This window comes from Mustela nivalis (genome assembly GCF_964662115.1).
Source record: "Mustela nivalis genome assembly, chromosome: 19".
Lineage (NCBI taxonomy): Eukaryota > Metazoa > Chordata > Mammalia > Carnivora > Mustelidae > Mustela > Mustela nivalis.
In genome coordinates this window covers 19553882-19698060 of record NC_139038.1, presented here as the reverse complement: position 1 = coordinate 19698060, position 144179 = coordinate 19553882, and positions in this window count along the sequence as shown.

The following is a 144179-nucleotide window of genomic DNA, read 5'->3' as shown; positions in this document are numbered from 1 at the left end:
TACACACTTCACAGCACTCACCAAAGCACATACCCTCCCCAATGTCCATAATCCCACCCCCTTCTCCCAACCCCCCTCCCCCCAGCAACCCTCAGTTTGTTTTGTGAGATTAAGAGTCACTTATGGTTTGTCTCCCTTCCAATCCCATTTTCTTTCATTTATTCTTCTCGTACCCACTTAAGCCCCCATGCTGCATCACCACTTCCTCATATCAGGGAGATCATATGATAGTTGTCTTTCTCTGCTTGACTTATTTCACTAAGCATGATACGCTCTAGTTCCATCCATGTTGTCGCAAATGGCAAGATTTCATTTCTTTTGATGGCTGCATAGTATTCCATTGTGTATGTATACCACATCTTTTTGATCCATTCATCTGTTGATGGACATCTAGGTTCTTTCCATAGTTTGGCTATTGTGGACATTGCTGCTATAAACATTCGGGTGCACGTGCCCCTTTGGATCACTACGTTTGTATCTTTAGGGTAAATACCCAGTAGTGCAATTGCTGGGTCATAGGGCAGTTCTATTTTCAACATTTTGAGGAACCTCCAGGCTGTTTTCCAGAGTGGCTGCACCAGCTTGCATTCCCACCAACAGTGTAGGAGGGTTCCCCTTTCTCCGCATCCTCGCCAGCATCTGTCATTTCCTGACTTGTTGATTTTAGCCATTCTGACTGGTGTGAGGTGATATCGCATTGTGGTTTTGATTTGTATTTCCCTGATGCCGAGTGATATGGAGCACTTTTTCATGTGTCTGTTGGCCATCTGGATGTCTTCTTTGCAGAAATGTCTGTTCATGTCCTCTGCCTGTTTCTTGATTGGATTATTTGTTCTTTGGGTGTTGAGTTTGCTAAGTTCTTTATAGATTTTGGACACTAGTCCTTTATCTGATATGTCGTTTGCAAATATCCTCTCCCATTCTGTCAGTTGTCTTTTGATTTTGTTAACTGTTTCCTTTGCTGTGCAAAAGCTTTTGATCTTGATGAAATCCCAATAGTTCATTTTTGCCCTTGCTTCCCTTGCCTTTGGCGATGTTCCTAGGAAGATGTTGCTGTGGCTGAGGTCGAAGAGGTTGCTGCCTGTGTTCTCCTCAAGGATTTTGATGGATTCCTTTCGCACATTGAGGTCCTTGATCCATTTTGAGTCTATTTTTGTGTGTGGTGTAAGGAAATGGTCCAATTTCATTTTTCTGCATGTGGCTGTCCAATTTTCCCAGCACCATTTATTGAAGAGGCTGTCTTTTTTCCATTGGATATTCTTTACTGCTTTGTCAAAGATTAGTTGACCATAGAGTTGAGGGTCTATTTCTGGGCTCTCTATTCTGTTCCATTGATCTATGTGTCTGTTTTTGTGCCAGTACCATGCTGTCTTGATGATGACAGCTTTGTAATAGAGCTTGAAGTCCAGAATTGTGATGCCACCAACTTTGGCTTTCTTTTTCAATATCCCTTTGGCTATTCAAGGTCTTTTCTGGTTCCATATAAATTTTAGAATTATTTGTTCCATTTCTTTGAAAAAGATGGATGGTACTTTGATAGGAATTGCATTAAATGTGTAGATTGCTTTAGGTAGCATAGACATTTTCACAATATTTATTCTTCCAATCCAGGAGCATGGAACATTTTTCCATTTCTTTGTGTCTTCCTCAATTTCTTTCATGAGTACTTTATAGTTTTCTGAGTATAGATTCTGTGCCTCTTTGGTTAGGTTTATTCCTAGGTATCTTATGGTTTGGGGTGCAATTGTAAATGGGATTGACTCCTTAATTTCTCTTTCTTCTGTCTTGTTGTTGGTGTAGAGAAATGCACCTGATTTCTGTGCATCGATTTTATATCCTGACACTTTACTGAATTCCTGTACACGTTCTAGCAGTTTTGGAGTGGACTCTTTTGGGTTTTCCACATATAGTATCATATCATCTGTGAAGAGTGATAATTTGACTTCTTCTTTGCCAATTTGGATGCCTTTAATTTCCTTTTGTTGTCTGATTGCTGAGGCTAGGACTTCTAGTACTATGTTGAATAGCAGTGGTGATAATGGACATCCCTGCCGTGTTCCTGACCTTAGCGGAAAAGCTTTCAGTTTTTCTCCATTGAGAATGATATTTGCAGTGGGTTTTTCATAGATGGCTTTGATGATATTGAGGTATGTGCCTTCTATCCCTACACTTTGAAGAGTTTTGATCAGGAAGGGATGCTGTACTTTGTCGAATGCTTTTTCAGCATCTATTGAGAGTATCATATGGTTCTTGTTCTTTCTCTTATTGATGTGTTGTATCACACTGACTGATTTGCGGATGTTGAACCAACCTTGCAGCCCTGGAATAAATCCCACTTGGTCGTGGTGAATAATCCTTTTAATGTACTGTTGAATCCTATTGGCTAATATTTTGTTGAGTATTTTCACATCTGTGTTCATCAAGGATATCGGTCTATAGCTCTCATTTTTGATGGGGTCCTTGTCTGGTTTTGGGATCCAGGTGATGCTGGCCTCATAAAATGAGTTTGGAAGTTTTCCTTCCATTTCTATTTTTTGGAACAGTTTCGGGAGAATAGGAATTAGTTCTTCTTTAAATGTTTGGTAGAATTCCCCTGGGAAGCCGTCTGGCCCTGGGCTTTTGTTTGTTTGGAGATTTTTAATGACTGTTTCAATCTCCTTACTGGTTATGGGTCTGTTCCGGCTTTCTATTTCTTCCTGGTTCAGTTGTGGTAGTTTATATGTTTTTAGGAATGCATCCATTTCTTCCAGATTGTTAAATTTGTTGCCGTAGAGTTGCTCATAGTATGTTCTTATAATTGTTAGTTGTGATCTCTCCTCTTTCATTCATGATTTTATTTATTTGGGTCCTTTCTCTTTTCTTTTTGATAAGTCGGGCCAGGGGTTTATCAATTTTATTAATTCTTTCAAAGAACCAGCTCCTAGTTTTGTTGATTTGTTCTATTGTTTTTTTGGTTTCTATTTCATTGATTTCTGCTCTGATCTTTATGATTTCTCTTCTCCTGCTGGGCTTAGGGTTTCTTTCTTGTTCTTTCTCCAGCTCCTTTAGGTGTAGGGTTAGGTTGTGTACCAGAGACCTTTCTTGTTTCTTGAGAAAGGCTTGTACCGCTATATATTTTCCTCTCAGGACTGCCTTTGTTGTGTCCCACAGATTTTGAACCGTTGTATTTTCATTATCATTTGTTTCCATGATTTTTTTCAATTCTTCCTTAATTTCCCGGTTGACCCATTCATTCTTTAGAAGGATGCTGTTTAGTCTCCATGTATTTGGGTTCTTTCCAAACTTACTCTTGTGGTTGAGTTCTAGTTTCAGAGCATTGTGGTCTGAAAATATGCAGGGAATGATCCCAATCTTTTGATACCGGTTGAGTCCTGATTTAGGACTGAGGATGTGATCTATTCTGGAGAATGTTCCATGTGCACTAGAGAAGGATGTGTATTCTGTTGCTTTGGGATGAAATGTTCTGAAAATATATGTGATGTCCATTTGGTCCAGTGTGTCGTTTAAGGCCTTTATTTCCTTGCTGATCTTTTGCTTGGATGATCTGTCCATTTCAGTGAGGGGAGTGTTAAAGTCCCCTACTATTATTGTATTATTGTTGATGTGTTTCTTTGATTTTGTTATTAATTGGTTTATATAGTTGGCTGCTCCCACGTTGGGGGCATAGTTATTTAAAATTGTTAGATCTTCTTGTTGGACAGACCCTTTGAGTATGATATAGTGTCCTTCCTCATCTCTTATTATAGTCTTTGGCTTAAAGTCTAATTGATCTGATATAAGGATGGCCACTCCTGCTTTCTTCTGATGTCCATTAGCATGGTAAATTCTTTTCCACCCCCTCACTTTAAATCTGGAGGTGTCTTCGGGCTTAAAACGAGTTTCTTGGAGGCAACATATAGATGGGTTTTGTTTTTTTATCCATTCTGATACCCTGTGTCTTTTGACAGGGGCATTTAGCCCATTAACATTCAGGGTAACTATTGAGAGATATGAATTTAGTGCCATTGTATTGCCTGTAAGGTGACTGTTACTGTATATGGTCTCTGTTCCTTTCTGATCTACCACTTGTAGGCTCTCTTTGCTTAGAGGACCCCTTTCAATATTTCCTGTAGAGCTGGTTTGGTGTTTGCATATTCTTTCAATTTTTGTTTGTCCTGGAAGCTTTTAATCTCTCCTTCTATTTTCAATGATAGCCTAGCTGGATATAGTATTCTTGGCTGCATGTTTTTATCGTTTAGTGCTCTGAGAATATCATGCCAGCTCTTTCTGGCCTGCCAGGTCTCTGTGGATAAGTCAGCTGCCAATCTAATATTTTTACCATTGTATGTTACAGACTTCTTTTCCCGGGCTGCTTTCAGGATTTTCTCTTTGTCACTGAGACTTGTAAATTTTACTATTAGGTGACGGGGTGTGGGACTATTCTTATTGATTTAGGGGCGTTCTCTGAACCTCCTGAATTTTGATGCTCATTCCCTTTGCCATATTGGGGAAATTCTCCCCAATAATTCTCTCCAGTATACCTTCTGTTCCCCTCTCTCTTTCTTCTTCTTCTGGAATCCCAATTATTCTAATGTTGTTTCGTCTTATGGTGTCACTTATCTTTCAAATTCTCCCCTCGTGGTCCAGTAACTGTTTGTCCCTCTTTTGCTCAGCTTCTTTATTCTCTGTCATTTGGTCTTCTATATCACTAATTCTTTCTTCTGCCTCATTTATCCTAGCAGTGAGAGCCTCCATTTTTGATTGCACCTCATTAATAGCTTTTTTGATTTCAACTTGGTTAGATTTTAGTTCTTTTATTTCTCCAGAAAGGGCTTTTATATCTCCCGAGAGGGTTTCTCTAATATCTTCCATGCCTTTTTCGAGCCCAGCTAGAACCTTGAGAATTGTCATTCTGAACTCTAGATCTGACATATTACCAATGTCTGTATTGATTAGGTCCCTAGCCTTCGGTACTGCCTCTTGTTCTTTTTTTTGTGGTGAATTTTTCCGTCTTGTCATTTTGTCCAGATAAGAGTATATGAAGGAGCAAGTAAAATACTAAAAGAGTGGCAACAACCCCAGGAAAATATGCTTTAACCAAATCAGAAGAGATCCCAAATCGTGAGGGGGGAGAAAGGGGATAAAAAGAGGTTCAAAAAGGAAGAAAGAAAAAAAAAGAAAAAAGAAAAGAAAAGAAAAGAATTAAAAAAAGAAAACGAATAAAGAAAAACATAAAAAAGAAAAAATATATATATTAGATAAACTAGTTAAAAAACGTTAAAAAAGAAAAGGGTAAAAGTTAAAAAAAAATTTTACCAGAAGGCGAGAAAAAAAAAATGAAAAAGAAAAAAAATTAAATTAACTGCAAGACTAAAGAATCACAGGGAGAAAGCCATGAGTTCCGTGCTTTGCTTTCTCCTCCTCTGGAATTCTGCTGCTGTCCTTGGTATTGGAACCGCACTCCTTCCTAGGTGAACTTGGTCTTGGCTGGATTTCTTGTTGATCTTCTGGGGAGGGGCCTGGTGTAGTGATTCTCAAGTGTCCTTGCCTCAGGTGGAATTGCACCGCCCTTACCAGGGGCAGAGCTGAGTAATCCGCTCGGGTTCGCTTTCAGGAGCTTTTGTTCCCTGAGCGCTTTCCGTAGAGTTCCGGAGGACGGGAATACAAATGGCGGCCTCTGGTCTCCGGCCTGGAGGAGCCGAGAGCCCGGGCCCCACTCCTCAGTGCGCCCTCAGAGAACAGCGCCCAGTCACTCCCGTCTGCCTGACCTCCGGCCGCGCTCCGAGCTCACCGAGCCTGCGACCGGTTCAAGGTAACCCCGAGCTGCGAGCTCACTGTCGGCTCTGTCTCTGTCGCCGGCTTCCCCGTTCCAATACCCGCAAGCTCTGCGACACTCAGACACCCCCGATCCTTCTGTGACCCTGCGCGACCTGAGGCCACGCTGACCCTGCGTGGGCTTCGCCCCGGTTTAGCCTCTGGAGCGATGTCCCTCAGCGGAACAGACTTTTAAAAGTCCCGATTTTGTGCGCCGTTGCTCCGCGGCTCGCCGGGAGCCGTCCCCTCCCCCCCGGGGTCTATCTTCCCGTGGCTTTGGATTCACGTCTCCGCCGGTCCCACCTTTCAGAAAGTGGTTGTTTTTCTGTTTCCAGAATTGCTGTTCTTCTTCTCTCTGATCGGCCGATGGATTTGCAGGTGTTTGCAATCTTTAGATAAGCTATCTAGCTGATCTCCGGCCAGCTGAAGTAGTCTCAGCCTGCTACTTCTCCGCCATCTTGACTCCTCCCCACCAAGGAGTAATTTAAGACATATATCCTCTCTTGTTATTTGCTATTGTCAACCAGTCACTGTGTCCTATAGGTTCTTACTTTGGAGGATCGTTACTCTGTTTCTTTTGTTCCAACCTCCCAGTCACAGTCTTTGGTAGGCCTTCATAAATTCTCATGGGGGTCACAGCTTTAGTCTCTGAAGTGATCTTGCTGCTCTTTCTTGGCCCCCTTATTCTCAATTCTACATTTCAGTCAGACAGATTATTCTTAAATATGAATCTGGTCAGACCCTGCCCTGCTGATATCCTTCATAGCTCTCCACAGGATTTAGGCCTGGGTTCAGTAGCCTTATCTTAGCACACAGGACTCCATGTGATCTGATTCTTGACAAGCTCCCTTTTGTTTTAGCCATTTTGGGAGTGACTACATTCATTCATTCAACAGACATTTACCAAGTGCCCAGCCATGTCCTTTCTTGGCACTAGGAATATAGCAGTGAACAGAAACAAAATTCTTGACCTCATGGAGCTCCATTCTAATTGGGGATGGTGTGTATCAGAGGCAGTAACTATAATGGAGAGAAAGCAAGACAGGAATAGAGAGTGACAGGGGAGGGCCTTCAAGGAATACCTCATTGAGGTGGTGATATATGAACCTGGTCTTGAAGGAGGTGAGGGAGGAAGCCATGTGGACATCTAGAAGAGACTGTAGGTGCAAGGGCCCTGGGGTGTTATCAGGGGTCAGTAAGAAGGCTAGTATTGCTGGAGCAGAGAGGGAAAGAAAGGGGGAATGAGTTGAGGCAGATCATGTAGGGCCTTGTAGACCATTCATTGTAGCTACTTTGTTATCCTGAGGGACTTGGAAAAACCACTGGGTTGTTCTGATCCTAAGAACAGTGTGCCCTGAATTTATGGCTTAAAAATGAACTCCTTGTTTCCTAGCATATATTGTAGCTCATCCTCCATGCTGGCTATAATCTACATTGTTCTTTCCTCAGACAACACTCCTCCTCACTTCTTCATTTCTGTGAAGTCACCTCTTCATCAGGATCTTCCCTTACCCAAAGGTTGATTTAGGTGTATCTCAGGCCCTCATAGCACTGTCATTGTAAGTGAGGAAAATAAATGAGGAAATAAATGAATAAAGGTATGAATCTAATTGGAAATGAAGAATGCCATGTATGCCAGGGGAAGACTGATAAGCAGACACTACTCTTAATAAGGAACATTTTTTGAGTACTCGATATCTGCCAAGCATTACACTAAGTGTATCTCATGGATTGTGTTAGTGCTCCTCTGCTATTGATGCTGTTTCAAAACCTATTTTACAGAGGAGGAGACTGATCACGGAGAGGTGAAGTGACTTGTCCAAGGTCCCCCACCCAGCAAGGGATGGAGGTGGGATTAAACCAGGCAGTCAGGGTCCAGCAGTACTTCATACCTGGATAAGGGGAAGTAACTCATTTCCCAGCCATATAAACACTACAGAAAGTAGGTCTGGGCAACTGAACTTCCACAAGGGTCAAAGATGGGCAGTATATCCTGCCTATTCTGGGTGGTACCTTCTTACTTCTCTGAGACAGCGTCTGTGCAAGTCAAGACAGAAAGGAGTGTTCTCACTGCAGGTGGGTGTAGCCGTTAAGAGAATGGCTTTGTGTCAGGCAGATCTGGTACTATTCCAGCCCTCCCAGTTGTCACCTGTGGGACCTGGGGAAGTGATTAAGATACCTTGGACTCAGCTTCCTCATCTATAGAATGGGAATATGATTATTTATAAGGATTACCCTTGGTAAGGCTTACAAACATCATCCACTTCCCAGCTCATGTCCCTTCATGTTATTTGCTCCAGTTGTCCTGTCTCACAGCAAGACAGCCAGCAGACCAGTGCCACCAGCCAATCTTGCTCCATCTTTTGGAATGGACACTGGATGAAATGAAATACTCTAGGTATTTTTTTTTTAAGTTCTTTATTTTTAGAGTCTGAAGTTCTTAAGTGAGAACCAGGTCAATCCAGGAGCCAGATATCCAAAGAAACCATTATCTACTGAGGGTCCACATAGCATGTCTCAAACTCGTAGAGAGGTGGCCTTGGGATAAGCACTACTGTAGAAGGAAACCACGGCACTTTGACATTATATAATGTGCTCCTACTCACATGACCGATTGTGGCAGATCTGAGACTGGGATCTTGGAGTTGTCTTGCTCTGGGACAAACTGGTTTTATACCTACCCAGTGGCATGAGATGAAGGAGGATCCTGCTGGACCAAATGAGGTTTACCCCTGGAGCCAATACTGTGTCAAAGAATACTTCACTTCAGCTCCTCTAGGTGGCCCGAGACAAAAATCCACTTTCAAAGGGCTTAAGTTAAAAATTTACTAGAAGGGACGCTGGGCTATCTCACATAAGAAAGAAGTGAACAGTTAGAACCTGGGAAGGTGGTGAGCAGAATCTGTCAAGTCACTGAGAACCCACAAAACTAGTTCTTGTCTTGTTCTCAGGTCGCATATTCCCACCTCTATTTTCCGGTCAGTATATGTACTTTGGACTTTTTCAAGAGACTGGCTCTGCCTGCTTTTATAATCCTTGGATGACCCTGAACGCCCAAGTTACATGTCCAGCATTCAAGCAACTTTCCATATTCCCTAACCTCTATCCCTAGCATCCCAGCTCCAAATTCCCCAGAGAGAGAAAGATTTGTCCCAGCCTGAGCCTGCATTTTCGCTGATCCAGTCAGCTGTACTGCGAACCAGGACCACTTAGGGAAGTCACTCGGGCTGAGGTCCAGAAGGGAAAAGGCAATTCTCAGAGAAGAGGGTAGGTCAGAAGCTCTTAGGTCTCTACCTCAAATTCTACCTGGTCAATTTGCTAGAAAAATGCTAAATAAAATGAATAATAATGACTAAACATGAACCCTTAAAATATTTTTGAAAGCAAAATTTTAAGTAACAGGAACATCATTATATGATTCTGCATTTTTCTTTCTACAGTTCAACTGCTCATCATCAAATTTCATTGAATCCTCATTGTATTGCTAGGACTCAAAAGGAGGCTAAGTTTCAAAACCTGAAATCATGCAAGATCATGCTCAGCTCGTGTGGTTTGAACTTCAGAGCATCTATAAAGTCAACAGTCCTTACAGAAGAATGTCTTCCTCTTTCCTGAGAAGCCCCTGAGGCCCTGCTTTCATTCATTGGTGAGAAGGGATTCTTTTACTTCCTAATTTTTTAATTACTATTAGTGCCTCTAGCATCCTGCTTGCTTTGCCTTCTCTAAGACTTCTTTCCAAGAAAGGAGGACAACTTAGTCCTCACTAATCAAGTTTCCTTTTTCAGCAGCTTGGCATAAGCTGGAAAAAAAAAAAATGGCATGTTCCTGTAAGCTTCATGCCTTTCTTCTTGTAACTCCACCAGGTGTTTACCAAGCCCCTGTTAGGCACCAGGACTTGCAAATTGCAAGTTCATCTTGCAACTGCAGGTTCTAGCTGCAGCTGTTTTATTACCTTGCTGCTCTGATAATAGATCTTCTTAAAGGAACAGTCACATTTTCTCAAGCTTTCTAAAGTACCTCTTAAAAATATTTAGCTAGGTTATACATTGACTTCTCTAAGTAGGGATCTGCAAAGTTCAAAATGAGTTGAAGAATCAATGCAGGTTGCTTGGCTTTTTTTTTTTTTTTTAAAGCGTATCCTAGAATTTTTCCAGTTTACATTTTTCAACACTTCTGGACTAACAACATGGTTGTACATCATTTAAGAGTCAGAAAGTATGTTATTAGCTCTCATAGCTGATTTGTAATCCCACCTTGGTGTAGATGTGTACCAAACTAATACTTCCTGTTAAAGATTAGTAACACATGCCTTGATTGAGCCAGCTGAGATGGCTTCGGTGGAGAGACACCGAGGTGTGAGATGTGCCAGTGTCCTGCTTGTATATGGGGTCCTGGAGCAACAGGACAGCCTTGGTCTGCTGGGGTGGTTCCATCCACGTTTGTTCATGAGTTTCTTTTGGTAGAGAAATGCGCATCATGAACCTGCCCACTCTCCTTGCTGGAAGGGGAAGGATGTTGCAAAAACTTGGCTTGTTGTGAAATCCCCTGGAAATGTCTATTTACTGTGCTTCACAGAAAGATGTCTATGATTGAATAATGATGCTTGAGTTCTTGACTGCAGTCTGTAGGGGATGCCTCTCTCATTTGCCACCTGAAAGGCTGCAATTACCAAAATTGCTTATGATGGCTCTCCTTTAACAGTTCCTATTGGGAATCCCTTCGCGAAGATTCACTCATGCATGCATTTATTCATTCGTCTTTCTTCATGGCCATGTGAACAAATGTGTTCTACTGAAACACAATGAACCTGCCTGCCAAAAAAGACAACTCAAAATTTTTATGGTTGAGACCAGCCGATCACCTGGGACAAACCCAGCGGTGTGCTGGAAAATGCATTTGCTAAAAATTTAAAAAGTTCTCATTTGTAGTGTTTGCCAATTTCCCTGGTGTAAATATTCTCTCCATAGCTGAGTTCAAGCCACGAGAGTGATGCCATTGAAGGTGGATCTGGGGGGAAGTTGTGTGTAGTGGCCCCCATGGGTCATATGAGCTGTCTCTATATGCTCTTCTCTCTACACTGCATATGTGCACGGTCATATGCTTGGGGCACTTGGGTGGCTTGGTTAAGCGTCCAAATCTTGATCTCACCTCAGATCTTGATTTTGAAGTCAGAGGTTCAGGCCCTGCATTGGGCTCCACGCTGGGCCTGGAGCCCACTTGAAAAAAGAAAATGACCCCGCCCTTGCTGATTTCTCTCCCTCTCTCCTCGTGTTGTTGTTGTTCTTCTTCTAAATTTTCTTCTTCTCCTTCTCCTGCTGCTGCTGCTGCTGCTGCTTCTCCTTCTCCTTCTTCTTCTCCTCCTCCTCTTCCTCCTCCTCCTCCTCCCCCCCTTCCCACCTTTCTTCCCTCTCCACTCCTTCTCCATCCTCTTCCTTCTCCTTCTTTTCTGGTTTCTTTACCCAGCACTTGCTTTCTTCTCCCTTCCTTGTCCCTGGTTTCAACTCTTAACCCATTCTGCAACCCTGACCTCAATTCTCACGTCTGACTCCTTTAGATTTATTGTTTGTAATGTTCTCTTTGTAGCTCTTGGGACTCTGTATCCTCCTACCTGACTGCTGCTTTGGCATTTGCCATTTCAGGGATTCTTGGATAGAAACTCTTTCCCAAAGGCTCCACTCAGTGAAGCCGAATCACTGTTCTCATTCACAAGGCAGGCTGGTTGCAGCTCCCGCAGCAGGAGCTGGGGGTGGGGTGAGGGCAACATTCATAAAGAACAGCACAACTATTATGAGGCCTGGGGGCTGGTGCTTGTCAAGTGTATGTCCAAGTTCAGATCTCAGCTCTGCCACTTCCTCTTGTATTATCCTGGACACATTACTCATCTTGCTGTTTCTGGCTTCTCATCTTTAAGACAGAGGGCCTCGTTGGGCTAGTCCTTGATTAACAGATTTATATTTGTGAAGTGCTTAGAATAGTGCCAATCACACAGTTTGTGCCATGCAAGTGTTTGTCAAATAAATAATTCCCATTCCACAAATATTTACTGAGTACCTAGTTTGGGCCAAGTGCATGTACTAGGCATTATGGGCACTTTGAAGACTGGAACACTTTTTTCTCTTAGTTGTTCACAGTGTAGCTCAGGGAGGGGAGGTAACATGTATACACAAGCTGCCTTGATATATAGAAGAGATTTAAATAAATAATTGCAAATTACGTGGTAGATACTGGGATTGGTACTTTATATCCATTATTTTATTTACTATCATTTAATGTCACTTAAGAGATCATCTTTACCACATTTATATTAAAAAAAATTATTAGAAAGACCAAACATTTAAAATCATTGACCTACTTGTTATCTTTTTCATGGATGTCAACAATTCCTTTTGATTAGATAGTTTTTTTCTGATGGGGCATTCATATTTTAAAACTGTTTTTCTTTTATTATGGATATTTCAAGCATGCACAAAATAGATACAATGATACAATGAACCCCTAGGCACTCGTCACCCAACTTGCATCATTAACAACCTATAACTGATAATTGTCTTGATTTATTCATATCTAGATAATGAAAAAAGGAAATTCTAGATACCATATCATTCCACCTGCACTGTTCTCATTTTATAGGTGAGCAAAATGAAGCTTAGGGAGTTTAGGCAATTTATTTTTTTATTTTTTTAATTTTCTTTTTTAAAGATTTTATTTATTTATCTGACAGCGAGAGATCACAAGTAGGCAGAGAGGCAGGCAGAGAGAGAGGAGGAAGCAGGCTCCCGCTGAGCAGAGAGCCCAATGCGGGACTCAATCCTAGGACCCTGAGATCATGACCCGAGCCGAAGGCAGAGGCTTAACCCACTGAGCCACCCAGGTGCCCCGGGAGTTTAGGCAATTTGATGAAGGTTGCACAGCTGATAAGTGGTGAAGCTGGGACCTGCACCCCTGTTTTATTCCAAAGTTGGTGCTTTTAACCAGAATGCTAAAATTTGGGGGAGGCTACAAGTGCCTCCTACCTGTGCCTCCCTTCCTACAAGGAAGGGAAGAAAATGGGAATTTAGAAGGGAATCCAAGAGGACTTTGCAAAGAAATGGCACTTGAAGCTGTTGAAGTAAAGGTGGAGACTTTTACAAGAAATGAAAAGCTTACATTAAGGCACAGAGGAAAGCAATTGTATGCTGAGCAGTGGGTTTGAAGAGGATTATTCATGTGTAGCAAGCAGGTTAACTTGATCAGAATCATTTGGGGAGGGCCTTGTTTAAAATGCTAATTGCTGGGACCCCTACCTTGAGTGAGGGACCAACTCTCTGAGGTTTGGGGCCTCCCAAATCTACTTTTTTAAAATTTAATTTAATTTTTTCAGGGTTCCAAGATTCATTGTTTATGCACCACACCCAGTGCTCCATGCAATATGTGTCCTCCTTAATACCCACCACCAGGCCCACCCAACACCCTACCCCCCTCCCCTCCAAAACTGTCAGTTTGTTTCTCAGAGTCCACAGTCTTTCATTGTTCATCTCCTCCTCCGATTTCCCCCAATTCCCTTCTCCTCTCCACCCAAAGTCCTTCGTGTTATTCCTTATGCTCTACAAGTAAATGAAACCGTGTGATAATTGAGTCTCTCTGCTTGACTTACTTCACTAAGCATAATCTCCTCCAGTCCCATCCATATTGATACAAAAGTTGGGTATTCATCATTTCTGATGGAGGCATTATACTCCATTGTATATATTCTTTATCCATTTGTCTGTTGAAGGGCATCTTGGCTCTTTCCACAGTTTGTCAACTGTGGCCATTGCTGCTGTGAACACTGGGGTAGAGATGGCCCTTCTTTTCCCTACCTCTGTATCTTTGGGGTAAATACCCAGTAGTGCAATTGCAGGGTCATAGTTTCTTAAGGAATCTCCACACTCTTTTCTACTGTGGCTGCACCAACTTGCATTCCCACCAAAAGTGTATGAGGGTTCCCCTCTCTCCACATCCTCTCCAGCACTTGTTGTTTACTGTCTTGTCAATTTTGGCCATTCTAACTGGTGTAAGGTGTTATCTCATTGTGGTTTTGATTTGAATCTCCCTGATGGCTAATGATGACGAACATTTTTTCATGTGTCTGTTAGCCATTTTTATGTCTTCTTTGGAGAAGTGTCTGTTCATGTCTTTCCCCCATTTTTTGACGTGATTATCTGTTTTGTATGTGTTGAGTTTGAGGAGTTCTTTATAAATCTTGGATATCAGCCCTTTGTCTGTAGTGTCATTTGGGAATATCTTCTCTCATTGTGTGGGTGACCTCTTTGTTTGTTGACTGTTTCCTTTGCTGTGCAGAAGCTTTTGATCTTGATGAAGGCCCAAAAGTTCATTTTTGCTTTTGTTTCCTTTGCCTTTGGAGATGTGTCTTGAAAGAAGTTGCTGTGGCCTATGTTGAAGAGGTTACTGCTTATGTTCTCCACTAAGATTTTGATAGATTCCTGCCTCACGCTGAGGTCTTTTATCCATTTCGAGTTTATCTTTGTGAATGGTGTAAGAGATTGCTTGGGTTTCATTCTTCTATACATAGCTGTCCAATTTTCCCAGCACCATTTATTGAAAAGACTGTCTTTTTTCCACAATATATTCTTACCTGCTTTGTTGAAGATTATTTGACCATAGAATTGCGGGTCCATATCTGGGCTCGCTACTCTGTTCCACTGGTCTGTGTGTCTGTTTTTGTGCCAGTACCATGCTGTCTTGGTGATTACAGCTTTGTAATGATTTTGTTTATGTTTTCCACTATCTGTTCAAATCCTTTACATAACCCTGAGAGAAATCCCAGGGAAGCCCCATGGCTTTCAAGGTCATTGTTAATCAGGTCTCCACTCATCTCAAGCCATAGAAAAGTCTTAATTTAGCAAATATATCCCATATAATACTTCAAATTCAATTTAGAGATTTCAATTTAGAGATTTTTACAAAGAAAGTGAAATCTCTGTCTTCGTGCTTCTAGGGCATGCTTGGGCTGGCAGTCCACATTGGGCAAGGAGAAAGTGGGGGTCTGTTTCTCTTTTTCCTGGTTCAGACTTCTCCTCTCATCTCAGTCATCAGATTGCATCCATATTTTCCAGAGCAACATTGGAAGGAGGGAGACTGTATCAGGTATAGAAAAACCCTTACTTTTACTTTAGGGCTGCTTTCTGGAGAATAAACTATTTCAATTTTCCAGATTCCTAAATTGGTCTTCATATGTGTTTGTCCTGCTATTCAGCTTTTATGCCAGGTTTTTAATTTTAACAAACCACTATTTAAATTTCCAAGAATTCTGCTTATTTTTATTGTTGGCAGCCGCATTTTGATTTAAGAATGTGATATTGACTTAAATATCTTTCATACATTAACTATACTTATTTCAGAGTTCTTTTCTGATTCTTGTGTTAACTTTACTTCGTTTGGTGTTAGTTCCTCCTATATTCAGCCTCCTACCTCTCATGCTGTTTGCCTCAACTATTTAGTTATCTAGATTGATTAGTGTGGTTCTTTCAGCACAAGTGAAAATCACTATGGCTTAGGCAATGAAAGATTATGATCACAGGGGATTTGGTGTGGGAATATGTAGGACAACTGAGTTTCCCTTAAAGAGTGCAGAAGGTGGGGTTCCTAGGTGATTCAGTCAGTTAAGTGTCTGCCTTCAGCTTAGGTCATGATCTCTGGGTCCTGGGATCAAGCCCTGCATTGGGCTTCTGCTCAGTGAGGAGTCTGTTTCTCTCTCTCTCTCTCTCCCTCTCCCCCTCCCCACTGGTTGTTCTTTCTCTTTCAAATAAGTAAATAACATCTTTTAAAAAATAATGCAGAAGGTGCTTGCATTCTGGGCACAGGGACTTCTTATCTATTGGGCCATCTGGAAGGGACTGGGGACACTGATATGCTTCTCTCTCAAGCCCTAATCCTGCCTCATGGAATCCTCCTGTGCCTGACTCCCTACTGCATTTAGAGGAATGTTCTTTTCCCATAAGAATCAGTAATGCAAGGATTAGTCAATATTAGGTTATGTAAATTACCATGTTAATAAATCAAGGGGGGGGGAAACTATTTAATTTAGTCAAATGCATAATCACATTTAATAAATTTCAAAGTCCAATGCTGATTTTAAACATTTGGTTACATTACAAAAATGGACATATACCTAACATGGCAAAATGTGTAAAATTCACACACATTTATACACAGCAAAAAACCCCCATTTTGATTAGCAGTAAAACATGAATTGAGGAATAAAATGACACCTACATTCACCACTCAATAATTTTTTAGTATATAAGCAATGAACACTATATATAAAATTTAGAAATAGCAGAAAAATATAATGGAAGTTGGAAGTCCCTCCTCATATAATGGCATGCTTAGGAAATAACCAGTTTGAATATTTTGATGCCATTTCTCCAAATTTTACTTTCCTCAGCAAATTAAGATATATTATTTTTCAGGGGCGCCTGGGTGGCTCAGGGGGTTAAGCCTCTGCCTTCGGCTCAGGTCATGATCTCAGAGTCCTGGGATCGAGCCCCACATCGGGCTCTCTGCTCAGTGGGGAGCCTGCATCCCCCTCTCTCTCTGCCTGCCTCTCTGCTTACTTGTGATCTCTCTCTCTCTGTCAAATAAAGAAACACAATCTTTAAAAAAAAAAAAAGATATATTATTTTTCAGATGGATCACAAAATGAGATCAAAGAATTGGCCGTCGAATTTATTTAGTAAAGATTTAGTTATTCATTTGAGAGAGAGAGTGAGAGGGCCCAGAGTTGGAGGGGCCAGAGGAAGAGGAAGAGAGAATCTCAAGCAGACTCCCCAATGTGGGGCTCAATCCCACAACCCGTGACTAGAGCTGAAATCAAGAGTCAGATGTTTAACCAGCTGAGCCACACAGATGCCCCCCAGTCAACACATTTAGACAATAGTATAAAGTAGCATAACAATTTTAATTGGGGACAAAAGTTGATTTTAAATTGAAATCTATTTTATTTTTTGAAGTTTTTATTTAAATTCCACTGAGTTAACATACAGTGTTATATTCATTTCTGGTATATAATTTAATGATTCAGCACCTCCATATAATACCTAGTGCTCGTCAGGACAAGTGCACTCCTTAATCCCCATCACCTATTTCACCCATCACCCTAGTACCTCCCCTCTGGTAACCATCACTTTGTTCTCGGTAGCTAAGAGTCCGTTTCCTTGTTTGTCTCTCTCTCTTATTTTTTTCTTCAAATTTGTTATTTACAGATGTTTCAATTATGTATTGATGTGTAGCAAATTACCCCAAGGCTCTTTGGCTTAAGACAACAACCATTTTATTACTTGTTCATATTATGCCAATCAGAGTGGTACTCGCTCCTCTCTCTTTATATGGCCTTTCCATGTGGTCCCACCAGGAGGGGAGCCAGACTTCTTACAGGGTAGATCCAGACCCACAAAAGCACAAAACTAGAACTTTCTGGGCTTCCTTGATTCTTGCTCACAGTGCTATTCGCACTGCAGTCTGTTGATTAAAAAAGCAAGTCAGAGGCCCAGTGCAGAATCAAGCAAGGGGCTACACAAGAGTGTGAATACCAAGAGGCATGGTTTGTCAGTACCACAGTTTAATAGACTAGCATCACAGATATGCTTTTAGTTACAGACAACCCAAAAGAATGAATTGGAAAGTAATTAGGAACAATAAGAGCTTAGTGAAATGACCGATAACAGAGTAGATAAAAACAATTATATACCTGAACAACTATTAAACTCTATTATAGAGTTTAATAGAACCAAAGGTAGTATTTACTATATCAATAACTTTTCTCATGAAAACTTATTTAGCTACTACCATATAATGAGTATTATGCTGGGCTCCAGCTATACAGAGGTACATAGAACAGACACAGATTTAATCCTTATAAAATTCACAGTCTAGAGAAGCATGCATACATTCAACGAAGTTCCTGAGGTAGGAAAGAACTAGTGCATTAATAAACTATTGCTGTGATGAATGCTGGGTAACAAACAATCCCCAAATCTTAGTGGCCTAAAACAATAAATATCTACTGTTCTGCTCAACAGTGTTCACTGTTGGTGAGGGCTGGTTTGGCAAACAGGGTAGGCTCAGGTTTGTTGCACTCATCTCTCCATTGGGACCAGCAGCTAATCAGAGTACTCTCCTGCCAGGTGGCAGAAATCCAAGCCAAACCATGTCTGTCCATTCACAGTCTCTGTTTGCACTGTTAACTTACATCCTGTTGGCCAAAGCAAATCACATGGCCAAGTCCAAGATCAGAGACCGAGATGTATAATTCTATTACATGGAGAAAATGAAGAAATAGAATCAATAATTTAATTGACCACAGTAATTCGAAGAACTGTGATAGCTCCACTGGGGCTTGGGTGTCATGAATGAGAAGGATAGTGGTGGGATATAAGGTTGAAGTGACTGATAGATAAGGGACAGATCATTTAGGGCTTTATTGCCCTTATTAAAGATGTTGAATTGCATCTAAATGCAGTGCAAAGCCATTGGAGGCTTTTAAGCATGAGAGCGATGTGGTCAATTTGGCTTTTAAAAAAGATGCCACTTGAGTGCCCGGGTGGCTCAGTTGGTTGAACACCTGACTCTCGGATTTGGCTCATCTTGTGCTCTCGGGGTTGTGAGACTGAGCCCCATGTTGGGCTCCACACTCAGCAAAGAGTCCACTTGGGGTTCTCTCTTCCTCTCTGTTTGCCCCCCCCCCCCGCCCTATGCTCTCTCTCTCCCTCCCCCTTTGTCTCTAAAATAAATGAATTATTTTTAAAAAGATGTTGCTGTGTAAAGAGCAGAAGAAAAGAGGACATAAAATAGTTATCAAGTTATTGCAGTAAGTTAAGATGGTGGCTTGGCTTAGGGAAGAAGAGTGATAGTGTAGATGAAAAGGATTGAGATCTATTTTATAGAAAAAAGTATGGTTAGATTTGAATGTGACTTGGACGTGAGGTTGAAGGAAAACTCAGGAATGACTCAGATTCCTGGTGATTGCACCAGGTGAACACAGGTGTCCTAATTGCACTGGGGAGGATCCTGCAAAGGAACAGATTTGAGGAGACAGATTAAAAGTTCAGTTTTGGAAATACTGAATTCCACATTCTTGTGAGACAGTAGTCATAAATATCTAGGGATAAACTTAACAAGCAATGTGAAGGATCTGTATGAATAAAACTATAAACCTCTATTGAGGGCCATAAAAGAAGATTTGAATCAATGGAGTGTCAAGCCTTACACTTCAATAGGAAGACTCAAAATTGTAGAGATGTCAATTTTCACTAAATAAATCCATAAATTCAATGCAATTTCAATCAAAATTTCAATAGTATTTTTTCCCCCCCTTAGAACTTGCAGCAATTACCAGGAACATTCTCTAGAAGAAGAAGAATGAGAAATAACCTGCTCCATTATATATTAAATTACATTATAAAACAACAAAATTTATAACAGCAGAATATAGACAGCGGGGGTAGACTGATAGCTCAATGGCATGAAATAAAGTGTGGAAATACAGATCCAAGAACAGATGAGGATTTAGTATGTTACAAGGGTAGCATATCCAAGTGGTTGGAGAAAAACTGTTCAGTAAGTGGCTTAAAGACAACTAGCTAGCTACTTGGAGAGAAAAGGAGATAAAGCAGCATTTGTGGAGCTCTACTTTTCTCTTTTTATCTGCTATATACTATTCTATTTCAGTATAGCATAGGATCATAAGTTATATTCATAGTGGTGTACTTTTAGGTTTTCCCCTTTTTTATAAACAATAAAGTGAAAAGAAAATGTTTATATAGCGTCTTTGGACAAATGTGCGACTCCTTTTCTAGTGTAGATTCAGAGATGTGAAATTGCTGGGTCAGAATAGGTGTACTTTTTTTTTTTTTTTTAAGGACTGATGAATTTCCAAACTACACTCCAGCAACAGTGGACAAGAAAACAAAAATGAAATAACCTGAAAAAAAAAAATAGATGAATCAAGTTAATAAAAATATAAGCAGAGATAAATGAAACAAACCACAAAAAAACCAATAGTTGAGACAATCAATAAAACCCAAAGCTGGAGTGTTTGAAAGAATGATAAAAACACACAAACTCTGGGCAAGGGTGATCAAGGCAAAGAGAGGAGACACGCATGGTATTATGCATGACAAGAGAGAGGCATAATAGGCAGAGGAGATTTTAAAATTAGAGGACTTCTTTGTGTAGCATCTTAGCTGAAGTCAGAGGGTGAGGTAGGAACTGCAAATAATGAAAACTGCCAGTGAAATTCTTCTGTAAGTTGGGCTAATGTTGGAGATAGATATGCTCTTGCAAAAATCCAGTGATTTTTCTTCAGCTTTGAATTCCATCACTATATTCATGATTCATGACCGACTTCTATGAAACATATCTTTAAACTATTGAATTACACTTGGAGTGGTGAGATACTCTAATATTGAAACAGGCTGACTACGTGAATAGCAGATTCATATCTTGCTCATGTGAGACACAACTTCTTTAATTGGAATAACAGAAGGAATTACCCACATCGTTAGCCTCCCCTTTTCCCCCTCTTCTTTTCTTTAAAAAGATTTAAAAAATGTAATAGAGCATGTATAGTTGAATTCACGTAATAAATATATGAGTGATAGGACCCAACTATCTAACTTTCTATACCAAACCATTTGAAAACCTAGATAAAATGGACAGAGAGGTCAAGGAAAATATAAATCACCAAAAATTGGTCCAAGAAAGCCAATAGGAAATACTTAACAAAAAATAAGTAGTTAGGGCGCCTGGGTGGCTCAGTGGGTTGGGCCGCTGCCTTCGGCTCAGGTCATGATCTCGGGGTCCTGGGGTCGAGTCCCGCATCGGGCTCTCTGCTCAGCAGGGAGCCTGCTTCCCTTCCTCTCTCTCTGCCTGCCTCTCTGCCTACTTGTGATCTCTCTCTGTCAAATAAATAAATAAAATCTTTAAAAAAAAAAAAAAGTAGTTAAAGACCCATCTGTCAATCTGCCCTCCTTATCACCCAGGACTGCCTTTTGCAGTTGTATAGGCAAGCTCTGTGGAATCTCAGAGAAGGGCTCCCTCCCATCTTACATTTCAGAGTGCAGGAGAACATGGGGCCCCACCCGTCTTCCTTTATAAGGCTAGTTGATTTCTGATTTCAAGGCAAGAAACTACAATTACAGGCCAATCTCACTTATGAATGTAGAGGCCCAAACTCTAAATAATACCAGGTAACTGAATCTAGTGATGTATCAAAAGAATAATACATCTTGATCAAGTAAAATTTATCTGAGAAATTCAAGTTGGGAAATCAATGGAAATATCAATGTATCTTACTGTATTTAGGGATCGAAGGGGGAAGAATTCAGTAGGTCCTGGGAAGACATTTGCTAAAATGCAGCATCCTTGCAGGATTAAAAACCCAAGAAATAGATACAAAGGGTATCTACCATAAATATATAGCAATTTTTTTTATTGAAGTGTAATTGACATGCAATGTTATATTAATTTCAAGTGTACAACATGGTGATTTGACAGTCTGTACGTTATGCTGTGTAGCTACCATCTGTTCCCAACCAATGTTATTACAATACCATTGACTATATTCCCTATGCTAATATACAGCAAATATTATACTTAATGGTGAATCTTTAGCAATGTTGTCATTAAAGTAAGAAGAGACACATTGGATGTTTGCTTTAACTACCAGTCATTACAATTCTAGTGAGGGTCTACCCAGTGTGACATGAGGAAATATAAGAAGATAAATACTGGACAGGAATATAGAATTATAGCATGGTATTAACTGAAACATGAAAACATTGTTCTCTTTGCTCCCTTGGCTGTCAGTAACACTTAAAAAAAAAACCCAAACCCCTAAACCACATATGGAGCATATTCTGTTTACTCTTCTGTAACTCAATTATATATATGGACTATCTCTATAGGGGCACATATACATTAGGTGAATTAATGCAGTTTGTTTAACTAGGTCCCTATTGATGAACTTTGGATTTTTTTCCATTCATTTTTTTCTTTTGTGTTTTTTCTTTTTCTTTTTGCTATTGTTTTTTTTTTTTTTTAAAGATTTTATTTATTTGTAAGAGAGAGCGAGTGAGAGCGAGCACAGGCAGACAGAGTGGCAGGCAGAGTCAGAGGGAGAAGCAGGCTCCCTGCAGAGCAAGGAGCCTGATGTGGGACTCGATCCCAGGACGCTGGGATCATGACCTGAGCCGAAGGCAGCTGCTTAACCAACTGAGCCACCCAGGCGTCCCTCTTTTTGCTATTGTTAACACTTCTTTCCCTTTGTGTCACTGTATTTGAGGGTTAAATGTCTAGATCTTGAATTGCTAGGTTAAAAACAGCCTAGATATCTTTCACCACAGGAATAGTGAAGCACTGTGGCTTGTTTTGCATTCCAAACCATGGAATACACCTCAGTGATAAAAAGGAATAGACTATTGGTACACACTAAATTGGGAAGAATCTATGGAATTATGCTGAGTGAAAAAAGCCAATTCTAAAAGGTTACCTACTCTCTAATTCCCTATATATAACATTTTTTTAAAAAGATTTTATTTATTTATTTGACAGACAGAGATCACAAGTAGGCAGAGAGGCAGGCAGAGAGAGAGGAGAAAGCAGACTCCCTGCTGAGCAGAGAGCCCGATGCGGGACTCGATCCCAAGACCCTGAAATCATGACCTGAGCTGAAGGCAGCGGCTTAACCCACTGAGCCACCCAGGCGCCCTATAGATAACATTTTTAAATGACAGAGTTTTAGAAGTGGAAGGCAGATTAGTGATGGGCAGGGTTGGGTGGTGGAGAGTTGGGGTCATGTAGGACTGATCATTAAAGGCAGCAGGAATGATCCTGGTGGTGTGGGAGCCGTTCAGTGTCTTCACTGTTGTGGTGAATCCTAATGGGGATATGTGAATCCAAATGTGCAATTTTATAGGACTAAACACACACACACACACACACACATGCACACACACGCAAATGAATACAAGTAAGATGGGGAATCTCAAAAAGATGAATGGATTGTATCAATGCTAGTGTCCCAATTGTGATATGATACACTTTTTTTTTCTTTTTAAGATTTTATTTATTTATTTGACAGAGATCACAAGTAGGCAGAGAGGCAGGCAGAGAGAGAAAGGAGGAAGCAGACTCCCTGCCAAGCAGAGGGCCCGAAGCGGGGCTCGATCCCAGGACCCCGGGATCATGACCTGAGCCGAAGGCAGAGGTTTTCACCCACTGAGCTACCCAGGCGCCCCTACACTAGATCTTTTAATTTCTTTTCAGCGTAACAGGATTCATTGTTTATGCACCACACCCAGGGCTCCATGCAAGACGTGCCCTCCATAATTTTCAAAGATTTTATTTATTTTTTTGACAGACAGAGATCACAAGTAGGCAGAGAGGCAGGCAGAGAGAGAGAGAGAGAGAAGAAAGCAGGCTCCCTGCTGAGCAGAGAGCCCGATGCGGGGCTTGATCCCAGGACCCTGAGATCATGACCTGAGTCGAAGGCAGAGGCTTTAACCCACTGAGCCACCCAGGCGCCCCATTATACACTAGTTTTACAAAATGTTATCACTGGGGAGACTGGGGAAAGAGTATGTGGGATCTCTTTGTCTTCTTTCATGTGAAACTATAATTATCTCAAAATATAAATGAAAAATTAAATATAAATATAAAATATAAATTTAAAATGTAAAACACCTCAAGTTAGAAAGGGCATTTAATTTCCAGTTTTTATGTTTTTGTCAAGTTGCCCTCTGGAAAATGTTGCTTCAGTGTATGCTGCCAATGACAGTAAGGGATATGAAAGTGTCTCTGTTCCTCCAAATTTAAACAACAGAGAGATAAGACTTTTGACCTATCAGACGGGAAAGACTTAAGAGTGATATGTATCCCACTGCTGGCCAGGGTGTGGGAAATACGCACTCTCAAATGTTGTTTGTGCATGCTGTACGTTGGGTTCCCCAGGAAGGAGACTCAGGCGGGGGGTTTATTAGAGCGTGTTATTGGAATCAGCAAGTCCAGAAGTAAAGGAGAAAGGCAGGACTGGGCATAGGGAGAAGCTGAGCTAAGATGCAGTCTCAGCAGAGACCTCAACGGACCCTCCAGATAGTTTTGAAGCACGAGTGACCCTTCAGAGTTGTCGTCCGTTGGGGAATGAAGCTTTTTGTTCTCCTGTCGATCAGTTATCGGATGTACCCACTGTGCCAGGACTGGGGTGGCTTATGACAAATATTGACTGATGTCAAGTGATGTAGCATTTTGCCTCCCAAGGTGTATAGTGCTTTGTCTCTGGTAGATGTTCTGTAGTGGGCAGGAATATATCCACCCCCTAGGCATTTCCACATGTCCACCCACCTTGTATCTGATATATCAATCACTCTCCTTCAGGCCAGGCCACTCTCCTGGCTCACTGGGTTTACATATATTTAAACCTCAGATCCCTTCTCTTTCCTCACAAAACAGATAATCAGCTGTACCAGTTTTTATTTTTTGCTGTGCAGACATTAAAATTTTTTTATGAGGTCAGTTTATTTGTCTCTATTTAATCTTTTCTTTTATGGCTTCTAGATTTTGTGCCACAGTTGCAAAGATTTCCCATTCCAAATTTATTTTAAAATCCATCTTTGTTTCAAGTAATTTTTTTTTACTTAAATTTTTTTGTCCTTTTGAGATTTTGTTACAATAGAACAAATGAGAAGATGATCTAGCACCATTCACTTAAAAGGATAGCCAGCAGTCTTTATACCATTTATTTAATAATTTATAATTTTACCACTAAATTGAAATGTTGCCTTATCATATAATAAACTCTCTGATGATTCTGATGAATAATTTCTTAAATCTTCTTAATACTAAGTTGTCTTTGCATTTCTGAAATGAATCCTATTGGCTCGTGATTTATTATATTTTTATGTCTTGTTGAATTCTATTCACTAATATTTTATCTAGGTATTTTGCATCTATTTTCAACCATGAAAATGGGCACTCATTTTTATTTTGCTCTGCTTTAGTTTTACTGTTTTCTATAGCAAAAAGGGATTTGGAACTACTGATTCCAGGCTTCGACTTCAGGATAGAACTGAAAATGTACCTCTTTATAGTGTGTGTGTGTGTGTGTGTTTCCTAGAAGGAAGTTCTGCAAGTGGGCGCTGGGGATAGAAAAATGGGATATCTCACCCAATTAACCAATATCCCTAAGAAGAGAAGGGAGTCCTTCATCCAGAGGCTAAAAATTTTATTAGTTACCTATTGCTGCATAACAAACTATCACAGACTTAGCTGCTTAACATACATTTTCTCACAGATTCTGTGGGTCAATCCTCTAGGCTTAGCCCAACTGGATCACCTGATTGGTGTCTTGCAAGGCTGCAATCAAGCTGTGAGCCATGACTTCATTCTTATTAGAGGCCTGACTATGTGGAAGGTTCTGTTCCTGGTTTCCTGAGGTTGTTGCCAGAATTCATTTCCTTATCGTTATAGTATTTATGACAGCTTGTTTCTTCAAACTCGGTAATGGAGAGAGGAGGGAGACTCTCAAGTCTGCTAACTTGAAAGAGTCTTACATTATGTAATGTGATCCTGGGACCCATCACCTTGTCATATCCTATTGCATACAAGTCAGTCACCACACACCCAATGGGATGGGGTAATAAAAGGACCCGAATGGCAGGAGGCAGGGATCCTGGGAACCACCGTGAAGGCTGCCACACCTCCATGTGTGACTGTACACCCCACCTCTAACCTACAAAATCATTTGTGGAAGAGCTTCTAGGATCAAAACCTGGATTTGCTGCCAGGTAAATAAAGATCTTACTTGAGCTGAAGAAATCTGGTCTACCTGCCAAATATTTTCCTTCTAAACCCTCATTTGCAAAATAAAAGTGGAAAAAAAATCATTAAATATTTGAGAAAAACCAACATCACAAGAGAGCTGTCAAACCCATCAAACACAAAAAATAACTTCTAAGAAAGAATGAATGAGGGAAGGGAGAAAAGATTGGTGTTAGTATCAATTCCTCAGAGAGATCCAGGAGTCTTTCACAATCATAGAAAGCCACTATGAAAAATGGGAAATTAGAGGGCCTAGAAATGTAAAGTAGGATTGTAAAACAAAAGTCAAGTCAACAAGAGGGTTGAAGACAGAAATAGAAGACTCTTCCACAATATAGAATAAAGGGTCCAAGGTGTAAAGCATAAGAGACAGGGAAGATAGGACTTTAAGTTACACACTTAATATATTAGATGTTCCAAAAGAAGTTAAGAGAATGAAAGGGAGAGTATGATGACAGAAGCAATAGAAGAAAATATCCTAGAGCTGAAGACGGAAGCATAGAGTGCTGGACAGTATCAATAACAACAATAACAACTCACCAGTGCACATGAGGTAAACTATAGTACTCCAAGAATGAGGAGAACATTCTTAAAACTTCTAGAAGGGAAGAAACAAGCTTCCAAGAAATAAAAGAGAATTAGATTAGCATCAGATTTCTCAACATCAGCACTGGATCCTAGAAAAAAAAAATAGAATTAGAAATTCTCAGAAACTTATGTTGCACTTGAAATTCTCTATTCAAACTCTTAGTCAAGTATGGGGACATTAAAGACATTGTCATCTCTACATATATCTAGGAATTGTGTTGTTCAGAGACCATCTCTGAAAGCATTAGTTCAGAATGTATTCCAGCAAAAATGAAAATGGAAATTCAAAGAAAAAGGAGGATCTGGGGCTTGAAAAAGCACAGGAATAGCACAACAAATAGTTAAGGGTAAAGAATTTAATGCATAATGCAAATAGGGCAACAGTTTAGAATAAAAACCCCATTGCTTGCAACCCAGGGAGTGGGAGGGGCAGCTGGGAAGAGAAGTGAAAGCTAAGGGTCACAGAAGGAGAATATAGATATTAACTACCACGATGGAGAGAAAAACAATTTAAATTTGTATCTAAGTATTTTATATATGTTTGGAGATATATAGATAGATATCTATATCTTTCCCCCTTTCCATATAGATAGATAGATAGATCTATATATCTCTGAAACAACTAGAAAAATTGAGCAAAGAAATCATGAATCCCACAAAAGTTAGAAGAAGGAAAGGGGGAAAAAATTAAGAAAGACAACCGTAGAAAACCTGAAGTATGGTAGCAAAAATAAACTCAAGTGTTAGTATTTAGAATAAATGTAAATGAGTTAAATTTCTCTATAACAAGGTAGAATCTATAGCCACCATCTAGTGTGTATTTACCATATTTTAGACTTTAGATAGCTGCTTTTATTAAAAGCTGACACCGGGGCACCTGGGTGGCTCAGTCAGTTAAGCATCCGACTCTTGGTTTCTGCTCAGGTTGTGATCTGCATCAGGTTCTGTACTCAGTGGGCAGTCTGCTTGAGACTCTCTCTTCCTTTTCCTCTGCCCATCCCCTGGCTCATGTGTGTACTGTCTTTCTAAAATAAATAAGTAAATCTTAAAAAAAAAAAAAAAAAAAGCTAACACTAAATCCTGCAAAGGTAGGTTCTACGTTTACTCTTTTCTTAGAGATGAACAACTGAAGTTTTAAGAGAGATGAAGCCATTTGCTTCCAGTGTAGGAGCTAGACACAAACTCAAGCTTTTTTTGCTGCTTAACGCCAAAACTCTTTTAATCATTCTATGAAACCACCTCACAGCAGGATTAAAAAATAAAAACATTATTTACATATTATTTGTAAGTGATAAACTAATGCAAAAATATATATAAAATCTGAAAATAAAGGATTGATAAAAGATAATACTAGGCAAAATGAGAAGAGGTAGGGGCAATAATATATTGATATCCGCACGCTGATGTGGGAATAAAGCAATTCTGAGCACAGTGTAGATAGTGAAATTCTGTTGATGTTAACAAAAATGTATATGTGTATGTGCGTGTGTGCTATAGAATGAGGGGTGATGCAAAGGGAGGATGTATGTAGATTATTTTTATTGCATAAGGTTTTTTTAATTGTATGATTAAATTTTTTTTTTTTTCAAATACAGGCAATAAACACTATTCTTGATCTTTTAAGAGTTTTTCAGTTTAGCTGAGGAGGAGGCAGGTGCCCCACTATAATGCAAACCAAGACAGAAAGTAGGGAGAGAGGCTGTGTACTATGTTGGATGAACACAAAACTCAGCCTTAAAAGTGATAAAATGGGAGATGCTCTTCAGTAGAGATGTCACCAAGCACCTTCTCTCATCAGACTCTGACAGTTCCCCCTTTCCATCAGGGGCTTGAGAGGGAAGAATCCGGAGGCACCGTATAAGAATGACAGTGTCAGCCACGTGTTTCCATTTCAAAGCAATGGAATGTTTTCAATCAGAAAAATGGAAAAAACAAAACATAAACAACTCCCCTTTTCTTATTTCATCCTGACAGGGTTGTCTGTCCCTTTCCAGTTGCTATGGCAATAGCAGCTCTCCTTTTTCTTCATTTAGATCTTTTCCCAAATTGAGAACAATGAATGTAAGAGATTAGAAAGTGAGAAAAAACAAGTAGGTATTTGAGACATTAGAATTATTTATCCTGGAGAAGAGAATGCTAAGGGGTGGCAATTATATTGTTCTGGGCTATTAAAAATTACTACTACATATGTAGTTCGCTGCTTGGGCCCAAGATAAAATCAGATTTATTTGAACTGGAGGGAAATAGCTTTTAGGAGAAAAAGTCCCTGATAGAAAGTTCTGTGGGACTGTTTCTCCTCTCGGGGTAGATGGATGAGGAGACACTGGACTTTTGCCTCTTGCAGTGGTTGTCATCTTTTCCTGAAAAGTTCTTGATCAGTGAAACAATATATCAACAAACCCCAAACACATAGAACTTACTGTTTTTATGTTTAAATATAAAATACCACTGTGTGTTTTGCATTTATATCTCACTTAATCTCTGCAACATTCTAGGAGGAAGTGACCATTCTTATTCCCATTTTATGGACAAGAAAAAAGAGGGTGAGAGAATGAATCAGCTTGCCCAGGGTCACGCGGCTGATGAATCACAGATCTGGGATTTGAACTCAGAAAGCCTGTATTCTCATGATAGGTCATCACTCTCTTAAAATGGATCCAGTTGTACTGGGGCCTTGGTGGGACTCCTGTATAAAGCCATAGCAGACAAGAGTTCTAGTCATACTGATCCATTTACTGAGTCCTTCAACAATGACTTAATGAATGCCTACTGTATGTAATCCCTAGGTAGGTACTGGAGAAGCAGAAAAGAGCAGGTAGATGAATCTACCTTTCAGGACCTTTCAGGCAGAGGAGCAGCAAATGTAAATTTGGGAACAAGCCTGAAAGCGGGACATTGGGGAGAGAGCATGGTGAATCGGTACGGTAACCATTGGAGGTTGCAGGTGGCTTCAGATGAGTTTGGTGAGTTGGATCCAGAGGTAGAGGCACCATTTGGGGTGGGGGTTACTGCTGGCATGCAAACATCCTACAGGGCACAGGACAGCCCCTGCCAAAAGAATTATCCAACCCAAATGTCCGTGGTTGAGAAACCCTGATCTCTGCATACAGGACTAAGAGGCCAAGGAAAGGAGATTGAATTTTATTCTAAGTGAAAGAGAATCCATTAGATGACTTGAAGCAGTAGAATGTCTTGATGAGATTTGCATTTCAGAAGATGAACTATGAAGGCTGAATGGAAAATACTTTGTAGGAGAATCAAGAGTAGAAGCTGAGATTTTTGTATTAGCAGCATTAAATGTTCCAAGTGAATGGAGATGGCATCATGGTTTAGGGGAGGGACAGAGGGTTAGAGAGGCAGAGGTGACCACCCTCACTGATGGGCTGGATGTGGGACTTGGAGGAGAGAGAAATCACGCATGACCCTCAGGTTGTGCACAACTTCAGCAACTGGGTAGGTGGACGTGGAGCTGCGTGTTTACATGGAGAGGAAGGAGGATGGGGATAATGTGAGAAACTGGACATGCTAGATATGATAAACCTATTAGCTATACAAGGGGAGATGTCACATAGGCTGTTAGAATATAGTCACATAAGTGACTTATGTCACTTAGTTTCTTCCTTTAGAAAATGAACAATGGCCCTAAAATCCTCTGATTCTGGAGTAATAGAACCTGGACAGGGGGAACTGGATTTGACAGACTTTGGCAGTATCATCCAATTCTACGTTTCCCTGAATTTCCCCCTCAGATCACTGCTACGCAGACAGACAAAAGAAAATTTGTCCTATTTTGCAGAAATTAAATTATGCTGTGTAACAACTAATCCTCCTAAGGAGCCAGAGTGAGTCGGTAGTTGAATGATGGTGTGAGAGCATCCCAAGAACTAGGGGTGGCGTCCCCTGGCAGCTGAGGGAGATTAATAGAAATAAAATCACCCCCTGCCGTGAAAGGGGCTGTTTTTCATCAGCTGAACCTCCAAGGAGGCATGGATGGGGCCTTGGAAGGTTATAACCCATGATTCTCCCCAGTTTCTTTCCCGGTGGCCCAGAGGCTCTATATCTCCTCCCAAATTCACTGTGATCTTGCATTCTTGACAAGGTTTAGAAAGACCTGAAGCAGGTACACTACCTTATTTTAAATTTGCAGCTGTTTCTTCGGTATCTAACCACAGGCTGAAAAAGGACTCATGCTTTTGAGGTAACCTGGAGCCAAATGAGCTGAAACATTTTTTTTTTTTTAATTTTGTTTTGTTTTTTTGAGAAAATGAAATGATATGAGCAGCTAAGAGGAAGGCCGAGAGTTAAGTTCCCTCTATTTCTACTGTTTTTGAGGGTGGGCGTAGGCAGGAGTGTAGCAGGGACACCCTACCCTCCGCTAGTGTGAGTGGCTTTCCCAGCTGCGATGGGGTAACGCCCAGGGGAAATAATCTAACTGTGTTACTGGTAATTAAATGGAGAATGTCAAGTCTCCCAGAGGACTGCTGCTTATTGGAGAAGTGGAAAGCAATCTTTGCTTGCAGCCACTCACTGGTGGAAAAGTAAAATGAGCTTTGTTTTGATGAAGTGTCCTAGAGCTAGTGAAACATCCCACGAAGGGCATCGTCTCTAAGACTTGCTGAATTTACTGTGTAGAACCATAAAGCTAAGGCAAAAAAAGAAAAAAAAAAAAGAGTCTTGACAGTTAGTTTAGAGGGGAGAAGGGGGTGGATATTAACATGGACAACTCATTTTTTTAAAAAACTTGAATCACACCAAGTTTGGTAATATGGGTATAATGTTGAAACAAAGGTCTTGGGCAACTCTTCTGGGCTTTTGAGCCATAGAGTTTCTGTACAACTCTGCCTTTGTAGTATGGAAGCAGCCATAGGCATATGTAAATGAGTGAGTGTGGCTGCGTCTCAGTAAATCTTTCTCTATAAAAATAGAAGGTGGACAGAAGTTGGCCTGTGAGCTGCAGTTTACCAATCCTTGGTTCTTATACCTTGGTGTGTATCATGCACGGGCTTTCTAATTAAATGCTGATGTCTGACCTCACCTCCAGAAATTCTGAGTGTGGTCTGCAGTAGGGCCCAGTGTCAGCACTTTTAAAAAACTCTTTAGATGATTTATTGTGCAGCTAGGGATTAGAATCAATGGGTTTAGAGTTGTGTGGGTTTCCCTTGGTCACACAATAGTTGTGTGTGTGTGTGTGCTAAAAATACTTATGAGAGGGCACCTGAGTAGCTCAGTCAGTTAAGCATCCAAATCTTGATTTTAGCCCAGGTCATGATCTCAGCATCATGAGATCAAGCTCTGCATGGACTTTGCTAGGAGTCTGCTTAAGATTCTCTTCCTCTCTCTCTCTCTGGCTTTCCTCCCCCGTACCACACCTGCCCCACTGGCTTATGCTCACTCACTCTCTCTCTCTAAAATAAATAAATAAATAAATAATAAAATTAAAAAATATATATATATTTGTATTTATGACTAGCATCATCTTTGCAGAGACTTAATTGGTCTGGATATGGTTTAGGGATCAGAATGTTTTTTTTTTAAATTGTTGTTGTTTTTAAAGATTTGTTTATTTAATTACTTGAGAGAGAGAGGGTAAGAGAGAGAACATGAGAGGGGAGAGGGTGAGAAGGAGAAGCGGACTCCCTGCTGAGCAAGGAGCCCGGTTGCAGGACTCAACCCTGGGACTCCAGGATCAGGACCTGAGCCGAAGGCAGTTGCTTAACCAACTGAGCCACCCAGGGGCCTGGGGATCAGAATGTTTTTAAAGCTTCCCCAGTGGTTCCCTTGTAAAGGCAGATTTGGGTACCACTGGTCTAGAAAAGCAAGACAAACAGGCAGCTTCCATACGGTGTGGTAATTGTGGAACAAGAGTAATTTCAACAAGTGAGCTGTCAATTTTCTCAGTGAATAAACACTTACATAAAGCTTGTTTTGTGCAAGTCAATGGTCCCAGACATTTATAGATACTAGCTCATATAATTTTCACAACATTCTCTAGGGTAGGTACTATTCATATCCCCATTCTGTAGTTGAGGGAACCGAGGCCCAGAGAACTTAATTGGGAACAAAGGGATGAAGGTGTTTTAGGAAGGGCTTCTAGGAAAATGTGATGTCTGAGTCGAGACATTAAGATCATATACAAGACAGCCCAGTAAATGTGGGGTGAGATAGGGAATGGAGTGAGCATTGCTTCCCAGGAAGGGTCTGTGCCAAGGCCTGGGGGTGAGAGATGGTGTGACATCTATGTAAACAACAAGTAAGTTAGGTGGCTGGGGTGTAGAATGTGGTGTAGAATGTGTTCTGCTCTTGGAGACCTCAAGAGTTTTCTTTAAATGCAAGATGAATTAGTTCCAGAGAGCTATTATGTTGCATAGTGCCTAGAGTCAGCAATATTATATGGTGCACTTAAAAATTTGCTAAGAGTGTTGAGCTCATGTGCAGTTCTCTTACCGCCACCCCCCCCATACACAAAACAAGAACAAAAGACAAAAATGAACAAAGGGACATAAGGAAACTCTTGGGGGTGACAAATGTGTCTATTGCCTCAATTGTGGGGATGGCTTCGTGGGTGTATACATATGTCCAAACCCATCAGACTGTATACGTTAAATATGTGCAGTTTTTTTGTACATCAATTATACTTCTGTTTTTAGAAAAGCGTTTTTCAGTGAAGTGGTGGGGATGGACTTGCTTTTGGGAAGTGAATGAGAGGGAATAACACAGGAGTTGAGAGCAAAGATAATTCCTGATAGAGCCTTAAAGAAGACAAGAAATACAGGGCGTGGGCAAGGAGAGATGAGATTGAGGGTACCGGGATTTATTTTAAATGGGAGAGAGTTGTCCAGGCTTAATACTGGAAGACAGGGGCCAGAGCAGAGAGGGACATTTGAGGTAAGGAGGGGGGCAGTATATGACAGAGGAAGTTTTGTTGTTGTTGTTGTTGTTTTGTTTTGTTTTGAGAGAGAGGGAATAAAAGGGAGGGACAGAGGGAGACGGACAGAGAGGATTTTAAGAAGGCTTCACTCTCAGCACAGAGCCTGTCTCAGGGCTCAATCTCAAAAGCCTGAGATCATGACCTGACCTGAAATCAGGAGTCGGATGCTTAACCAACCGAGGTACCCAGGTGCACTGACAGAGTGGGACTCTTGTGGAGAAGACACAGGATCTGGAGTGTGTGAGGACCTGTGAGCAAGTAGGGCTTCCTTCTTGGTCAAGGAAAGGATGATATGGATACATACATTTTGTAGATAAGTTGGCAGCTAGGTGGAGAAACTTCTATGTGATGTTTTATTTTGTCAGTAGTGGCTATTGTGGGTACAAGGAATGGTGATCTACTCAAGCTTGCGCCAGAGAGTTTATCAGCAAGAATTGCACGCAGAAATCCAAGAATAAGTAAGGGATAACAGGAGTTGCATATTTCTTAAATATCGAGACTCTAGAGATAGGCAGTTCAAGGATGATACAGCTATTTAAGGAAACAGTACAGAATTTAAGCTCTCTCTAGCTATTTGTTTCACCACATTCAGCATGTAGCTTTTGCTCTCTTGGCCACATGGGGTTTACTGTTCCTTAGGTATCATGCCTGATCTCTAGGCAGGAAGGAAGGGTAAAAGTTACATATCAGTTGAGACTTCTTTTTTTTTAAATAAAAATTTTTTCCTAGAGGCACTAGTGATAGACTACCTCTTATATTTCATTGGTCAGACCAATTTGCATGACCACCTGTCTACAAGGGGGTTTGGGGAGGCAAGTACATTTAATTGGGCATATTGTCCCCCAAACAAAATCAGAGTTGTGTTATTCAGGGGGGACAAAAGGAGAAGGCAATGTGGATAGGGTAATAGCAAGGTCTACTACAGAATACATGAAAAATCTTAGGAACCCAAAGAACCGAAGGAGAGCCAGTTTTACTGAACTTAGAACAGAGAACTAAGATTCTCCCTCTCTAACGGATGGCAGGGAATTTCTGTCTTCTCCCTGTATCTCTGCTTCATTTTCCTGTCTCTGCCGACCAGCTTCTAATGTTTACATTTTGTTTCTACTTGATAATAACTTCTGTGTACCCACGAATCATACTGGCTCCCCACCTGACCTTCATTCAGCTGTTTCGGTTTCTCAATTCCAGATTCAGGAGATTGGATACTTTTCTGAGCCAGGCTTACAAATTGGCTGACAACTGCCAATTATTGGCCATTGGCTAGTGAGTAGATGATCTGAGTTTGACTGGACAGTTGATGGACTCATGTGAACTGAGTCTTGGCCATACCCCCAGCACAGGAACTGTGAGGGTTAGTTTCCCTTTGGAGGAGCTCTGGGAAGGGAAGGTCATATAGCATTTATACTTTCTCTGGAAAGTTGAAGTTGAGGTCTTAACCAAGGATGTGCAGAGAAGAAGTTGATGAGAAAGTTCAAGAGACTATCTGAAGCTTAGGAGATACTCAGAGCAGCAGGAAGGGTCCCATTGAGTTTTCCAATGAATATTTGGCAAAGATTTCATTCTTGGTGATTACACATTCTCTTCCAGCAGGACTCACAGCTTAGTGTAGATATGTGTAGGTACATGGGAGGCCGATGTTGGATTGATCCAGGGTTGGGATTTTCCCAGGTAGGTGAAGAACTCAGACATTAGTAAAGACATTAGTCTTAGTAAAAAAAAAAAGGTTAAAGAATTAAACAAAAACAAAACCAAGCCAATATTATCAGCTGTTGCCAGAGAAAAACTGTAGGATTTAAGATTTTAGAGTCATGGCATTTCTTGTTAGATGATGACATGGCCTAAGGTGTGGTCATAGGAGAATATGGACAAAGGGAAGCAGAGGGGAAGGCCATGGAGTTGAAAAGGCATAAGATTTGAAAGGCGTAGGTAGTAGATGGGTTGCTCCAATACATACTGAAGTCACTTAGGATGGTGGCAGCATTTGGAATGGAGAAGAAAATGGGTTAGTAGGATATGGAGTATTTAGTGAAGGAAGAGGGTATCTAGGAGTGAGTGAGTGGCTATGATGTGAAGATAGAGTCAAATCTGGCCTGATTTTTATTCCTTCTCTTCCTCACTGCCCATACACAGCAAATAATCAGAATCTTATAGATTTCATCTTATAAACATGTTCTCTAACTCACCTACTTATGTCTTCTTCCATCGCCGTCATCCTAGTGTAACCCATCATTTTCTCTCACATTTACCACTGGTTAGAACCAACGTCCGCTTTTTAAAAAGATTTTATTCATTCATTCATTCCTTTATTTTAGAGAGAGGGAGAGAGAGTGCGTGTACACCCGTGTGCAAGTGGAAAGGGGCAGAGACAGACTCCCCACTGAGTGTGAAGCCCAACTTAGGGCTCATTCTTAGGTCCCTGAAATCATGACCTGAGCCGAAACCAAGCCCAGCACTCAACTGACTGAGTCACCCAAATGCCCCAACTAACATCTACTTTTGACTGTCTCCAAGCCTTCTCCACACTGTAGCCAGAGTGAGTTTTTTTTTTTTTAATGTGTCTTATTACTGTTAAAGACCCTTCAATGGCTTTCCATTGTTCTGAAGATAAAAATAAAATCTGTGTAGGACATTATATGTGTTCTCAACACATGATGTCCCTTCCTAGCAAAGGGTTCTACTTCCCTGCCTCCCTGACATTAGGCTTGGTCATGTACCTTGTAGGGGGATTGTATAGTCTTACCCTGTGGAACACAAAAGTAATCACATGACTTGCTTCAGCTAATGAAACAGGGACCAACATGATGTATGTTACTTTCAACCAGAAGCATAAGAGCCATATATATGACTCCTCATTTCTCCTTTTTCTCTCTTTTATGAGAGTAGCTTTGACTCCAATAAAGGCTGATCCATCAGGCATGAAGGCAATGTGGAGACAAGACTCACAATGGGCATATCACACGAGTTGGAAATAGGTTGCTATTGTAAGCCATTGGTATTACTACAACAAAGCTTAATACAGTCTGTAAGGCCTTGAATGATTTAATGATTTGGTCCAAGTTCTCCAGCCTTATCTCTCAAACATTTCCTACCAGCTTAAATGTCATTTCCCCAGGAAAGTCTTTTATAACTCCTTTCCTCCCCCGACAACACGGGCCTAATTTAGATCGACTATTATTCTACCTCATACCATCTTTCTCATTTCCTTCATATCACTCAAATACAGTCTGTGAGATTTTTTTGAGCACGATTATCTGCTTACCACAGGAGAGTGTAAGTTCAGAGGGGGGCAGAAATTATGTACGTGTAGTTCTTCATCCTGTCCCAGTCGTCTGGCATACAGTAAGTACTCAATTAACATTTTTTGATCAAATGGACGTATCTGAGTGCAGATCACAGGTGAGCCCAGAAGCCAGGGAACGGATGATGTAGCAAATGAGAAGAGATAGGTGGAAAGCAAGAAGTGGATCCAGGGCAGACAGAAAGAGGTCGCGGGCAAGGGTGGTGTGGTGCATGGAGAAATGCCTGCAGGCAAAGGTTCACAGGAGAGGGGGCCTCTTATAAGATGTCAGTTGGTCACCATTTCTATAGGTAGGGTGATCACTGTTCAGGGCAAAGTGTGGGCTTGAACCTGAGGCTATCATCCTCTCTGTCCCCTCTCCACTCCTTGTTTTGGGATTTCTCATTCCATCAACTTGTTGAACATCTAGATGTCAAGTGTTACCGGGGATGTAGTTAGTAGATAAGCTAATGCTAGATAAGCTAATACTTAGTTTCGTGAGCTTTCTCAAGTGGGGAAGACAGGTACGAACCAAATAATGATAAGAACGCCAGATGAGTCCTTCAAAAGAGAATTTCAGAGGCCACAGGAAACCCCATAGAGAAGCAAATCTGTGTTTACGTTTCTGATCTCTGCTCCTGCTACTGTTTCTGCTTGCACTCTCCTTCTCCTTGATCTTTGCCTGCCCGGATTTTATCCATTGTTCAAGACTTTCACTCAAGAGGTGGTCAGTAAACTTCTCTATTAACTTGTCAGTGGTCCTGAGATGCTGTGGTCCAGGGTCACTCTAAATAATGATATTTCGGTGTAGGTCCTCTTCACCCTTATGCGAAGAGTTACAGGTGTTCTCAACGGGATGCTGTCAGTTTTTACTGGGGTATCGAGAACTAAGAAGGTATGGGTGGGGCACTGGCCGTACGAGCCATGCTTCCTCACTGCCTCTTACTAAATCCCATAGCCACCCATTTTTCCCAGCCCCAACTGGGTTCTGATGGAACTATATGCCTTTAGTACATCCTACCTTATTTTGTGTGTTCATGTTTTCCTCTCACTTTCCTGTAAGCTCCCAGAGTCAGGAGCCATGTCTGATTCATCTTTTTATCCTCCCTATGGCTTAGCAGAGGTCCTGTCACAGAGAATCTATTTACTCAATAAATGTTTGCAGAATTGAATTGTGGGGGATACCATTGCCCCCAGGGAACTATGAAATCAGATCCATTCTTTTTTTAACACCATCAAAAGATATTGTCATAACATTGTCGTTGATTCAGAGAATCCATTTCCAGAATTTTATCTATTAAAATAAAAAAAAATTTATCACAGGACTAGATGCACATGGTAACAAGTAATATAATCCAGAAACATTTATTGACAAAATGCGACCGCCTTTCATTTGCAGGTACTCTTCTCTCCAGAGACATTTTTAACTATTTCTGTTTGTGTCCACTGGACTCTAAACAATACAGTTGCCTTGAACAATGCGGAGAGTTAGGAGCACAGAAACCCTGTGCAGTTGAAAATCTTCATATAACTTTTGACTCCCCGAATACTTGACTATTAATAGCCTACTGTTGTCGGGAAGTCTTACCGACAACTTATAAGGTCAGTCAACACATATGTTGTGTATGTATTCTACACTGTATTCTAACAACAAAGTAAGCTAGAGAAAAGAAAATGTTACTAAAAAATCATAAGGAAGAGAAAAATACACCTACTGTTCTGTATTTATAAAAATAAATCTGCATATAAGTGGACCCTTGGCATTCAAACCTGAGTTCTCAAGGGTCAAGTGTATTCACACCTCTGTTTTTTTGCTTTATTTACTGCAAGCAATTTTTATTTCTTTTTTTTCTCCTATAAAAGTTGAGGATTTAATTTGGGTACATGAACATTTTTCCTTCTGTCTTACTCTCCCAATAGTTGGTATGTTTGTTTTTAGTTCTTTAAAAATTACATTTATATCTTTATATAATATAGTTTCAGTGCTATTCCTCTCTTCCCATTTCTTATTTTTCAATGTTATTTTTCTACATTCTTTGTAAGATGAGGACCTTAGGTCTCATTGTTTCTTTTGTCTCGGCTTCCTTTTCACCTCCCCTTTTCTGAGGACTACCTTTTATTTTACATTGCCAAGATGGTTGCAGCTATATTCTCTTCTTCAGACACAGTCAAGTTGTTCCTTGCCGTTAGGTTGACAATAAAGTTGAATACAAACCAGTGTCCTCGTTATTACAATGATGTGATTATCCTTTATGTCTGGACCATGGATTGAGTGAGAATTATGTTTTCTTTTCTATTGATATAAGGCTACAACCCTTGGGTCATTCAAGTAAGAGTGTCAAAGGGTCAAGTTTAAAAGATTTTTATATTCTTACATCCGTGGCTTAAAATCGTGACACATTAAAGTACTTTCACATTTAGACCACGACTTTCTTTTAATTTTTTAAAGATTTTTAATTTATTCATTTGAGACAGAGACAGAGTGAGAGCATGGGCAGGAGGGAGGTTTGGAGGGAGAGGGAGAAGCAGACTCCCACTGAGCAGGGAGCCAGAGGTGGGGCTCGATCCTAGAACCCTGGGTTCAGGACCTGAGCCAAAGGCAGATGCTCAGTGGACTGAACCACCCAGGAGCCCCTCTTTTAATTTTTTTTAAGTCTGGAGCTTCTGATTGCTTCTTGTGGCTAAACAAATAAATAAATAAATAAAATTTCCTTTATTGTATTTTCAGTTTTTCCACCCTCTTGATGAAGTCATTATTGAGTATATTTCTTTGGTACATTCTCTCTTCTAAGACCCCTTGGAAGAAATGGGATAGGGGAGGGTTGGGAATACTTGGCTGCCATGTTGAACCACAAACGCTTTCCCACTTTTGAAATATTTATTTATTTGTTTGTTTGCTTGTTTATTTAGATTTTATTTATTTATTTGCCAGAGAGAGAGAGAGAGCACTAGCCCAAGCAGGGGGAGTAGCAGGCAGAGGAAGAGTGAGAAGCAGGCTGTCCACTGAGCAGGGAGCCCAATGTGGGACTCAATCCCAGGACCCCGGGATCAGGACCTGAGCCAAAGGCAGATGCTTAATTGACTGAGCCACCCAGGCATCCCTGAAATTTATTTAACAAAAAAAAAATTCTGTGAAATGTGATTGTGACCAAGAATTATCCCAGGTTCTGAACGATTTTCATGACAGGCCAGATAACCTCTCTGTCTCGTATTGGACTTGCTCATATTTTCAACTTTGTTACTCTCTGTGCCTTCAACTTCTTATCAATGAAATGGGGGTAAGGAAATCAAACTATGTCATGGGGAAAATGACAGGGAACTATAATTCTTGGCCATTCATTTCTTGGGGGAAAAAAATCTATATGCCATAGCTATATATACATGCAAATTAAATACATGAGCTATCTATAAGACTATTAGGTTTATAAGAGAACACATTGTTGGAGAGCTCTCTCTGCGAATAGTACAGGGATATTGTAAAATACATGTCATTTTTATTTCTGTGGTAGGGGCCATTAATTCATGATCCTCTGTCTTTGGCGTGGAGCACAGTCTGATGACAGCTTCAGGATCAAGACTTTCCAGTTCCTGAGGATGGAGGCTGGAACCTCAGGTAGGGTTAGATGCCATGGAGAACCAAACACCTGACCTTTGGCGGGTGCAGATCCTCTCGCTACTTCTCAGTCTAGTGAAACGTCCTCCTTTGTGTGCTTATGGAGCGGGAAAAACTGCTCTGTCACAGGCTTTCTTCATTTCAGAAGGAGCTAAAATCTCATGAAATCTGTAAGATCTTGTCCTCTACTCTGAAGCCAATCAGGCAGTTTTGGGTTACTCAGAAATTAAAATGATTTGGAGATTACTGCCCACTCTCCCTGTCCCTTCTAGTCTTAGTGTAAGGGTGGCCTTCGGAGGGTGTGTTCTCCTGGCTCAGTAGAATACGGAGATTAGGTCAAATCCCTTTGCAACAACTCTCTGAATTGGACAGGATCCTTTCTCCTGCAAGCAAGGGGCAGATACTCCAGTCAAGCTCGTTTAAGCAGAGAAGGAATTCCCTGAATCACGTAACTGAGAAGATCGTGTCGCATTTGTGGATAGAGCCATGGTGGATATAGATGCTGAATTTATGTCATGAAGTTTTTCTGTCATCTCGCCTTACCTTTGCTGCTTTGATGCCACCTCCTCTTCCCCTCGTCCCCTCTCCTCCCTCTTCTTCTTCTTCCCCTTTTTTGTCTCTTTCTTCCTTCCTCCCTCCGTCCCTTTCCTCACTTCCTTTCTCCCTTAAAAAAAAAAAAAAAAAGGTTGTTTTTGTTTTTGTTTTTTAGAGTTTTGTACTGCTGAAGTTCTAGTTCTAGTTAGCCCACACAGTCACAGAGGGCAAGTATATTAGTCTCCCAGATTCATATATCAAACTCCAGAGAAGACGCTGATTGGCCTTTTTCATATTAAGAGCCCACTCCCGAGCCCATTAAGGGGGTGGGGTATATTAGAACTGCCTGTGTCTGATTCAGAAGACTATTTTGTTGTCTGGCAAGAGGGGTCCTGTTGTCCGAAGAAGGGGGGAAAGGTGCTGGATATACAAAATAATAATATCCATCTCCATTAGACTGTGAACTTGATTTTATTTCTATACCATGAGGCAAATGAAGCTTGAAGCTTTAAGGTCTTGTACTTGTATGTACCCCCTTGTAAAATTTATAAGTAAAATATTTAAGTGTGATCCATTAAGACTGATGTCTCTATTCACTCTTTCTCTTCCCCTCCCCTGCATTTCTTTCATGTTGAGTAGCTTTGGAGGGACTGCAGGCAATTTTCTATAACTAAGTTGGGGATACATTTTACTTTGAGGTTAATGAGATAACTCCATGTTGTCTGCAGTCACCTCCACATTTGGCTAAATTATTGCTCACAATCCCATGATAGAAATGACTTTCAGGTGTTCTTCTGCTATCTTCTCTAAAAGCTGATGGGGTGATATATGACAGTGGAGATCGAAGGTTGGGTCAATGTTTGGAATGGGTCCTTCAGTGCCCAGTACCAGAATTCTATGGGCAGGGGATGAGAAGCAAAGTTTGCTATGTATACCTCTAAAAAGTTCTGCAGGAGAGTCTTCAAATCTTACAGCTCTCATGTGAAAACAATAGAGGTTTTCCAAAATCAGACAGGTTTTTTTTTTTTTTTAATTTCTCAACATACTGAAAATAAATTATGAAGCTTAAAGAAATAATTAATTTAAAATTTTGGTGGGCACCTGGGTGGCTCCACCAGTTAAACCTCTGACTCTTGATTTCAGCTCAGGTCTGGATCTCAGGGTCATGAGTTCAAGCCCCACACTGGGCTCCACACTGGTCATGGAGCCTACTTAAAAAAAAATATTTTTTTAAATTAACCATGTGAGAAAAAACTGAATTTTCTTTCTCTTCTTTCCATTGGAAATCATGTTATAAAATTGTTATTGTATTGAAGAGGCAATCAGAATATATACCAAAATACATGGGGAAAGAAATATAAATATTATATTTTTTTCCAGATTAAAAAACTTTTAACTGATTTTTAAAATTCATTTTTAAAATTAAGTAATTAATTAGTTTTCAGCATAACAGTATTCATTGTTTTTGCACCACACCCAGTGCTCCATGCAACCTGTGCCCTCTCTAATACCTACCACCTGGTTCCCCCGACCTCCCCCCCCATGCCGCTTCAAACCCCTCAGATTGTTTTTCAGAGTCCATAATCTCTCATGGTTTACCTCCCCTTCCAGTTTCCCCTAACTCCCTTCTCCTCTCTAACTCCCCTTGTCCTCCATGCTATTCCTTATGCTCCACAAATAAGTGAAACCATATGATAACTGACTCTCTCTGCTTGACTTATTTCACTCAGCATCATCTCTTCCAGTCCCATCCATGTTGCTACAAAAGTTGGGTATTCATCCTTTCTGATGGAGGCATCATACTCCATAGTGTATATGGACCACATCTTCCTTATCCATTCGTCTGTTGAAGGGCATCTTGGTTCTTTCCACAGTTTGGCGGCCGTGGACATTGCTGCTATAAACATTGGGGAACAGATGGCCCTTTTTTTCACTACATCTGTATATTTGGGGTAAATACCCAGTAGTGCAATTGCAGGGTCATAGGGAAGCTCTATTTTTAATTTCTTGAGGAATCTCCACACTGTTCTCCAAAGTGGCTGCACCAACTTGCATTCCCACCAACAATATAAGAGGGTTCCCTTTCTCCACATCCCCTCCAACACATGTTATTTCCTGTCTTGCTAATTTTGGCCATTCTAACAGGTGTGTAAGGTGATATCTCAATGTGGTTTTAATCTGAATCTCCCTGATGGCTAGTGATGATGAACATTTTTTCATGTGTCTGATAGCCATTTGTATGTCTTCATTGGAAAAGTGTATGTTCATATCTTCTGCCCATTCATTCTTTTTTTTAAAAGATTTTATTTATTATTTGACAGACAGAGATCACAAGTAGGCAGAGAGGCAGGCAGAGAGAGGGGGGAAGCAGGCTCCCTTCTGAGCAGAGAGCCCCATGCGGGGCTCGATCCCAGGACCCTGGGATCATGACCTGAGCCGAAGGCAGAGGCTTTAACCCACTGAACCACCCAGGCGCCCCTTATTTCATTCTTAATACATATTTACATTTCGCTTCTGTGTCAGACACTTATTTTTGCTTTTTTTTAAATTTATTTTTTAACTTAACCTATTTGGGGGGTATACTATTCTGTGAGTTTGACAGGTGCTTTTGTATCTTAATTTTGTATTTACTTTTCTTTAGAGAGAGAGAAGGGGGAGGATGGGGGGCAGAGGAGAGGGAGAGAGGAATCTAAAGCCAGCTCCACATCCAGTGTGGAGCCCATTGTGGGCCTCGATCCCACAACCCCGAGATCATGACCTGAGCTGAAATTGAGAGTCGGACACTTAAACTACTGAGCCACCCAGGTACCCCATAGTTTTTTATTTACTTTTATATCTAATTTTATACTTATAATTCTGTATTTTTTTTTTTTAAAAGAGGGGCCCAGGCATCAGTGTGCAACCTGTTGAGAACCACTGCGTTGGAGGGTTGTCACAAAAGCCCAGGTAAGAGATGATGGACCTCGGGATGAGGAGAGTGGCAATGGAGATGAATTTGAGATCTATTTTGAGATAGAATAGACACGCTTGGCTGATTACGGGGAGGGAATGAATGGGAAGACTCAAGGATCACTCCCAGGTTTTGGGCTTGGACAACAATTAGCGATGATTCTCGAACTCCAGCATGCTCCAGAATCACCCTGAAGGCTTGTTAGGACACAGATTGCCAGACACCACCCCCAGAGTTTCTGATTCAGTATATCTGCGGGTGGGGCTTGAGAATTTGCATTTTTACTTACTTTCCCAGGAGATACTTTTGGTCCAGAGACCACATTTTAGTCTAACAGGAGAGCTTTTTATAAAACTCCTGATCAAGCCAAATACCAGTGAATTAAATCAGAATCCCTGGGAGTGGGATCCAAGTGTGAGTCTTTGGAATCACTTGGGAACTTGTTTAATGTATTCATAAATCTGGGAAATCCCCAGATTCTGATTAATTGGTCTGGGGTAGGGCTTGGACATTGGTATCGCAGCTCCCCAGGGGATTCTTCTAATCACATGTCACCACCCTGGAGAGTCCTAGAACCAGGTGGATGGTGATGTCAGGTGCTGAAATACATACAGGTGTTCTCTCTAACTCTCTACCATGGTTTCAGAGGTCACCTACCTCAGAGGAGCTTGCTGTCATTGTCCTGGGCATGTGAGGCACTTAAAGCATCTGGACTAACAGGACCTCTCTCCTTTTCCTTTCTTGCTATAAAATCATAATGATATACAGTTTCCATGATCTCCCTGATATGAGGAAGTGGAGATGCAACGTGGGGGGTTTGGGGGTAATAAAAGAATAAATGAAACAAGATGGGATGGGGACGGAGACAAACCATAAGAGACTCTTAATCTCACAAAGCAAACTGAGGGTTGTGGGGGGCGGGGGGGTAGGGGGGTAGGGAGAGGGTGGTGGGGTTAGGGACATTGGGGAGGGTATGTCCTATGGTGAGTGCTGTGAAGTGTGTAAACCTGGCTATTCACAGACCTGTACCCCTGGAGCTAATAATACATTATTTGTTAATTAAAAAAAAAAAAAAGAAAAAATCATAATGAAATATGGTTTCCAGGGAGCTAGCTGTTCATCCAGTCCCCATAAGAATACAAGTAAAAAGTGTTATTAACCCCATAAAAAGTGTTATTATTTAGGACTAGCTACTTTCTAGTGTATCCTAGCACAGTGCCTGACCCATAGAAAACACTAAATACCTGTGTATTGACTGAATGAACTACTTTATGAAAATGAGAAATTTATGGAAAATGAAAAAAAAAAAAGAAGCTTTGGAACTTTAAATATTAGTGGTGTCTGGTGAGTTCAGTAGCTCTCAGTGCTGGTTGTGAAACATAAGGATTTTGATAATGGGTCCAGTTGCGACACAGCAAGGTAAACTCGACATTGACCCAGCAGCTTCCAGGCCACGGGGAAGCAAGCGCTTGAGGAGTTGCAGGGCCAGCCTTGTCAGGGAGAACATGCCCCGTGTAAGCAGTCAGGTTCCACCGACAGAACATGCTCCCGTGTTCTCCAGCGGGGCCTTCTTAGGATGCAGCCAGTGAATGCATAGCCCCCACCCAGTTTATGCAAGAAATGTCACTTCACTTTATCTCCTTAAATTCTACTTGGAACCAACTACCTTCCTAGCCAATGGGAGACTCTATCATATCTTTATTGGAAGTCACTCTACTCTTCTGACCCACCATGGAGGTGTGTGTGGGGTTTTAGGTGACATTAAGTATTTGGGGAGGTCCCTTCTGGTTTTTGCCTATCCTCTTTACCTGTAATAAGTCGATAGGGTGCCTTGAAATTGGGAAGTTCAACTTCTGTCCTGTGCCTGGGCATGAAAATTTTCACTGGGGCTGGAAGTCTAGGTGTGAGTGGGACTCAGCCTTCCTCGATGCACCACATAGTCATTTCCCCAAAAGTCCTGCCAAGTCTTCTGGGCTCTGTTGGGGTATGGGTTAATAATTCCTGTGACTCAGGACCCATTCCTTTGTTTTTGTAGTGGAATCTCTGTTCTCTCTGTGTTTCTGCCTTCTCCTTCTACTCACCTCCTTTTGGCACTCACCAGTATCCCTCTACCAGGATGCCTAGAATCATCTTCTTGGTGATCTCAGGATTTAACAAAAGTCGGGGAAGGATGCCGCCTTTCAGGAACTTTGTCTGCTCTGAAAACCACTTGAAGACAGAGAAAACGAAGGCCTGGCTAACTTCTCCTACAGGGAGATGTTCAAACTCCAAAGCACAAAATACACTATTGTTCTTATACATCTCAACTTGTTAATATCTCAATAAATTATCTCTTCACAATGGTTAGCTGAAATAGGAATCCTTTCGCAGCATCAAACCATTCTGGATGTCAGTGTGGCGTAAGTCCCCAGGGCTTCTGTGGCTACAGTGGGGGGAAGTCCTTTAATCCCCTTAGCTGTGTCAGTAAGGGAATCTTTGCTGATTTGGAAAACTTGCAAACACAACAATCGCAAACGTTTGCAAGTGAACATCTGCACAGATCTGTGGAATGTTCCAGACCTTTCTCTTAACATTAAATTGGCATTTCATATGAACACTTCTTACTAACCAGAATTGTTCCTATTCAAAGGCATACAATCTAATTCTCTCTGCAAAACCAGCCCGATTACACTAATGAATCTCTTTAGAGGGAGGATTTATCCTAATTTCGATGTCATTAGTAACTCTGGCCTGAATAAATATTTACTGAGTGTCTACTGGGTGCCAGGTGCTGAGAGCTCAAGGAGAAGGATCCTTAAGGACCTCAGTTAAGAGGGAAATAGCAACAAACTTTTATAATATGAGGTGATAAAATATGAATAAAAGGCTCTAAAAGCATGGCAGAAAAGCCAATAGAAAATTCATAGAAGAACTGACATTTGATCTGGGTCGTGAAGGACACATGAATATTTTTCGGGTGGGGATGAAAGAGAGGGCATTCCAGGAAGAGGAATGGCCAGGGTAAAGACACAAGGGCAGAGCCTTGCACATGCCCATGTAGTGTGTGTGAATGTGTGTGTGTGTGTGTGTGTGTGTGTGTGTGCGCACACACACATAGGAAACAGGCAGTAGGAACTGGTTAGAAATGACTTTGAGGAGGAGAGCAAGAAATATAAGAAGTTTCTTTAAATCTAACCTAGTTTTATAACACATAAGTCTCTTGCTAAGCCTCGTAGATACTACTAGTACTGCTGGGACTACGACCACAGAGATAATATTTGTTGTGTTCTTAGGAGGTAGGGAGTTCAATGTATTTGGGGGGTTGTCTCATTTCATCCCCACGTCTCTATGAGTCCATTCTCCTGTTATCCTCCGGGACAAACGTTCGCCCATTTTTTCACATCTCACCCTGTGTTCTTACAAGTATTCCAGGTATTTAAGGGACTCACATGTTTCTGTGTGACTGGCTTATTTCTTCAGAATCCTAGACTTAAAAAAAAAATTTTTTTTAAGACGGTCAAAGGCTCTGCTTTGTGGACAGCTGAAGTCACCCAGCACAGTGTCTACTTAAGTCTGTTGCTACACCAGTGGATGTTTTGACCTCATTATGTTGACCCCTCTGTTTTGACTATAAGGATTATTACTCTCTCTTTCTTTCTTTCTTTCTATCTTTCTTTCCTTCTTTCTTTTTTTCAGATTTAGTATTTAGGGGCACCTGGGTGGCTTAGTGGGTTAAGCCTCTGCCTTCAGCTCAGGTCATGATCTCAGGGTCCTGGGAACAAGCCCCGCTTTGGGCTCTTTGCTCAGCAGGGAGCCTGCTTCCCCCCTTCTCTCTCTGCCTGCCTCTCTGCCTACTTGTGATCTATCAAATAAATAAATAAAATCTTTAAAAAAAAGATTTAGTATTTATTTGAGAGAGAGAGTGTACACATATGGGGTTGGCAGAGAGAGGGAATCTCAAGCAGACTTGGTGCTGAGCATGGGACCTGATGTAGGGCCTGATCCCAGGAACCTGAGATCAGGACCTGAGCTGAAATCCAGAGTCAGACACTTAACCAACTGAGCCACCCAGAGGTCCCACTTCTGCTTTTTTGACCCTGAAACCATTTTGAATCCAATGCTTTTATTTAAAATTATACCAACTCAGGTTGACTTTCTATCCAGAAAGTGTTTTCTGGAATGAATTCCATGAAGCCAATTTAATCCCTTACCTATTTTGTCCGGAGCAGTTAGACCATTTAAAGAAATGTTAATTCTACTGAAACCACATTCATTTCCAACTCTTTTTCATTTAAAATTCAAAACAAAAATTTGTGTGTTGATTAGGTATTGTCTGTATCAAATTTTATTGATCCTGGCTTGTACTTTGTGTAACAGTCATCATTTCTATCAAGTCCATCTGTTTCTTCTGGGTCAAAATTTGCAGATCTAAAAAAAAAAAAAAAAAAATTTTGTTTTTTTAAGTTTGATTCTGCGGCGCCTGAACAGTTCAGTTGGTTAAGCGTCTGCCTTTGGTTATGTCATGGTCCCCGCTAGGAGACTGCTTCTCCCTCTCCCTCTGCCTATCACAGCCCCTGCTTGTGTTCTCTCTCTCTCTGCCTCAAATAAATAAATACAATGTTACAAAAAAAAAAAAAAGCTGATCGAGAAAGAGGAATATTGTTTGTAAAGCTCTCAAATGTGTATCAGAGTTTAAGTGTTCACGGGGTCAAAGTGTCAGGATATGAGAGCAGTGTTTGTCATTGATCAGTGCTTGTCATCCTGGGCAGAGGCAGAATCTGAGTCCCTCATGAGCCTTAGGAAGGAGCCTGGAGGAGGAGTCTGAAGCCAGCAAGAGTATCTAGAAAGTATCAGGCAAGGTACTGATTGACAGTTATGGCTCTCCAGATTTACCACAAAAATAGAGATGACTCGATTGTGCCAGCCTTACGCATTTCACGTAACCAGTATCACTTGAAGTAATTTGAAGTTGAGGGTCTTGGACTCTTGACATCCTAAGGGTTTGTAAGACAAGAGGCCATATATAGATTTCCATTGCAACCTATAATTCTGGGAGAAAAGAGGGCTTGTGCCTTCCAGAACTTCATTTTTTAATGAATATCTATTGCCTATTGGATTAAGCCCAACTCTTTTTTGGCATAAATATTGGATCCTTCGAATTTGGTCGGTGTCCACCCTCCAGCCTCCATGCCTATGCATACTTCACTCAGGCCACTCTGAAACATTACTGCCCATGCCTCCCTGCTCTCCCCACATCAGTTTTGCCTGGAACTCTATTTCCTGCCCTTCTCCCTGAAAGACTATATAAGACTCTATATCCTTCTAAGCCCTTCTCAAAGGGGTTCTCCCTTCTTGAATTAGGAAGATGGAAGAGATGGGGAGGAACTGTTTTTGGTGTGGAACACATGGGAGTCACTTGGGGCAAACTGTGTTTACAGAATAGACAGGAAATCTGGGACTAGGAGTGTCTAAGAGAGGCAGACAATTGGGAAGGACTGGGGAAATAGGAAGGTCTGGAAGAACTGGGGGAGTTATAGGCTTAGACTCAGAGATGCTATAGACTGTGAGAAGACAGGAGATGTGGGGAGTTCGATATGATTAGAGTAAGTGGAAGGCAGTAGAAGTCAGGATTGGGGAGAGTCAGTTGTGCACCCTTTTGCTTTCTGCAGAGCTCTGTGAAGACCCTAGTACAGCACTGAACACATCGGGAGCTGAATGCTGTGTCTCTTTCCCCTTGCCATCTGTGAGCTCCTCTCAGTACTGGGACATGGTGGGGGATGAGTGTGAAATGACTGAGCCTCCATCTCCTTGGGAGAAACTCTTGGCTAACGGGTGAGCTGATAGGCAGGCCTCTCCAGTCTCTTCAGGAAGTACCTGCTCATCTTTCCCCAGAACAGTCTCTCCCAATCACTAAACCATGCTGTTAAAGCACCACAAGACCACTAATTCTGATTTGAATTTCCCCCAATGGGGTTCCCCATGGCATCAGTACAGGGACTGTGTGACCCTCATAGAGACAGCCCCGGTTGTGAAACCAAAAGTTTTGGGGTTTTTTTGTTTGTTTGTTTATTTGTTTTAAGATTTATTTATCTTATTTTAGAGAGAGAGAGAGAGAGAGAGAGAGAGAGAGAGAGAGCATGGTAGAGAGGAGCAGAAGGAGAGAATTTCAAGCAGGTAGCCCCATGCGGAGTTTGATCTCACGACCTTGAGATCATGACCTGAGCTGAATTCAAGCGTTGGATGCTTAACTGACTGGGCCGCCCAGGTATCCCAACACTGGAGGTTTGTTTAACTTAAGGCTCATCAGGTTCTTTGCCTGGGCTCTGTCCTGGAGGTGGAGTTCATTTGCTAAGAATGATGAGCTAGGTTGAAAGAAAACTATAAGGTAAATTCACCTAATAGGGACATCTGGAGAACAAAGTGTCTGTGATCCTCTGTGAACTGCTGGTGTGTGACCTTGTGTGACCTCAAGTAAGCCACCTTATCTCTCTTAGCCTGAGTTTCTACATCATCAAAATGGGGATCAAATAGCTATCTTTTAGGGCTGTTGTAATAAGTAAATGTGTTATGGTACCTTTAGTGTTTACTTTTTCCATTTAGTTTTTAATTCCATTTCAATTGATTTTTGTATCTGGCATAAAGTTGGAATTTAACTTATTTTTTCCCTGAATGAATAGACAGTCTCACCATAACACCATTTATTGAATAATCCCCTCTTGCTCTCACCGATGATAAATTCCATCTTTATCATATACTGAATTCTGATCTGTTTATGTCTGGACATTCAAATTGTGTTCTCTTAATCCATTGGCCTATCCCCAAACTAATATCAACACTGTTTTATTATTGTAGCTCCATAATGTGTTGTGATATGTGGTCTCTTGTCATTATTCTTCTATTTTAAGATTTTCTTAGCGGTTCCTAGGCATATGTTTCTTTCCCCCAGAAGAAAGTTCTTTTCAAGTTATTAAGTTCCAAAAATATTGGAACTCAGTTATAATTGTGGACAATTTCATAAGGATTCAGGGAATGTCTTAATCACCTTGAGCTGCTTTAACAAAATACCTGAGATTTGGGTGGCTTAAACTATGGAAATCTCTTCTTCATGGTTCTGGAGGCTGGATGTCCAAAAAGGTCAGGTTGGGTGAGGACCCCCTTCTGGCTTGTATTTGTTCACTTTCTTGCTCTTCCTCACATGGTGGAGAGACAGAGAGAGCTCTTATGTCTCTTCTTCTCTTCATAAGAGCATTAATTTCATCATGAGGACCCCATCCTTATGACATCACCTAATCCTAATTACCTCCCGAAGACCTCCACCTCCAAATACCTTCACATTGAAGAATAAGGCTTCAACATACGAATTTAGGGTGAGGGGCCGAAATGTTCACTCCATAGCAGGGAAGAATGGCATCTCATTAAAATAGAGTCTTTTCCTAATTCGGAGAATGGCATGTATTTCAATTTAGTTAGGTTTTCTTTTCTGTCCTTCGGTATTTTCGTTATATAGTTCTTTCACATTTGTAATTAAAAGCTTTCCTAGGTAGTATATATTGTGAGTGGTATCTCTTCTATTTTTCTTCCCAATGAGATACTAGTCACATTCATGCGAATCTAATACGAACTAATACACACACTGTTAATCACATTCCCTCTTCACCCATCACACTCAGGTCACTTGGTTATCGCAGGGACTGCCGTATGAGGGCAACATGACCCTGTTTCCTGAAAGCGTTTAATTAGGCCAGTGGAAGATGCCCTGGAATGGCCAGGCATGACCTCTCTGGGACGGGCAGCATGATGTAGACTTCTGGAATTTTCTAGCATCAGGGTCTCAGAAGCAAGGATCAGCTATGGAAATGGAATCAGGGAAAAACAAGTCTTTTAATGTCAGGTAAATTAGGGTGACCTATGGAACCAGGGATGAATCCTGTTGCATTTAAGAGGCCAGCAACAGCATCAAGCACACAAAAGCAACCCAGTGTGGACTGGAGCACAGGGAGATCTTCCATGGCAACACAACAGAGAGGTGGGATGGAGGAGAGGCTGCTGCCCGTAGCTGTGTGTGCCATTAAGGTGACCAGTCAGTTTGGACAGCATGGGGTGGGGGGTGGGGATAAGTAACACAGGCAAGATTAGAACTAACATTGCTTTAAATTCCAGGACTGAGTTCTTTCTTCTACCTCTGGGGGCTCCCCAGATACTGTAGTCCATTCTGTCCCTTAAACACTTTTACCCTCTATTTCCCCCATGCCTTCCTCCACTTGGTATCCCCCCCACACCCCTACATTCTGCTTTCATCCTCTATCCGGCCCCCACTCTGTCCCATTTTATTTTGGTGGCTTTGGCTGACCATGAGCCTCCCCAGTTTGCTGGAGTGGGGGACAGTCCATAAGACTGAGGAGAAATGACTTCCTCCTCTGTCTCACTCCCTCGTCTTGCAGCATAAAAGCTTCAAGCCATCTGTAACATCAGATTGTTCCATAAATGACACATAACATGAAAATAGGCTTCATAACCCGGAATAGCAAATAAGCACATTCCCTCCCCTCTCATGCAATGTCCTGTAGGAGCTGAGTCCTTTTATCTAAATTTAAGCAGATGGTGCAATTTTCTTGTCCTTTCTCATGTCCACAGCTCAGTCCCGAGGATGAGGGTCCTGTCATTTTGGCTGGGCTCTTTGCTTCAAGTTGTAATTGTTGAGGTTAGTTTGACATTTGATGGAACATCTGTAATTAATGCGTCACTCAGATGGCACAAAGGAAAGGGAACGTGGAGGGACCTTTTTATTGAGACAGAAATTCCACAATCAATTTAAGCACCCTTTGAACACCTACTATGCACAAATTACTGCCTAGGACTGGGGCTACAGAGTTTAGCAAATGATCCTTAGCTTCAGGGACATAGCCTCTGCAGAGACAGCAATTGTCAGCAAAGGACAGTGCGACATGGTAAGTGTGATAAGGAAAATGTTCACAAAATGCTCTGGCAATAGGTTGGAGTTAGACAGAGAAAATATATTTGTAATACATATGACAGATAAAACTGTACAATGAGCTGTCACAAACTGATGAGCAATATACTAACACCCAACAGAAAAATGGAAAAAGGCATGAATGGGATCATACAAGTGGCCAGTAGATATATATTAATCAAAATAAGATACTATTTTACCCCTGGAAGACTGGCAAAAATTAAAAATGAGGAAAAATGCCTAGAGCTGGAAAAGATGCTGGAAGAAACATGTATTCTCATATATCATTGGTAGATGACATATGAATCATCACAGTCATTTTGGGACCATAGCTATGCCATATTTATTCAACTTTAAAATACACATATTGTTTGTTTTGATCTGCCCCACTTTTAGTAATCTAGCCTACATAAATAAAATTATTTGTTGAAGCAACAACATTAAAAATGACTTAATTAAGTGTGGCCCTTCTATATTATGGAATAGTAAGTAGATAATAAGAATTGTGAGTTAGATCTATGACTGTTGACCTGAAAGGACCCTTATTACGTGTTAATGAAAATTTCAAGTTGCATAGGAACTTATATAACACCATTTTGTTCTGGCAAAAAGCACGAGAAAAACTCAGCGTGTGTGTGTGTGTGTGTGTGTGTGTGTGTGTGTGTGTGTGTGTATGTGTGTGTGTGTGTGTGTGTTTGATTTGTAATTGTTTAAATAAGTATGGAGAAAAGTAGAAGGAGATAACTTCAGGTTGTTAACACTTGTAAATTTAGCAGGAAAGAAGGTAGAAAAGGAGAGAAAATAAGAGTGACTATTTTTTCTTTACTAACTTTTTTCCCCCTAAAAACTAGTTTTAGATTCTCTTTGGAGAAGACAGACTAGATGTACTTTCTCCTATTCTTCCTGCTAGGTAAAGCTAAAACTTCTGGTTCTTGTGCATAAAACAAATGTAAGACTCCAAAAGGCATAGAGAAGGCAGACTGGCTAGGGATCAGGAAACATGTTATGTTGGTGAACTCACTTGGTTTTATTTTCACTTCATATTCTGGACTTGGAGCTGAAGAAGCCAGTTACCCAGAATGCTAGTAGAGCAGAGATTTAAAAAAACACATACCAAAAAAACCAAAGGCACCCCAGTAAAAGCCTGGTCACCCAGTCAAAGCACCAGGAAAAGAACAACCTAACAAGAGATAAAATTTATACAATAACTGCTCTATTGAGGCTAAGCACCACAGAAACTCTGGCCCCACTCCCAACCACACCAGCAAAGGCTGAGTGGGAAGCCTAGATTTCTAATTTTTGAGAATTTAGCAGGGTACAGTGGATAGTATCAGAGAATGCTGATTAGGTAGTTGGGACTTTATCTATCCCAACAAGTTCTCCCATCCTCATCTTGTGTATCAACAGAGACCATGTGGAGAGTCTGGAGTTTCACCCTTATTCAAGATAATGGAGTGCCTTCCCTCTCCACTCTAGGGAGCCACAGGAGGCCTAGGTAGAGATACAACCTCACCGTTGCTTGGGGGTTACAAGGCAGCTCCCACCAAGGTGCCCATGGAGACCACATGAAACTAGAACTCCTATCCCTGCAGTAATGAGGAACATTCCATTTGGATGTCAGTGAAGACAAAGTGAGGAACCTGTGTTTATGCCTCCATCTGGCAGGATGAGGTGGCATGCCCTCTTTTGCTTTCAGAGTGGTATCAGAAAAATCCATAAAATGGAAAGTTTAAATAAGATCCAAAGACTCCTAACATAATATGAAAATGTTCAGCTTTCAGTTGAAAATCACTCCTCAAACCAAGAACCAGGAAAGTCTCAAACTGATAGAAAAAGACAATTGATAGATGCCAACACTGAAATGATAGAGATGTTGGAAGTATCTGACAAATACTTTGAAGTAGCCATGATAAAATGCTTCAACAAGAAATTGTAAACAATGCTTTAAACAAGTGAAAAAAATGTAAAGTCTTATCAAAGAAACAGAGGACCTAAAGAAGAATGAAATGGAAATAATGGAACTTAAAAACAGAAACTGAAATAGAAAGCTCAGTGAATGGGCTAGCAGCAGAATAGAAGGGACAGAAAAAAGAATAACTGAACTGGAAGATAGAATAGAAATCACAGAAATATAATGGACTGGAAAATATGAACAGATCCTCAAGGACCCGCAGGACTATAGCACAAGATCTAGTATTCATGTCATCAAAGGCCCAGAAAGAGAGGAAAAAGAGGATGGAGTTTTTAAAAGTGCTTTAAGAAATAATGGCTGAAAGCTCCTCAGTTTGGCAAAAAGCATAACTTACAGTTTCAGGAAGCTGAATCAACTCTCAGAAGGGTAAACTGAAAGAAATCTATGCCAGAATATATCAGAGTTAAGCTTCTGACAACTGAAGACATAGGAAAAAATCTTGAAAACAGCCAGAGAAAAATGACAACTAATCCGTAGGGGAAAAGGATTTAAATGACAGTAGATTTCTAATCAGGAGGTCAGAAAGATGTGACACAATATTTTTCAAGTACTGAAATAAAATAGCTGGTGATTCAGAATCCTATACTAGTGAAAATATTTTGATGAATGAAGGAGAAATTAGACATTTTTCAGATGAAGAAAAACTAAAAGAATTTGTGTCCAAAAGATTTGCCCCAAAATAATGACTATAGGGAGTTCTCTAAACAGAAAGTCATGGTAAAAGAATCTTGGAACACCAGGAAGGAAGAAAGAACCCAGTAAGCAAAAATTTGGGGAATACATACTTTCCTTTCCCTCTTGAGTTTTCTAGATCGTGTTTGACAGTTGAAACAAAAATTATAATACTGGGGGCACCTGCGTGGCTCAGTGGGTTAAGCCTCTGCCTTCCGCTCAGGTCATGATCTCAGGGTACTGGGATTGAGTCCAACATTGGGCTCTCTGCTCAGCAGGGAGCCTGCTTTCCTCTCTCTCTCTCTCTCTCTCTCTCTCTGCCTACTTGTGATCTCTGTCTGTCAAATAAATAAATAAAATCTTTTAAAAAAATTATAACACTGTTGGATATGGCTCTAAAACATTTGTATAGAAATTACTTAAAACAATTACAAATTATTAATAAGTAAAACAAAACGTCGTAGGTTAGGTTTCTACATTTCACTTAAAGTGGTAAAATTGCGACACCAATAGACTGTGGTAAGTTATGTATATGTACCATAACAATAAGAACAGTCTCTAAAAAGCTGTACAAAGAGATATACACTTAAAAAAAAATCCTACATAAATGGAATTCTAAAATTCTCAACATACAGGGAGGCAAGAAAAAGAGAAAAACAAAAACTGGGAGAACAAACAAGAAGCAACAAATAAAGGAGCCTTAAGCCCTAAGATATCAATTATTACACTAAATGTAAGTGATCTAAATAGAATTACTAAAAGAAAGATATTGGCAGAGTATATTTAAAAACATGACTCAATTATATGCCACCTGTAAGAACCTCACTTCAATATAAAAATATAGGGTGAAGTAAAATAATGGAAAAATACAAATATTAATCAGTGGAAAACAGAAGTCACTATATCAATACCAGGTAAAGTAAACTTCAGAGCAAAGAAAATTACCACAGACAGAGAAGGCTGTGATATAATGACAAAAGAATTAACCCACAAAAAGACAGTCTTAAATATGTAAGCACCAAACAAACAAACAAAAAACCAAACCTGCAAAATATGTGAAGTAAAAACTGAAAAGAAAGGGACAATAGACAAATTTCCATTTATAGTTGGCATCTTTAATATTTCTCTCTTAAAAATTGATAGAACAACTAGAAAGAAAATCAATTAGGATGTAGAAAACTCAGTAACATCAGTCAGTGGGATCTAATCAACATTAACAAAACATTCATTTTAGCAACAACAGACTCCACATTCTTTTCAAGTGCTCATAGTACATATTCCAAGGTAGAACATGTTTTTGGCCATAAAGCAAACCTCAACAAATTTAAAAGAGCTGAAATAATACAAAACATGTTCTCCAATTGCAATGGAGAACTGATATAATGCTGAAAAATTCTAACCAGTGCAATGGCAAGGAAAGGAAATTAAAGCTCTACAGGTTGGATAAGAAGAACTCAAATAGGTTCCTATTTGAAGATGACAATGATTGTCTATGTAGGAATTTCCAAGGACTCCTACAAAAAATAAAACTCCTGGAACTAATAAGTGAATTGGCAAGGTTACAGGATAACAAATGAACATAAAAATAATTTGTGTTTGTGTTTACCAGTAGTGAACGTATAGGCATTAAAACTATGATTCCATTTATAACCTTCTCAAAATAAAATACTTAGGTATAGATCTAATAAAGCATATTCTTCTATGCTGAAAGCCACACAATGTTGATGAAAGAAAGAAAAGATTTATAAATTTTTATTTTATTTTAATTTTCTTAGAGAATGCATGCATGAGTTGGGGTGGAATGGCAGAGGGAGAGAGAGAATCTTAAGCAGCCTCCAGGTTCAGTGTGAAGCCCGACACAGGACTTGATTTCATGACTCTGATATCATGACCTGAAATGAAATCAAGAGTCAGCCTCTTAACTCACTGAGCCACCCAGGCACCCCAAGAAAAGAAGATTTAAATAAACATAGAGACAAACCATGTTCATTGATTGGAAGCCTGAACATGCTAAAGATTTACAGTATAGTAAGGACATCAGTTTTCCACAAATTGACAGGTTTATCTCAATTTATATAAAAATTCCAGCAAGATATTTTGTAGATAATGGACAAGATTATTATAAAATTTATATACGAGTGTAAAGGAATTAGAATAACTAAAACAATTTTGAAGAAGATTGAAGTAGGAAGAATCACTTTATCCATTTGAAGACCACAATAATCAATACTATAGCCACAATAATCAAGACTGTATAGTATTGGCTAAGTTAGGAAAGAAACTTAAAAAAAATTTTTTTTATTAACATATAATGTATTATTAGCCCCAGGGATACAGGTCTATGAATCTCCAGGTTTACACACTTCACAGCACTCACCATAGTGCATACCCTCCCCAATGTCCATAACCCAACCACCCTCTTCCTACCCACCTCCCCCCGGCAACCCTCAGTTTGTTTTGTGAGATTAAGAGTCTCTTATGGTTTGTCTCCCTCCTGATCCCATTTTGTTTAATCTTTTCCTTCCCTACCCCTCCAAGCCCCCCACTTTGCCTCTCAACTTCCTCATATCAGGGAGATCATGTGATTTTCTCTGATTGACTTATTTCTCTCAGCATAATACCCTCTAGTTCCATCCATGTCATTGCAAATGGCAAGATTTCATTTCTTTTGATGGCGGCATAGTATTCCATTGTATATATATACCATATCTTCTTTATCCATTCATCTGTTGATGGACATCTAGGTTCTTTCCTTAGTTTGGCTATTGTGGACATTGCTGCTATAAACATTTGGGTACACGTGCCCCTTGGCTCACTACATTTGTATCTTTAGGGTAAATACCCAGTAGTGCAATTGCTGGAGCATAGGGTAGCTCTATTTTCAACTTTTTGAGGAGCTTCCATGCTGTTTTCCAGAGTGGCTGCACCAGCTTGCATTCCCACCAACAGTGTAGGAGGGTTCCCCTTTCTCTGCATCCTCGCCAGTATGTCATTTCCTGACTTGTTAATTTTAGCCATTCTGACTGCTGTGAGATGGTATCTCATTGTGGTTTTGATTTGTATTTCCCTGATGCCGAGTGATGTGGAGCACTTTTTCATGTGTCTGTTGGCCATCTAGATGTCTTCTTTGCAGAAATGTCTGTTCATGTCCTCTGCCTGTTTCTTGATTGGATTATTTGTTCTTTGGGTGTTGACTTTGATAAGTTCTTTATAGATTTTGGATTCTAGCCCTTTATCTGATATGTCATTTGCAAATATCTTCTCCCATTAGGAAAGAAACTTTCAAAAAAAATTCTAATCTGGAAATTAGGAAATTTAAAAAAAATTCCAGTTTGTCACGGATGGATATTTTGTAAGATACAATTAGAGTAAGTGTCTATCTACAAAGTGATGTAAAAAGCGAAGACATATAGAAATCCTTATTTTTTTTTCATCAGTTTCCACAGACATAAAATTTCTATATATTTTTTAAGATTTTATTTACTAGAGACAGAGAGAGCACAAGCAAGGAGGAAGGTCAGAGGGAGAGGGAAACGCAGACTCCCTTGCTGTGCAGGGACTCCCCGCCCCCGCCAATGTGGGGTTTGATCCGAGGATCCTGAGATCATGATATGAACTGAAGGCAGATGCTTATTCAACTTAATTGACCACAAGGCACACCTCAATAAACACTTCTAAATGCTCACTGTAAATTTCTTCATATTGTTGTGGATTGTGAACAGGCACCAGTTCAACTGGAACAACTTTGAATAGCGCTGCCCTGGGTGATGGGAAGCTTATTAAGCTGGGATGTAAAATACTGTATTAGTAAGAGTGGGGTAGGCCAGTAGGTCCTCAAAGTGTGGAAAACCAATCCCAGAGAATCCCTGGGACCTTGAAGGAGATCTGTGAGTTCAAAACTATTTTCATAATCAAACTAAAGTCAAAATAAAGCTAAAGTGTTTCAAAATAAAGCTAAAACAACTACATGATAAAACTGGCACTTAAGGGGTGCCTGGGTGGCTCAGTCGTTAGGCGTCTGCCTTCAGCTCAGGTCATGATCCCAGAATCTTGGGATCGAGCCCCACATCAGGCTCCCTGCCCGGCAGGAAGCCTGCTTCTCCCTCTTCGCTCCCCCTGCTTGTGTTCCCTCTCTGTCTCTCTCTCTGTCAAATAAATAAATAAAATCTTAAAAAAAAAAAAAAACTGGCACTTAAGCATGAATTAGGGCAGTGACGCCAAAACTACACCATTGGTCACTCTGTTGTTCATTGCTACACATTTGCATTAAAAAGAAGAATGCCGTGGGCATCTGGGTGGCTCAATTGGTTAAGCATCTGCCTCTTGATTTTGGCTCAAGTCATGATCTCAGAGTTGTGGGATCAGGCCCCATGTAGGGCTCCATGCCGAGCCTAGAGTCTGCTTGAGATTCTCTCTCTCTCCCTCTGTCCTTCTCCCTGCTCATGCTCTCTCTCAATAGGTAAATAAATAAAATCTTAAAAAAAAAAAGAATGCCAGCTCCAGTTATAAATATACTTGACATAGTAGTAAAAATTATTTATTCTACTAGATCCTGAGCCTTAAGTACAAATATTTTTATTATTAATTTCTGTGATGAATTGGGGTATATGCATCAGGTACTTCTGCAAACCAAGGTATGATGACTATCTTGAGAAAATGCAACTGAGTTGCAAGCCCAAAATTAAATGGATTTTTCAAAATGTAACATGATGCCATTCCCATTACTAAGTTTTTGTTTTGGAAAATATAGTTATTTTTAATGATCTAAATTACTTAAAAGAATGACTGACTATGGTTATTCAAATTTGCATATTTGGCAGAAGCTTTCTTGAGAGTGCATGGAGGAAACCTATCACTATAAGGAAAGCAACTGACAGTATTTACAGTATTTGTAGCGGTGGATAAAGTACATCTCCCAGGAGAGAATGAGGGTCTTTAAAAACTTGTATCTGCTACCATGAGCTTGACAGCTTTCCAATTCTTAGAGACATTTTGATGAAATTGGTGATATTAATTGATGTGATTTTTAAAAAATGTTGTATAATGAAATGTGCCAACATTTGGAAGATCTGCATAAGTCAGTGAACCATCATTTTCCAAATGATCAGTGCATGGTGTTGCAAAGTCATGCAGGTAAAACATCCATCAGACTGTATGATGGACCAGTGTGTTTTAAGATAGCAGAATATGAAAAGTTCATTGATAGGATTTCATATTCTACACTGCAAATAACCTTTAAGAAAATAAGCACTTGTCAAATTTTGGGATAGTTTCAAAAAAGAATATCCACAATTATCTGAAAACATTATTACAACATTTTTCCTTTTCAATTCTTCTTTTTTCAATTACACATCTGTGGAGGATAGATTTTCTTCATCTACTTCAACCAACACACTTATCACAATAGATTGAAAATAGAAGCAGATAAGAGAATCCAGCCCCCTTTTTTTTTAAGTCATATGTTAAAAAGGTTTGCAAAAATAACACAATACCTCTCTTATTACATTTTTTGTTCTGGAGCAACACATTCTATTTACCTATTTGTTTCATTATTTTATTCTTTATAAATGTACTTATATAACCATGTAATGAGTTACTATTATTTTTAAATGAAAAAATAGTAAAAAAAAGGGGCACCTGCGTGGCTCAGTGGGTTAAGCTGCTGCCTTCAGCTCAGGTCATGATCTCAGAGTCCTGGGATCGAGTCCCGCATCGGGCTCTCTGCTCAGCAGGGAGCCTGCTTCCCTCTCTCTCTCTCTGCCTGCGTCTCTGCCTACTTGTGATCTCTCTCTGTCAAATAAATAAATAAAATCTTTAAAAAAAATAGTAAAAAAAAAAAGACAATTTTTTTTGTATTTCCTATTTTAATTTCTAATGTGGCCAAATTAGCTAGTCATAACCCACACGAGCTGATTTCTTTAGGACCATAAAGGGATCCTCAGATCAGAGCTGAGAACACCAGACCATGGCCTGTGGATGGTGTAGCTACAACTACAGACACAGCTCAGAGGAGAGCCAGGCAACTCGCATTGGATTGTTACTTAAAGAGAAATACGCCGTCATTGTGTGAAGCCCCCGAGATTTGGAATTTGCTGTGCAGCGTAGCCCAGTGTAGCCTGCCTAACACACACACTTGGATCTGTTTTAGGGAGATCATTTTGGCAGCAGCGTGAAGGGTTGGATGGAGATGGGGGATGAAGATTCAGGATGAGGCTGAAAACAGGGTCATAAATCCTGAAGTCGTTTCAGAGGCTCTAGGTCAGGGTCTGAATGAGGCCATGGCAGGGGGCTACCGAGAGGACGGGACACATGTAAGATGTTTCAAAGACAGAAGTAGCTGTATTTGGTTATCAGTTGCTGGATGCAGAAGGAGACGGCGAGAAGTCTTCAGAGGGGGGTTTTAGTCCCTGGGGAAATGGTGACGTTATTTGCAAGATCGGTAACTCCGTGTGCCTACAGAAGTTTTGTGTTTCAGAGGGAAAGGAAAGGGTGAGCTCCATTGTGAACATTTGAGTGAGTTGCCTGTGAGCCATTTAGACAGAAGAATAAAAAGTACTTACACGGCTCTTCCTATGTGCTTATGTTGGGCACCAAACGTGCAGTCCTCTACTATACACAACAGTCTTAGGAAGAAGGTCCTCATATTATCCCTACTTCATAGGGAAACCAAGGCATGGGAGTGAAGTAGTTTGTCCAAGAAGTGGTCACCCAGCTAGTCAGTGATAGGTGCGTGATGGTGATCTAAGCGTTGGCCTTTTGGTCACCATGTTTTCCTATATCTTGATGCTTAAAAGCTAGTTAATAGTCTGAATCTTGAGTCAAAAAATGCACTTGTATATTTATGAATCTCGGCAGATAGTAACTTTCACTCTTTCCCTTTTTTTGGTCATGTCGGGAGACTCAGGATTAAGTAAACCCCACGAAGTGTCCTGACCTGTTAACGCATCAGCAGCTGTAGTGGCTCCTGTGAGAATTTCCAACCTTATAGCGGAATCCAGCCGATCCCAAGTCTGGCTCCGAGAGCCATGCCTTAAAAGCAAACCTGGGAAGTCTCTGAAAGGCCAGAGGGCCGCCGCCACGGTTGTCTGACAAACTGCAAAGATTCGTCTTTGCTGAGCTGACTTCTGGACTCTGGATGAACAAGGGCACCGCATTGCCCAGCCTGGTGGTTGGGGGACAAGGGGCCATCACCCACATTGTACTTGAGCTGCGTCCCCTGGCGTTGCTTTGGGTCTGGACATTTCTCAGTCTCACCCATTTGCATCAGTTTCCCGTCTGGCATCACTCCCTGGGTTAACTCGATATCGATTAGGTCCTCACTTCCCCTCCTACTCATCAAACAGGATTGGGAATCTTATGCTTCTATCAAATCCTAGTGATTTGGCTTTGCTACTGGCTGCTGCCAGCTCCTAGCGTGGAGGCCTGACTCCGTGGCTGAGAAGGATCGAGGGCAGGGAAGAAGAGCGCGGAGATTCTCAGCTTCGCTGCGGGGAAGTGAGGCTCCTGCTGGCCGCAGAGAGGGAGGGGCCTGAGGGGCACCTACCCTACCCAGTCAGGGGAGAACTTCGAAGGAAAGTAGAAAGAATGTCCCCTGGAGTTTAGCGTCACCTCACGTTCCCTCCGGCCCATCCTGAAAATCCTCCGTTAGAGCCAGGATAAAATCCACAAGAGATTTGTTTCTAAATGTATCTTAGTAGCCTTGATTTATGGCCCCATTCCACCGAGGACAGTCTGCTCCTTTCAAGTAAAGTTAGTGTAAAATGGACAGATGTGGAGGCCCAGGACGTCTCCTTGAAACGAAAGCTTGCTTTCCTCCCTAATCAGATCCGTATACGTGTCGCAAGCTTCCTATGTCCCAGGCCCCTTCAGAACAATTTTTTGAAATAATTATTTGTACTTCAGATGTCAACTGCCTGGGTGCTCCTAAGACCTGTGGCAGGCTGGGTTTATCTCACCCTTTGGAATTTAAATAAAATTAATGGTTGCCTTATAAATAAACAGGAGTTTCAGGAGGAAATGGCATCTTGTCTTTATAGCAATGGGGGAGGTGTAAGGATTGTTGAAGCAGGAGTAGAAGCCATGAGGGGCTGTTACCACCCTCAGGACCAACAGGTAAAGGCAGGAAGGAAGAAGCAGTATTAGCAGAGCCTGAAAGAACCCTAGAAGTAGGAGAAGGGTAGCCAAGCAGCCAGGAGTGGCCATGGTGGGCGGGCCAGAGTAGAGCCCAGCTGAGGGCCAGGAACAAAGTATGCCACCTCCTCTTCCCTTCTACCCTTGAGCTCTTGCGGTCGCACCTCATTGGCTGCCTCTATCCAAGGGGCAGAAGGTATGGGATACCTGGTGATTCAATCTGGGAGCTTATTCCTCCCTGGGCACAGAACAGAGGACAGTGAGAAGGGTATGGCATAGAACCGGTGCCAATCTCAATCCCATATGCAATGGAAAACCCAGTTTTTCTCAAAGTCCTTTGGGGGATTTATGCTAGGATAGGAGATCTACAAGAAACTAGGATATTGCTGTGACAAACAACTTCCGCTGTTGCCATGTTGCCATTGTTGCCAGCGATCCTCAGCTCAGGGGCCCCAGCTAATGGTACTCTGCCTTCTGGTAGGTTCTAAAGGGAACATGGAGCCTTCTCCGTTCTGAGGGTGGAAGATAATACTGCATGTGCTTTTCACTGCTTCATCCTGGAAGTGACAAACATCACCTCCACTCATATTTTATTAGTCATCTCTTGTCTTCTGACACAGTTCCCTATCCTACCTGAGATTCCTTCCTCTCTCCTTTGAATTTCTTCCCTCTTGCATTGGCTGACTTAACACCAAATCCCTGAATCTGACTCTGATTTCCTGACTCCAGGTCCAGAGCCCTTTCCTTTAGCCGGCACCACCACCCTTTCCTCATTCTCTTCTTGGAAAAACCAGTCTTGCCTTAATGCCCTCTGCCTGGCTTTTCTTTAATCTTGTGCAGTTCAGCTCTGCATACAAAGAAGCCAACACCTTGGTGAGAATCATTAATTTTCAGAAGCTTTTATTTCAGTGGCTCCAAAGATAATTGCTAAAAATAGGTGCATTCCCTGCAAGGCACAGTTAAAATCAACTCATTTTGTGGTCAGGCTTCCCAAAGGCACGAGGGTGTGTGCTGAGAATACAATTGTCTTAGCAGCCGTGACAAATTCCCCTCCCCCCCGAACAGGCTTGCAGTAAATAATTTCTCAGAGGCAGTCTTTGGTGCTCAGGGTTCGGGTGGGAGGGTCCAGATGCCTGGGTATGTCCAGGTAGGCCTGGAAGGTTGGAAGAGGGGAAGCTGCATCATTTTCTCTGAGTGCAGAAGGACATGAGCCGACAGGTTACCGGGGACCTCACACCTGGGATTTTGGCCTTTTGGACCTCTACACAAATAGGTTCTTTATGTACAAAACCTTCCATTAATGGTGGCAGAACTCCTTTGTATAGTTTCGGGGTCTAACAGAAATCAGCAGCGGGTGGTTTGCGGGTTCCCTTCTCATTTTTCCTTACTCCCTCCTTTGGCCCTCAGAGAATGTAGTTTTGTCAACACCTCTGCTTTCTAATAAAGTGAGGGGAAGGGACTTTTGTACTTGGGCAAAGGCTTGACTTAACCTTGCTGGGTGTACCAGCAGGCGCTCTTCCATCCTTCCTGCTCTCTTTGCCCGAGGTCTTCCTCCGAGCCTCTCTTCCCCACTTTCTCCCCCTCTCCCTTCCTCTCTGAGACCTGTCTCCTCCCGGGACAAGGAGAGCTTGGCACCCCTTCCTTTCTCCTTGTTAAGACCAGTCAGGCTCTTCTGTGTTTGCTCCAGCTTCTCAGCCTATAACTGGGTGGGTAAATCTGGATCGTGCTGGTGGCAGAATGTGGATGTGTAAGGGCAGCCCCGTCATGTTCTCCAATCCAGCTGTTCAACTAAAACTAATTCTGCTCTCGGTCCTCCTCTGGCTCCTTGCCTCTTTTCCTCAAATTGGTTAAGAATCCATATGGGGAAGAAAGATGTGACTGGTGTCCCCGGATTTTTAACACATGGAGGGTTGGCTGGGAAGTCTTAAAAATCCCACACAAGGACTAGCACTTGAGGAAAAGGAATATGGAAACAGATGTTATTGATGGGGCCCCTAAGGCCACAGTCAGCTCTTAGAGGCAGGAAGTTCTGGAAAATGGAAGACTTTATTACAATGGACATCAAGGGCTTTTAACCTGAGTTCCAGACCCTTATTTTGTAGTTACAGATGGTTTTAGCAAGTGTGGGTCATATATTTATAGTTGCAGCAGAACCTCAACTAGTACCCTCAGACTCAGGGCCTGGGTTAGGGAGAGAAGAAATCTATTTGAGGTGCTCAAGACATTCCCTCCTCACTTGGTTGGAGATATTTTTATTTTTCTTAGAGTCATCTAAGAGTTTCTCTGTGACCTTAGGAAATACTATTCTGGGGCTCCCGGGTGGCTTATTCAATGTCTGACTTCTGCTCAGGTCATGATCTTGGGGTCCTGGGATGGAGCCCTGTTGTCAGCCTCCCTGCTCAGGTGGGAGCCTGCTTCTTCCTCTCCTTCTACCCCTCCTCCTACTCCTGCTGTGTCTCTCTCAAATAAATAAATAGAATCTTAAAAAAAAAAAAAAAAAAAAAGAATTACTATGTTGGAAAAGAGAAGGCCTCACTAGAACTAAGGGAACTTGCCTCAACACAGGCTTTTCCTTAGTCGCAGCAACAAGACAAGAGGGCCAGTATAAGGACTGGGTGCATGCCGGTATGCAACCCACTCCAAGCCCTCGGCCTACCTCTCTAACAGCTTCAGTGCTGGAGGACAGTCTTGTGGACACTGCCAGCATTCTCCCTCAAGTACCTGCTACATACCTCCGCCTTCACACTTCAGGGTACTTTTCGGAAGGGCAGCCTGAAAAGCAGGGAAGATAACAGCCTCAAGTAACCCTCCATGGAGAGGGGACGGGAAGAAGTGAACGAAGATCCCTGCCTCCTGTCCTTCAGAGGGGCAGTTCTGAGATGCAGTACTGTTTCTTGAAGGATCACCTATGGCGTTGAGCTCCACTTCCCACAGCATTAACTAGCTCAGAACTGCTTTCCAGTGATGGTGACCCCTCCCCTGCCTCACTCCCACCGCCCCCTACTGTTGCTTCCAGGTATTATATCCCAAATAAACTCCCTGCACCCAAGTCCTCAGAGACTGCTTTGGGGAAAACCCAAATTAAGACACTAGGGAATCCCTTGTGTGTCACATGTTTGGAGGCCAAACATTGGCCAGTGGAAATTTAGCTGATTTCTCTCCCCCCTTGTCTTATTTCTCACGCAGAGTTAAGGGACAGTGAGTGTCTAGTTCAGGGGAAATAAGAAAATAGGTAGTAGCAAGAGATTTTAATGCTACCCTTAAAGTAGCTTGAGAAATTAGAAAATAGGAAAGAAAGAATTTGGGGCAAGAGAATGTGACATAGGTCATCACTTTTATTTGAATTAGTGCTAACCATAGCAGTATTGGGACTTTGCCAACCGTGGGAGTTATTACATTTTTAAGTCTTTGCCAGTCATACAAAGTTAAAAAATAATGGTATTGTATGTATTGTTTTACCTCACATTTCTTTAATTCTAGTTAGAGCATTTTTCTTTGTGTTTATTAATCATTGTTTTTTTCCCATAAGCTGCGTATTCCACAAATTATTTCACACATCATTTTGATGATAGATATGATAGACAATCAGATCAAGCCCTCTTTTTGACTATTTTAGGAAATGGTACAATGCACAAACAAAAAAAAAAGTAATTCAATCTTTCTCATAACGAAAGTATAGCAAATTGAAAGAACATTGTCATTTTTCCTGTACATTTTGCCTGTAAACATTGAATTGTTTGGTAATACCCCATGTATACAGGTTTTCAAGGGAAATTGGCCCTGAGATTGACAGTGCAAATTGGTGCACTGTTTTGAAGGGCACTTGAACAATTTCTATCAAAATTTAAGATCGGCTTATCCACGGTTGCAGCATTTCAAGAAAAATTTGTCCTGCAAATACGCTTACATGAGGTCCCCAACGTTATGTTTTCTTGTGTGTCTATCTGTGCATGCCTACACGCCAGTCTGTGCATGAAGAATAGACTAGCAGAGGTGGAGAATTAATAAAGACTCCTGGCTCTTTCCTGAATCTAACCCCAGAGCCGCTACAGCAGGGAGGGGAGATTCATGGATCCTAGAGCCTAACCGAAACTACGAACATCATTTAAAGAGGGAGAAAGTGACAGGGTAAAGAGAGGTCTGGGTGCCACAGGTGACAGATAGGCAGGGTGAGAGCTTGAGAGCTGCCTCCTCCCCAACGCTTTGCTATTTCAGAGCAGGGAAACGGCGCTTCAGCCCTGTGCTTCTGTGTGTGTGTGTGTGTGTGTGTGTATAGCAGTGACAAGCACTGCAGGCAAGCAAGCGGGCCCTTGGACAATCCCAGCAGAGGGTGGAAGCCCATGGAGAGCAGCATTGTCTGCAGCCTATAATCTGGCCCATTCCCAGAAGAGGAGGGGCAAGGAAGGGAAGGGACCATGAGCACACCTGGGTGGAGGTTGTCTTCACGACACAACTTACCCGGAGAAGCATGAAGCTGGATCAAGGATCTTCCCTCCAACTCCATTTGCTCCCCCCCCTACCCTTTATCATCACAGCCGAAATATCAAACAGTCCCAAAGGAATATAAGTTCACAGGAAAATATAACAAGACACTGATTTAAACGATTTATGCCATAAGAAGCAGAAATAATGGATTAGAACTTTTTAAAAGTTAAGGAAAATGAATATTCCAAGAGAAATAAGCAAAGAGTCTCAGAACATAAAATAGGAATAAGAAGTTTTGAAGATGGGGCGCCTGGTTGGCTCAGCCATTAAGCGTCTGCCTTTGGCTCAGGTCATGATCCCAGAGTCCTGGGATCGAACCCCGCATCAGGCTCCCTGCTCAGTGGAAGCCTGCTTCTGCCTCTCTCACTCACCCTGCTTGTGTTCCCTCTCTCACTGTGTCTCTCTCTGTCAAATAAATAAATAAAATCTTAAAAAGAAAAAGAAAAAGGTTCAAAGAGCTATTTGGTGACTGTGGGGTATACAATACAAAATGTATTATAAAAGAAATTAAATAAAAGCCACATTCTTTGGGCATGAAAAGTATATTGTAAAAAATGGAAGCCACTTATATTGTCCACAGAGAAGTTGGCCAACATAATGAATACAGCTAAAGAACAAATTAGTAAACTGAAGGATTAGTGAAATGAATGCTCCCAGACAACAATTGGGGAAGATAAATCAGTGGAAGAAAAGAGAGTAAAGTGAAGTATTGGAATTCCAGTAAGCGTCTGCCTTGGGGAAAAAAGAATAAATGGGGAGAGGAGGCAGTGATTTGCCAGAATCAAAACGGGAGATGGTGTTTAGGCCAACAGCAGGGACCTTCAGAGCCCCAGGTCCTAGGCTGTCAGCAGGGGATTCTAATCCAACGTGGCACTCCAGGCACAGTGGGATTCCTGAGTCTATTCAAACATGGTAATTTATTATTATTTATTTACAAGAAACAGATTGTCTTTTGACCTTCCTATTCCTGCAGGGCTAGTTCTGAGCTATTGTTGTAATAGTTTTCAGCACAAAGGAAGAATGCAAAATGTGTGGCAACCTGATCCCTCTTTGGTCAGATTTTGATGGATAAAGAGATGCAAATAAGACACCAAAGCCTTGTTAAGCACTATTTTCCTTGATCAGCCCTTTCAGACCCCTAGTGTCAGGGCAGCAGCTGCAGATTTTAACTCTTTTGTTTCTGGTGCAATTTCCTTCTGAAGTTCTCTTCCTCTTTCCTTAACTGCTTTCTATGCTTTTCTCAATTTTTCCATGTTTTTTCCCCTATATTACCACTCATGTTTCTTCTTTCTGTATTCCTCTCTCTCATCATTGCTACTTTCTCTTTTTCTTCACTATTTGAAGTTATTCATTGATTCATCATTGATTCCTCTATGCACAAGACAGAACAAAGGTACCCAAACCCACTTTAGTGAGGAGGATGGATAATAAGCAAATTAATAAACAACAACAAGGGGGAAAAAAGCTAGATACTAATAAATGCAATGAAGATAGTGGTGTATGTTAGAAAGTGATGTGGGGTGGGGTAGGAATGCTTTAGATGGGGAGAGGGGTGTTCGTGTAAGTCTTTCTGAGGAGGTGGCAGTTGAATTGATATCCGAATGCTAAAGAGGAGTCCACTTTGTGAAATCTGTGGAAAATGTTTCAGGTAGAAGGAAAAGCCTGTGCAAATGCCCTGAGGTTGGAATGGTACCTTCTTCAACCTTCTCTTCCTTTTTCTCACTTCTCATCTCTAGTAAATTCCAGAATAAATGTCTCATTTCAAGTATATTCTGGAATAAATTCCGGAATAAGTGAAAGTGTCCTCATGATTTTAATTTGCTGTAACCTGGTTTCTGTTTTCACCACCTGCTTGAAATTGTTTTCTTGTTTCCTTGAAATTGTTCCCTAGATGACCACCAGTGTCATCCTAGGTGTGACAGTGATCTGAGAATAAAGAAAAAGAAACTGAGAGAATGTTAGCCTATGGGTCCCTTTGTCCAGCAGTTGGACATCTATAGCTCAGCCTCAGTCTGTTTGGGAATAGGTCTTTATTAAGGTAGGAGAAAGCTTTATGAGATGTGAAAACCCTCCCATAGCTCTGTAAGCTAGACTGGGTTTCTCTCACTCTTATTACAGCTCTTCTGTGACCTGTGTATGATTCTGTACATAGCTCTTTCTCCTTGATCTTCCTAAGGCTGCTTGTTTCTCATCATTGAATTATTGGCCCTATATTCTCATCTCCCTTCTGCAAGTATTATTCACCCATCTGTCGTGGCCTCATGGTGGATGGAGTGTACTTTCCTGTCTCTTGATCTTACTCTGGCCATTGGAATGTTAGTGAACATGACTCAGGCAGAAGCTTAGAATGTGCTCATGCAGTGGAGCTGACCCTCATGCATTCCTGTCATTACTGTAGGATACAAATGTCCTAACCATAGTTTAACTTATCCCAGCAAAGGACAGGCAAGTTCAGCACACCTGAATCCAACCCTGCTTTGATTAGTTAAAACCCAGCGGACCCAGAGATGTGGGAGCAAGAAATTAATATAAATACAACATAAATATAACTCAACAAATATCTATTGAGTAAGTGTATTTTGCTTCTACCATAATTATTTGTTTATAGGTCTGTCTATGAGCTCTTTGGGGTCGGGGCATTAATATTTCTGCATGCTCAGGGCATTCTGTGTCCCAGGTGAGCAGTGGACACTCTGGTCACTTTTTGGAGTGGGTCTGAGGCCTCAGGATTCTCCTCAGCAGCCTCAGCTCTCCCATATTGGATAATCAGACAGAGGCCAAGGCAGATTCCTGCTGAATTCCTAAGGATTTCAGAGTTTAATCCCTTTGGTCCTGATTTTATGGTCCATTTTTAATGTCATGAATTCTTAAGTGTATTCTGTGCTTTGAATGACCATCAGCGCAGGCCATAAGGCTAGACAATCTCCAGGCTGTTAGTACCCAGGATATGCTGCAGAATGATCCGAGGGGCCACATGGTGATGAGGGCACTCTGATGCCCACTCATCTTGGGGGATGAGATGGACAGATATATTCCCATTAACTCTCCTTGACAGCAGTAATTCTACCTGATTTACAGGTCCCCAGGGCCTTCCTGTTGTGCATTAGAGTGTCTGCATCAGACTTTCCTTTGTCTGAGTGCCTCGGCTCTGGCCTTGAGGATTTCAAGAGGAATTGATTCATACCGACTTTGTTGGGCAGACAAAACTTTGGGTCATGATTCTAAAGTGGGATGTCTATATACAGAAGGCAAAGATCTACCAGCGTGAGATGGAAATTGTTTGTTACTCTGTCCAACATGTTTTCTCTTCTGGTGTCTGGACTCTGTTTTTCCTGTTGGATCCCCCCCCCCCCACTGGAGACAGCATTGGTGGGGCTGTCTAGTATGATACTTGTCTTAATTTGGGTTTCTACCAAAACAGACCCTGGGTAAAGGACTTGAGTGCAGGTAGTTTGCTTAGGAGATGATTTGATTTATTTTTTACTTAAGTGGGCCCTATGGCCTGACTGAAGCCCAGTATGGAGCCCAAATTCACAACCCTGAGATCGAGACCTGAGCTAAGATCAGGTATCAGATGCGTAGCCGACTAAGCCATCCAGGTGTCCCTAGGATATCATTTTAGATAGCACAAGTTGGAAAGTGAGGAAAGTGAGAATAAAAAAAGTATAAACCAATATAGGATGTGCTAATGAACAGATTACCACTGTGAGCAGTGAGGGCCAACCTTGCTTGAGGAACCTCTGCAGAGCCAGTTGGGACATGCCACAGAGTCATCCCACTGGAGGCTAGGGCGTGGGGACTTTATTTGCCAAATTCCATTTCTGTTTGAGCTTAGGAAAGAGATTCAGGATCTTGAGATAAGATGCTGTTAATGTGCTGGCAATTGTCTACCAAGATTCTAGGCCAAGATGTGGAAGAAGAAGTGGTACTAAGAAGCTGTTGCTGATATGCCACATGTACTTACTCACCAGAGTTGACCTAGTATCACTTTCTGCTCTGGCCACAGGGTAGGCACAAGCCCCAGGCTGGTCCAATCAGGTGCCTTCTTTCTGGAGTCTTGAGGAGAGTAACGTAGATGACAGAAAATGACTGGACTTTGTGCACCTGTTTGGTGGGGTCCAGAAGAGACCTGTCACTGGTACTTGACACCCATTTGCCCATAGTGGTTCCATTTCACATTCTCTCTGCTTGTCCAGTTTTTCCTTCAGTTTTCTGTGCTTCCCCATAAATCCTCCCAGTAAATTCCCTTTTTATTAAATTAGCTAGAGCTGATTTCTGTAGCTTGCATGCAAAACTTTCTAACAGATGCTGGGTCTACTCCATAGGAAGCTGTCAGAAGAAGGGGCCTTTTGCATGACTTGAAATGAAGATGGCATGCTTCAGACTCTCAGCAGGTTATCAGGCTATAGAATGATCTTTGCTCAAGTTTGCTGAAGACCTCAAGGCCCAGCCCTCATTCTTGGCTCATACTCAGCTAGCGCATTTCCTCCAATCTATTCAACTTATCATTTTTTTTTAAAGATTTTATTTATTTATTTGACAGACAGAGATCACAAGCAGGCAGAGAGGCAGGCAGAGAGAAGCAGGGCTTCCCATTGAGCAGAGAGCCCGAGGTGGGGCTCGATCCTAGGACCCTGGGATCATGACCCAAGCTAAAGGCAGAGGCTTTAACCCACTGAGCCACCCAGGCACCCCTCAATTTATCATCTTTAGCTAATTGTGAGTAAATCACAATACCAGAAGGTATTGTGTTTAAATAGACAGGATGTGGTATGCTGTGGTTTGATGTGATATGGTGTGTTATAATATAATGGAGCACAACATGGCACGTTATCTAAAGTATGGGTTTTGAAGCCAGGCTTCGCAGGTTCATATCCCAACTTGGCCATTTACTAACTATCCAATCTCAAAGGAGTTACTAAATCTCTCTGTGGCTCAGTTTCTTTAACTGTAAATGTGACTAATAATAGTACCTAGGTTATAGGATTGTGATGAAGATTAAATGGGTTGACAATGTAACTGAGGCATGATAAGCACGAGCTTATTGAGCCCCACATCGGGTTCTCTGCTCGATGGGGAGCCTGCTTCCCCCACTCTCTCTGCCTGCCTCTCTGCCTGCTTGTGATCTCTGTCAAATAAATAAATAAAATCTTAAAAAAAAAAAAAAGGCTGGGTCTTGAAGTCTTCAGCAAACTTGAGCAAAGCTAAATATTAACTATTATAATGCCAAAGAATGATATATCTTTTAAGGACTACCGCTTCCTGTGCTTTTTGGATTCACAACTGTTGGTCCTTAACCTTGTAAAAAACATGGTTAGCAAGATCGTCTGCCCTCTCTTTGGCTTGGCTTGATGTGTGTGTGCACTGGAGGGAAGGAAAAAGTACACATTATAATCTGCTACTATATGCCACGCATTGTGACAAGTATCTCTTTGAAGATCATAGCAACATCCCTAAACGAGGGATGTTATTTCTGCCATTTTACAGGTCAGAGAGCTAGCGCTCAGAGAGGTTACGTAACCTGTCCTCGGTCATGCAGCTGGTAAAAGACAGAAATGCCGTTCTCTCAGTCCGGTCTGATTCAAAAGTCTTGTTTCCACTGGTTACATCGCTTCCATAAAACCCCAAAGGGAATGACTCCCCCTTTTCTCATTACTGGCCTTGTACTGTGACTGTCCAAAACTGTGGTCTAGACATCGGACACCTCAGAGCAACAGTGGGCCTTTATTCCTATTTCTTTTGCATTGTCACTTTTTGGTTTGTTTATTTGTTCAGTCCATGTAGGAGATCAAGGACATCATTGGATAGGGACAGTTTGACGTGTGACTTGGCACTGATGAAGGAGGGGGTACAGCTGGGTGGCTACACCCATGGGCTCTCAGTGGAGCCACTGGGGTCTAAATCCTGCTCTGTGCCTTCCCTGATAGGCACCTTTGGGAAGGTTACACGATTCCTCATCTGTAAAGGAGGGATTGAAATGATAGTAATTAGAGGGTTTGTACATTTTAAGGAAAATATCGGCAGAAAAATATTTGAAACATTTTTTTTTTTTTTGGTTTTTTCTTTTAGAGACAGAGAGAGAGTTGGGGGTGGTGGGGGAGGAGCAGGGAAGAGGGACAAGCAGACTCCACGCTGAGCACGGAGCCCAGTGTGGGCCTCAGTCTCATGACCCTGAGATCATGCCCTAAATCAAAATCCAGAGTTAGACACGCAAATGACTGAGCCACCCAGGCTCCCTAGAGATTTTTTTTTTTTTTAATACTTTGGGAGAGAGTGGCTTCCAATCAAATAAGACTGTAAACAAGACAGAATGCACAAAGAAAAGATAGACACATGTGACTACATGTGAAAAAAAACAAAAAACAAAATACCAAACATAAGGCAAAGGAATAAAACCAAACTAAAAGCCAAACTATAGGCCAGGAGATTTTTTTTTTTTTTTAATAACACATGTGACAGTAAGAGTATTAATAGTCCTAATAAACTCCTATAAACTGAGAAAAAAGTAGATAAACCACTCTGTAGAAAAAAATGGACAAGTGCTGTCAGTGGTCCCGTAACCAATGGGAGTATCCACATGACCAATGGAGATCCCAAAGGGTGCTCAGGGAAATGCAAATTAGAGCTAAAATGAGATACTGTGTTGTTTTTTTTAATCCCTCTCACTGGGGGGTAGGGAAGGACTAAAAAAAGAATATCTGAAGCTGACAAAAATGTGAGGGAAAAAATACCTTCATCTTTTTCTGGTGGGAATATGAAATTTGACAAGTAATACGGGAAGAAATCTAAATATCTGTTAAAAACAAATGAATGCACTTTTTACCTAGCAGCCTTATGTTTAAGAATGATTTTATGTAAATAAAACATCTCTATATTAGGATATACGTTCATGGATGTTTATTACAACCTTATGTCGTTGGGGGAAAATTGGAAACCAGCCCGCATGTTCCTCAGCACAAGACTGGTTGAATAAATCGTCCTATACTTGCTGGGGAATATATTGCAGTTATTAAAAAGAATAAGTATGAATAAGTTGTGGTATACCCATACAATGGCATACTACTCAGTGATAAAAAAGAGCAAACTATTGACACACCTCACCACTTGAATATATCTCAAAGGCATTATGCTGAGTTAAAGAAGCCTAACTCAAAAGGCTACCTAGTATAGGATTTATATAATCTTCTTGAAATGGTATAAATATAATGTTGGAAAACAGAGCAGTGGTTTCCAGGGGTTGGGGGTGGGAGGTGGATGTGGTTACAAAGGTGCACAAGTAACTTCTGGAGGTGATGGGAATGTTCTTATTGTGGTGGTGGTTGTGTGAATGCAGAGATGTGCTAAAATTCATAGAACTATAGACTCCAAAGGGCCAGTTTTACTGTGTGATGATTTACTTAAAAAATAAACTTCACAGGGGCGCCTGGGTGACTCAGTCCATTAAGCATCTGACTTTGTTTGACTCAGGTCTTGATCTTAGGGTTCTGGGATTGAGCCCCACCTCAGGCTCCGCTCTCGATGGGGAGTCTGCTTCTCCCTCCCCCTCCGCTTCTCCCCCTATTCGTGCCTGTTTCTTTGTCTCTCTCTCAAATAAATAAATAAAATTGTTAAAAAAAACCAAAAACAATAGAAAGTTCACAACAACAACAAAAATAAGTTAAACTTAGGTCTGTTGACCTGGAGGAATCTCCATGATATAGTTAGGGAGGAAAAAAGTTGTGTAGTATGATTCTATTTTTGTAAAAGCCGATACCCTGAAGACCTTTTCTACACATGTTTATATTCTTGTATAGGTTTCTACGAGCATGAGAAAGAGGTGGAAAACACACACCAGGCTGGTAGTGGTAGTTATCTCAGAAAGGCAGGACTGGAAGAGGAACATTTGGAGGTTTTTCTTTAGACAGTTTCACATTATTTCACTGGTAATATTGAGTAAATACTACATCTTAAATTAAAACCAGAAAACCAAACAAACATAATCACAGAAAATTGAAGGAGAAGGAAACCAGAAAGAAGGCTAGCAGGAAAGAAGAGATAGAGGTAAAACAAGAAACCAGCTGGCCGGAAAATGATTCTGTATGTGAGGTCAGTGTGGGAGTGTTGCTGGGACAGTAGAGACCGTCCTGCTTCTGGGGCCAAGGACAAGCAGTCTTTCAAGGGTTAAGACTTGGGCTCATTTCTAGGACCCAAACCAGCGTCTCTGGCTCCTCTTTGTTTCTTTCTTCTGTCCATGTGCTCATTCGTGCATCTAGCCATTATCCACCCCACCCTCTGCTAAATGCCTACTGTGTTTACAACTTTATTTTACTCTGTCCCTCCTACAGATCACAATAACATCCAAAGTAACATTCAGATTTTTGTGTGTCTGTCTTTAAAGATGACAATAGGGAGCACCTGGCCGGCTCAGTCAGTAGAGCACAAGACTCTTCTTCTTCGGGTTGTAAGTTCAAGACCCATGTTGGATTTAGGGATTACTTAAAAAAAAATTAATAAATAAAATCTTAAAAACAAAACAAACAAAGATGACAATAAATGGAGACACTGGGATCGTTTTTGTAGCTTTTAGTTCTGTGGCTGAGCCTCAGGGACTAGTGTTCTCGTGGTAAGTGGCCATGACGGTTTTACCTAAGGGAAACGAATTTCTATTAAGGCTCCCAGGTCTCTGAAATGGGCGTCTCAGAATCTCAGGATTTGGTGACAGACTGTGCAGTGAGTCACTCCCCTACTTTTGGAGAATCCAGAGCATCTTCTCATAATTTCCTGAGATGATTGATCAGAGAATGTTCCCCACCCCATGATAAGAGCAGTGTTCTGGAGCCAGACTGCCTGGATTTGCATCCCAGCTCTGTCACTCACTGACTTTGTGCCCTGGGGCAAGTTTAATAACATCTCCGGGGGCCTCAAGTTTCTCATCTATAAACTGAGCTCGAGGCAAAATGTGTTAATAGGGGTGGAAAGCACTTGAAACAGTGCCTGCTCACAGTGTGCTTCATCACCAGCATTGTTATTGTTGTTGATAATTACGTAGGATTGGGTTGCAATGGTTACAAGAAAAGTTCACCCTATTGTTGTTGTTTTTAACGATTTATTTATTTCTTTGAGAGAGAGAGAGAGCATGTGCATGGGGTGGAAGGAGCAGAGGGAGAGGGAGAGAGAGTCCATAAGCAGGGGTAGAGGGAGAAAGAGTCTCAGGCAGACTCCCCACTGAGTGGAGCCCCACCTAGGGCTTAATCTCACCACCCTGAGATCATGACCTGAGCCAAAATCAAGAGTCAGACACTTAACCTACTGAGCCACCAGGCGTCTCAGAAGATGCCGAACAATTTGTATAGCAGAATCATATTTATGCTACAACTCTATGTGTGCACGTGTGGGTTTTGGTGTCCATGTTTGTATGTATGTATGTACATGTCCATGTTTGTATGTATATATGTACATTCCTTATGAAAAAACATAAGGAATAAGCTAGGAGACCATACCTCAAATTGTGATCAATTTGATATCTTGGAGGAGTGGTTTTAGGAGGCGTTAAAAGGGAACTTTTATCTATTATTTTATATCTTCTGTATTGTTAAAAAATTTACTATTGGCATTATTGTTTTGGTAATTTAAAAACCAAAAGAAAATTAAACCAAAGGAATCAATAGACTTTAAAACGGAGAAAGGCCAATCAGAGAATGTCTTTCCATTATCTATTCCAGAAAACTTACCATGTTTCTGTCACAGGTTGTATGAGACTTACAAAGACCGCCATAAAAAGTCTACATTTTTTCTTTAATAGGAGAGCAATCCCTGGGATTGTTGATCCTAATGTGAAGGTGAGATTTGTCTGATATAGATCCACAGTTTCAGTCTAATAAATCACTCTGCTGGTGGCTGCATTAGAAATTCAGAGTCTGGAGGTGCAAACCTCAATGTGTCCACGGCTGCCCAGACACCGCTCAGCTTTGAGCCCCATTGTCTATATCCTTGATGAGCTGAGCACACAGAATTTGGAGCTGGACATTCCTCTCCACAGGTCTCCTCCATCTTAGTGGTGCCCAGAGTTAACTGACTGCATTGGGGAACAAAACAGAGGTTTGCTTTGGTCCTGCCGGGAAAGCAAAATGATATAGAAGGCTGGGTGGGGTTAGCTACAGTGGTGGGGTGGGCAGATTCTCAGGCAAGACCTCAAAGTGACAGACTATTTTAGCCATTCCCTTGGAATGGGATCTCTTTAGACACAGACTCACGTTGTCTAGACACACAGACTAATTTACAAACCAAATCTGTACTAATACCACGAGGGCAGGTAAAGCACTGTAATGGGTAAGAATTTTTAGGTCTAATCCTTAGGATGCGCTTCTAACCAATAAAGTAATTGGAAAATTAAAAAGATATTGAATGTATGATTGGTGGAGGATTAATCTGGGAACAGTGTGACTTGTGAGTAAGACAGCCTCTGGGTCAAATCAGAGCTCCACCATCTGCTATGTGACCATATGCGTGTTGCTAGAACTCCCCAAAGCTCAGTGTTGTCATCTGACTGAAGAGTAGTACTGCTTTAGGTTGGCTCCCCGGAAACAAACTCTGAGTTGGGGAGTTACAGCCAAAGGTTTCCTGGGGGATACACTTGGAGGAAAGTGAGAACCGTAGGATTGTGCAGACGGTAAGTGGACCTGGGATGTGGCTGCCAACGGGGCTTCCTTCCATTTGGACAGGAACTCAATCTGGGACACCCCTTTAGATTCCTCAAAAATTGAGAGAGAGGCTGAGATTTTGAACTCTTGAGTCAGTCAGTCATTGGCCATATGCCATCTCCTTAGAAGGTATATAACATATAACTTTGGATAGTGTGTTTCCCCATAACTGAAGGCAGTCTTCAATGAGGGGCATACCTCTGAGCCTCCAGCAGCCTACCTTCCCAGCTGGGCTGCACTGGTTTTGAGGAGGCGATCTGGTGGTTCCTCCCAGGATCCTCCCAGACTCTAGATTTGGGGGGGTGGTAATTAGAAAAGCACTTAGCATAGCGCCAACCACATGCCAGAGCATCTACAAATACCAGTTCCTTTCCTTTCTATCATGCTTAGGAAATATTTCTTAATGACTTTGAAAGAGTATGGAGATGGTATTCATGTTCCACCCTATATTAGACCTTTCTGGTAGGCAAACCCCTGCATCCACCAGAAAGATCCCTTTGCTTTGTGCAATATGAAACGAACACCAACAAAGCTTTAACCTCTTATATATTTCACCTGTCATTTTAGGACCCATAACCTCTCAACAGGTAAGCAACTAGGGGAGGGTTTGCTCTTACATCAATTATATACTGCCATTTTTTTCTGACATTTTTTTTCTGATTGGAGATTTTGGAGACCCTTTCATCTCCTGGGCAGTATATTCTATGAAGTATTACTCAGGTCATTGAGGCTGGACATTGCTTTTTTATTGGCAGAGGGTCAGAAGCAGAGGGTCACCTTTTCTTGACTTTGAACTCAAACTTTCAGGGAGATACCCTTCTCAGAAATCCTATATAAGTACTTACTATCCAGACCAAATGTGTTCAGGAGGATTTTCCATTTCAGTGTCTTGTTTGGTTTTGTGTTCTCTCTCTCTTCTGATACTACTAAGCAATGTCTAGAACAGGGCAGGGGCAGACTAGAAAAAGAGGTAAGCCTCCATCCAAAATTATTGCAATATTTTGTGGCAGGTGGGATCATCTGGGGGAAAGACAAAAGACTTTGGATTATCTAATGTAAAAAATCAGTGCCGGAATCTCCGAGCAAAGTGGCTGAAGCAGAATCATCAGAGGAGCCAAAGAGTTAAATTGTCAGAAGTCATGTAGTGATTAAGATTCTGTTAGTTGAAAAGTAATTAAACCAACTCAAGACAGCTTAAGGAAGAAGATTTGTTTTTAAGAATACAGTGGTGTTTTACAAAACCCAAGGGCATGGGTGCAGCCCATCTCAGGAAATCCAAGCAGACTCTTGACTCACTTCTGTTTCTCTCTTACATATGCACTGTGGAAGTTTTGAAAATATCTCCTCAGATTCTTTGGCAATTCTTTTCCTCCAGTTGGAGTTCAATTCCCCGCTCATTGCATGTGAACTGGACTTAGTGTCTCATTTTTAATGGATAAAATGTGGTAGCATGATGGTTTGTGACATCTGAAACCAGGACGTAAAAGGGCTCATAAAAGGTGGCTCCATGGGTTAAACCCTCTGCCTTCAGCTCAAGTCATGATCTCAGGGTTCTGGGATCGAGCCCCACATCAGGCTCTCTGCTCAGCAGGGAGCCTGCTTCCTCCTCTCTCTCTCTGCCTGCCTCTCTGCCTACTTGTGATCTCTGTCTGTCAAATGAATAAATAAAATCTTTAAAAAAAAATGGGTGCTGTGGCTTCCTCTCTGTTGTTTTTCTTGGGTCACTTGTTCTGGGGAAGCCGTATCATAAGGACACTCACACAGGCCTGTGGAGAGGTCCACGTGATAAGGAACTGATGCCTACTAGCAAAATCCATGTGAGGGAGCCATTCGGAAGTGGATTCTTTAGCCCCAACCAAACCTTCAGATGCTGCAGACTTAGCTGGCATCCCGACCGCGACCTCATGAGAGAGCCTGAGCCAGAACCGTAGAGCTAAAAGCCCTTTCTGAATTCTTGATCCCCAGAAACTGTGACATAACGCGTTTACTGTTTAATTCGCTAAGTTTTGGACTAATATTTTATAGCTATGGGTAATAAATATCAGATTGGAAATAATCACTGCCAATAACTAACTGTCCTCACTTAGAAGACTGTTGTCAGAGAGAAGAGTCTTAATCTTATTTCCAAGAGGAGAGATCCTAATGGGCACAGTTACATCAAGTGCTCGGATGTGAACCAATAAGTTGTGGTTAAGATGGGGAGCAACATCATTTACCGGGGACTTTAATTGTAATCGTGTACATGCGAGGTAATTTGATAAGGAGTACCTGCAAATTTGATAAGAAGTACAGAGCAAATTCCCTATTGGAACAGGACTTTATTTCTTTGGTTACCAGAGTGTCTCCTAAGGTAACTGAAGCTACCTTAGTTATGATACAGTGATTTGAACTTAGGTAGCAAGGCCATGTATTAAATTTAAGTGTGCGATTGCAGACACTGGAGGATTACTTGTGCTTTGGCAGCCTATCCCCTCATGCCTGGCTACCCTTGAGGTGTTCTTGTGACTCCGGCCTTCCTTCCTGACCACTTTCAAGTTGCTGAATATTTTCCAAAGTTTTCTTCTGACAACTGCAGAAAATCCTCTTCAGAAATTTCCTGTAGTTCTTCTAAGACATGGAAAAACCTTAAATTCACCTGACTTTTCTAGAAATAATACTCTTAGATTTCCCCCCATACCTACTCTCTCTAGCTAGGTGTCTGGGAGAAAGCAAACACAGTAAGTCGTGATGATTTCTGATTTATAAGTCAAATTAAGCCACTTAAAACAGGTGATGTGACAAGTAAAGCCAACGAGGTCATAGGCAGTGAGTTTATTGTAATGCTGATATGGACATTGCAAACTCTGGGTGAATAAACTTACCATGTAATGAACATTATGGCGAAAACATTTCCTAAAGTAAACCTGTGCATAGCTTCAGGATTAGGGGTTACTTTTGAAAAAAGATAACAACCTTTGAAATCACGGTATCTTTGGGGAAATAGCTGGTAAACTGGATAGGATAATGATCAATTCATGATCATTAGATAAAGAACAAGTATAAATTTGCTAAGAATGGAACTTCGCCTCCAGTCACTGTAATCTATTTTTAGACTATTCATGGTAAATGTCTTCTTTTTTTTTTCTTTTTTAAGATTTTATTTATTTATTTATTTATTTGACAGAGAGAGAGTTCACAAGTAGGCAGAGAGGCAGGCAGAGAGAGAGGCGGAAGCAGGCTCCTTGCTGAAGAAAGAGCCTGATGCATAACTCGATTCCAGGACCCTGAGATCAATGACCTGAGCCAAAAGCAGACGCTTAACCCACTGAGCCACCCAGGTGCCCCAATGGTAAATGTCTTCTAAGTGTTTTTCAGGTGTAACTCTTCCCTAGCATAACCGCTGACTCGGGGCTGTGTCTTCTCATGCATGTGTGTCAGCATTCTTTGTAGCCTTTGCAAACTTCCTCGTGTAATTGTCAATAAGGCTTAGAATCTCTGTTGTCAGCCTAGATCAGTGGGTTACCAACTATGATTTTTAATCCATATCTGTGGGTCTAAGACTTACTGGCCAGCTTTCCCTTGTAATGATATTAACTTAGTTGTCAATGCTAGTTTAGGTGTTCTGTGAGTTTTTAGATTTTCTTGGGAAGTTTAGGTTGGGCTGTTTCATTTTAATCCAGAAGTCCTTGGTATGAATGTTTTTGGATTTTTTTTTTCTTAAGTAGGCTCCACACCCGGCATGGAGCCCAAACTCATGACCCTGAGATCAAGATCTGAACTGAGATCAAGATCAAGAGTCAATTGACTGAGCCACCGAGGCACCCATTTTGGACTTTTTGACCCATATTATCATGTATTTCCAGAATAGCCCATATTTCCAGAATGATTGTGCTAGTTTCCATTCCTCAAAGAGTTCATGGAAAAAGGGCTTATACCTTCCTGCGCCAAGCATCTACTGGTTTAATAGACCTTACCCATTACTGACTTCATGGAGAGTCAATTACTTAATCAGTAGTTGGCTCCAAAAGTGAAAAATGACTACATCTCCCTAAAATATCTTTGATTCTTCATGTCATTGAATATTTGTATTCATTTATATTTCTTCTTATATAAATTACCTATTTAGGGTCTTTGCTTTTTTTTTTCCATTATGGAGTTAGGATGTTTTCTTAATTATCTGATTGATTGATTGGTTATAGGCTCCATGCCCAACATAGGGCTTGAACTCACAACCCTGAGATCAAGAGTTCATGCTCTACTGACTGAGCTAGCCAGGCATAACAGACTTCTTCATAATGATTTTTATATGGCAGGACTAGGAATTCTATGTATTGCCTGGTGATTCTAGCTTTAAGGATTCATTTTTGCCTCTGAAATAATTTTAAAACATGGATCAACACAACTCAAAGTAAAAAACATTCCTTATCTTTTTTACTATGGTTAATCAGTCAGAGTCACCTCCGACTTTATATACATATAGAAACCAGTTAGAAATTTTAAGTTAGGGATGCCTGGGTGGCTCAGTTGGTTGGACGACTGCCTTCGGCTCAGGTCATGATCCTGGAGTCCCGGGATCAAGTCCCGCATCAGGCTCCCAGCTCCACGGGGAGTCTGCTCCTCTCTCCGACCTTCTCCTCACTCATGCGCTCTCTCACTCTCAAATAAATAAATAAAATCTTTAAAAAAAAAAAAAAGAAATTTTAAGTTAGTGGGATATTGTAGAATATGCTTTCAGTTGGGATTAAAGAAAAAATCCCTACATTTAATTTCCAGTTCCATCTACTTTTTGTTTTGAGGAAGACTTTTAACATTCTCTATTTTGGTTTTCTTTCTTTTTTTTTTTTAAAGTTTTTATTTATTTATTTATTTGACAGAAAGATCACAAGTAGGCAGAGAGGCAGGCAGAGAGAGATGGGGAAGCAGATTCCCCACTGAGCAGAGAGCCTGATTTGGGGCTCGATCCCAGGACCCTGAGATCATGACCTGAGCTGAAGGCAGCGGCTTAACCCAGTGAGCCACCCAGGTGCCCCTACTTTGGTTTTCTTAGACACAGATTAAAGATAATATTAATGGCTAGGATGCTGGATTATTGTAAGGATCCAGTTTATAGAGCACATGAAGGTGCTTTAGGAACCACACTGCTGCCATGTGTAACTTGATCTCTATCTAATCTTGATGGTCAGTCTTTCTGAGATTAGCTTCCTGCTGTCCTGGACATACTTGGCTTGGATGAAGTTTCAACAAGTAGACAAAAGTGTTTTGAAATGAGTAGAAATTTCAGTAGCTTCCCTGTGAGCAATGATGGAAAATACATTTTTTATTTTTATAAAAATAATAATCTTAAACTAAATGGGTAAAGAGAAGCTAGTCCGAGGATTTAACTACTATTATGTTCCAGAAGTAAACACGTGGTTAGTGATAGCAGATGGAAATACTACATTCACTTTTCTCAGACAGCACTAACCTGTCACTGATGACGCCGATGCTTTGCTATCCCTGATGTCCCAAGAAAGTCACTCTTTTTCTCCTGCTCTGGAGAAGGGAAGGGCAGAGGAAAAGGGAGAGTAAGAATCTTAAGCAGTTCCATGCCCAGCACAGAGCCTGATGTGGGACTGATCTCACCACCCTGAGATCATGACCAGAGCTGAAATCCAGAGTCAGATGCTTAACACCTACGAGAGTCACCTTTGATGGGATTTATTCTCTCTCTTGGTTCATCCCTATAGACCATTTTGGAGGAAAACTGATCCCTCATCAGTGAAACATAAATCCTTCACATTTATTCCTGACTCAGAATGAATTGGTGGTAATGGGTACTATGTTATATGCCCCAAACTTAAAAACACAAGTTATACCTTTTTCATAATAGGATTTTAGTTCATCATTTAACTTCTCTGAACCTTAGATTTCTAACTTCCCCTGATCACTTTATGGGTATGCTGTGCTAATTGGATAAGATAATGTGTGTGAAGCTCTTTGTAAGCTGTAACCATGTCATCAATGTCAGAGAAATGAACATGATTTTAACAAAATGAACATTGGCATCTGGGTAGGCAAGAGCAGGACTTGGTTGCCACATTGCTCCGAGCACACTGAGAACTGTTTAAGAAAATGGAAACAAGGGGCGCCTGGATGGCTCAGTGGGTTAAAGCCTCTGCCTTCAGCTCAGGTCATGATCCAGGGTTCTGAGGTCAAGCCCCGTGCCGGGCTCTCTGCTCAGCGGGGAGCCTGCTTCCCTCTCTCTCTCTCTGCCTCCCTGCCTACTTGTGATCTCTCTGTGTCAAATAAATAAAATCTTAAAAAAAAGAAAAGAAAAAGAAAATGGAAACAAAACGAAACTAAACCCCACAAAAACCATGCCCTCTGTCCATTAATCCTTTGTACCAGGCTTGTTTCTGTAACCCGCATCTATTTCCGCCAAGTCATGACCGTGAGCTCTGTTTGATCTGAGTAGTCCTGATAGAGACCCCTGCTTTATAATTCACTGGATCCTAACTTGGGAGTCAGGCCTCCCAGGATGAACTCAGATTTCCAAACAGGCAGACTGTGGCCAAAACCTCCCCCAGAGTCTTCCTCAGCACTCTTTCTACGGTGTGTGCTTGTTTTATTCCCCGCTCTCGGCTGTTCATAGTTTTGAGCACACTGGTGAGCTTTCCCTTCTCACTGTTTCCAACCTCCCTGCTCCGTAGGCAGGTCCTTGACACTGTGATACCTGTCTTTCTTCCTCACGTCTCTTTTCTGAGACCACAAGATCAAAGCTTGCCGGAGAAAGAAAAACAAAGGAGCCCCTGCTTGTGCAGCTGGTAGCATCTCCTCCCCTCTGCAACCGGCAGCAGCCTTGTGTCTTCTTCTTTTACCTATCTGATGAGAATTTTCCCCCTTATTCGGCTGCCTTTTCCCCTTCCCCAATCACCTTTTCCAGCGAACTTCGCAGAAGAGATTGTTTATACATTGTATATTTCTCTGATCGTTTTTCTTAGCGGCAGATTTCAGCTCCCATCTTACGAGCCTCCCAGGAAGATTTATTTAGAAATACATTTCTTAAAGGAATACAATTCCTTTAGAGACATTTATAGCTGATTTAAACATACACTTTATATAATTTCTGTATCAGTTAGGATTAGGTTTGGCTGCCTGTATCAAGAAACTAAAATTAAAACTGATTTAAAGGAGAAGTTTATTTCTCTTCCCTGTACAAGAAGTCTGGAGGCCAGCACTCAAGTCCAGAAAGGCTTCTTTGTTGTTGACTTAGCTCCTTGTATCTTTCTGGCACACGTGAGCTGTTAAAGTATGTGGCTTTTTATCATCAAGGCCATCTCCTGCTCAAAGACACCTGCTGGCTCTCTCATCACCATGCCTGGATTTCAGGCAGGAGCAGGAGGAGGAGGACAAACGAGCAGATGCCCCATCTGAGACGGTTTCCTTTAAGGGGTCTGGATGGAACTTCAGCCAGTGCTTCTATAAATATTTCATTGACCAGAACCCATATCTATGGTCTGTTATGCCTGGGTTTTCATGTCCGAGAGACCACCAAGGAGCCAAGCACCGATGCAATCACACGAGGGTTTATCTGACAAGCTTAAGCTTGGGCCCAAGTATACCCAACACAGCGGAGTAGGGACTTGGACCCCGAACCAGATTACAGTCAGAGTTTTTAAAGGCAGAGTAGGGGTGGACTCGGTAGTGAGTGAGGACAAAGGGGATTATGGATGATGTAAGTCTCCAAGGATTTTTGGAAGCAAGGTCTCCAGGATCTTGAGGGGCTAGCTATTGTTGGGAGAAAGGTTATTTATTACCAATAATAAAAATCTTCTCGTGAGACCCTTTAGATGTATATCAGTGGGCCATATACTTGGGAATGATTCTCGACACTATCTTGGAGGTTTAGAGATAAAGGAATTGTTAAAGTAGACTTATGGATCCTGGTCGGACCTGTTGGGGTAGGGGGTCAGTCAGGCTAGGATTGTCCTTTGCGAAAAACCTCAAGGTGAGGGCAGTTGAGTCCCCTGAGGAGAGCCACTCTGTTTCAAGGGCTTGTCAGTAGGTGAGGAATTTTAATGATTTTCTTCTGCCTCTGTTTCCCACATCAGCTAAACTTGAGGTGGGATGACCTTATTTTTCTCGGCCTCCACAAAAAGAGATTGAAGAAGGTTTTCTATGAAGGTAGAAAAGAGGGGGAAAAAACAGCCTTCCCCAGTAGGATATAAAATCAAGTCAGCCTTCCCCAATCCAGGTATGAGATCAAGGACTTGGCCTTGGCACTCCTTGTGGTTCAGGGCGTGTGCTGCCTCTGTAACAACTGGCCACAAAACAAATACTGAATGCTATTTTTGCTTTCTGCTTTTTGTCATGAAAATAAAAATGTTTCTTTGGATTTCTTTGGGTTAGCAAAAGCAGACACCAATGTAGGTCTTTTGTGAAAAGCAAAGTGTTGTAATATGGACTTCTAAAATGTGGGGATTACTTGGGGCAGTTCAGTGGGTTAAAGCCTCTGCCTTTGGCTCAGGTCATGATCCCAGGATCAAACCCCGCATCAGGCTCTCTGCTCAGCAAGGAGCCTGCTTCCCTTTCTCTCTCTCTGCCTGCCCCTCTGTCTACTTGTGATCTCTGTCAAATAAATAAATATAATCTTTAAAAAAAAAGTGGGGAATAATTGTATAATAAGAAATATATATTTAGTCTTCCTCCCCAGTTCCCAGCACAGAGCTCCTAAAACCCTTGTAACTTCCGGAGTGATAACAACATCTTTTGTTGTATTTAGTCTTCCTGACATTAGAGCTTCTAATACCTTAGGAATCTCAGGAGACATAAGCGTGTCCTTTGGTATGCTAACCAAATGACTGGTAGGTGGGCTCCTAGCTAGTCTCAGGACAGGGGAGTGTGGGGGAAGGGGACGGGAAGCGGGTAGAAAGTGGTCGCCAGAAACACCAAGCATGATTAGAGGCTCCAGACTTTCAGACCTATATCCCCTGACCTCTGGCAGGGAAGAGGGGCTGGTGATTGAGTTAATTGTCAGTAACCAATGACTTGGTTCAATTATGTCTGTGAGGTGACACTTCCATTAAAAACCCCTAAACTATGGGGTTCAGAGAGTTTCAGTATTAGTGAACAGAGTTGCTAGAAGGGTGGCACACCCCAACTCCATGGGACAGATGGTCCTGTGCTCAGGACCCTTCCAGACCTTGCCCTGTGTACATCTTCATCTGGCTGTCTGTATCCTTTATAATTTACTTAGCAAAAATAAGTAAAGTGCTTTCCTGAATTCTGTGAACTGTTTCAGAAAATTATTGAACCTGAAGAAGGATATGTGAGAACTCCCTGAAATTAGGGAGGTCATCCAAAGTGGTGGATGAACTGGCTTCATTTAGATACCTGGTGTATCAGGTATCTAAATGAAGCAGGGGCAGTCTTGTGAGACTGAGTCCTTAACCAGTGGGATCCAATACTATCTCCAGGTAGACAGGGTCAGAATTGAATTATATTGTGGGACATCTAGCTGGTGTCTGGAGAGTTGAAGATTTGGTTGTTGGTGTAAGAAAAAAACCCAAGCAGACGGAAGTATTTTGTTTGTAGAAAGAGATCAAAGGAGCTATCAATGGGTGGGACCCTATAGAAGTGTGTGGTATTCAGATTTCCGCAGTCATTTCTGTTGTGCCTCTAAGTGCCTCAGAGTCGGTTTCCTGAGGACATGCATATTCAAACCTTAGGAGCTGATCTGACTCCTAGGTACAGGGGGATAAGAGGTGGGCCCAGGGTCAGTGGGTAACTGTTTCCCCCTTACCCTCACCCTGGGGTAGGATGCATCACTCTTTGGAGCAATGAAAGCATAATTCCTTCTTCCCACATTCCTGTGAAGGAAAGGCTATTTGTTGGGGAAATTGAGGATGGGTCAGTCTGAGAAAAATGAGTTCCTCATTTTTTTCCAACTTTGTGACTTTTCCTTAGAAGTCATGAATTGTTGTCCATCGACCAAATCAAGCCTGCAAATATGTTTTGTTTGGTGTGTATAACATTCAAAATATGAAATGGCAACATTTAAACATTGGGGGATTTCACATAAACTTTAGTCCTAGCTTTTCTTGTTGAAAAAAAATTAGATCTGATCACCATGGATCAACATTCTTGAGTATTGGCTGCTTTTCTTTGCACGAGGCATGCACTTTCCAGTAGCCATCATCTTCACTCTTAAATTACTGCCTGGACTCTGTGGTCATTTGAGCTTGTGTTCTTGGGTCCCTTGTTTTAATCATTCGCAAGATGACCACAACCAGTCACTGAAGCTGAGTCTTGGCTATCTTGGAGATTCTACATTTGTGTCCGAGCTTTCCTGCATAATTTCTGTCTTCCATATCCTACAGTTCGATTCTTTTTTTATGGTTTTGTTCTCATTCTATGGATGTAACTTCACAGTTGCTGTCTCTGGCTTTGACTCTCAAGTTATTTCTAAAGTCCCTGAGCTCAGCAAATCCCCAGGGTCTTCCCATTTCAGGCTACCTTCAATAAGTAAAATATAATGCTTGCCTAGGGGAGGCAGCGAGTAAGGCATACAAGGAGCTGGATAACAATTTGGGCTCCAGCTTGGACCTGGAAAGAAAAAGCTTTTGCTGGATGATAAGGTTGAAGGATAGAGTCTGTGTTCAGAAAGCCACACTCTGCAAAATCTCTGAGTGAAGACACTTGGTATCATTATAGGGCAGCCCAATAGGGGATAATAGTATCACAGATCCTTTTCTGTTTTAAAGTGTCAAATTGTTTGTTTATTTATTTATTTATTTATTTATTTATTTATTTATGAGAGAGAGGAGGTGGGGAGGGCAGAGGGAGAGGGAGAGAGAGTCTGAAGCAGACTCCATGCTGAGCACTAAGCCTGTAAAGTGTCAGATTTTTATAGATATTGTCATACTTATGCCAGAAACAGATTGATAAGGATCTTGGATGTTATCTGGAAATAGCCCCAAAACTTTTACAGTGTGCTTTATAAAGATAGTTATAGTGTAATTTGTAAGACTGGTGCATGCAAATTCATTAAAAGTTGAAAAACACTTGTCCAGTGATAACTGTGATACCATTTTCATGTTCCTTCTTTTCAGTATGTTTTCTATGCCAATACATGTATATACGTATTTATTTGTTTATTTTACAAAAAGTAATCATACTGTATTTAGCTTTGTATTTTGTGCTTATTCTCAGAATGTATGAACATTTTCCTATGTTATTAAATAGTCTTTAAAATGTAAGTTTTAATTGTTTTATATTTCATCATCTGGATCTAAAGTAATATATTTGATCATGGCCTTATTGTTAGATACAGATTTTATTCAATTTTTTTCAATTCCCAGAAGAGGAATTAATGAACTCATATGGGTGCTAAGACTTTTTGTAGTTAATTTACTCAGATTTTCTAGGTAGATTTATGCAAATAATTAGAAATGTTTCCATTTCCTTTTCAATAATTATATCCTTTATTTATTTATGTTTCTTGTCTTATTGCATTGGCCAGACATTTAGAGTGATATTAAATAATTAGGGTCATTGTTGGCATACTGCTTTGTTTCAATTTTTCATGGAAAAGCCTCTAGTGTTGCACTGCCATATTTCTTATGCTTATATTTTATTTAGGAATTTTGCATTTATATTCATAGATAAAATTGGTCTGTAGTTTTCTTTTTCTATGCTTTTTTGTCAAGTTTTGTGATAGGGTTATGCTAGCTTTGTAAAATCTAATAGGTTTTTCTTCTGCAGAGACATTTTCTGTGTCAGGAGGAGATAGCAATTTCCAACAGGCAAACATGCTGGATATTTGACAGGCCAGTCGGGTGGTTTTCTTTCAAAGATGCAGACAGAAGATACATAATTGAATTCCCACACTCAGCTCAAACTGGTTATCCTGTCAGGAGGCTGGCATGTAAAATGATGTGCAATTGCTTCAATTACAAGAATCGAAGCATTTAGACAATTCTCCCTCTTCTGTTTGAGATGCAGTCTTTGCCTCTGAGGTTGAAGCTGTCAGGAGTCCAATTTAGCCAATTCCAGACTTGAGGTGTTTGCTGTGGGCCATTGCTGGCCCTGTTGCTACAACAGGGCTGATGTGTCAACTGTTATCATTATATAGAGACCTTGCTTACCTTATACACTTTTTGCCCTGGCCCCTTGGCTAGAAATTGTCAGTATGTTGGTGAAAAAGCTGCTCAATAGTCAAAACTTACCTTTTTGAAGGATCCTCAGGCACTGACCCCAATAACCCTCTTCTGGTGGCTCTCCAGATTCCAAGTCAGATCTGGCAGGACTGAGCTCTATTCATTCGCCCAGTGCAAATAATTGGTACAGTAGCAGAGATGACAGTGTGACCAATGTAACTTGCTAATTTGCTAAGCACTATTAATGTTCTCCCCTAAATATCCCAGGAATCCATCCGTCTTTTTTTTTTTTTTTTTTATCTTCATGGCCACCTCCAGGCCACTGTCATCTCTCACCCGGATGGTTGCAAGTAGCACTAACTGGTCTTACTGATTAAAGTCTTTTCTCTTCCTCAGTCTGTCCATCCTCTGGCCAACCACGATGATATTTCTAAAAAAAATCAATAAGCCAATCAGTAACCTGATTTGGTTGCCTCTTTCTTAAAATTTCTGAATGATTCCTCAAGGGATTTCTGACTTAAAGTTCGAACTTGGCATAGCTTATACAACAGTATGCAGTATTCTCCCCTACTTTCCTTTCTGGTCCGACTTTCTGCATTCCCCCTTCTGTATTCTGGCTTTCCAGTGATTCTTTCTACTTCTCCTATGCACCACACCTCTCCTTTGCATATGCTTCCTTTGCTTGAACAACTACGACCTGGTTAACATGAACTTATCATTCACCTTTCAGCTCAGACATCACTTTCCATGGATGTTTTCCTGACCCCTCTTGGTTGAGTTTGGAGACTTCTTTTTTCCTTTATAGCACCTGTATTGAGACATAGGTAATTCCTCATTGTACATGGATGCTTCCCAAGAGACAAAGGCCATGTCTGCTGCTTCTCCCACACTTAGTACTATCTCTAGCATATAGGAGGTGCTTAATAAATATTTGTTAAATTAATAAATTGCGTTCTTGCCTCTTGGGTAGGCTTCTTCAATTACCAGTAAGAAACTCAATTTTCTGACTAAGAAGGTGACTCTTAAGAGAGAAAAAAGTTGAACCCAACTTTGACTCTCAGACCTGAAGGATAACTTGATAGAAGCTGAATAAATAAGTAAATGAAGAGCTAGTGTGTGTAGTATTCAATGTCTGGCCCAGTGCAATAGATGATTCTTCATTTGAAATCGAAGGAGTGGGTTGAATCCCCAAATCCTTTACTTACCACTTAGGTGATTTGAGCAAGTATGATTATTCTCTATCATCTCAACTTCATCATCTGAAACAGAGGACCATAACCCCTGCTGTTCCATAGGCTTATTGGAATAATGTATTTAAACACAGTATATCAGAGACATAACCAAGATGGCGACACAGATTGTTCCCAACTTCAGTCGCCCCATGAGAAGACCAAGTAGCAACTATCCATAGATAAGATAGGTTATATAGATTACCACGGTGAAAACCCTAGAATCTGGGGGTGAGGCTGAAGTACTTCCCTGGACCACAGAGAAAGAGAAGAACTATGTTAGAAGTGTAAGAGTTGTGGCTACATTCTAACCAAATCACTCCTCCCCCAGGCCTGCAGAGCACCACACCAAAAGAGTCCCTCTAAGCTAATGGTTTTTCCAGTGGGAAAAACAGAGCCCAAGGTGGACATGCAGCTTCTCCAGCATTGTGGAACACTTCCCAGGAGTCCCACTTGGGTGTCACCTCATGGGGATCACTGGGGGAATCTGCAAGGTTTGACTAATCTGGATCAGAGAGAGATAGAAAAGGTGGATAGAGCTTATAGTAACCAGCTTTCAGATCTTAACAGAATGCATTTTTGCTTAAAGTTCTGGCAGTGGAAGCCAAGTAGAGATCCTAGCAGTGGTTTTGCTCATATGCAGAGTCTAGCTGGTGACCACTTCTGGCCAGCGAATTCAGTTGGTAGTTGTGCCAGACTTGAGTCACCAGCCAATGAGCAGTATTGGCCATGGGGCCCATTCTAGGGCCCCACCCAGATAGGGAAACAAATTTACAGCCTCCTGCAATTGCTGAATATAGCCTCCAGTGCTGCCATCCAGTAAGCCCTTCCAGAGAGCCCAGGCAGCCATGAAGCCCATCCTATAGTCACACGTGGGCAGAAATCCAAGTTAGAAGTCCTGCCCAACTCTAAGTATAGCCTTTGGCCCTTTCTAATCAAGGAACCTCAGCATTGACCATGGACAGTCTTGGAATCCAGCCTACAGTCCTGCCCTGCAGTGGAGCCCAACCTATAACCCTGCCTGATTACAGAACATAGCCTGAAATCTCATCTGACAGCACAGAGTCCAACCAGTGGTACCATCTGGTTGGGGAACACAGTCTATGACTCCATCCTACCAGGAATCATTACAGACCCCAGCCTATAGCCCTGAAACTTCACATTTTAAGGAATTAGAAAAACAACACACTAAGCCCGAAGTTAGTAGAAGGGAGGCGCTAATAAAGACTGGAGCAGAATAGCAAAACAACTGGAAAGATTAACAAAACTAAGAGTTGGTTCTTTGAAAAGATAGACAAAAATGACAAATCCTTATCTAGACTGACCAAGAAAAAACGAGAGAGGAGCCAATAAATAAAATTATAAATGAAAGTGAAGACATTCCAACTGATGCCACAGAAATACAAAGGATCATAAGAGACTACTATAAACAATTATAAGCCAACAAACCAGACACTCTAGAAGAAATAAATAAACTCCTAGAAATGTACAACATACTAAGACTGGATCAGGAAGAAATTAAAAAATCTAAACAGACCAATATTGTGTAAGGAGATTGAATTAGTGATCAAAACCCTCCCAATAAAGAAAAAACTAGGAACCAGATGGTTTCACTGGTAATATCTATAAAACATTTAAAGAAGAATCAATAAAAAATTTTTCGCAAACTCTTCCAAAAAATCGAAGAGAAGGGAACACTCCTATACTCATTTTATGAGATCAGCATTACCTGATACCAAAGCCAGATAAGAACACTTCAGATAAAAACAAACAGAAACAAACAGAAAAACCCTATAGGTCAATATCCCTGATGAATATAAATGTAAAAATTTTCAACAAAATACTATCAGACTAAATTCAACAACACATTAAAAAGATCATACACCATGATCAAGTGGGATTCATCCCTGGATGAAAGGACAGTTCAACATGTACAAATTTATCAATGTGATACATCATAGTTGAATGAAAAACCTATCATCTCAATAGATGCAGAAATAGCATTTGATGAAATTCAATAGCCATTCATAGTTTTAAAAAACCACCTAACTGGGTTAGAAATAACATATCTTGTTCTAATAAAGGCCCTATGTGACAAGCCCACAGCTAACATCACACTCAATGGTAAAATGTTGAAAGCTTTTCCTCTAAGGTCAGGACCATGATAAATGTGCCCACTCTTACCACTCCCATTCAACATAGCACTGGAAGTCCTAATTGGAGCAATTAGGCAAGAAAAAGAAATAAAACACAACCAAATCAGAAAGGAAGAAGACAGATTTTCTGTTTCTTTTTAAAAGATTTTATTTATTTGAGAGAGAGAGAATGTGAGCAGAGCAGGGGCAGTGGCAGAAGGAGAAGGAGAAACAGACTCCCTGCTGAGCAGGGAGCCCAATGGGAGGCTTGATCCCAGGACCCTGGGATCATGACCTGAGCTGAAGTCAGATGCTTAACCAACTGAGCCACCCAAGTACCCTAAAATTTTCTGTTTCCAGATGACATGGTGTTATATATAGAAAATCCTAAAGACGCCACCCAAACCTCTTACAACTAATACACAAATTCAATAAAGTTGCAGGACACAAAACCAATGTACAGAAATCAGTTTTGTTTCTATATACTAATAACATATTATTTGAAAAAGAAATAAAGAAAACAATTCCACTTAAAACAACATTAAAAACAAAAAGACACTTAGGAATAAATTTAACCAAGGAAATGAAAAATTACACTGAAGACTATAAGAAATTGATGAAAGAAATTGAAGAAGACACAAGTAAATGGAAAGTTATCTCTTATTCATGGATTGGAAGAATTAATGTTGTCAGAATATCCATACTATCCAAAGTCATCTATGGATTAGATGCAAATTCCTATCAAGATTAGGATAACATATTTTATAGAAAAAAAATAGAAATAGAAAAATAGAAATAGAAAAAAAATAGAAATAGAAAATTAAATAGAAATAAATAATAGAAATAGAAAAATATATATACTAAATAGAAAATAATATATCCTAAATAGAAAAAAAAAATCCTAAAATCAGTATGGAGCCACAAAAGACCCTGAATAGCTAGAGCAAAGTTGGAGGGATCACACTTCCTTATTTAAAACTATATGAAAAGTTGGGTGCCTGGGTGGCTCAGTTGGTTGTGTGACTGCCTTTGGCTCAGTTCATGATCCCAGAGTCCTGGGATCAGGTCCCACATCAGGCTCCCAGGTCCATGGGGAGTCTGCTTCTCCCTTTGCTTCTCCCTCTGACCTTCTCTCTCTCTCTCTCTCTCTTTTTTAAAAGATTTTATTTATTTATTTGACAGAGAGAGACCACAAGTAGGCAGAGAGGCAGGCAGAGAGGGAGGGAAGCAGGCTCTCTGCTGAGCAGAGAGCCCCATGAGGGGGCTTGATCCCAGGTCTCTGGGATCATGACCTGAGCCGAAGGCAGAGGCCTAACACACTGAGCCACCCAGGCGCCCCTGACCGTCTCTCTCATGCTCTCTCACTCTGTCTCTCTCTCTCTCAAATAAATAAATAAAATCTTAAAAAAAAAGATTAAAAAAATTTTTTTTAAAAACTATATGAAAAGCAACAGTAATCAAAGCAGTATGATATTAGCACAAAAACAGAGATATAGACCAATAGAACAGAATCAAGAGTCTAGAAATGATCCCATGAATATGTGGTCAAGTAATATTTATTTGACAAATCATTATGCTAAGTGAAACAAATCAGACAGAAAGATAAAACTGCATTATCTCACTTATATATGGAATCTAAAAACCCAAATTCATAGAAACAGAACAGATTGGTGGTTGCCAGGGGAAGGTATGTGGGGGAAATGGATGAAAGTGGTTTGGCAGGCAAGGGAAGGGACATCCCAAATGTGCCACTTTGACGAATTATTTATTTTGAATTAATGTTACTTAAGAAACAGCCAGTGCAAGAAAAACACTGTGACTCTCCTCTGTCTCCAAAAAGCAGGATACAATACAATACAATACAATATTTTCTAAAATACAATTTTAGAAAAATACCCGCCCTGTACCAGAAGGTAAAGAAACATCCTTCTCGTTGAAGAGATAGGGAATTCAGAGCAGAGAAAGCTATATAACAAACCTTATTAATTTTACTAATTTACTACCCTGCCCCAAATTCTGTTCAGAATTCTGGACTAATCGAAGCTCCCAAACATGTTTTCTTTGTCCTGTCAATTTCTCACACATGTATTGTCTCTTTGGCTAAAAAGTATAAAAAATGTCTGCCTTGGTCCTTTCTTTAGTTCTCAATTTCATAATTGGGTCTCCAAGCCCTTGTCATTAAACTTTGTTATCTTCTTCTCTTATTGTGTCTCATGTCAATTTAAATTCTTAAGACCAGCTAGAAGAATCTTGAAGAGTAGAGGAAAAACTTTTTTCCTCAACATTAGTCAAAGGGTACAAACTTCCAGTTACAAAATGTATAAGTTATGGGGATATAATCTACATCATGGTAACTATAGCTAACAATACTGTATTGTATACTTAAAAGTAGCTAAGGGAATAGATCTTGAAAGTTCTCACCATACACATATACAAAACGTAACTTTGTTAGGTGATGGATGTGTTAACTAACCTTATTGTGGTAATCATTTCAAAATATATACATATTAATCATGACATTATATACTTAAACTTAGACAATGTTTTATGTCAATTAGATCTCAATAAAGCTAGAAAAACATTTTATTCCTTTGAAATTTGAACCACACCAATATAGTAACTATTAAAAATTTAAAAATTAGAATTTGAGGAAAAAATTAAAAACTGTATCTTCTATTATCTCATTGCAGTTAACAATTTATACATTGTATTTAATTTTTTCCTCAAATATATATATATGTATATATATATCCATACCCCTAGTTCCTAGCATAGGGCTCCTAAAGCCCTTGTAAATTCCCAAGTGATAAGAGCACTAGGAACATCTTTTGTTCTAATGAAGTGACTCTGGGTTGGCTCCTCGATGGCTCTTGGATGATGCTGGTCACCAGAAAGGCCAAGCAATGGTTAGAAGCTTGGAATTTTCAGCCCCAACCCTCATCCTCCAGAGAGGAGAGAGGGGCTAGAAATTAACTAATAATTGATTATGCCTACATGAGGATGCCTTCATAAAATCCCAATAATACGGGGTCTAGGGAGCTTCCATGGAAGGGTGATGCACCTCAACTCCACAGAGACAGAAGCTCTTGCTCCTGGGACCTCCTAGATCTTGTCCTATGGTATCTTCCAGCTGGATATTTATCTATATAATTTATCATATCCCTTTATAATAAACCAGTAAGCGTAAGTAAAATGTTTCTTTGAGTTCCCTGAGCTGCTCTAGCAAATTAATTGACCCAAGGAGGCGGTTGTAGGAATTTCTGACTCACTGCCAGTTGACCATAAGTACCGGTAGCAATTTGGACTTGTGACTAGAGTCTGAAGTCCAAGGAAGTTGTTGTTGGAGCCTCCGATCTATAGCTAGTCAGTCAGAAGCAGAGGTGACAATCTCAGCTTGTGACAGGTGTCTGAAGTAGGGATGGGGGGAAGTCTTGCGGAACTGAGCCCTTATCTGTGAGATCAGATGCTATCTCCAGGGAGTTCATGTCAGAGTTAAGTTAGAGAACACCTAGCTGGTTTAGAGACTTGCTTGTTGTTGTAGGGGGAAACCTTCACACATTTGCCAACCAGAAGTGTCAGAAATGAATTGTTCTGTGTTAGTACTAAATGAGACACTCAAAGGAGAAAGTTGTAGTAGGGAAGAACTAACTGGGTTCTTGCTTACAGAGAAAGGGGAAAAAAAGCTGAATTTTCCCCTTAGAATCATGTTACCAAAATGAGGTATTAGTACACCGAAATGACATGTAACAACCCCAGCTGTCAGTTTTTGAGTGCTTGCTCTGTTTGGGAACTTTGCATTTTACTTTATCTTCCTGACCATCCTCATTAAAATATACTTTCCTTTTAAATAGGAGGTAATCCAGGCTCAGAAAGGTTGAGTAACTTGTTCAAGGTCATACAGCTGGCAAATACCTAAGCCAAGCTTCAAATTCATACTGTAATAGTGGAAAAGATGGCAGGAATTGGTCCCAGAAGACTTGGGTCCAAGGCAGGATTCCTTTATTTACTAACCCTGAGATTTGAAGGAACATCTAATCTCTGAGCCTCAATTTCCCAACTTTCAAAGGGGGTGAGTATTTATCTCACAGAGCTGTTGTGAGGATTATAAATAGTTTTACAATTTAATAGACTGTACACATTAGCTCTCTTCATTTTCCTAAAACCCAATGGAAAGAAAGAATGGCCATCTCAATACTAATAACTTTGGTTTCCCCCTTGTTTTTCACCCTCTGTTTAGGGGAGACTGGAGACTATCACAACCTAAGAATGCGGAGGTATGCTAAGGTAGACCCAGGTTCAAGGACTGGTTCTGCTGTATGGCTTTGAGAGATTACTCAACCTCTGTGGGCCTCAGTTCTCCTAGCCTTAAAATGGGTCCTGTGTCCTAGGATCATTTGTGAGGGACTAGAGGAGATAATGCATATAAGTTCTTTATCAGTTCCTGGTACATCAGAGAGGCTGAACAAAGGACCGCAACAGCTCTACCTACATAAGGAATAACAGTATCACATTATATATATTATATGTGTTATAACACATCTTAATATGAACCAAACCAATTTTATTCTCAAATTAGCTCTTAACATTGATATTATTAGCTTCCTCCTTTATGAATGAGGAAACCATTGTTCAGAGAATTTTAGTAATTTTCCAGAGTTACCTCGTTCAGGCTCATGTACACCCAGGAATTCTTACTTTTGAGAGCAAGACTTCATCCACCTCAGCGCAGTTCTGGAGAATCAAGAAAAACTTAAAGACTCCCAGGGAAGATGGTAGGGATAAGTGAGGTTCACCCGCAGTAACCAAGAAACAGCTAAGAGGTCACAGCTTCCCAGAAAGTTCAGTGCAGAGATCAAGTTGAGGAATATTAGTTTCTTGAGAATGCTAAGAAAGTTTTGAGCCAGTGAAGCTGAGAGGACAATAGCCCTATTAAATGACCTTTTCTCTCCTCTCACGCTTGCGTGCTGTGACCCAGACACAGTGGAATGGTTCGTGCATGTCCGCACGGCGGTTTGCAGATACATACCTGGCCATCAACCCTGCTCCATAAACCCCCATAATTGGGCAAGGTCAGACCAGAAGGGGGCGAATCTCAGGGATCGCAAGGTGACCATTTGTACATTATTCAGAGTCACTAAGTCCAGCTTCACACATGGATTTTCTGAGACATTCTAAGATGATCTTAACTCCCCAACAGTTAAGTGCTGGATCTCCTTGATGGCGCAAGATCTTTAAATATTGTTGGATATTGACAGTAAGATTGAGGGTCTTTTTATATATGACAGCTCAGAGAGGTTAGGTTATGTTCTCAGGTTCTCACTGCTCCTAAGGGGCAGTGCTGACATTTCATTCCTGCCTGCAAATTCATTCTTTTCATAGATAGCAGGGCAGGGTTTGATGCTCTAAATCCATTTGTGATGGCACCAAAAGGTGGCAGCTCCTGAAGAGGGTCAGACACTGGCTGTAGAGTCTGGTCTGAATCATGACTCTCTACTTACTGGCCAGGACTCTGGGCAGGTGCACTAATCCCGGTACCACTTTCGTAAGGTTCTTTTAAATATTAAACGATACCTGTATCTCATCTGTTCTTAATCACTTAGAATCCCGTTACCTAAGCCACCAAATTGACAGTCAGGATTCAGACCAGGGAACCCAAGCTGCCTGGCTTCACAGTGCTTGAATGCTCAGGAGCATGAAGTATGAGCAGGATTGGGAAGATTTACCCAGACGGCTGGAGACAGGGGTTAAAATGCACATGGCTTTGTAATACATCAATGGCTCATTTATTGAGCTTTTGCTAAATGCCAAGCACTTTCCTAAATACTTTATGTGTATAAATTTTTTTTCCACCTTCATAATTATCCCACGAGGCAGGAGCCATTGTTAACTCTGTTCTAGAGGTGAGGAACCTGGGCACGGGGACGCTGTGGGAGGCCCAGTGTTGTGTGGCTAGCATGTAGCGCCAAGTGGTGTGGTTTAGGAATCTACTAACTTACCATCTACTAACCGTCATACTAAACTGCACCTGTAGCACTCACTAGAACAGAATTTCTTAACTTCAGCACCACTGACATCTTGGGACAGATAATTCTGCATTGTGGGGACTGTCCTGTGCATCGTAGGATGTTCAACGGCTTCCCAGGGCTCTCTACCCTCTAGATGCCGAGAACAACCCCCTTCCAGTTACAATAAACAAAAATGTCTCCAAACACGATCACCTATTTTCGGGGTGGGGGGAGGTGTGTGCAAAATTGATTTAAAGCTTGGCCTCAGCCATTTGCCAACTGTGTGACCTTGAGTAAGTTAACCTCTCTGAAGCTCAATTATCTTGTACGTAAAAGGAGGACTTAACATTTCATCCAAGATGATCAGGAGGATAGAATAAAATGATGCAGATAAAATTCCTGAACATAGTGAGCACTCAGCAGGTGGCAGCTGAGATGTACCGTGCTGCTTGGATGTGTAAACCACACTTGGCGTCATGATCCCCACTCTATACGTTATGCGTTATGTTGGTACACCTATGAGACAAGCCGAGTTTGTGGTCCCCTTTTCAGCCCATGACACTGAGAACCACTGATTAGGGAAATTAAACTCATTAATTAGATAAATCTCTCCCCCTTTCTTAGGAAGGGGTGAGAGGTATCGAGGGGGAGGAAATGAGTCTTTTTTTTTTAAGATTTTATTTCTTTATTTGACAGAGAGCGAGAGAGAGACAGTGAGAGAGGGAACACAAGCAAGAGAGTAGGAGAGGGAGATGCAGGCCTCCCACTGAGCAGGGAGCCCAGCACGGGGCCCCATCCCAGGACCCTGGGAACATGACCTGAGCCGAAGGCAGACACTTAATGACGAAGACACGCAGGTGCCCCAGGAAATGTGTCTTTTTAAAACTGTTTCCTTCTCTAAGTGGGATGGAAATCTGAGCAGTATTTCTCACCATCCGCCACTCTTAACAATAACAACAATGATAGATTACATTTTTTAAAAGATTTTATTTATTTATTTATTTGAGCAGGGGAGGGGCCGAGGGAACCTGAAGCAGACTCCCCCGCTGAGTGTGGAGCCCGTCATGGGGCTAGATCCCATAACCCTGAGATCATGACCCCGGCTGAAATCACGAGTTGGATGCTTAACCGACAGAGCCACCCAGGTGTCCCGATGATAGATAACATTTACTGAGCCTTCACTATGTACTGGAAACAATGCTTAATTTTTTGTCGTACGTTGCGCTATTTATTCCTTACAAACCTGTGATTACCCTGGCAGTGGATTGATTTCAGGAATGACCCTAATGTGTTTAGGAGTCCTGGTCTTTGTAAAATTTGCCTTATATTCCTGCCATTTGGTGGTGCCCCTCTGACGTGGACTCTGGGCTTGGTCATGAGACTGTTTTCACCCATGGGATACCAATAGGCTGGCTGTAAGCAGAGACTTGAAAAGTACTCGTATACCGGCTTTGTCTTTTTGCTCCACTTGGAAAGCTGAGCTGTGATGTGAACCAGCCTAGGCCAGCTTGCCAGAGGATGAGACATTCATAGCTCAGTGGCCCCTGGTCGTCCTACCTCACAGCCTGCCAACCCCACACAGCTGGCAACTGACCCCAGATGGATGAGTGAGCTCCTCCAAGACCAGAAGAATAGCCCAGATGAGCTTAACCCCAATTGCCATGAATTAAGAAGCAGGGGTCACTTTAAGTCACGGTGTTTTGGATTATTTTATCAGGATACAGAAAAGGCCAACTTGAAATAATTCTCTTTTACAAATGAGGACACATGGGTTCAAAGGTTGAATACGTTTCTGTGGTCCCACAGCCCACAAGTGATAATAGTGGGAAAGGAGCTGCAGATTCACACTGCTCCGGCGCAAGCTGGGAGACATACTTGGTGGAAGGAAGCACGGGAATGAAACCAGACAAGGAGGTCGTAGTAGCTGGGGCAGGCTTCAGCTGGAGCTGAGGAAAGCCCTGCAGAGGGGGTGCTCAGTTTCATGCTGTTCCTCTTCTGCTCGTCTCCCTTAGTTATTGGGAAGGTCCTTTATTTATTTATTTCTTAAAAGATTTTATTTATTTATTTGACACACAGAGATCACAAGCAGGCACAGAGGCAGACAGAGAGAGAGGAAGGGAAGCAGGCTCCCTGCCGAGCAGAGAGCCTGATGCGGGACTCGATCCCAGGACTCTGAGATCATGACCCGAGCCAAAGGCAGAGACCCAACCCGCTGAGCCACCCAGACGCCCCTGGGAAGGTCCTTTAAATGAGAGAAGCTTGTGGGGTTGTTTTCACAGGTAGTAAGAGTGACGTCTCATGTCATTGTTTCTCAGGAGGAAGGAGTTTACAGATGGGAGGCAGGAAAGAAAGGAAGGCACAGGGATCCCATCTGGACCCTGGAATACATCAGGGGATCTCCATATGATTCCCTGTTATTGCTTTACTGATAAAACTTTGATTCCTACCACCATGTGTTACATTTCATATTTCCCCAGCATGTCAGGGTTCCTGAACATCTTGCATCTCAAACAACAGAACTTCCTCCAACTTCCATTTCCATGAGGAGATGATAAGTCTACTGCTAGTCCTGTTATTTGCCCTGTGCCCTCGCGTCTTCAAAGAACAGCAGATACACTCTTCTTCATTAGTATCCCTGCATTTGATGAGATGGCCAATACTGGTATGCATGGTCTTCCTAAGATGTTATGCACGTGGTGGCATTGTCTTTTCTCGCTCTGCTGCGCAGAAGAACCTGGACATCCAAACATTTTGTCCTCTGTCGTCTTTTTCTATCTTCCCATCTGGATCTGTCCATACTAAGCACTCAACAAAGGTTTGGTGCCCTCATTTTATTTCTGTATTTATATATACTTGGTTGAAAGATCCAAGATTTAGGTTGGAATTTAACAGTGAGGTGGAGGCATCTTAGGAGGCATCTCATTTTGTATCGCACTCCCAGAAGGTAGGCTCCTTTCCTTTACTTAGTGCTGACCTCAATTTTAACTCACCCTATTACATTGCAATGTAATTCTCTCTGTGTCTGTTTCTCTCATACTGTTCAGTTTCCTGAATCTTTAAAATGATATCTTTTTTATTTTGAATACATATTATCTAACCCAGGATCTAGATAGTATAATATAGATGAATAAGAACTATTTCTTGAGTGAAGAAGCCTGCATTCCAGACCAAGTCCCCTTTGTCCTTACTTGTGTGGCATCCAGAAGGTAATCTTTCTGGGACTTAATTTTCTCATCAAGAAGCTGAAGATAATCATACCTATGTGACAGGGTTCTTGCAAGAATGAAAGGAAATAAAATGTATGGATGTCCCTGAGACTTTTGTAAACATTGGAAAAACATTATTTTCCTTCTTTACATGTTAACCCATGTGTGAATGGGGGGTGGGTGCTGTGTTGCATGGAAAGCACCAGATCATTGAGCTGGTTCTTCTGCAAATTTACCCCAGGTCTGCCTCATTTATATGCATCCATTCCTTCCAATAAGTGACTCGAGGGCCTGGTTTTCAACACTTTTTGTTCTTTTGAGCACCAGCCTTCCCCAGGTGATGTCTCTGCGATTAATGGCTACAGAATCACTAAGGCTGGGGCAGACTGGTTTTTCTTGGATTCTTTTTTGAGTTTGTAATCTTAGCTGTCATCCCCTTGGCTCTGAAGATTATTAAGCATTCCACAAAGAAGGCATTCTCTTTAAAGTAGTTCTGAAACGGCCATGATTGAGGAAAGCCACTTCCCCTGCATTACACCCCTGTCCCTTGCACGATATCGAGCCAAGAATCATCCATGACCTTGGCAAAGAGGAGGCGGCTTGCCTGGTTCCAAGCTCAATTATCAGGAGATAACCTCTGCGAGTTGGTTAAATAGGATTTCTCTTTCCTAGATCTTTTTTGTTTCTTTCTTTTTTATTCCTTTTTTTTTTTTTTAAACTCAGCAGGAAAAGGCTGTGCTGAATACAGCAAGAACAAATATGTACTGTGTTAGAGGCGAGCTTTCAGTTTTGTTGGGGAGAGAGATTGCCTATCAACCTGTAGAGATACACATTCCACCCCTTCACAGAGAACTTCAAAAAATTGCACTCCAGATTTTTGCTCAAAGGCTCCACAGCCTGTTGGTTAGCGTATAACGTAACATGTGTTTTTATCGTTATAAATATTTTAACTCTTCTTTCACTCTGGATCCCTTGTTTCAAAGTCAAAGTTCTTTTACTTTGTTACTAGAATTGTACCTTCTCCCCAACCCACAAGTGATTTTCCTCCCTCTGCCCAAGGCTTGCGTTAAGGTGAGTAAAACCAGTCTTCCTCTTTCTGCCTTCTGAGCCCCTTTCCATTGGGTAGCTCACTGTTTGTGCTTTTAGGGAATTCTTCATTTTTAGTTTGTGTTTTTATACCCACCCTCCACCAGCCCCCAAAGCTCAGGTCTCAAGCCTCCCTTTTAATCTGAGAGTAATACTTTCTAATACTTTTTTTTTCTTCCTGTTGTGTTTGTACTTTCTTAGAAATGTTAATTCAACAGACATTGATGCTCTCTCTGGATCAATCTCTGTGCTAAGAGATGGTGAATATGTAGGAGGTTTTATTCTAGGAGGAACTTGTAATCTGCAAATATGATGTCCTAAAGATTATCTATCTACCTACCTACCTATCTATCAATCATCTATCCATCATCTATTTCATCTATTTATCTGTCATCTGTGTATCCATCTATCATCTATCTAGCAATTATCTATCTGTCTAATCTACAGATACCTATGTAGATGTCTCCCTATATCTGTCTAGATCCATCTACCTAGATAGGTAAATAGAAATGCAGACACAGATATAGGTTTACAGATAGACAGGTAAACAGGTAGGTGTAGATCTACTGTGCAAGGAAGCATAGAGAAAAATCTAACAGAAACTTACTCAAATTTTGAGTGAGGGGGCCCTGGAAAACTTTTCTTTTTCTTTTCTCTCTCTCTCTTTCTTTCTTTTTAAAAAAAAATTTTTTTTGAAAACTTCTCTTTAGAGCTTTATATTGATGTATGAATGGTGGATAAGTGTTATTCAGGTGTGTTTGTGAAGAAAGACACTCTAAGCAGCAGAAAAAGTAATGTGTAAGTAGCTGTAGACACTTGTAGGAATGTAGCCTGTGATGTTAGAGCAGGAGGAGAATGTGATGTGGCTGAAGACTGGGATCTGCCGGAGGAGATCATGGTAGATGGAGTTGGCCAGATGGCCGGGGCACACACAGGGTGTTTCCATATTGGGCTAAAGAATAGAGCCTGGGCTTCTCCCTCAGACTGTGAGGGCTGCTGCAGGTTTTTAAACAGTTGATGGAGCACCTGGTGGTTTAGTCAGTTGAGCATCTGCCCCTTGGGCTCGGCTCAGGTCTTGATCTCAGGGTCATGGGATCAAGCCCTGTGTCAGGCTCTGTGCTCAGTGCGGACTCTGCTTGGGATTCTCTCTCTCTCCCTTTTTCTCTCTCTCTCTCTGGAATAGACACATAAATCTTTAAAAAATAAACAGTTGAGTAACCGATTCAAATTAGGAAATTATTAGGACAATGAAGAATGGACATTTCAGTAAGAAATTGGGGCAAGATATTCCTCATCCTTTCTATTTGCCAAATCCTGACCAAAATTTCCAACAAGTTCTTGAGAACAGGCCAATTCAAAATCAATCAACCCATGTCCAGAATCCCCCAGGTCAAATACAGAGCTACACAGCTCGGGAAAGGCCAGCAACACAGGTACAACTCGGGACTAAAGCACACAGGTTGACTCCTCAGACTTTATGCCTTTACTCTGCTGACGTTCTGATGTGGGAACACCTGGCAGTAGGGTCCTACCATTATTTGCGTGTCACTTAATCTGATTTTTGATGACCATTACATCATAGTGATCTTTAATTGAATAAAAGGCTTTTAATTCTTTGTTTCCTAAAAATATGGCTTTGAAGTCCAAATGGACTTTTGAAGATCCTATGGACCGGTATTTAGGTTGTTCATGGTGAGGGCTTCAGTTCTCGCAGGAACACGGGGTTGTCCCCTCCTCTGTTAGCCCACACTATTTTCCACCTATGTAAGTTGCAGAATTTACCATAATGCACCGTGATTATATCCTTGAGAAGCAGCACAGAGTTGTGATGAAGAACGCATGTCTAGAACCAGAAAACCTGCCTTAGAATCCTGGCAGCCACTTACTGGCTGTGTGAACGTGAGTAAGTGACTTATCCTTTGTCTGCCTCAGCTTCCTTAGCTGAAAAATGAAAATGCCGTTACCTAACTTCTAGAGTTTGTCACAAGGAGAAGAGGAGGTAATCGGGTGAATAGAAATACTCCGTAAGCCCTCTTGAAAATGGTCATTATTTCTCGAGTCATCGGACTCCTCTAGTGTTTCCTGTTCCTGCTGTGTCATGTTAAACATGAAAAATAATGTGATTTACGTGGCACATTGACAGCCATGGACGAGGCTGCCGTGTGCTTTGGGACCACCCTGAGGAGCTGATCCTGCCTCAAGGCCATCCCGGCTGCCCCAGTAGCTGATGGGATTAAACTCGGTGCCCACCTGTAACCCATGTGTGGGAATTTCCAACCTGGCAGACTTGTGTTTACTGAAAATAGAGACGACGACGATGATGATGGTGATCCTTGTATCCTCTGTGCTTAGCACAATTTCAGTCACAGTGCAAGTTCTTAGTAAGAGTTTCAACAAATGGATTTAATGAGTGGAAGGCAAGAAGACCCCATCTTTCTGCGCCCCGGAGGTGATGTGTTCTCCTTGTAGAAAAACAGTGTTCGCTAACTATATCTACCTTTGTTCTTTTCTATCCGAGTAATGCATTTTGACATTGTAAAATCACTGTAAATTCTGGGAAATCACTTTGGGAGAAGGGACAAGAAAGCCTCTTGAAAGATAAGTTCCAGAGTGTGCGGGGAGGTTGGAGTTGGCACAGCTTTATATTTAAATCATCAGGAGGTGTGCTTGGTCATGCATAGGCTCGGAATAAGTCCTGCTGGCAAAAATTCCTTAATAACTGGCCTAGTGGTGGTACATACTTTAAAATGGAGATGGGGAGTCGTTCTGTTCAGCTATGGCAAGAAGCAAAATGTAGGTCAGGAAGTTCTTGAAATAAAAGTCTTCATAGGGACCATATGCCTAGAAGTAAGAATGCGTCGGATTCTCATCTAGATAAGAAACAAAATCTTACTAACTGGTGGACTCCCGCTTTCTATAGTGTTCATTGTGAGACCACAATTCAGGATAGCTCAGAAACTGAAATGGCCAAGTAAATGTTTAACGAATAGGAGAAAATCTCTGTCAGTGACAGGAATCTAGGAAAAGTGCTGCTTACATGCCTAAGTAAGAACTTTCTATGAGATAGAGCAATAGTTGCCCAAATTTGTACTTTACCCAATTACCAAACTTAAAACAGCTCATTTTTTTTTCAGTATTCAAAAGATTTTATTTTAATCCTATCAAAAATTGCAAGAATGGTACAAAAATACCCGTATACTCTTTATTCAGATTCACCTCTATCTTTGAAACATAAAGATCACTTATTTTTTTTTAAAGATTTTATTTATTTATTTGATAGAGAGAGATCACAAGTAGGCAGAGAGGCAGGCAGAGAGAGAGGGAAGCAGGCTCCCTGCTGAGCAGAGAACTCAGTGCGGGGCTCCATCCCAGGACCCCGAGACCATGACCTAAGCTGAAGGCGGAGACCTAACCCACTGAGCCATTTAGGTGCTCCAAAATCACTTATTTTGAACTGTAAGTAAATAATTTCTGTGTCCAAGGGTTTGCTTATCTTCTGCACAGAACTCTTTGCCTTCGGATTTGGCAGTTGGTGGTAAAGAACTGAAACGCACAGGCCTTAGGGCCTCCCTTTATCCATGAAATTGCTGAAGAAGCCGGCTGGGTGAGAAGGCTGCCGAGGCAGCCAGAAACCTTGGCACGGACTTTTTCTTTGCTGGTAGAGATGGCCAATTCAAAAGAGGGATCAATTGATCCGTCTAAATTTCCAGGGAGTGGAGGTTACATGCACATCATGAGTCATTGGCCAGACATACCTGCTCCAGCTGCCAGGCCACAGTTGTCAATCCAAAGCACTTCTGAAAATGAGGCCAGAACCCACGTTAATGAAGCCTGACTGCCTCGGAATTATTGTTGGATTAATTAGCAGCTTTGCCAGTAGTCCATTTGTCCAGGGTCAGTAACAATTCATAGTGAGTCACATTTAAGTAATTTCATGCAATTCAACCACGTTTACTGCCCCCACGAAGCACAGAGCCCTGGACAGGCCCAGTGCAAGCAAAGGGATTAATCTGAGGACCAGAGGACAGGGGTTCTAGGCTCCCTTCTGCCATAGTGTCCCAGGCAGGGAGAAGGGAGAGGATCAAGAATTGCCACAGAGAAGGCGGAAGGAAGCTAATCCTCACAAGGACTGGTTTACTAATTCCAAGGGAAGCGAAGTGAATTTCAGACCAATACTAGTCAAAACTGATATCTCAGATACCTGTATTTATCAATATCCTTTGGATTGCAATTGACAGAAACCCAGCACTAACCAGTTTACACATCAACTACCAAAATCAAAACAACGAACCAAGAGGCAAACAAAGGAGATGCAATGACTTCTTTAACTGTAACATTTGACAGATTACCTCACATCAGGAATGGCTGGATCCAGGTACCCAAATGATGGCCCTCAGCTTTGCTCTCTTCTGTATATGGGTTATTCTCATCCTAGTTTTGGGTTAACCTACCACCACTCCCATCACCAAAGCAGACTCTGGTGTAGGGAATTTATTTGGGAGATGCAGTGACCATGAAGATGCACCACTGGGATCCCGTGCTGCGGGAAGCAGCTGACGGATAACCCTGCCAACACCCTTCCAGATCCACCATCATGTTCGTGTGAAAGCCACACTTCCCGTGCGCTGCTCCCAGTGAACGCCTGAGCACAGTGAGGACACCGAGACATGCCACTTCCTGGTAGATGCAGGACTCCTCTTGACAGAGAGCTCTGCCTGGAGAATTTCTTCTTGGCCTGACCATACTGGTCTGGGAACTGCAGCCCATGGCTCTCTGCTTAAGGCTTGGCAGACAGAAGAAGATTCTAGGTGGCAGCACTTCTCATGTCCAGTCAAGAGGTGCATGTAAGCTGGTGCCTAGAGACCTCAGCATGATACAGCTTCTCGGGTGCCAAGTTCACCCCAACCCACGCTGGATACAATGACCAGATGGCACTTACTGGTGGGAAAGCCTCCCTTTCTACTGCATGCTGAGCTCTCATGAGCTGAGCCTTCAGTGGCCGGGTCCTCACTGGCTCAGGGCATGGGGAGCTGGAGAGTGCAAAGTCCACCTTCTCATGCCCAGACACTGCTCCTCCACTGCTGGTCCTGGAGATGTTATTGGAGATGTTATTCTGGAGATGTTATTCTGCCACTGCTTGGCACACTTCACTTTCAGCCACGAGCACAGGCCATGTTTGTGTTTGGTTTGGGAGGTTGCCTCTGCCCCAGCGCCCTGCGGTGGGGAAACAGGAGAAATGTACAATTAGCAATTAACAGCTTTATCTCTACTCACATGTAAGAGACATAATTAGCTGGTTCCGTCTGTTCCTGATACCTGCTGGAGTCAGCCGTTCACACCTCAGCCAGATATTACACCGAGTGGGAGGGCCTGAAAAGGAAACATTTCAAAAATAACTCACGTTTTGTTGTTTCAGACTCCTGCCCCTATGGAGTGTGGGTCTCCAACTTTGCTTCCCTCAGGTGTACACAATTTGCTGTCAGTTGGCAAGGGAAGGTGCGAGCTAATGAATATGGAAACTGATGGTGCGTGATTTTCCCAGGCACTTCAAGCTTCAAGCAGTTTAAAGAGAAAAGATTTGGTGTACAAAATACCAGCATCCCAAATAGTGGGGCATTGTCCGACTTGGGTCCGTGTCATCGCATAGGTGTTGGACTCACGTGGTGGGAAATATTTTCAGAGCCAAAGTCCAAATTTAGAAGGATCACCTGGAGCCTCTATGGCTGCCAGGGTAAATGAGCGGCTCAAGGTCCCACAGCTCAGCTGATGAGCCAGGATTCTCATCCAAGTCCCTTTTCTTAATCATGATAACATCCCTGCTACTGGATGAAGTTTTGGGGACATCATAGTTTCATGGCAATTAGGAAAACCCAGGACAGCTTTTATTTTCAAGGCCAAAGCAGCCACGCAAAAATGAGACATTTAAAAAGAATGTGTCCACCTACAAAGTAATCCTTTTAATATAAAAAGGCATGATGTGATATAGTTGGGTTATCCACAAGGTAATTATGAAGACTCATAAAATATTAATTCATAGCCCGGTCCAAGAGGCAGAGCCTGAATGAGGGCTGTGTATCCGACCGGGTCTCAACAGGAGGATGACACACTTGGAAAAGCGTTTTTCAAGAAGGTTTTTTTTAAAAGATATTATTTATTTATTTGACAGACAGAGATCACAAGTAGGCAGAGAGGCAGGCAGAGAGAGAGGAGGAAGCAGGCTCCCTGCTGAGCAGAGAGCCCGATGCGGGGCTCAATCCCAGGACCCCGGGATCATGACCTGAGCCGAAGGCAGAGGCTTTAACCCACTGAGCCACCCAGGCGCCCCTCAAGAAGGCTTATTTACTAAAGGATGATTTATAGGTGTGCTGAGGTAGGGGAACCCCAAAAGACATTGCAGTCCTTTGGGTGAGGAGCAGCCAACTGTCACCACCTCGAGGCTCAGAGGACAAGTGGAAGGAGATGGAGCAATGTAGAACATGCCCCCACCAGTGCAGTGCTGACCTGTCAGAGGCAAGAGCTGTCCTGAGGTGACCTCAAGGAGTGGGACCCAGGAGATAAATGATAGGACCTCATGGTTCTTCCTCTCTCTGACTCCCTGCCAGGAATCCCCGTTGGCAGAATGCACTTGGAAAGCTGCGGGCAGGGGCAGGGCAGGGACTAGGACCAGGCAAGGGAGGCATCAAGGGATCCACACTAAGGAAGACCTCACTCTCAGGGCCGTGCAAGTGCAAGATCGCAGCTTGGCACCCTCGCTGTCTTGCTCACCTCTCCCTGGTCCTGGCCCTCGGCTCGAGAGTTTGCAGCGAGCTCTGTACAGCTTAGCCTTTCACAATCACAGTGAGGACAAGAGTGGGGAAAGGGCGTCTTGTGGAGCATGAGGAAGAAATCCAGCACAGGACATGTTTAAAATTCTAAGGCCGATATCTCTCATCCCATCATATTCACCTGTGTCTGAGACTGTGTGTATTAACCTTATTTGGAGAGAAAGTCAAAAGCTTAAATAGGAGACCTTGAGGACACCTCATTTTCACCTTGTGATTAAACCTCGATGGACCTTCATCCACTGTGGGTTATTGGAGAGTGAGCTGCTTCCCTTTCCAGACACAGGCAGCCAGAGATAAGAGAGGGGCCGCACAGAACACACCTGTGTGACTGGCATCCTCTGCCCACAAGCATATTGGCCTTTTCCCATTCTTCTGTGGCTCCCAGAACGTAATTACACTTCTACTCCCAACTCAGCTCAGTCACTTGCTCGCCCTGGCCTTTAGCTCCGGCTCCTTCAGCCGTGTTTTTGTCCCTGAGTCATTTCAGGCACCCGGCTTTATCCACAGACATCATTTGGGGCAAGGACCTTTATTCTGATGAATCTCTTCCTGCCCCGTTTTTGGTCTGACCCTCATTAGATCATTTTACAGTTTTGAGTTGTTCTTATGCTTTGTCCTCATGCTGGCTGGGGCTGGGGCAGGGGAGGTCCCTTTCAGAGTCACCACTTGCACTAGGATTCAAGACAAATGTCATAGTCCTACAGCATCGGTAAGGACATCGTCTTTGTCAATGGAAGGAAACAGCAGGAGAAGTAGTCAAGGCCCCGTAACCTTTCACCAGCCTATGGAGAGTATATGGGGCCAGACAGTTCCAGACATGCCCCGTGAGTCTATGCCCTCGTGGATGGACCCATTCCCTTGGTTTCCCCCTCGTTTTGTAAGGCAGGCACATCCATGGGAGGAGTAAGCAGTGTGTGGGGCACCCCAGCTGTCTGTGAGCTTGTCTAGCAGTGCCAGCTCTCTAACTTGAAGACCCTGGGGCTCGTGTGAAATTACAGGATTTTCTGCCAGGGCTGGGGAAAACGCCACTGGTCCCAAGGTGCTGCCCCTCCCACCAGGAGCCTGGGGGAACTGGATTCTAGTTATCCCTTCGTCCAGACCAGGTGGGCTGCGGGCATCACTCTGAGACACTGTGGCTCTTTGCATCTCTCTCATAGACCATTTAATGTCTACCTCGAGTGGACCATGATTTGAAAATACAAGGCACACACAGAACGGTGATATTGAAATGCAGCGATTAATGAGGAAAAGAAATCTGATAATAAGTCATCGAAGTCACCTCAGACTGACCTTCCCCGGATTTGAAAGTTGCATTCATCTGATAAAAGTCACATACGGCAGGCTTCAAAACTAAAGTAGGAAATAGAAATGTAGTGACAATTATATATCATTTTGCTTTTTTCATTTATTGAGAATAATGACTCTCCACACCTGCAATGTGTTATTTGTAGAGATGTGTGCTTGCAAGTATCAGCCGGAATCCTTTTCTTGCATCTTATCACTTAGAACAACAATTGCATGTTTTAAAAAAATCAACACGAAATTTAGAATTCCAAACATCAGCTCATAAAAGGAGTTTTTGTCTTTTTTTTTCCTGATGCCTTGCACCATAGTAAAACTATGTCCCGAAACCGATCCTTGTTTTTTTTTCTCTTTCACAAATAATTTAAAGTAAATCTACCAGCTTTATATCACATGTTAAGTGGGGACAAGTCAAAACGTGTCTTAATATTCTGAAGAATGTAACATGATCTTTACAGCACAATATTGAATAAGATGGTGCTATAATAGAACATTTTTTTTTAAAAAAGAAAGAAGTCACTTATTTATCAATGCTGAAACAATTAAGAAATCCCTAAGGGCTTACAGCCGTGTAGTTGCTTACAACACGGGTTCATGAGTCAGAAGAGAGGCCAGTGTTGTAGAGAAAGCTGCCGCACTAGCTAGCTCTTGGGTTTTTTTTTTTTTTTTTAAGATTTTATTTATTTATTTGACAGACAGAGATCACAAGTAGGCAGAGAGGCAGGCAGAGAGAGAGGAAGGGAAACAGGCTCCCTGCTGAGCAGAGATTTTTCCCCATGCGGGGCTCGATCCCAGGACCCTGGATCATGACCTGAGCCGAAGGCAGAGGCTGTAACCCACTGAGCCACCCAGGCGCCCCTAGCTCTTGGGGTTTGAGCAAGTCACTCAAACTTTCTAATCTTCCGTCTCCTTCATCTTTAAAAATGGGAAAGTGAGCCCTACTTTGTGGGGTTGTTTCAGTGATTGCCTGAAATATCTGGAGTGCTTGGTACAGAATAGGTTCTCATTAAATAAGAGTTTTTTGTCATTGATCTATCTGTTGAACAGGATCATTGAGCACGTACGATTGTTAGGCTGAGTTCAAAAGAAAGGATGGGGTACAATCTCGACACCGTAGCATCAGATGAAAGATTACAGCACTGTGAAGTATGATAATCGAGCACTGCTTTCTGCCTCATTGATTAGGGAAGTGAGAGTTCCCTCATATCCCTGTACTAATAGTAGGAACTAATACTTGATGCTTGGAAGGTGCCTGGAGCTGTGCTGCATGCCCACTTTCACTGTTAACTGCTCACAAAAGACCCACCACGGAGTCACTAGAATTAACATCTTATCCATCCCACCAATGAAGAAACAGAAGCCCAGAGAACTTAAATAATGAGTAAGGGGTAAACGTGGGTACCCTAAAAGTTTGCTTTCAGAACCCACACATTTAACCGCCACACACTGGCCAGGAAGTATCTTAAAAGCTAAGAAAATTGATACACGGGGTGAAGGTTATGCACCTGATTCAGGAACAAAGCTCCAAAGGGGGCAATGGGGTTGGTCTGTTCTGGAGAACTGGGTAAGAACTTGACTATGGCAGAGAGGCGAGTGCAGGATGACGTTTGAGAGGGGGAAGCAATGCTGCTGTTGATGTCATGGTATTTTATGGGAAAGATCCAAAGAAATTCCATGAAATGCGTACAAGTAGGAGGGGCCGAGAGGAAGGAATCTTTATCTCGAGAGCTGACAGCAGAGTGGTAGCGTAGCCATCGTAGGTAATAGCAGGCAGCGTCCGTAACTTTTTCAAAACACTGAACTGGAGTAACAGGAAACGTAAAGATACTCCCATTCTGATGTTGGGAATGGGATACAGGGTTGGCAGGTACAGGGAAAATCAGAAGTGTTTTACCTTGGGAGGATGTTCTGGCAGAGAAGACGAGTCCTCTAGAAACCACTGGTTTCTGCAGGACGAGGTGAATCTATTGGAATCAATGAGCTTGTGGTCAGGCCCTGCCACATTCCTCAGAACACAAGACTATCACTCCGGACTCTCATTCCTGACCGTCTGGAGAATGAAGACGTTGTGTCGCGGGATTGGTCCAGAGTGAAAATGGAATTGCTAAAACGACAAATAGGGTTGCCCTTTTAAGGAGAGCCATTCTGAAGCTCAAAGGCTGAGAGGCATGGGGATGGCAAACTTGTGTGCAGTAAAAGCTCGGATGGGCAAGGCTGGACTTGGTCATGCACCCGTACGTAGCAGGATACTCAGTGCTGGGCTCCTTGACAGAGTTCTCAAGTTGATGATGTTTCTAGAGCCTTCTTGACAAGGGTGGAAGGACCAGCTCAAACTGGTTTAAGTAAATTAAAAAAAAAAAAAAAAAAAGGATTTCTCGACTCATTAGCGAAGTCCTTTGGGTCTGCTAGTTGTCGATCCGGGGATTTAGACAACATTTCAGATTTTTGTTTCTCCTTCTCTTTCTCCTTTCCTTTTCTCTGTATTGTTTGAATCTTAAAGACCGTCTCTTTCCAATTAGCTATAAAGGTAGACATGTGTAGCTTCAGAATTACATGGTCCTTAGTACTTAAGATCTTGAAAGGAAGGAATATTCCTTTTCCAGCATTCATGTGGGCTGAGATGGGCCACAAGCCCACCTTTGGAATAATGATTGCTTGGTGAGATAGGATATCCTAATTGGAGGAGCACTGTGGCTGGCTTCATTGGTTAAGCATCTGCTTTTGGCTCAGGTCATGATCTCAAAGTCCTGGGATGGAGCCCCACATAAGGCTCCCTGCTGGGCGGTGAGCCGCCTTCTCCCTCTCCCTCTGCTCCTTCCCTTTGGCTGTCTTCTTTTCCTCTCCCTCTCTCAAGTCAATAAATGAACAAATAATCCTAAAAACTATATACCATTTGGAGAGCCTGGGTCAAGAGAAGCAGAACCCCAGAGTTCATAGGCCCTATAGTTGGGGAGCGGTAATTCTCAAGAGCAGCACGGTGAGTGAGGGGGTTGCTCATGTTGGGATGAAATCGGCCCCTGTTCCCGCAGAGCCAGTGTCACTCAAGGTGTGGGCTTAAGGACCAACAGCTTCAACATCACCTGGGAACTTGACAATTTATAGGCTCCAATCAGACTCACTGAATCAGGAATCCTATTTTAGGAGCCTTCTGTGTGATTTTATCTGTGCCAAAGTTTGAGAACCATTCTTCCGTCTGGTGAGTCCCTTTTACACTCTTTCTATCTACTTTCTTCCTTCAGTTGTTGTGTGAGATGCAGTCAGAACCCTAGGAAGTGACCCCTCATCTATACGGGGACAAGGCATTTGTCCCTACCAAGAGGGCAAAGCCCCAGAAGTTTCTCCGTCACAAGGCATGATCCACCAGAGAACAATCTTTCACTAAATATTTTATTCTTTCATGTTGGGTGGCTGAAAAAGACACAAGGTTTCTTAGTATTCTTGTCTCGTAGCAGATATCACTTAGAAATCCATTTTATAATCATTTAAACTGGTTTGCTTTGGGCCTATTTACATAATTCCGTGAGATGCATGGAAAGAGAGGCAGAGTGTTATTTTTCTGCAGCCAAATACATGGAAAAAAGCACTTTCTAAGGTAATTACCACTTCAGTGCTCCCCACACAGTTAGAGGGCACTGTGAAGAAGTGTGCCTTATGGGTCCAGAGCCACCCAAGTGTGGAAAGAATGTGCTTTCTACCTGGGAAAGGCAAACAGCACACTTTGTATGAAGCCTATTTACTTATGTGAGTAATTTGCATGAAGGGGATGGAGCAGTGGCTTCCTGTGCATGGTGGGAGCTCATCTCAGAACAAACAAGGCACTTTTAGGACCACTGAGGTGTAGTGCTCTGGGGGAGAGATGCGTGACCTCCTGCCAGTAGGACTAGAAAAACCAACCCTTCTTGCTGAGGATCAAATCAGAGTTATACCTCCCAGTGGATGCCTGCAGAGACTTTTTAAGGGGAAAGATCTGCTTCGCCAGGGCACCAGTTGTGGAGAAGTCTGTGCTTAACCCTCACCGCACATTAGTTACAATCACTATTTGTGTTCTTATCTATGATTATTGCTAGTTGCATTTATCATATGTGTTAGCTATAATCATTACTGTTAATAACCAGAAAAGACTGGGTATGCAACTCCAAATAACAGTTCTTAAGTAATATACAAAGCATGTGGTAAAGACACGTTTCAGGAAACACTACAGTGCTGCAAGTGAGGATGAAGAATGATTTGTGCTTTTTTTTTTTTTTTTGGCAAGGGGAGGGGAGAGTCAGAGCGCGATCAAGCTCCAATGGGCTTTATCTGCAAATCCCAATGGTGGTATGGCTAAGGTAGGTGGGTTACTGAGAATTAAGACCCATTCCAGGTTGGAGATTTTGAGTTGTCGTTAGCTGAATTCAAGTGCCCAGGCTTTAAAACCGCCTGCCTCAAACCCACGGATCTCCCTTGTTCCTTATTCAAGGTATCATTACTCTGTGATGTTCCAAGCTAACCCACACAGATAGTGAAAGTTACGTGAAACTCATCTCACGGTCACCCCATTCCCAATCAACATTATCTACTGTTTTCCTCCTTCTGCTTCTCTTCTTCCTCCTCTTCTTCCTTCATCATCACAGTGGCCATCATCCTCATCACCCACCTTCTCATCACCGTCTCCTTCTCCTCTCCTTCCTCCTCCTCCTCCTCTCAATATAATTTTCTCCCTGTATTCTTTTCCCCACCCCGTGCCCAAATATTAGAAACAAGGATGCACACTGACTAACACTTTATAAGTGTGCCCTATCTTTATGGAGAATAGAACTCTAAGGCACTTTATAAAAAACAGCTCTTCGCCTTCAAAATCTTCCTACAGGGAAAGATTTGCATCTTAGCTCCCAAACGCCTATTTTCACCCAGAAGTAGATGGAGATGACAAACTTCATGCTTTCATTTATCTTGTGACCTATAGCCGGAAAGGTTTTATTTAGTGGTGGTCGGTACAGCTTGCTGTCGCCTTTGGCTATATTATTTCTTTTTTTTTTTAAAAAGATTTTATTTATGATTTATTTGTCACACACACACAGAGAGAGAGAGAGAGAGAACAAGCAGGCAGAGGTGAAGAGAAAAGCAGGCTCTCTGCCAAACAAGGAGCCTGATGTGGGACTCGATCCCAAGACCCCGGGGTAATGACCTGAGCTGAACGCAGCGGCTTAACCCACTGAGCCACCCAGGCATCCCTGGCTATATTTTTTAAATTGTCAATGATACAAACTACATGAGTAATTCCTGAATATATTCTTCTTGTAAAAGATTCAAATGATCTCGATGTATATATAACATGAGTCTTCATTCACATACCTCCACTTTTGGGTGCACTCTGTCCCCAGAGGTGACCATTGTTCACAGTTTGGTGTGGATTCTTCCAGTTCTTTTATGAAACACACCCACACACATTTCAATAATCTACACATTGTTTTTTTAAACAACTTTAGTGAGGAATAATTGACCTATGATAATATGTACATAATTAAAGTGTGCGATTTGATAAATTTTGACATTTATATACACCTGTGAATCCATTACCACAATCAAGAGAATGAGCACAACCATCATCCTTCCATGTTTCCATGTGCCCTTTTGTAATCCCTCTCTCTTGTCCCTCACCCCCGACCCACCACTCCCCAGGCAACTACTGAAATGTGTTCTGTCACTGTTCATTAGCTTGCATTTCCTAGGATTTGCTTAAACGGAATTACAATATGTATGCCAGTCCAGCTTCTTTCACTCAGCATAATTACTTGAGTTTCATTCAACATGCACTTGTTGTGCATGTATTAATAATTCATTACTTTTTATTACTGAGAGATATTCCATTGTGCGACTATTTCCATTTCTTTATCCGTTCACCTACTGAAGGACATTTGGGTCGTTTCCAGTTTGGAGCTGTTACAAATAAAGCCACTATGATCATTTGTGTAAAAGACTTTGTAAGGGTATACACTTGCCTTTTCCTTTTAAACACTGGGGAGTGGAAGGGCTGGAACCTATGATATGCATATGTTTAACTTCTTAAGAAACTGGCATACCGTTTCCCAAAGTGGTTGTACCATTTTCAGTCCCACCAGTAATTCCTCCACATCCTCGCCAACACTTGTTATCTTTAGCCTTTTCAATTTTAGCCATTCTAATAAATACATAAGGGTACCTCACTATGGTTTTAATTTGCATTTCTTTAATGACAAATGTTGAGCATCTTTTCGTGTGCTAATTGTCCATCTAGTATCTCCTTTGGTGAAGGATCCATTCAAATCTTATGCCCAGTTTCAACCTCCCCCCACCCCCGCCCCACTTTTTAAAAACTACTGAGTTTTGAGAATTCTTTGTATATTCTGGGTAGAGTCTCTTATCAGATAATTGATTTGCAAATATGTCTGTCATTCTGTGGCTTGCTTTTCCATTCTCTTAAACTGTTTCTCTGAAAAACAGAAGTTTTAAATTTTGATGATGCCTAGTTTATTAATTTGTTCTTATATGGATCATGCTTTTGCTGTAGTATCCGAGGAATTGCTGCCTAAATCAGGCTCCCAAAAGTTTTCACCTATGATTATTTTTCTGGAAGTTTTAGAGTTTTACATTTTATATTTAAGTCTATAATAATTTTGAGTTAATTTTTTGTAGATGGTGTGAGATACACATACATCATAATTGATTTTATTTTATTAATATTAGTTTTTGTACCAGTACCATCTGTTGAGAAGACAGTCCTTTATCCATTAGATTCTTCTTGTAACTTGGTTGAAAATCAGTTGCCAAAATATATGTGGATCTACTTCTGGATTCTATTTTGTTCCATTGATTTATGCCAATACCATTCTATCCTAATTATTGTGGTTTTATAGTAAGTTTTATTTGAAATTAAGAAGCTATTCTAAGTTCTTTCCATATTAATTTCCAAAATTAACAATTTTCCAAATTAACACATTTCTAAATTAACAATTTTCATGAAAATTATAGAACCAGTTTGTTGATTCCTACATAAAAATCCTGCTGGGGTTTTAGAATGGGATTACACTGAATCTCTGGATAAACTGGAGAAGAACTGACACCTTGAATGTATTGAATGTTCCGACCCATACAATCTACATATATCTTCATTTATTTAAATTTCTTTTCATTTCCTTCAGCTCTGTTTTGTATTTTTCATTGTAGGTTTTTCACATCTTTTCCCCCCAATTTACCCTTAATTATTTCATATTTCTTGATTTATGAAGGCTATACATTTCCAGTTGTTTATTGCTGGTAATCAAAACACATGATTGTTGCTATTGATCATAAGTCCTGTAATTTTGCTAAACACACTTGCTCAGGTCTCATAGCTTTTCTCTACATTCTGTTAAATATCCTACATAGATAATCATGTCATCTGTGAAAAGGGAAGGTCTAATTTTCTTTTCCAACATGAATGCCCTTTATTGCTTTTCTTTGATTGAGAAATGATCTTTTCTTTCTTTGATTGGCTACAGCTTCCCTGTCAATGTTGAATATAGGTCATGGCCATGGGAATGGTTGCTTTTGTCTTGCTCTTAATCTTAGAAGGTAAACATTACATTTTTTTTTTTAAATGACTTTATTTTTATTTTTTTTTTAAAGATTTTATTTATTTATTTGACAGAGAGAAATCACAAGTAGATGGAGAGGCAGGCAGAGAGAGAGAGAGGGAAGCAGGCTCCCTGCTGAGCAGAGAGCCCGATGCGGGACTCGATCCCAGGACTCTGAGATCATGACCTGAGCTGAAGGCAGCGGCTTAACCCACTGAGCCACCCAGGCGCCCTACATTTTTAATCATCTCATATGATGTGAGTTGTAGATTCTTTGTAGATGCCCTTAATCAAGTTAAAGAAGTTCCATTCTATTTCTAGTTTGCTTAAAGTTTTTTTTTTTTTAAATCAGGAATGAGTGTTGGGTTTTGTCAAATGCTTCTTCTATATCTATTGAAATGATAATTTTTTTCCTTAGTTTGTTGACATTGTGAATTACATAGATTGATATATGTATTTATCTTTTATTTTACTTTTTTAAAAATAAAGACTTTATTTATTTATTTGAATGAGAGAGAGAGAACACAAGCAGAGGGAGTGACCGGCAGAGGGAAAGAGAGAAGCAGGTTCCCCACTGAGCAGAGAGTCTGATGCAGGATTTGATCCCAGGACCCAGGGATCATGACCTGAGCCAAATGGAGATGCCTAACTGGCTGAGACACCCAGGCTCTCCAGATTGATATATATTTTTAAACATAAATTGTTTTTTATTATTTATTTATTTATTTATTAAAGATTTTATTTAGTTATTTGACAGAGAGAGATCACAAGCAGGCAGAGAGGCAGGCAGAGAGAGAGGAGGAAGCAGGCTCCCTGTGGTGCCTGGGTGGCTCAGTGGGTTGGGCCGCTGCCTTCAGCTCGGGTCGTGGTCTCGGAGTCCTGAGATCGAGGCCCGCATCGGGCTCTCTGCTCGGCAGGGAGCCTGCTTCCTCCTCTCTCATAAATTGTTTTTTTATGTTAACTTATTTTGTATTCCTGGGAAAACTCCATTTGGTCATGATGTATTGTCTCATTTATATATTGTTGAATTCAGTTTAGTGAAATTTACATCTATGTCCATGAGGGATATTGGTCTGTAGGTTTTTCTTGTAATGTCTTGACTTGGTTTTGCTATCAGTCTTATGTTGGGCTCAAAGCCAGTTGCAAAGTATGCTCACCTCTTTGATTTTCTTAAGTTTGTGTGGACTTGCTATTATTTTTTTTCTTATATATATATTTTTAAACAGGAGAAAATCAAATTTAATGGCATATATGTATGGAGAATTGACACAGACATGAAAAATCTCTTTTTGCTTTCTTACATTTTTGATAGAATTCACCATCGAAGACACTTGGACTTTCTCTTTGTGGGAAGAGTTCATAGATTTAGAGCTACTTAAGCTATCTATTTCTTCTTAAGTAAGCTTTGGTTTGTGTTTTTCAAGGAATTTGTTCATTTCATTTAAGTGGTTACATTTTTTGACATAAAGTGGTTCATCATATTTTCATAATGATTCTTTCAATATCTGTAAACTCTGTAATAATTTAACTTCTCTCCCTCCTGATGTAAACTTTTGGTTTCTGTCCCCCCATGTACCCCTGTCCCTGATCTGTCAATTTTATCTATCTTTTCAAAGACCAAGGTTTTGGTTCTGTTGATTTTTTCTTTTTTCTATTTCAGTGATATTTACTTTGATTTTCATTAGTTCTTTTCTTATGGGGTTTACTTTGGATTTAGTTTGCTCTTCTAGATCTTTGAAGATGAAATTTGAGACCATAGATGAGATCTTTCTTCTTTTCTGATGTAAGCATCCAGTGCCATTTTCTCCTCTATATTACATGTTAACAGCACCCCAGAAATTCTCACCTCTTTTGCTTTCTGTCTTTCAGGTTCACTGTTCTACCTTACTTGGTACCCAGTATCTTACAAACTTTTTTGTAATTTTTTTGTAATTGTATTTTTGTTTAATATATTATGTCCAATTTTTTTGTTGTTTCAGATGAGAGGATAAGTCTGGTCCCTGGTATTCCATTTGGCCAGAAATGAGGTGTACATATTTCTTTGCACTTTGATTAAAAAAACCCCAAAAGTCTCAAAAGTCTTTTCATTTTCGTTCTCATAGGTATGCTTCTTTATTTTTTAATGGCTACTTAATATACCAAAACTATAATAATACAGCCTATTGCTGTTGCTAGAGATCTTACTATGTGCTAGATACTGTTTAGAGTACTTAACATATGACAGGCTATTTGTAGAGTTGGACAGGACTCCAGCTTGGACTTGGTGTTGTGGTATCAGATATGTGAGCAGGGATAGCATGTGCTACTGGGTAACAGGAGCATCAGGAAACTGTCCGCTGGGACAAAAGCTAACTCATGTCTGGAAGCCAATGATTATGTTAAATATTCCCTTCTTGGTGGACATTTAGATTATCCTTGATGTTTTGCTGTTAGGAAACAAACTAGAGTCAACATACTTATATGTACATCTTTGTTCACATGTGATACAATATCTGCAAGGTAATTTTTAGAAATGGAATTTCTGAGCCAAAGGTACACATGATTCAAATTTTGACTGGCACTGCCAAATAGCCCTATAATTCTACTATACCATTTTATATGCCAGATAACAATGTATGAGGATTTGTTTCTGTAATTTTTACCGATGCTGGTTATTATTAATCTTTTTAATTTTCCAACCCGATGAGCAAAAGCTGATACACTGACATTTTAATTTGCATTTCGTTGATAATAGGTTCACATATTTTTGATGTTGTATTTTTTCTTCTCTTACATTCCTGTTTGAATCCTTCGTCTATTGTTCTTATGGTTGTCTTTTCTTAGTGATTTGTTCATATTCTACATCTTTACCTTCTATCTAGAAATTTCAGATTTCTCTATTGCAATTATATTTATTGCAATTATTTTCTAAGCCTCTTGCTCATCTTTTTACCTTTTTTATGCTCTCCCTTGTCTTTAGGAAGTTTTTAACTTTTATGTAGTCAAAAGGGTAAATCTTTCCTTAAGGGCTCTGGGTTTTATGTTTTGCTTAGGAAACGATTCTAGATTCCAAGAATATAAATATATTCTCTCTCCCCCCCCACATATATTCTATATTCCAAGAGTATAAATATACTCTCTTGCTTTTTCATCTATTGTCTTAATAGCTTTATTTTTCATTCTGTACTTTTATCTACATGGAATTTATATTTATATACAGTATGTACGTGTGTGTGTGTGTGTGTGAGAGAGAGAGAGAGAGAGAGAGAGAAAGAGAGAGAGAGATGTGATAAGAATTTAACTCCTTTTTCTCAAAAGGATATACCATTGACCCAACACCATGAATTGAGTATTAAGTGTCACCTTTAACCCAAACTATGTAACTATATGTATGTGGATCTCTTTTTGAGACATTATTGAATTTTATTGATTTTTTTTCAGTATCAAGTTGTTTTAAGTATTAGGGCAAGTATGTTGTATTTTGATATTTGGTAGGTTAGTCCCATGTCAATTGCCACTCGATTAATTGTTCAAGGTTAGTGAATGGCACTTGTGAAGGTATAAAATTGGGAGGGAACATAATGTGATCAAGGTGCCATAATATATTGTATTATTACTAGGGTATAAACTATAAGGAAGTGAGGAAGTAAGGCTAGAGAGATAGGTAGATCTTGATGTAGGGTATACATCTTGCTGAGGAGTTTGGGGAGTCTTTAAAAGATAAACTGGGGCATAACTCATTCATTAAGCACCAACCGTAGGCCAGGTATGGTGCCAAATACTCTGTACCCACAGTCCCAATCTCTACAATATTATCTTTGAAGTTAGCATTCTACTATTGTCCCCATTTCAAAAATGATGAAAACTAAGGTTCAGAGAAGTTAGCACAACTAAACTGTGGGATTGAAACCTAGATTTGTCTGAGTCTCTCCTCAACTCTTCTAGCACCTTACCTGTTGACTAATGTTCATTCAGCCTTACACTTGGGCGTCTCCCCAACATATACAATAAAGATCTCACCCTCTGCTCCATGTGAATTTTTTTTTTTAATTCTCTGTGGATATAAATTCAAAATTCATCTGCCTGCAGGAAGATGTATAAAGTTTTTATGTTAGGCTCATTCTGTATTTCTGAAGACTCTAGCACACACTTGGGAATTTGATAACTCATTGAAAAATATCTTTTTTTCTCTCTTGCCTCCTTTAAGGCTTGTACATATATCTGGGCTTTTGACAGACTCACTCTTTCTTGATGGAAGGTAACTTACTAGAACCCATAATCCTTAGGTAAATTCAATCAGCCAACCTCATTTTTAAGCCTAAAAGAGTGCATTTCCTGAACTCTCTTCCCTTGAGCTCTTCTGACCGCCTTCCCTCTCCACCCAGCCTACCAGCATGGATATCTACTATTAGGAAAGTATTTGATTTCAGGGACTTAATTTACAGCGTCTGCTTTCCTCCTTGAGTTACTGAAATGCCCGGTAGAAGAGATTAAAATAAGCTTTGCCAATAAATTAAGAAGATCTCAGAGAATTGGCCACAAGTGGAAGGGAGTTTTCCAAGATTAACTGTGATTGAGTTCTAGCTGGAGGAGTAAAGCCCATCGCACTCAATATGCCCTCTTCCTGGAGAATGGCTGTCCCCACCACCCTGCGGGAATGGAACCCAGGAGTCAATTTTGAACCCTGCACTCCTGCACCTTTGCCACAGCTTGTTGAACCAGGAGTGGACACCTAACCTTAAATGGAGCAAAAATATTCAATGGACCAGTGAGATTCTTCTTCTGGGAACCCAGAATTGGATTTAGAAATGTAATTTATTTTCTGCTGGTTATTTTCAAACAAGAACATTCAAATTTGAGAGCTGTGGGGCAGCCACATTTGGCTATTAACTCTCTGACTCAGCCAGAGTTAGTCCGAGAGAGGGGAAGACGTGGACACATGGAAGCGGAGATGAAAGACCATCTGGCCCCAGAAAGGGAATGAGGAAGGGTGAGAAGAAGGAAGGTGGGGAGAGGGAAGCCTGCAGGGGAGGAGGTGGGGGGGAGAGGGGAGAAGCTGGAGACTTTCTGACTTCTTCTTTCTTCTTTCTCCTTCTTTCACTCCCTTGTTGGGAGGCTTGGCTGTCCTCTGCAACCTTCAGTTCCCACTCAGGCCCTGGATTATCTTCATTTTGTTTTTTTGGTTTGAGATAACACAAAGAACCTTGATTAAGACAGGCTTGCTCTTTGGCGCCTCTCCAGCTGTGGAATCACAAATAGAAATCAACGACTGCGCCAGGGGGATAGTTGGGTATGCATGGGTCGGGGGACCTGGGGGTACACGTGAACTTACCCTCAAACTGCTGGGGTTAGGGCATGAAGACACAGATCAACTCTGTGAAAACAGTGTGTTGGGAAGTTTCCCTGATCCTCAGCAGACAGATCTGGCATCTATGGATTCATCAGAATTTCAGATAGACAGCCCAGTCGGAGAGAGGAATTGGGACTGGCATGGAAGCATCCATTTGGGATGGGACGGGTTATCTAGAAGATCAGCCAAATGGGCAAAGTACAAGGTCAAAGTGGCACGGGGATCTTGAATCACAGTTCAGGAAAATGGTGGCTAGGAGGGTCTGTGCTAAATGAGCAGAATGTCCAAACAGGTGGGTCTAAACCGATGCTTAAAAGCCTCCGTGGTTGTCAGCAGAAGGGATTCAACTGTCATTGCCTGAATTATTGTTTGCAGAGGGATGTTTTATGATGTTTCACAGGAAGTGACTTATGTTGCCCAGAGGGAAGACTGGTTTTTAGCCCAGAGGCCAAGTGGGAAGTGACTTCTTTCTCCAAAAAGTGTTTTATACGATCCCTCTGTACACCAGTGCTCATGAAATGCTATCCATAGCACAAAGAATTCATCCAGCAAAGTGATCAAACTCAAAGAGTTTTTGTGAGAATGAGAGAGAATTAAATAGGACCCACACACTCAGTACATTTTAGCTGCTTCTCTCTCACTCTCCCTACTACTGCTGCTAGTTACTGTATATGACCGTACCACAATACTCAACACCTATTATTTCCTTTCTACAATAAAAAGAAACTCCTGATTTTTTTTTTTATCACTTTGAATCTAACCTTTTGCCGCTGACCACATTGAGATGCTGCCTTTTGACTCCTGACCACTAGGAATGGTGTCTCTATGGTGAGCCCTGAACAGTGCCTTCTGTGGCAGCCTGCCTCCTGCGGGGGGACCCCCGAGAGAGGATCCTTGCCACAGAATCAGAGAATCTTCGTTGGAGAGGGTCTTTAGAGGTTATTTCCCTTCTAACAATTAATACCCCCCCAAACTTCTTTGACGAGTCATCTCATTTGTTACCAATCACTCCCCAGAACAGAGACCGCTCTCCCTCCTGGGGCTGGCCCTTCCAGTGTGGGCTGGCTTTGATTATTTCTACCGAGTTGGAATACGCTTCACTGGAGTTTTTATTTTCAGCCTCTGGCATCAGACAGAGTCCATATAATCTTCCTCGCGACAGAAGCCAGCTCACAGGTATTCCATGAGCCTACCTTCCGCAGCTTACTCTGTTCTTCGGGCCATTCTGCATCTTCCATGGTTTTAAGACTTCTTCCCAGGGCTGGCTCCAGGGTAACCAGTGTCTCTTTTAAAAAGGTATGTCATCTGACATTGGAGCTACTTCCTGGATTGCCCCGATAGCGAACAAGTGACGATTTATCTCTCCCTTAATCTGAACGCTGCATTATTTCTATTAATACAACCCAGGTTTGAATTAGCTTTTTTCCCCCTTTTGAAATCATGTAGCGCATTGGCTCAGGGAAAACCCTGAAGCATCTTTCACATAAAATATTATTACATTTTCTTTCATTCCTGTACAGTAGATCTTTTGAATCCATGCTCCTTGACCGACTTATTTCTATTATAAATGGTTTCCTCTGTGTGTCACCCATGAGTCTATTACAAGTTTTACATTAACAGATCCAGTGACTCCTTGTCATTTATAGTGAAGTACCATAATGCCCCTTGAATGACGCAGAATTTCTCTCACAATGTGAATTCCAGTCCTCGTGACGTAAAGGTCCCTCTGAACTATGTCATTCTGAACTATGAGCGGGCCACCAAACATATACTTTGTCATATCTCTTTGTCGTGGCACATGCCATTCCTTCTCTTGAGAATGTGTTTACTCCCCGAGCGTGCCTGATGAATACCTACTCATCCTTAAAAAGCCAGTTCAAGTGCCACCTCCTCCATGAAGCCCTCTCTGAGTTCACCTACTCCCGCCAAGAAGGTATATTGTGCAGTGGTTTTCCCTTGACCACATGCTCAGGATCACAGTCAGCTTCCTATGTTGAGGAAAAGCTATTTTTCGACATTTCCTTTTTTCCAGAAATAACAGTATCAACTATCACTATTAAAAACAAACAAACAGAAAAAACACACACAAAAAACTATCACTATTGAGTGCTTTTTACTCTTACTAAGGACTTGACACACATCACAACTTTTTGACTTGGCGAGGAAGCATATGCCTGTGGTGGATGCCAGCGGTGCCCTGCCGTGTCACCGTGTCCACTGTGACATAGGAGACATCTGGGACCCTCTGCTTGTGGGCTTTCTCTGGCCGCAGGAAGATGCCCACCCAGGGTTGTTTAGGGCAGACCAGGAGTGCCAGAGTCTTAACATCCCTGCAGCAGCAATCCATCAATAATGAACAGCAGTCGGTGGAGATGTACCCAAGCTCCCGGCCTCTTGGCGGGGAGGCAGTTTTCCCAGAGCTCTGCAGAGGGACTGAGCACCAGCTGCCTACAGTGGTCGTGACCTGCCCGCTAATGTGAGCGTTTGCTCCTTGCTGTCCCCGACTCGCCACCGCATTGCCTCACCACTGCCTGCTGCTCTCAACCCCAAATAAACTACTTACACTCCAGTCCTACTGTCAGAGGCTGCTGCAGGGGACACCCACGCTGAAATGGTTCCATTTGGCGGATAAGGAAACCGAGGCTCACACAGATGAAATAACATTCGAGTCACCTTTCCAGGAAGTGGCCGAGTTGGAAACGAACCTGGGCTCTGTTGAGAGCTCACAGCATTCTCTCTCCCGGGACCAGGGAGGAGAAGGGATGTGGGCAAGCCAGGTTTCAGAAATATCTCCGAGGGAAGGTACTCGTGGCTTGAATCCTGACAAGACTGCCCGTTTCTGCCTTTATCCCCCACTTGAAAACAAGCCAGTGCACCAGCCTCCGAAGGGCAGTAAAGTGACACTGAATAATTGAATTCTGAACAAGCCAGACTAATGCAAATATCTGACAAATTGATTTAATTGCATTCACATACAATAAAGCTGAGCTCTAAAAGGTCAGCGAGAAAATGGGAAAGGACCCTTGGGAGCTTCTGGGGAGAGGCTGAGTTTAATACACATTCATCACATTTTATCATCTAATTAGTCCACACAATGCCAAACTGATAGACGGAGACCGAAACCAGTATATTGATTGATTATTTGCTTGGCATCTATCATATCACCTGAAGGCTGTCCCTGACATGGGCAGGCGGGAGTTATTTAGTGCTCAGCAAAAATGGTTATGCATTTGGAGAAACTGTTTTTCTATAAAGAATTTGAGTCTCCAAAAACATTTTACCCAGGCACCGAGGCTGCCCCAGAGGGTTACTATTGAATAGTTCGCTACAAAGGCAGCCACTGGAAACCAACTTTCACTTGCCTCCTCCCTCTACAGAATGAATATTTATAAATCGTGTGGTACAGAAAACCCTTTTAGGCTGTAAAATATTTAATTCAGGTAATTAACTAGTATCAGCCTTGCATGGAAATACCTGGGCAGAGAAAATGTTCTGGAGAAGTTAATGAGAAACCAATTGGACTCTGCAGTTTTATTCCATGGGAAATGAAAGCCCAGATTTCAATCAAACAATTTGCATGGTGAGTCTGGGCTCAGGTGAACTGTTGTGGCTGTTTTGCTCCCTACAAGGATGCGGACACCGAGACCGATCCAGAGCTCAAGATATGGGTCTGTGTCTAAGATGCGGTCAAAGTGGTGCTTTGATTGTTTTCTTTTTTTTTTTTTTTGACCTTTGGAAAATCAGTTCATTGTCATCTATAAGCCTTAGTTTCCTCATCAATAAAATAGAGGTGAATCTGAAGTGAGATGATGATGCCAAAGACCTTCTAAATTAGATTTCCATATAGATGTGAGTTATTATTGCTACAGGGGTACTCTAGAGCTCTGATGTATCACTGTACAAGAAGTACCTAAATTCCCTTAAGTTGACCCTCTGTTCTTTTATTTCTTTTTTATTTGAGTATAGTTGACACACAATGTTACATTAGTTTCAAGTGTATGACAGAGTGATACAACTTCTCTCTGCCTCATGCTGTGCTCACCACTAGGTGAGCTACCATCTGTCACCATACATCATGACAATACCATTGACTAGATGCCCGGTGCTGCACCTCTCATCCTGATGACATATTCATTCTGTGACCAGAAGCCTGTACCCCCAACTCCCCGTCACCCATGTTGCCCATTGCCCCATCCCCTTCAGTCTGGCAACCATCAGTTTGTTCTCTGTCTTTGTAGGTCTGATTCTGCTTTTTGTTTGTTTGCTTGTTCATATGGGTTTTGTTTTGTTTATATATATATATTTTTTTTTTAAAGATTTATTTATTTTTATTTTAGAGAGAGAGAGAGCATGAGCAGGAGGGGCAGAGAGAGAGAGAGAAAGAATCTCAAGCAGACTCCCAACAGAGCATAGAGCCCAACTAGGGCTCCATCTCACAACCCTGAGATCACGACCTGAACTGAAACTAAGAGTCTGATGCTTACCTGACTTGGTCACGCAGGTGCAACCTCCCAACATGCACACCTTTTTTTTAATTTTTAAGATGTTTAGTCATAGGAGTGAAATCATGTGGTATTTGACTTTCTCAGTCTGCCTTATTTTACTTAGCATAATACCCTCTTGGCCTACTGATGACGGAGATGACACTGCATCCTATTTCTGTATTTGTCTTTCTGTTGACAATCCATCTTCTTTTTTTTTTTTTTAAAGATTTTATTTATTTATTTGACAGAGATCACAAGTAGACAGAGGAAGGCAGAGAGAGGGAAGCAGGCTCCCTCCTGAGCAGAGAGCCCGATGCAAGGCTCGATTCCAGGACCCTGAGATCATGACCTGAGCCAAAGGCAGAGGCTTTAACCCACTGAGCCACTCAGGTGCCCCGACAGTCCAACTTCTTCAAGACCTTTCTATATTTACTGACCCTATCTTGAAACATCCCATGTACACCTCAATCCCCAGATATCAGGCTCTCACTTCTAGCACAGTCACTCCTCTCTCAGGGACAACAATGGCTTTGTGGCTAAATCCAACTTTTAAGACCTTATCTTATATGAATGCTCAACAGGATGGGGCACCACTAATCATCTCCTTTTTGGAAATACTCTTTGCCTTTGCAATATTGGTTTCTTTATTTTCCTCTTCTTTAGTATTTACTTCCCCTTTTTATTTTGTAGAATCCTCTTTTACTTTTCATTCCAAAAAGTAGGATTCCCAAGGGTTCTGCTTTAGCTCACTTCTCTTCTACTGAATTTCCCCACAGCTTCCACCCCATTTTGTCATAGATCATCATCCACATGCTGCTGACTCCCAAGGCTGAGTTCTTTCTCTCACCTTCTTCTAATCTCTCTGCCCATGACCTTTCACTGGTCTCATCATCTCTCTTTTACATAAATGCATCCGCTTTCTCAATGTTTTGTTCACTTTCCAGGCCTGAGCACCCCTCTGCTCCCTACACCCCTCCCCTTCCTCAATGCCTTTTGTTAAAGATGTGATCTTTCTAAAATACAAATCTGAAGTCTCCAACACCTTTAATAGATTAAAAGTGTTTTTACCCACTGTCTTCCCCGAAAGCAAGGAATAAACAAAACAAAATAAGGAAGAGCAAAAAAATAAAATTCTGTATTCAATAGAGCCAGGAAAGATTTGCAGCACCAAATGACAACCTATGATGAATGTCCACAAAACATTGTTAAGTGGGGCCAAACCAGGGTTGAATGTCTAGAGAATATGCATTCCTATAGATCTGAGTCAGTAGGTAGGGTTCTCTAAATATAGGTGTCCACGTTGTGTCTGAAGACTGGGAGTATGGGTGGGCTGCAGAATCATCCGTGAATCCATTCAAATGCCACATAGTGGTGGCAGGTGATTTACTAACTGGGCAGGTATGCCCAGTTATACATAATGTTTACAAGAAGCAAGATACTGGTGTAGTAGAGAGAAGGAAACATGGAAGGACAGAGGAAAGTAAACACTAAATCATAAGATAAAAATCGAGAAGGTATGGCGCATCCCTGCAAGCTAAATAGGACCATCTCCCCCAACCACATATGCAGAGATACCACCTAAAGGAGGAGAAAACTTGATAGAAGGGAGAGGGGGGTAAGCAACATGTTGGTAAGAAAGTGTTCTGAGACCAAATACCTAATTCCCAGTGCCAACTGTCTTAGCTCACTCTCCCAGCCTGTCTACCACACCATCCTTTACTCAGGCTTTCTCCAGAAGAAGTGACTCCCATCGAAAGATAAAGAAAATTTGGGAAACAAAACGAGGAAGTCAAATGTATGACATACCTTAGAAAAATTATATAGCAGTTCAGGGGAAAACTGTACAAACACGTATCCACAAAATCAAAGAAATTAAATAAAATCAAGTAAAAGATATAATGGCTCAAAGAAGATCTATTAAGACAAGAGAAGAAGGAAGTGACTAAGTGGAACTCAAAGGGAAAAATGGAGGAAAAATAAAGCCATAAAATAATTCAGAGTTATGGTTGAACCATTGTTAAGAAATGTTAGCATGCTAAAAAAAAAAAAAATTAAAAAAAAAAAAAGAAATGTTAGCATGCTAAAAATATAGTTAGGAATGTAGAAGATGGATTCAGAAGGTGAATGAAACTAAATAGAATGAACCTAGATTTAGAAAAACATGGCAAGCAAAGGAGGTACAATGTATGTATTATTGGTAACTTGGAAAAAAAAGAACAGAACAAATGAATAATACCACCAATAATCAACAATATCATAGAGAAAGACTTTCCTAAATAAAGGAGAACATGCATTTTAAAAATTGGAAGAACACAACATGAACCAGGAAGTCTTGATACCAAATGACCAGCACACTTCCTGGTGACATTACTGGATATCAAGGATGAAGGAAAAAATCGTAAGGACCTTTAAACATAAGAAAACCCTCTATTTACTGAGAAGGGTTGAGCTATTCCTCTCAGCCTTGCAGCATAGGATCAGACAGGCATATTTCAAGAATATCCGAATGGAAAGGTGTGGAACTCAGAAGTAGCAGAGTCTCCATGTTTGGTGACCCAGACAGGGCTATTGAGAACTCTCACCAAGAAGGGCTGGTTAAAAGACAAAATACATGAAGAATATGCACATATGATATAAAAGAAAAGAACAAAAAGTTAAAGAAAAAAGAGTTTTTATAACCTACTGGGGAAAAAAAGTCCATTTTAGAAAGTTTTCATTTGGCTCACCCAAAATGCAAAACACTTGCATTCTATGAAACATGAGATTCAAAATAACCTGATCAGGATTTAGTGAAGCAGAATCTGACTGCCAGCAAGTCAGAAATAAAAAAATTCTGCACAAAAGTGAGAAATTGTACAATAGGGTAAATTTAAAAATAGTATTTTAGACATAGTAAAGTACAGAACTGACAGAGAGGAAAATCGAATTGAAAATAAAGAGGACACATTTTAGAAGGTTTCCAGTTTACAGAAGAAAATGGTGAAGAATTAGAACTAAGAGTATTATAAAATAGAAATAAAGGATATAAAGAACTGGTGATGACTACAGTGGACAAAGAAGATACTCCTAACTATTGAATGATTTCCAATTGCCAAAGAAAAGTCACAAACAAAAGTAGTGAAGAAATACTCAAAAGTAAGAGAAGATGGAACTGAATACAATCAAGATGTGAGGGGCGCCTGGGTGGCTCAGTGGGTTAAAGCCTCTGCCTTCGGCTCAGGTCCTGATCCCAGGGTCCTAGGATCGAGCCCCACATTGGACTCTCTGCTCACCAGAGAGCCTGCTTCCCTTCCTCTCTCTCTGCCTGCCTCTCTGCCTGCTTGTGATCTCTGTCTGTCAAATAAATAAATAAATAAATAAATAATCTTAAAAAAAAAAAAAAGATGTGAGATTGAAAATGGCTTGTCAGTAGCAGGGACACTAGAACCTTCATGCATTGCTAGTAGGGATTGGACTGGCACAGCCATTAAGACACCAGCAGACATTGTTTAAAGAAATTTTTTAAAAAAAGATTTTTTAAAAAAGATTTTATTTATTTATTTGACAGAGATCACAAGTAAGCAGAGAGGCAGGCAGAGAGAGAGGGAAGCAGACTCCTCGCTGAGCAGAGAGTTCGATGCAGGGCTCAATCCCAGGACCCTGGGATCGTGACCTGAGCCGAAGGCAGAGGCTTTAGCCCACTGAGCCACCCAGGCACCTCCCCCCAAAAGATTTTACTTTTAAGTAATCTCTACACTCAATGTGGAGCTTTTACTCACAACACCAAGATCAAGAGTCTCATGCACTACCAACTGAACCAGTCAGCCACCCCTACTCCAGTAGACATTGTTACTGCTGGGCTCAATCTCACAACCCCAAGATCATGATCTGAGCTGAAATTAGGATTCGGATGCCCAACCAACTGAGCTACTCAGGTGCCCTTCTTTCTTGCACTTTTAAAAAGTAGTATGTATTTTTATTTATTAAAAAAAGAGACATAGGGACTCCTGGGTGGCTCAGTTGGTTGGACGACTGCCTTTGGCTCAGGTCATGATCCCGGAGTCCCGGGATCGAGTCCCGCATCGGGCTCCCAGCTCCACGGGGAGTCTGCTTCTCCCTCTGACCTTCTCCTTGCTCATGCTCTCTCTCACTGTCTCTCTCTCAAATAAATAAATAAAATCTTAAAAAAAAAAAGAGACATATTTCCTCCATAAAATTCCAGATATTACTATGTAAAATTGCCATGCACTTATTCACATTATAGTCAAACAATTGTGACTGTTTTTGGTAGATAAGTGTCAAGAAGATGGAATAAGTAATGGCTTCCACAGCTGCAGTGAGGTGTATGGCTAAACTATACTGCCTGTGGTTTTCTGGTAAAAGCTCAAATACTTTATTTACTAGTTTAGCTGTTGTTGCAATTGGCACTTCTGTGTTTTAAAGATCTTGGGGGTTCATCACTTTCTACCAGGGGTAGAGTGGGCAGAAGTCTGGCAAGCACCTCCATACCTTCTTTGGTCTGCATGCGAAGAAGAGCATGAGCCCTGATAACACCAGCAGCTGCGAAGCAAGGACGTCCTCACTTCTGGACGTCCTCACACAGGTTGCTAAGGTGACAACTCTGAGGACATTCACCCGAGGGGTGAATTGTGATGATTGTGGGGATTCAAAGGCATTCTAGGTACAGCCACCAAGGCACAGATAAGTGAAAGGCATAGTATACATACTATGTAGTACTATTCACAATTAGAAATAAGGGTACACTCAGAAAATGAGGTCCACAGCGAGGTAACATTTATGTGAATTGAAACGATGTATGCATGCAACAATGCTACAGCTTTTACAAGGGCACATAAAAATGAAAGACCATACATTTAACACATTCAAATGGTTGCCAAAGGGAAGGAGAAGGAAAAGAGAGTTGGAGGGATATGAAAAGGAAGGAAGGATCCTGCCAAACAAAGAAGGTGGTCCAGGAAATGAGGAATATGATTAACTCTGGATCTCCATTCTAATTTAAAAAATTAAAGTCTTACCAGACAGCAGAAAAACAAAGAACTCAGCTCCTACACATAACTTGTGAAAATGTTTGAACTTCAAAGATAAAGAATGCTGCATTTGAGGAGCGAGAAGGAGAAATGAACTATCTACAAAATAAGAAAATGAAGTCTGGCCTCAGGTTAACTGCCAGTGGGCACAGGAGGATAGCCTTAGCAGGGCTAGACGGTTGTGTTCCGTGTCAAGATGTTTTCCCACTTACCTTGTATAATTCCTGCCCCAGACCTGGAATCAACCATTTCTGTGAACATCTTTGGTCCCTTTTTAGTGGAAAAAAAGACCATAGTCTTGGTACCAGGGGTGCTTGGTACTGCTGAGTTACAAATTATTTCTAGGACTCTTTGAACAGAGCTAGCACATATATATATTTTAAAAACAAACTGTATCATGTACTTATATCCAATTCCAAATCAGGTCTATGAGGATTTTGTCCAGCCACACTTTTTTTTTTATTATTATTAACATATAAGGTATTCTTTGTTTCAGGGGTACAGGTCTGTGATTCATCAATCTTACACAATTCACAGCACTCACCATAGCCCATAACCCTATAGCCTCATTTGTTTTTCAAGATTTATTTATGTATCTGAAAGAGAGCACAAGCAGGAGGGGCAGAAAGAGAGGGAGAGAGAATCCTAAGCAGGCTCCTCACTGAGTGAAGAACCCAACATGAGGCTCTATCCTCAGGACCCTCAGATTATGACTTGAGCCAAAACCAAGAGACAGATGCTCAACTGACTATGCCACCCAGGAGCCCCTTTGTCTGACCTCATTAATCTCATATTTGTATCTCTTTTCAACCAAGCCCAAGATTCAGTTCCCAGTGACACTCATGTGATTACTCATGTGACTGATTGCTAATTTGAAATAACATTATCAACATGATCACCCTAATGTTTTTACCAAACCATCAATTTCCCCCCCCCAATCTTTTGACCTAAGTCTTTATTCCATTAGGGAAAACACATCACTGTGTTTTAGAGTCACTCGAACTATTCCCTCTAGGTGAGAGTAGGTCACCAACAGAGTATACAATTAAGTTCATCTGTTTCAATATACTTCTGGAATCTGGGGGTTGTATTTTTCTCTAATTTTATTTCATAATTATGTAAAATACAAACAGGGCTTCAAAGGCAGATGTATAACAAAAGGTCTAGCCTAAGAAGTCTGTTTTCAACTCCTGATTTCTCCAGCCTATTTCCTCCCTTTCTTAATCATTTTAAGTATTAGAGTTCCAACTGTTTAACATGTATCTGTTAATTTGATATATTTAATATGTAATGGCATATAATAATACATTATAATAACATACAATAATATATGTATAGCAATATAACATTATTGTGTGATATCATTAATAATTATGTTGATTTAGTATAATTCAACACAAAACAAAAAATACTATATTAAGACATTGGGTCAATTAACCCAATTTAACAAATAACATATATGTTTTCAATACCTTTGTCAATCAGATAGACTATATGTTATTTAGACAGTGTGTGTGTGTCTTTGAGTGTGTATGTTATCTTCCCCTTTTCTTAGGTAAGTGGTAGTTTGGTAGACACACATTTCTACATCTTAATTTTTCACTTAGCAATATATCCTGGAGATCATGCCACATAATAGAGTTTCGAGAAGAAAAGATTGTAACTCGGAAAGAAAGTCCTTCTTCAGATCCAAAAACAAGAGGAAGACAGTTTTCAGATATGCAAGGCTGTGGAAGTATTTTATTAAAAGCAAACCAACGAGATGTCCTTCAGCAGATGAATGGATGAAGAAGATGTGGTTCATATACACAATAGACTATTACTCAGCCATCAGAAAGGATGAATACCTACCATTTACATCAACATGGATGGAACTGGAGGGGATAATGCCAAGTGAAATAAGTCGATCAGAGAACAACAATTATCATACGGTTTTACTCACATGTGGAACATAAGAAATAGTGCAGAGGATCATAGGGGAAGTGGGGAAAACTGAACGGGAAAAAACCAGAGAGGAAGACAAACCACGAGAGACTCTGGACTCTGGGAAACAAACTGAGGGTTTGGGAAGGGGAGGTGGAAGGCGTGATGGGGTAACTGGGAGATGGGTGTTAAGGAGGGCACATGATGTGATAAGCGCTGGGTGCTATATGCAACTGAAGAACTGTGGGGCACTACATCATAAACTAATGGTGCACTATATGTTGTCTAACTGAACATAATAAAAAAACTAATGATGTACTATATATTGGCTAATTGAATGTAATTTTTTTAAAAAACAAACCAACAAATGAACTCCATAAAGAAATTATTCATCTCATGTACAGATGAGTTTAAGTACGTAAATCTTAGAGGAGGGAATCTGAGCCTAAAAAGACCAGCAAAAAGTGATGGCATGAGTTGAGCACAGAGCTAAGACACATAAGTGTTGTGAACCGACAGCACACAAAAGCGAGTGGACCTTCAGAGATTCCCGGGATAGGACGGTCATATTTTGAAAGTGAGAACTTGAGTTTAACATTTCGGATTATAACTAATTGCAGGAAAGAAGGGAGATGTAATACAAAGTGTGCTATTTTCCTCAAATAAAGATAGTGTGTGTTCTCGATTTTAATACCTAAAGAAATAGATATTCAATTTCTAAAATTGAACTGCAAGCATACTGTCTAAATTACTAATGAAAGGGAAGAGAGATGCTTGTGGGAGACCCGGAGGGCTGAGGCGAAGCAGCAGTGCGTTGAGGCCGCGCGACGCCTCCTCCTCAATCCTCCTCTGGCTCCTCCTGCTCCTGGGCTACACGCACGTTAGTCGTCCATGGTGAAGCATGCCTTTGTTCTCTGTCAGATGTCCGCACTGCTGAGGTCCAAGGCGACAAGAGCAGACATGGTTTCTGTCTGTCCTTGTGGGGTCCAGCTTATTGTTCTTGTGAATTGCAAGCTCTAGCATCAGCCAGCCAAGAGCATAGCCTTCCAGAAACTGCTTAACTACCTCCACTGTGTCTGATCAAATTCCTATAAAAATGCGTATGTATGTGTGTATGCGCATGTGTGTGCATATTCTACCAGTTATGCTTCTTTGATTGACCCCCGACTGGTAACAACACCAACCCTAATAACATGTACACTGTATATTCAGGGATATAAATAGATCAGGGAAATGGTCTTGGCTTGGTCATTAATTCAAGGTATGGCTCTGCCATTTGCCTTGTATAATATTGGGCAAATCCCATTACTCTGTGAATCTGTTTCCTTATCTGTAATATGGTGGATTGGTACCACTAATCTCTAGATTTGTGTGGCTCTTGTTGTTTCTCGAAGCTGTAATTTCACATCCACTGACAAGCTGTGAAGTCAATATAGTGGGTAGCAACCAACACCGGAGAGACATTACATGGAATACAATAAAAAAGAAAATACCGAAGTGCGTTACATGTAGTAAGGATAACATTTTTATTTCAAGTAGATAGATATGAATGTGTGTAGGTTGTAATGTAAAATGTATTTCTTACTGGGAGTCAGGTTAGAAAAGCTGAAAAAAATGTTTCTTTTTGTAACCATCAGGGAGAGTATTCCTCAGGTCTAAGACTATGTGTTTTCGCTAGCGTGGACAATTCCGGTAAGGTAGGAGGGAAAACCATAGATAACGTTCTCCAGCTCGTCTGGCTACTCCATCCCCCTTGGTTATGTTTTCCTCAGCTTGTATTATTTGGACACATGCAAGAACCACACAGCATTTTAAGTTTGAATTAGTTACCAAGATTAAAACTTTCAGAGATCAAGGTTTGGGGTTTCTCTTGAAATTTCAGAAAGTCTGTTACACGGAGTGACTTTGGTTTGGCAATTATCAGCTAGAAATGAATAGGGATCACTCTCAAGTACAATGGGCATGTGCTTTTTGGTTTTTGAAGAGATTTTTATTTATTGGAGAGAGAGAGAGAGAGAGCATGAGCCCCCGGTGGGGAGGGGCCAAGGGTAGGGAGAGTCTTAAGCAGACTTTGCGTGGAGCAAACAGAGCTTCATGTAGGGCTTCATCCCACAACTCTGAGATCATGACCTGAGCTAAAATCAAGAGTCTGACGCTAAACCTACTGAGCCACCCAGGCACCCCAACATGTGTTTTAAAATATAGGTTTTGGGATGCCTGGGTGGCTCAGTTGGTTAAGCAGCTGCCTTCGGCTCAGGTCATGATCCCGGCGTCCTGGGATCGAGTCCCACATCGGGCTCCTTGCTCGGCAGGGAGCCTGCTTCTCCCTCTGTCTCTGCCTGCCATTCTGTCTGCCTGTGCTTGCTCTCTCTCCCTCTCTCTCTGACAAATAAATAAATAAAATCTTAAAAAAAAATAAATAAAATAAAATATAGGTTTTATTTATTATTATTCAGATATAGTGAGGTCAAGAGATTAGGAGATAACCGTCATTGGAAAGATTATTTGTGGAGCACCTCAATGGCTCAGTAGGTTAAGCATCTGACTTCGACTCAGGTAGAGTCCCTCATCAGGCTCCCTGCTCAGCGGGGCGTCTGCTTCTCCCTCTGCCCCTCCCCTTGTTCATGCTCGGGCCTCTCTCTCTCTCAAATAAATAAATAAAATCTTAAAAAATAAAAGAAGAAGAAGAGATAATTTGTTATTCACAGAGGAGGGGCCATGCCAGGCCAGGTCATGCCATAGGGTGTGGGTTCACTGGGAATGACCCAGGTTGGTCAGGAGGCAGAGAGAGCAGGGAAATGGGAGCCAGAACCTTTATTGTATCATAGGCCAAGGCAAGGCAAAGCAGTGCAAGCGTAGGTGTGGCTAGCAAGAATAATTTCACACTCTGGAGTGCGAGGCTCTCTGTTGTCTGGTACTTGGCCCTGGGGTGATCCGTGCAGGGGAATAGTGGCCCAGAGTGTAAGAGGCCCTCATACAAAAGTTTGTTTGAGGGTTTGAGTTCTGGATTGGTTAGTTTGCACATGAAAAGAGGGCTAGCTGGCTAGCAGGCTTGTCCTTTCCTGTCTCTAGGAATTCACTAGCCATTCCAGGGGCCATCTCTCCAGGGTCCTCAAGACCCTAAGAGCATCAGAAATACAGATAATAAAAAGGCATGATCACTACAGCACGTGGGCTATAATTTGTTCCAGTCCCTACCAGGCCGACCTCATTCATTTGTTCCAAGAGTGTGAGTTCGGGTCTCCTAGGTCTGTGTCAGTTTCCCACTGGTACAGCGTCAGCCTAGGAGACTGCTACATGCTTTTCCGGCCCAAATGGTGACTAGCAGAGAACAAAGAAGGACAGGGTAGCTGTCGTGTGTGGGAAGTGAGACCGCGAAATGGGAATCAGCGACTGGCCAGCTCCTGTGCTCACCACTCAGGGCCGACGATTGGGGCTGTGTCTCTGTAACCTCTGACTGGCGAATGATCCATTGCCGATGAGACAGGATGTTTCTGGCTGGATCATCAATAGGACTCAAATCCCTCTGGACAATAGTTGTCCTTGGTCAATGCCGGTGAAAGCATTACTTGGATTTTTTGTTTTTAAATTTGGGACCAGCGCTCAGGCTCGCATGTCCCACTAATATTGATGCCTTTGGGGTCTGGGGAAGGAGTCAGCATTTTTTTTTTTTTAAAGACGTCAGCATTTTAGCACAGGAAGACAAGATGGCAAAGGGACACCTCATCTCATAAAGCCTCATTGCCCCTGTGATTGTCTTAGATCCTGAATTACATAACCAAATGCTCTTCCCTCTTGTTTCCTACCTGGTGTAATGTAACAATATGAGTCAGGTTTCTCAGTGGTGTACATGGAGTCTGGCACAGAAGGACGGGGTTCAAATCCCAGCTTTTACCACCTCACCCTGTGTGGCATCGCAGTGTACTTCATTTCTTTTAGTCTGTCCTCTATCTACAAAATTGGGACAATGAGGGGCTCCTGGGTGGCTCAGTGGGTTAAAGCCTCTGCCTTTGGCTCAGGTCTCTGTCCTAAGAAAATGTAATCCGGTGTGGTAAGCGCTGTAATATAGAAAGGTATAGAGTGCGTGACGAAGGTTCTGTGCTTGGGGGAGAGGTGGAGTACATCTGGGGAGACATTAAGGAGCAAAGCCAGGGACAGGGTAGGATGAATGAGGTCCCTCAAGGAGTCATTTGCATGACCTTGAGAGTGAGTGCCCTGAAATGCTGCATCTTGAGCACCTATCTTGCTTCAGCTAGCCCTGGCCCCTGTTCAAGAGAATTAGACCTTGAAGTCTAAGTAGGAGATGGTCGGATGCAAGCAAAGGGTAGGGTGTCTACAAAAACATAAAGCAAGAAAATAGAATAGTGTATTCATGTAATTCACCATGAACGAACCATAATGTGGCCCCCAGGAAGAGTGAGCCAGGAGACTACAAAGTGGGGGGGGGCACATCATGAAGAACATTTCTGGGGATGCAAAGGAACTTGGCATCTATCCTTGGCGGTATAGATCTCTTGGCCTCTGTATCAAATAATCCCTGGCCTCTGTACATAACCTAGTAATAAGAAACATGCAGGATCTATCTAAACAAACACAAATATAAAAGAAGTTTTATGGGGCACCTGGGTGGCTCAGTGGGTTAAGCCTCTGCCTTCTGCTCAGGTCATGTTCTCGGGGTGCTGGGATCAAGCCCCACATCAGGCTCTCTGCTCAGCAGGGAGCCTGCTTCCCTCTCTCTCTCTCTCTCTGCCTGCCTCTCTGCCTGCTCCTGATCTCTGTCTCTGTGCCAAATGAATTAAAAAAAAAAAAAAGAAGAAGAAGAAGTCTTGAATAAATGGAAAAACAGAGAGCTGTCTTTGTATTCCTGATACCACAGAGACTCCATGTAAACTGTTAAAACTGCATGGTCATCAAACTGTTACTTTTAGACTCTACATCATCCAAGAACTTTCCACTTGGCCTAACTCCGTCAAGCCCTGAATGATGTCAGTCAATAAACTGTACAACCCTCTGTTTCACCACTGTGATTTCTGAACTTGCAATAACTGATGGAGTTCCAGAGCATTGAAGGGCAAAAATGGGGGTGTTCTGGACCCCTCCTCCATGCGTCTGGTGATGCATATGCCTGGGATTTCTATATGAGACTGCACACTGGGGAGGCAGTCTAGTACCAAGTGTTATTGATCATGTTATCACAGCAACACTTGGAAACTTGAAGCTGTAATTAATTTGCTTTACGAGCAATAAAGAAATGGACCATTTTTTGTTTCATATATCGTAGAGAAATTCTTACCTCCCCCCATAAAGAATCAAGAACCCCTTTTTTATGGATTAAGAGTATACTTCTCTTGATAAACAACAAATAATGTAGAGAATAGTATTTAATCTTTGATATTGTTCACCTGAAGCTAATATAGCACTCTATGTTCATTATCCTTCAATTAAAAAAGAGCCCCCATTTTAAAAATCCAAATAAGCCTTATAATTCATAATCATTGTTTCTAGTGAAGGCAACTATGTCAGTCAACGATTTGTAGCACCATTTTGCATAACGATAATGTAAACACATAACGATAATGTAAATACCTAGCATTTGTTTTGTACTTATTCATCCATGGTTGCTATTTGGCTTTGCTAGGTTACACTCCAAGCTCTGAGCATCAGGCTGGGTTCGGGTCTTCTCCACATGCCTCCCTATGCCTTTTCTTTTTTTTTTTTTTTTTTTTAAGATTTTATTTATTTAACAGAGAGAGAGAGATCACAAGTAGGCAGAGAGGCAGTCAGAGAGAGAGGGAAGCAGGCTCCCTGCTGAGCAGAGAGCCTGATGTGGGCCTCGATCCCAGGACCTTGAGATCATGACTTGAGCCCAAGGCAGAGGCTTAACCCTCTGAGCCACCTAGGTGCCCCCTCCCTATGCTTTTTGGATCAGTGACTTCCTAGGGCATGCCCTTCTTGCTGCGGGTCACAGGAGCGAAAGAGGAGGGTGGAAGCACATGGTGCCTCTTTAGGCCCTGGCTTGGAACCAGGCAAGCCCATCCAGTGGCCAAGCCTCAGGTTTACTCTGGCTCAAGGGAGTAACGCATGTTCTTTGGTAAGTCACTTCTAAGAGTGGTTCCAGTCTACCTTTGCACCTCCAGTGGTGCAGAAGCGCTCTGTAAAAGCCAAAGCGCCGGAAATGTACTTTTCGTAATTGTTTAATGGTAAACTCAAACGTGTCTCAGAGTCCTCAACCCCAGCTTCCTTCCTACTCACGCACTAATTCTCTGCTGGATGGTTCCAGGGACAGGCCAGCGCTGCCCCTGCTGGTATGGACAGTGCAGGTCACACTGCTGATGGGGGCACTTCCTCACAATGTGTGCCGCTCTCTTTCAGTGTTTGGTATTTCTCTCATTCTGGTTTTGAACACGCTCTCCCTCGCAAGGCGGAAATCCTGGAACTCTATGATTTTTCCTAGAAAGCCCATTTGTTAATCCAAAATAAACCTCAGAGGCCAAATATTCTTCACGGGGCTCAGATCCTGCGGACAGCCCCCGTCCCCATGCCCGACAGATACACTCTCCTGTCCCATCCATGTCACCTGGACAGCGGAGAAGGGCAAATCCCTGGCAAAGATACGAGAATGAATCTGGGGTTGGAAATCAGGATGCCTGGCTTCCAGGGCTGGCACGGTCTCTTTTCCTTCTGTTTCCTCATCTGTAAAACGGAGATTATAACTGTCCTACTTTCTCAACACGGCGGCCGTGAAGACAAAATGAGAAAAGCATGTTGCAAAATAAGAAACACTATTCAAATGTGAGACAATTTTAGATCTTTCGATTCCTCTCTAAATTAATAATAGCCCCTCACATTTGTACAGTGCTCCTAATTTTTCAAAGTACTTGCAATTGCACGGCTCCATTTTATCTGCACCACAGTCAGTCTGCATTTTTTTTCAGGGGAGGAAATAGGGTGGGGAGGGAAGGGGTATTGGAACAGTACTGTTTCAGTCCTTGCCTAGGGCCATCCGGTAAGTCACAGGGCTGGGACTGCAGCCAATTTCCCCAGTGCTAGTCCTGTACTTTTCCCATTGGAATCTGCTGCTTCAGATTCTCCGTCAATGCCCTTGATCGTCCATCTGGAAAAGTGTGCCACTGATGCCGGTAATGGCACGAGGGCAATCAGGGCATGGAACAACTTCTTCCTGGGAATGTGAGCTTAGGGCTCCAGAGAGTAATTCCTGGGCTTGTGGGATGCTAGGCAATGCTGGTGGGCCCTGTGGTCCAAGCCCCAGGGTCACGGGCAGGCTCTGCCCCCATCTTATTCTATCAGCTTCTTCTTAAGATGGTGGGACAATGGCCCGCAGTTAAGATACCCAAAAGTGACTTCCTGAATTCCTTGCAGCAATGAGGCAAAATATTCTGGGACAGAAAACTATCTACTTACTTAAAGTGGAAAGAATCTTAGAGATCTTTCTCTTGCAAACTGCTCATTCTGTAGCTCAAACCCAGAGGGTTACCGAGGAGTAGAAACTT